This window comes from Protopterus annectens, chromosome 3.part1 (genome assembly GCF_019279795.1).
Source record: "Protopterus annectens isolate FY-2018-M chromosome 3.part1, PAN1.0, whole genome shotgun sequence".
Lineage (NCBI taxonomy): Eukaryota > Metazoa > Chordata > Ceratodontiformes > Protopteridae > Protopterus > Protopterus annectens.
The window spans coordinates 632,382,743-632,526,921 of NC_056732.1; positions in this window are offsets into that span (position 1 = coordinate 632,382,743).

The window sequence follows — 144,179 nt, forward strand, 5'->3', positions numbered from 1 at the left end:
TCAGAAAAGAGACCCAGAGTAGAGCCCCCTGAGCCAGGCTCCTCAGATGACTCTTCTGATGACTCAGACATTACAGACCATCCAGAGGCTCCTCTTTCTACTTATGAAGATTCTGATGCTGAAGAATCTATTCCTTCTGCCTCTCCTCCAGAGGAATTTTCCTCTGGGGAAACCTTACATGCCATGCGAGAGCAATTTCAATGGCAGGGGCAAGATTTCTCAGATTCAAGGAAAAGGCTTAGGACCTTTTTACACTTACCGCAGCATAGGCCCTTAGCTATACCTCCAGTTCTTCCTGTTGTGGATGATGCCTTTAATGATGTTTGCACTGCTCCTGATACTTTACCTCCAGCCCCTGCTAAGCCCGACAGGTTCTACAGGGTACCGGACACTCATCACCACTTATACAAGGCTCCTTTTGCAGATCCGGAGACTATCTCCCAGGGGCCTAAGGCAGTAGCTGCGACCTCAGCTAAAAACCCTCTCCCTTCTGATAAGGAATCCAGGTCCTTAGAGAGATGGGGTAAAAAAGTATACACCTCTGCTACTCTCTCAGCTAGAGCTTTGAACTGTCAGTTTCATATGATCCAATACCAAGAGTTTATGCTTGATCAGTTAACTAAGAAACTGTCCTCTGATGATTCCTTAGATAAGAAATATGTTCTAGAAATGGTGAATAACATTCAGCAGGTTAGTAACCATTCTTTAAAATGTGGCTATGATGCACTGGAGGCTTCATTTAGATCAGCCATGACTGGCACAGTTATAAGAAGGCATGCATGGTTGAAAGAGCAGGTCTTGCCGGATCATGTTAAAGCAAAGCTTTTAGATGCTCCTATGGACAAGGTCAGTCTATTTGGTTCTCCTGCCCAACAAGTAATGAAGAAAATGGAAGAGAAGGCAAAATCTGTACAAACAGTTAAAGATTTCTTACAGGTACAGCCCCCAAGGTTCAGCAGGAACTGGCCTTCCAAAAATTGGTCCTTTCCAGACTCCTCTAAAAGTCAGAGAGGCAGGAATAGACGTTCCAGAGGCAGAAATCAATCCAGAGGAGGTGCCTACAGGGGACGCCAGTGGCAGGGCAATAACCAACGAGCCACGGATACAACCACTACCACGGCAACAGGACAATCACAGTGACTTGGTTCTAACACCGCCTACCAGGGAACAAATAGTAGCACCCTTAGGCGGAAAGTTAGCATTATTTTCAAAAAACTGGCACTATATCACAACAGACAACTGGATTTTGCAAACTATAGACCAAGGGTACAGGTTTCACTTCCACACCGTACCAGCAAAAAGAGGAATGCCAAACCTGCCACCAAATCAAAAGTCAGAAGCCCTAAAACAAATAGCTCAATTAAAAAAGATGAGAGCTGTGGAAAGGGTACCACCTACAGAACAGGGCAAGGGATTTTACTCCAGACTCTTCCTAGTACCAAGAAAAGAAAACAGTTGGAGACCTATTCTCGACCTGTCCGCTTTAAACACATTCATCATTGTTCCAAAATTCAAAATGCTGACCCTACACCAACTTCTTCCCATGCTGGGCAAGGAGTATTGGCTGGTAACTCTAGATCTCTAGGAGGCATACCTGCACGTCCCCATACGACCAATTTGCAGAAGATACCTCAGATTTCTTGCAGGATCAGAGCATTATCAATTCTCAGCATTGCCCTTTGGCTTATCTACTGCGCCCAGAGTGTTCACGAAATGCCTGGCATCAGTAATCGCTCATTGCAGGCTTCAGCGAATCCAAATTTATCCATACCTGGACGACTGCCTGATACAAGCGGACAACAAAAGCAAGCTGACACAAGACTTACAAAGAGTCATTTGCTTACTACAAGCTCTGGGATACACAGTCAATTTAAAAAAGTCAAAACTGATACCACCCCAGACAATAACATTCTTGGGTGCAGAATTGGACACAGTAAAACAGATGGCATTCCTAACTGCAGAAAAACAAGAACAACTTCCTCTGTACTTCTTGACACTAGCAAAGCAGAACAAACTAACAGCAAGGAAAGTTCTGCAGGCTTTGGGTTTCATGGCATCCTGCATAATCTTGGTCCCCCATGCCAGACTACATATGAGAAAGCTACAGTGGTACCTAAAGAATTTATGGTCTCAACACAAGCACAGCTTAGAAACCGAAATACCACTAATTCCATGCCTGAAACAAGAGTTCCTATGGTGGGCTCAGACGTGCCAGGCAAACCCAGGATTGGCCTTCCACAACATTCAAGCAAGCCAAACCATCACAACGGATGCCTCAGACCTCGGTTGGGGGGCACACATGCTGGACAAGTGCATTCAAGGCCTATGGACTCCAGATCAGCTACACCTGCACATAAATCAAAAAGAGATGCTGGCAGTAAAACTGGCAATCCAGAATTTCAGACCATTCCTCAAAGAGGGCCAAGTGATGATAAGGACAGACAACACCACAGTCATGTGGTACATCAACAAACAGGGAGGTACTCATTCATACCCCCTATGCCGAATGACTCTGGACCTGTGGAATATGGCTCTGAGTTACAACATTCAATTACAGGCAATATTTGTACCGGGAAAAGAAAACATCCTAGCAGACATGTTAAGCAGAACTACCTCGGATGCTCACGAATGGATGCTACACCCGGACATCTTCAAGGCCATCACAAAGAAATGGGGAATGCCACAAATAGACCTATTTGCATCCCCACTCAACCACCAGCTCAAGAAATTCTGCACAAGGACATACCACCCTCTTGCTTGGAAGGTGGACTCTCTATCCTTCAATTGGAAAAGCCTGACAGCATATGCATTTCCACCCCTTCCTTTGATGCACAAGGTACTACTGAAAATCAAAGAGGAACGGCCAAGGATAATTCTGATAGCTCCAAATTGGCCAGGACAACATTGGTATCCATTACTGAGGAGCATGTCTCGGGGGGAAACGTGGACTCTACCCCTAATTCCTTTGATGTTGACTCAGTGCAACTACAACATCTTGCATCCAAACCTGAAAACTCTGCAACTCACTGCCTGGAACATTACATAAGAACATCTAACCCAGATTTATCCCAAAGGGTTAAAGACATTATCCTTGAGGCCCGCAGACCTTCTACCAGAAGGAACTATGCAGGGAAATGGAAAAGGTTTGTCATTTGGAGTACGGAAAGAGGGAAAGATGTGTCAAAAGTAGATATTGCCAACATCCTGGAATATTTGGCAGAGCTCCTACATACTGGCCTGTCCTATTCCTCCATCAAGATACATGCATCAGCTATTTCTCCAGAATACAGCCTCGATCCTCCTGTCTTCTCGCATCCTCTACTCAGGCAGTTCCTCTGAGGAATTAAGAATGTAAAACCTCCTAGGAAACCACCATTACCAGCATGGGACTTGAATTTTGTGCTAGAAAAATTGACACTCCCTCCATTCGAACCAGCAGCAACAGCAGATCTTCAACACCTATCCTGGAAAACTGCTTTCCTACTGGCAATTACTTCAGCAAGAAGGGTTTCAGAACTACAGGCTTTAATGGCAGTACAACCCTTCCTAATCTTCCATCAAGATAGAGTGTCCATGAGAACTAATCCTACATTTATGCCTAAGGTGGTATCCAGACTGTCTCTAAACCAGGCAATCCACCTACCTACCTTCTTTCCCAATCCACAGAACAAAGGGAAAAACTGCTGAATACGTTGGATGTAGATAGACAGTTGCGCTACTACCTGGACAGAACCAAGGGCAATAGAAAACTGACCAGCTCCTAGTAGCCTATGCAACAGGAAGGGAAGGAAAAGCAATTTCCAAACAGACAATCTCCAAGTGGATAGGAAATTGCATAAGATTCTGTTACTCCTATCATGGAAAGCAAATTCCACAGAACATAAGGCCTCATTCTACAAGGGCTACAGCCACTACCACAGCCTTCTTACGAGGAGTGGCTACCAAGGACATTATTGAGGCTGCTACTTGGACCTCCATGCATACATTTGCCAAGCATTATAACTTACCTCTATACTCTAGATCCCGAGCAGGGTTTGCCACTGCTGTGTTGCAAGGGATCCTAAGTACACCATAATTCTTATTCCCCCTCCCCTAGTTTGGCTATGGTATTCTACCCATTTGTTAGGACTGCAGATGCATCCTTGAAGGACATAGTTCAGTTTTGTACCTACCATAAATGTAGATGTCCGAACAGGATAGCATCTGCAGTCAGGATTACCCACCCTCCTTCCCCTCTGTGGTACTCCTAGGGTATTGCCCACCTAATAGCTAGCTGGGGGGGATCTCTTATGGTGTATTTGTTTGTATATATGTACATACATGCATATTTTTTGTGTTTGCCTTCTACTTTTTGGGAAACATTGGAATTTACCCAAAAATTTAGCTATCCAAGAGGGCTACTGGCATCTGGGGCAAGAAACACTGAGGAAAATGGCGTCGGCTGATGCCTTTATACCCGAAGACCAGCAGAGATGACGTCGGGTGAAGTGCGACACCAGCCGAGGCCAGACCCAGACTTTGGAATCCGGCCGACCGAAGGGCTGCCTGACGACAGGACAACCCATTTGTTAGGACTGCAGATGCTATCCTGTTCGGACATCTACATTTATGGTAGGTACAAAACTGTACTTTTTTCATCCCTGTCCGCAACATCAAGGATAATGACTGTGTGATGTTCAATGAGGCCACCATCTGTATATACGCATATGTCTATGTATCTTTATACATATGCATAGACATATGGTGAGAGAGATAAGTAGAGATACCATTATACATAGTTTTGTATACATAAAATATATATAAAAATGTATATATGGCTATGTAATAACAAACACATGCACAGAATATATATAAAATGCATATATTGCTATATAATAAACACGCACAGACTTACATAACTTTGTGTATGTTTATATTTCGTTGTCCTCATTGGTTTGTGTGTGTGTATATATATATATATATATATATATATATATATATATATATATATATACACACACACATATATATATATCAAGATATCTAAATCTTTCAACAGTATACATCTCTGACAGTATTAATATGTATATTGGTGTCTAAAAGTGTCACGGTATGCACCATTTGTCCCTTCTATGCTGTATATTGTGTGACAGTACTTAACAATTCTCACACATTGCTGAGGGGAATATGCTAACATTGTAAAGATGATCCTCTAATGCTTAATATGCATATGGCACTAACCTTGTTTAATATCACTGTAAAATGTGCACAATGTTGATTACATCATTCTTCTGATGTTTACATTGGGCCTGTCTCACATCTTATTTATTTAATGACATTTGTTAACTGGTTTAATCCAACTGAGCCAGGGGCCCATTTTCAGTGGAGACCCGAGGAGAAAAGCTCCAGATACAAGTAACAATATCACAGAAGTATCCCCAAAAAATTCAGAAAAATAGCTATGTTTACAATGATATAGTTTCAAGTAATTATACACCAGAGGCACATTATTACACAGTTTTGTTTAAGATGCAGACGAAGAAGAAAAGAAAAAAATCAGGTACATAACATCAAATAAGTTTGATATGTCAAAATATCTACAGGTAACAGCTGGAGACTCCAGGTTTAGCAGTATTTACAAGAAGCAAGGGGTAGGATAAAGAAAATAAAGGGAAGTATTAGAGAGACAAGTAGAAAGAAATAAGATATATGCTTAGAGTGAGGAATTATAAAGAGAGCATTAGAATATCAGGTAGGAGTTTGACATGGACAGAACCAGGTGTTTAGTAGGTAGTTTTTAAACTTGGGTTTAAATTTCATAAGTTCATAGGTTGATACTAGGCTATCTGCCCTAGGGCATTTATAAGCCTAGCCAGAGTGTGTTTGGCTTTCGCCACCCTTTTAGATTAGTTGACTGTGCCTCTGTATAGTAGGTCACAGAAGGTAGCCCTTTTAGGTTAGTTTACTGTACCTCTGTCAAGCAGGGACACAGAAGAGATCCCAGGGGTAAACCTATGATCTCCCATCCACTCGTCAAGATTTCTCTTGAAGAGGGTCAGTGTGGCGTTCTGCCTAACATGGATTGGGATTTCGTTCCAGAGTGAGGGGAGCCTCTGGGATATGAATCTGTCCCTCCAGCATGTCCTATTTATTTCTGTGCTGAGGTTCAAGTCCCTGGAGCGTGTAGCTCTAAGGGATTTGGATTTCCTGAGGTGAAGCATGTCCATTAATTCTGGGTTGGACATGGCTTTATACGTCAGACACAGATCGCCTCTGCGTAGGCGGTATGCAACTGAGTAGAGCTGGAGTTTCTTTAGCCAAACTGCATAGGGCATCTGTTTGAGCACCTTGATCCTCTCGGTGAGATACTTTTGGGGTCTTTCCAGTTGCTGAAGGTGTCGGGTAAGGTACATCCCAAACGGGACATTGTACTCAATTATGGGCCTGATAAGTGATGAGTAGAGGGGCACAATGACCTCTCTTGATCTAGATGTGAACCCTTTCATGATAAGGTGGGCTATATAGAAGGTCTTTCTAACCACTTTGGCAACGTGATTGTCAAAGGAGAGATTGCTACCTACTTGGGTCCCCAAGTCCCTAATTACTTCTTCCGTACTTAATGGATTACCACCTATGTGGTAATTTGTGGGCACTTTGTTTTTCCCAAAGGGGATGACTATACACTTTTTGGCATTTATCTTTAGGCCATGGCTCTGGCACCAGTTATCCGTCTCTGTGAGACCCTTTTGGAAGATGCTTGTGTCAGCCGGAGAGTCGATTACAGCACCCAGTTTGCAGTCATCTGCGAACTTGGTCAGCCATAGTCCACCCGTGTTAGCCTGTACCTCGGAGAAATATATACCGAACAAGAGAGGTCCCAGGACTGAGCCTTGTGGAACACCACTTGTAACTGGTTCAGAGTCTGACATGGCACCTGCTATTCTGACCATGTGGGTTCTATCCCTGAGCCAGTTTGCAACCCACCTTGTGACATAGGGGTTAATATTTAAGCTGGTGAGCTTATTTATGATGCCCAAGTGGGGTATTGTGTCAAAGGCTTTTGCGAGGTCCAGGTAGGCTGTGTGGACTACCTTCCCTTCATCTATGGCTTTGGTAACTGTTTCAAAGAAGTTGACCAGGTTCAAGAGGCAAGATCTGCCCTTAACGAAGCCGAATTGGGTAGGATCCAGTGTCTGGAGGTTCTCAATGTCTTTGTTTATGATTTCCATGATGATACGCTCCATAGCTTTGCAGACCAGGCTAGCCAGGCTTATAGGGCGATAGTTTCTGGGGTGTGTTGTGGCACCACCTTTGTGGGGTGGGACCACTGTTGCTGTGCACCATTCCTTGGGTACATATCCTGTAGTAAGGCTGAGATTGAACAGTGACTTTATATGAGGGTTTAGTTATTCTTGGAGCTCGTGTAAGACGCAGCCCGGGACATCGTCTGGTCCCATTGATGCTGTGTTTTTTGCTTTGGAGAGGGCAGCTCTCACCTGTGCATCTGTGACCTTAGGAAGGCTACACTGTTGGGATAGACATTTGCTCTTTTGGGGGGGAAGGGGGGGGGTTTGCACTGAACCTTTCTGCCAGGATGTTGGCAATGTCTGTGGGTTCAGTGTATTTTTTGTCATTTTGCACTAACTCAGAGCATATCTGGGAGTTGCCTCCCAGGTTTCTGACATAACTAAAGAAGGCCTTGTGATTATCTTTAGTGTCTTGTGCAATTTTTGTTTCGAAGCTGGCCTTAGATGATTTTATGAGGGATCGTCGTTTCTTGCTAGTACTGATCAGTGACGCCTTCCCTTTTTGGGATTTTGCTCTGTCATATAGTAGCTTTCTCCTTCTGTTGTATAGCTTATTTATGGCTGGGGTCCACCAGACAGGTCTCCTGCCTTTGGAGGAGTGAGTCTTGGTTTTATTTGGGATAGCATGCTCCATGCATTCCTGTAGGTGTCCATAGAATGCTTTTGTAAAGGATTCTGCATTTTGGGCCATATTTTCCACTGGCCTGGGGGCTTTAAAGGATTCCACCTCAGTTTTGAGAAGTGTGAAGTTTGCTTTTGAGAAGTTCTTCACCGTGGTTTCCTTGGCTAGGGGTGGGGACAGAATATGGATGTCCAGTGAGATTTGTTTATGGTCTGATCTTACCAATGAGGGGTATACCTCTGGTGTAGGACATAGAGACCCCATGTTGATGACCAGATCCAATATGTTTTCCCCTCTTGTGGGAGTGGTGACCAGTTGTTCCATAGCATTTGAGTTTATAAATTCTAGGAACTGTTGGGAGAGGGTGTTTGGACTTCAGTAGTTTTCCCAACCGATGTTTGGGTAGTTGAATTCACCCAATATAATAGTGTTTGGAGAGACCTTCATATTCTCCAGTGTTCTCAGGAAAGCCGAGTGAGGTTCCTGTGTTTGGGAGGGTGGTCTGTAGCAGGCTACAAACTGAAAGGCAGTTTTGCCCACTGTTAGTTGCACATGGATGGTCTCCGATGCTTCGTGCAGTGCCACTAACCTGGAGGTGTGGGTATCTTTGATAAATATGGATATTCCCCCTCCTTTTGTGGTTCGGTCTGAGTTTTGCAGCCAGAAAGCATGGTATGAAGTATAACCTGTTAGTGCTGGGGTGCTCTCGGGAGCCTTGAACCAGGTTTCTGTTACTGCACAGATATCGATATTCTCTATACTGAGGAGAGTCTCGAGTGCGTGCATCTTGAGGTTTAGACTTCTGGCGTTGAGCAGCATTACACTTAGTTTTTTTTTTTCTTTGTGTTGTCTATGGGGGTGGGTTTGTCTTTTGAGCCTTGCCTAAAAAAGGCACTATGGGGGAGGCAAGAGCCTTTGCCAGTATTCAAAAACTCAGGGGTGACAGGTGCAAGCCATCCCTAGCGAAGCAACGTGGCTTGTCGAGCATATCATCCCAGGCTAACAAACACTGGATCCCCTTTGAATGACACCAATGCTTTAGCCATTTGTTAAAATTGATCATTTTGTCTTTATACTGTGGCATCATTCTTGGTGAGGGTAAGATGCTACTCAAGGTCAGGGTCATACTGGCCTGGGCTACATGATCAAAGAGCTCCTGTACGTCTTTTTTCATGTCGTCCAGGGAGGTACGTCTCAGGTCATTCACACCAGCATGGACAATGACAGAGTCATATTTGTATTTGTACTTGCTTTGGAGTGACCTGAGTGCTTGTGTTATGTGGCGGATCCTGGCACCCAACAGGCAGCTTACAGTGACCTTCTCCTTGTTCAGCCTGGTGAGTGGGACGTCAGTGTGTCTGACAATAGAGTCACCTATTACAAGTGTATTAGGTGTGTTGTTTAGCCTTAAGGGCTGTGACTGTGTGGCACACTGACTTTGTGAGCTATGTGCTACATGGATATTGTTTCGTGGTAGGTGTTGCTTGAATGTCTGCTTTGGAGGTCTCTGCTGCTTAGGCAGATTTTTATTTAGAGCCTCCGAGTATGTTTTTGTGTGTTTATGTGTTTGGTTTGCTGATGCGATAGGTCTATGTAAGACTGGATTTGTGGTGTGTGTGGTTACCTTCTCCTCCTGACAGGCTGTGCCTGTACTGGGGTGAGAGAGCTTAGCCTCCAGTTTGGCTATATAGTTGCATCTCTCACATATATTTGAGCTTGTTGGGAGGAGGAGAGGGTGGTCTGTATACATAAGACAGTTGTAACATTTCCTCAAGATTCCCAGATTCACCAGCTGGACTGGAGAGTAAACTCAAAACTGACCTTTGGACATGCCTGAATAATATAGGGAACTACTTATTGACTGATCAGAAAGAACCAATAGGAAGCAAGTGCTTAGAAGGAGTATAAGAGGATGTAGTGCTTTACTTTGTGTTTACCTATGAGATTACTTATACGAGCAAGTGCAAGGCTTTAAAATGAAAATAGAGTGCTTAATTAGAGATTTAGAGCAGTTCTAAGGGAAAAAGTGAAGAGCAGACTTTGTGGAGCCAAGAATAGTTTAAACCTGTTTAAGCGGCGCTGCCCGACGCTGCTCTGTGCGCAAGATCGCACAAAAAGAGAGTTGCAGGGTTATAAGAGAGAGGGAGATCAAGGAGTTTAGAATTGACCCAAAATGGCCAATAAAACTACAGCTTCTAGGCAGTAACCACTCCTACAGGGACAGGCAGGCTGCTCAGTGTTAACCACTGCCACTGGTGAACACAGAGACTTCCCTTTAGCCCATGCAAGCACTGGCCTCCAAGAAACTTACAAACAGTTCAGAACAGCAAATCTGTAACTGAACTTTCTTAAATTTCAGAAAGTGGGAAAAAAGCAAGATTTTTTTTGTTCTTTTTTTTTTGTTTTAGTTTAAAGGTAGCAGAGATACACAAGTAGCAAAATATTCACAACAGTGCAATAAATGACCCCACACTTGAGTGCTAGGCCAAAGTCAGGTAAAATGCCATTTTAAGAGAAAAAAACAATTTTAAATTAAGTGCAACACAGGAAATGCAATAAACAGGCTCTAGATGTGTTCTAAATACTGTTTCTAATACAGATATAGACTTTAGCAAGCCGGAAAATGCCGAAAAGTAGGTGGCAAAGCAGTAATTCTAAACAAAAAATCAGAAGAAAATACTTAAAATCTCAAAAGTGGCTCCTTTCTTCTCTCAGCGTTTTCTCCCCTTGGTAGGTGCTTCAGCAACAACTAACAAGCCTGGAAAGACGCCAAAACCACGAGGCAGCAGGGCTTTAAGAGAGAGAGATCAAGGAGTTTAGAATTGACCCAAAATGGCCAATAAAACTACAACTTGTAGGCAGTAACCACTCCTACAGGGACAGGCAGGCTGCTCAGTGTTAACCACTGCCACTGGTGAACACAGAGACTTCCCTTTAACCCAAGCAAGCACTGGCCTCCAAGAAATGTACAAACAGTTCAGAACAGCAAATCTGTAACTGAACTTTCTTAAATTTCAGAAAGTGGGAAAAAAGCAAGATTTTTTTTTACTTTATGAGGGATGCTTCTTATATTAAGGGGAAGGGTATTCCAGGAATGGGCAACAGAGAATTTATAGAGGGACTTGCCTATATTTTTAGCAGGTTTGTATATGAATAAAAGAAGTTTGTCAGAAGTACGAAGCTGACGTGTAGGGTTATAGGGTGATACGATGTTAGAAATGGAGGGACAGAAAGTGGGGTTAAAGAGTATGGAGTGTGTAATGTGTAGTTGTGGCATAAAAAGTTGTTTTTGAAATTCAGGCCATAATAAAGACTTGACAGCGAGACAGTGGTGGGATTTATATGGTAGATTGGAGGCGAATTTAGCTATTTTGTGGAGAGATGACTGAAGGTTTGTAAGGATTAGGGCTGCATATAGAAGACAGGGTAAGAGAGGTGATTTAGTTCAAAAGTGAATTTGTATATCATTATGCATGGGTAGACCGGGACAAATGATATATATCATACTTTGAGTAGTCACAGTTCAAAGATGTTTGAATTCCATGAACTTACTCTCACATAGCAGAGAACAAGTAGTTATCCAGCTAAGGTTCTGGACTTTGGTATGAACATATGTGAATGCTGTAAGTTTGAATCTAGCCCCCACAAGTACATAGTCAGTTATCCAATGAGTGTGATACAGTTACAGTTGCATTCTCAAATGAATGTACGTCTATATAAACTATTACCTAGACTTGCATGACACTGCTTGATCATATGATTTGTTTATTGTGAACAGAGTTAATGTAACATTAACTGCCATCTAACCTCATAACACAGAATCACTGCTGTCAGGTAATATTTCTTATCATTTTACTCATGCAGATGCTAAGAAATAAGCCTGTAACTACACCGTGTATAGAGAAAATGCACAAACTTCAGGACCAGTGAAAGGAGACAGGGATACATTATCTTCAGTCTTATCTTTCCCCATAAAATGATTAACATGAGTCTATCTCCAGTGTCAGGTTTTTCCCAGATGGCAACCATGCATACACATGTGATGTCAAGCTTCCAATAATGCATCTACAATGTCCATCTTGCAAGTGTTAATTTAGTGTGACTAACTTTGGCTGTGCAAAGGATTCCATGTCAACTGCATTTATACATCATTTCAAAGGTAATGGCTTATACTGAGGTTAGACGATATTTGCTGACACAACCAAAAATGACATTGTACCAGAGATCATGGCCTGCACCTATCACCCTTAGGATTCCGAATACTGGCTAAGGCTCTTGCCACCCCTATAGTGCCTTTTTTAGGCAAGGTTCAAATGACAAATTCACCACCATAACAAGTACAAGCAAGCAAAATCTGAGGGTAATGCTACTCAGTGCTAGAAGTCTAAACCACAAAATGCACTTACTCGAGGCACTCCTTAAAATGGAGAACATCGACATTTGTGCAGTGACAGAGACCTGGTTCAAGGCTCCAGAGAGCACCCCTGCATTACCAGGCTATAATTCATACCACACTTTTCGACCACCTAACCTGGACTGAAACACTAAAGGCGGAAGCATGTCCATATTCATTAAGGATATCCACACCTCCAGGCTAGTTGCTCAGCATAATGCATCCAAGATTATCGAAGTGCAACAAGCTCTGGGCAAGACCGCAATCCAAATTGTAGCTTGCTACAAATCCTACACCATGCCCCAGGATTCCCATTCCTCATTTCTTGATACACTGGAAAGTATTAGGGTACAACCCAACACCCTAATAATGGGCAATTTCAACTACCCCACCATTAAATGGGAAAACTAGTCATGTACCAATGTTTTTGCTCAAGGTTTTCTGGAATTCATAAATTCCAATGCCTTGGATCAACTTATCCACACCCCCACCAAGGGCAGCAATATCATAGACCTGGTCATTACCAACATGGGCGACCACAAGATGTCAATTCCTCGTTGGTCAGACCCGACCACAAGCTAATCAACCTAGACATCCACATCCTGCCCCACCCCACCCCCATTAAGGAAACCACCATAAAAAATTTCTGCAAAGCCAACTTCACACTTATTAAGACAGAAGTGGCAAACTTCACAACACCCATGCAGACGGACAATAGAGGTACGACTGCTGAATCCTACACAAATGCACTTTATAAGCACTTACACGAATGCATGGATCATGCTATCCCCAACAGAACCAAGATGCTATCCTCCAAAAAAAGGAAGCCAAACTGGTGGTCCGCTGACATAAACAAACTCTACAACAGAAGAAAGAAACTGTTGCAAAAAAGAGTAAAATCCCATGATTGGAGGAACTCCCTGGTCAGCCTCAGTAAGAAGCTGAGATCCCTCATAAAATCCTCCAAATCTAGTTACGAAAACAAAATTGCCACTGATTCTAAAGACAGCCACAAAGCATTCTATAAGAATCTCAATGGCAACACTCAGATCTGCTCTGAGTTACAGCACAATGGCACTAAATATACAGAACCAACTAATATTGCCAACATCCTGGCAGATATTTTCAGTGCTAACTTTACCCCCCTCTCACCCCCTAAAGGGCCCATCTCTATACCGAAGAATGCAAAGTTCCTGTAATCATGGCTGCACAGGTAAAAAAACACAATCTCCAAAGCCAAGAACACAGCATTCATGTGACCTGACAACATCCCAGGCTGCATTCTACATGAACTACAGAATGAACTGGCACCCCACCTAAGTACCATGTTCAATCATAGCCTCACCTCAGGCTTTGTGACCACTGAGTGGCGCACAGTGACAGTTATCCCACTCCACAAAGGGGGAGCCACCATGGACCCCGGGACCTACCGCCCCATTAGCCTGACGAGCCTGGTCTGCAAGGCCATGGAACGTATCATCATGGAACTTTTAAACAAAGACATTGGTAATCTCCAAACTCTGGATCCCATCCAGTTCAGGTTTGTAAAAGGCAGATCATGTCTCCTAAACCTGATAGACTTCTTTGAAGCAGTCACCAAAGCCATAGAAGAGGGTAAGGTGGTTTACACAGCCTATCTAGATCTCACCAAGGCTTTCAACACCATCTACCACTCTGGAATTATAGATAAACTCACTAAACTCGGTATAAATCTCTATATCACAAGATGGGTTGCCAACTGGCTCACTGACAGAGCCCACACTGTGAAAGTAGCAGACTCCAAATTCAACTTCAGACCAGTGACAAGTGGAATACCATAGGGTTCAGTCCTGGGTCTTCTCCTGTTTGGCATCTACTTCTCTGAAGTACAGAATAACACAGAAGGTCTTTGGCTAACGTCGTTTGCAGATGACTGCAAACTAAGAGCCATAACTGAAACTTCTAATGATGTGGACATCCTACAAAAGGGCCTCACTGAGACATATGCCTTGTGTCAAAGCCATGGCCTCAAGCTCAATTCCAAAAAGTGCATTGTCATCCCCTATGGTAAAAACTCTGTACCCATGAACTACCACATAGGCAGTAGTCTACTTAACACCAAAAGTGTGATAAGAGACCTTGGGACATAGGTGGACCGTAGTCTCCCCTTTGATAATCACATTGTTACAGTAGTCAGGAAATCCTTCTACGTTGCACACCTCATCACAAAAAGTTTCTCATCCAGGAAAAAAGAGGTCATTGTTCCCCTCTACTCTTTACTCATTAGACCCATTATAGAGTACAACGCCCCTTTTGGTATGTACCTCACAAGACATCTACAACAACTGGAAAAGCCACAGAAATACCTCACAAAGAGGATTACCGGCCTCAAACAGATGCCCCACGCAGACCGTCTCAAAAAACTTCAGCTTTACTCCATTGCATATCGCCTGCTCAGAGGAGATCTCTGCCTAACATACAAAGCTATGTCAAACCCAGAGCTGTTGGTCATGCTCCACTTAAAGAAATCCCAATCCCTCCGAGCTACACGCTTTAGGGACCTAAACCTTGTCACCACAATAAACAGAACATGCTGGAGGGATAGATTCCTGTCACAGAGACTTCCCATAGTCTGGAACAAACTACTTATCTACATCAAACAAAGCTACTCATTAGCACTCTTCAAGAAAAATCTTGATGATTGGATGGGAAATATGAAATTCACCCCAGAGTCACTTCTGTGGCTCTGCTCGACAGGGGCACAGGAAAATAATTTTCTTGGGTGGTGAAAGCCAGGGTACCTTTTTTGCTAGGCTTATATACGCCCTAGAGCCAATAGCCTAGTACCTACCTATGAACTTATGATAGTCATCTGTGTTCTACTTGCAATGTTTAAGATGTGAATGTCTCACATATAAGGTATGTGTGTTTCTGCTTACAGCATATAGCATTGCTTTTACTGTTTCTGGTGTCTTAACAGTATACAGTGAGCAATGCAATTCATGGTGTGCATACCTTACCTATTCATTTAATGAGCAAGTGTCTGCCATCTCACAGTATCAGTGACATTGCCAGAGGTGTACTGCTGCCTGTTGCTTGAGTTCCAACCTTCTTTCATTTAGGTGCACAAGTGTGGTTGTTAGAACACTACCTTACATACATATTTCCACCTTACTGTCTCCAACTCTATTCTTTATTGTGTTGTGTTAGTGGGACTGTACAACTTATGACCACTATGACTGTATCTTTTTTCAAGATTACAGCTACATATGTCCAAGTAATATTTCCTTGGTTCAGAGACACTTGTATGATTTGACAACGACATTTATATATGTCTGCAACATACATACAACATAACAAGGTCATACCATCTTTTGAATTGGTAATGTCTGAAGATGTGGCCCATACATTCATTTCCCATTTTGATGCCAGCATGATGTGATGTCATGTGTTAACCATGAGGCATTATTAAAGTCATTGTCATAAATATTTCAACAATATACTTACATGTGTATATAAAGTAATTTTCATAAGATCACATATCCGACACTTATTTCCACATGAACTATAAGCTGTACATATTACTGCTTCATCATTCAGTGTTACTATTGTAGTGACTCCTCAACATATACATATGTGTGTATGTGGGTGTGGCTGTTAATCACTGTAGTCAGACTTTCTGTATGAGGCTGTTATCGGTTTCCTGTAATGTTATTCATGACCTGCCCAAAGTGGCATGGCATATTTGTAATGGTATTTACTAATGTAGGTGTGCATCATCCATGTGTGTGTGTGTGTGTGTGTGTGTGTGTGTGTTATGCAAACATACAGCATGCTAATACTACTAAACATGCACATTTAACAACAGATGTCATCATGACCTCCCATCTGCTTTATTCCGGTTGATGTTATTGTGTAATTTGGTTTAACATTTTGATGGGCATGCTCAGTTATTTATGAAAGTGTGCCTAGATTATTCCTATACATGTATGGTGATGTTGTCACTGCTGCATACACCCTCGTGTCAGCATGTGATGAGGAAACCTTTATAGACATTCTTCTGCATTTGCTAATTATTCTTACTGGCCAGTAATGTTAGGTAGACAACCATTACAAACATCCTATATAGGAATTGTTGATGGTAATTGTACATCATATATATTTTTTTATTTATCTGTGAGCACGCCAAATAATTATACTCAGTAGATGGTACAACAGTCAGTCTTCAGTGATGCTTACTGCATGTAACTACATATTGAAATGCAGTACTTATGCCTTGCACTGTAATAATCCTTGCCATGTGAATTATATTCTGATGGTTTATGACATTGATATGTGTATATGCTTCCTCCTTTACAGGTTATTTTATATGCTGCTCTGACATGTACTCTGTTGTCCCATAACTCTGTTGTGCTACACTTTCAATACACATATTATTACTGACAAGCTTTCTTAACACAACTTTGATAGTGGCACACACTATACTGTCATACAGCGTATATGATGTGTTTCTACATAAGAAGATGATATTGTTTGACATACTGATTAAATTATGTGAATGTATTGCAAATGTGTTTTCCATAACCATTAGACTTGCACGATAGATGAGTCTGTAATATGTTAAGGCAGAATGTATTGCACATTTTAACAAAAGTACTACAAATGGATTAACTCTCAACGTAGCAACACATCACATGCATAAGACTTACATACTGCACAGTGCATGGATTGCTTACATTGTTATATGTACCATTTTTTTATTGTTAATGCTCTTTTTGGAATATGCAAGGATGTACAGTTATTGTCATGTTACAGAGTGCAGGACCCATGCCAGTCTGCCCAATCAATAAAGAAGATGACCATGTACTTACTCAACCTCTTCCAATAGAGTCTGACTCTGAGAACCAGGGCAGATACCAAGATGATGATGAGGGATTAGAATCAGCATTTGTCATAATTCTTGTGGACCAACAGCGATGATCTTCCCCACCCTACCAATGCCAGCCAGAAGACCTGAGGGACCAGATTCATGATTTTGTCCCAGACATTTTCCAGACTCAGATGAGTGACATGATGGGCACATTCATCCAGGACTTGGCATGGGACATGTGTGACTCCTTCTGGGAGATTGCACAGGAGATCATTTAAAACATTTGACCCCATCAGGGACGGCCCTCTGGAACATAAGTATTGTCAATGTGATCCAGTCATGTAATGCTGCCACCATGGTGTGTTCCTAATCTGCTATCTTTCAGTATTAAGCACACATTCCATAATGAGTCATGCTTTTAAGATACATCTCATGATGCACACTTCACAAGTCAGGCTGTATGGGACTATATATTATTGCTGCTTTATGACACATGTTAAAACATGTTACATTCATTATCGTCATTGTGTCATTGGATCATTAGATGCTGTCATTCCTTCAGATAGTGCTATGGACAAACAGGAAAAGAATTCCTGTACTCTGTATGTGGCTTGCCTCATATGCATGCAGTGGACCATAACACTGTTATTTCTGATCCAGTCTGTCCTTGTATGTGACATATATATAAATATATATATATATATATATATATATATATATATATATATATATATATATATATATATATATATGACACAGTTAGCAGTCTGCCCCTATGACACACTTGTCTTGCTGTCAGTTTTCATGCGAATACATGGAAAGGTGATGATTTAAGCAAGTGTGTTACATTATACATGCTAAGTTTAATAACATTCCACACACATTATAATAGTGCCATTCTCCTGTGACTAAATGCACATGGATGATATACGTGCATGTTTTGCATACATAGCTATGTCACTTTTGTTTTAGGCATGCCTATTTACACACATGTACTTGCTCTATTAGTGACCTTGATGTGTCATGAGGTCCCACTGGCACTTTGTCCATGTGTGTGATGTTTAATGCTAATTTGTGTGCCATGTAGTACACATTTTTCTTCTAATCTCGTAATTTGTGCCTCTAGCATAGCCTGCCTCCTGGCTATATAGCATTAATGTCACAGATTGACATTCCACAATGTCTTTTGGAAATTCATGATGTTATATGAATGACACAAGTATTGAGTACCTATATTGTCTGGCCTTGTTATTATGGCAACTAGCACTGTAATGTGTCTATAGTTTCTTTTCTGACATGTGTACACCTTTGCTGTGTATTACACGTGTTAACATACATGTCTGGTTTTCATTATGTATACTATGGCTACATTGCTGTGTATGGCTGTACATCTTGTACGCCCCTAACATCGACAATGCAAAAATCACTCATTTAATGCAGTATAATGAATGAGGAATTCTCCCACAGGTTATTTGCTGCAGTTGTGTATACATGACTGTCTTTTGATCAGTCATACACATTTACATGTTATGATATTAGCATATTCAATGAGTGTGCCACCTGTTGTATTATATATTTATGGCAGTTTATTTGGGTATGTGATATTCAGCCCTACTTTTATTATGTACTTATGCTAATTGCTGTTTACCTGTTGCAGATTACTGTGTTGTTTGTGTCATTTGAACACAGATATGTTAATAGCCATCACCAGTGCACACTGCTCATGTGTCAGGCATTGATCCTTTGCTGCATGTACCTTGCAGGAGGCTTGCAGTCCATCTTGTGTTGGGGGCACATGTATGTGCAATGTTTTTACTTAGATATGCATGTCCTGTAGTAACAGTACTGTCCATCTGCATGGGTGTCATGATTTCCACCACGTCTGTCTTAAGAAGCATGTAGTTGGCCTTGTAGACATATTATAGTGTGGTTCCCTTAATGGGGGTGGGGGACAGGATGTGGATATCGACGGTGTTCAGCTCATGGTCTGATCGGACCAACGAGGAGTTGGCTTCATTTGTGGAGCACCAGTCACTCATGTTGGTAATGCCTAGGTCTAGGATATTGTTGCCCCTGGTGGGTGTGTGGATATGTTGAGTCAGGGCATTGGTGTTTATGAATTCCAGAAACTGTTGAGCTAATGTGTTGGTACACGAGTAGTTTTCACAGTTAATGGTGAGGTAGATTCAGTGAGACTTATGTGATGAGTGTGGTGTTGTGCAAATGTTTACCTTCTCCACATGACAGTCAAGGTCAGGCTTGGTTGGAGAGACCTTTACCTCCAGTTTGGCTAGATGAGTGCATCTCTCACAGGTTGTAGTGTTGGGTGGTAGACGGAGAGGCTTGTCTGTGTACATGAAGCAATGTATACATTGCCTCAAGATGTCCAGATTCATCAGATAAACAGGTGAGAACACTGGCAGTTGACTCTTGGACATGCCTGAATATAGAACTACATTCACCTAGATAAGTGAGGAAAGTGAGTACAAGAGCTAAATTACTCTAAGCAAGTGAGAAAAGTATGTACAAAACCTGTTCACCTTTACCTCTAGATAATGAGGAAGATTGAGTGCTATAGTAATTATTAGCTTACGTAGTGCTTACAAGTCCTGAACAAGTGCTTAGGATGAATAAGCAATCCAGATAGGGTCTTGGATAACATAAACACATGGCCCCCTCCCCCCAACAGGTACACAAGCATATATCCATGTACACCACAGGGCCCCTGTACCCACAACTATGCAGGTACAAGCTGCACTCAGGCTGCAAGGGACCTGTCCACATCACAGGTTGTATCATACACATATGGCAAAACAAGATGGTCTCCACATACACATCATGTAAAACCTAGCTCCATGTCAGGTTGTGTACACACTGAATGGTGCACACCAACAGGTATCACAACCCGCAAAGGGGGAGACACCACTGATAACGGGAAGTACTTTACTACTACTCTGCTGAGGCTGGTCTGGAAGGCCATGAACCTTGATCAATTAATTGATGTCAGCAGTACAGATGTAGATGACAGTATGGTTGATGTCACACTGCATATCATAACCTTGCCAGGTCATAGGACATCATCACCCATACTGTGTACCACCTACACTCGGTATACTAGATGTACATTCCTATGTCACAGGAGTGTTTTGCAACAGGACTGCTGGCAGAACCAACACTACAGAAAGTGTCTGAATAATACATGATCATCACACCAGTGGCAGCTAAAGTATGTCAGGGTTAATGAATTGTATCCCCCCTCATTGTAGTCCATACCTCACAGACAAACAGAAGGCATCTGTCTATTGAATTATGCAAATGACTATGACCTAGGAGCAATAGCTGACTCAGGAGTGTTGTGGACAACATACAGAAGGGGCTTTGTGGGTGAGGTGTGTGTGACATATGGCCACAATCTGACAGCTACATATTGCATTGTCACCCCTATGTTAATAACCCTGTACCCATGAACTACCACCTAGGCAGCAGTCAACATAATGGACACGTGTGTAAGAGATGCAGCTGGGCAGTTGTCTTTCCTGTGATAGCTACGTCACCACACCTGTCAGATAGTCATATGTGGCAACCCTAATAATGATAGGGTGCCATTCATGAATTTAGAGATTATTGCCCAGCCATACACAACACTCAAGTGACCCATACCAGATCACATATTTCCTTTAAGGGGTATTGGCCATGTGCAGATGGCCTACACCAGCCTTCCCATTTCCCATCTCCACTATGTAGCATGATGCATACCCTGAATAAATCCATGTCCAACCCGGTGATGTTGGACATGCTACACGTACTCATCCTGATCTCGAACACATACTTCGTGGACATCCACCTTCCACATGCTGGACAGATCCTTGTCCCATACACTTGACATAGTCCTGCCATACTATGCATTCCTGTCCATCAAAGCTGCACGTCGCTCCCCTCTCAGATATGGTGTGATGACCGCATGGTAATGCATGATATATGTATCATTAACCCTGTGGATCAGTAATGTGGCACTGCTCCACCTGGCCCACAGACCCACCTGTCGGCCACTGCCAGGTAACCTTTCATCCTAGATTCATACATGGCCCATGACATATAGCCCACTAGTTGACTTTGACTGTACATGCTATAGTTCATATCCATCCCTGCAAATACCATCTGGCTAGCCAGTGTCTCATGTGTATCACATGTGCAACACAGGTGATACATGGCAGGATGTTGAATCGCTGTACAGTGCCGTGTAGATGCATATGGCAGAACACATACATGTAAAACCTTATGTGAGCAAGTCTGCAGGGTCACAGGTCATGTCTGTTAAGGCAGTGTAAGTCCTTATATGTGACATATACACAGCATCAAGGCTGATTGCATTAATGTGGACACATCCAGCCATGTGCTGAGGTTTGAACACCAGTACAGACAAACAGACATGCCCACATCAAGACAGCAACCACATAAAGTATGAGCAATGTAATCAGGTGACACACACACATATATGGTGATAATATCAACTCAACATTGAGTGTCACATGTGTGTGACACAAACACGTTAGTGTCATGTAGGTTTGCAAATACAACTATTTAAACTTAATTAATGCAATACACATGTATGTTCAGCTGTAGCTCTGTATGTCTCTGTGAGTTACTGTGACCTGTCTCCATCATTATGTCTTCCAGGTATGCCGCGTGAAAGGCTACCCCCTTTTACCCACTTGGAGGATGAGGGTCTCATCCCATACCTACTTGACAATCACAATATCCTGTTCAGCCATGTGCCACAGGATGCACAGCAGCGGGATGCCCTGTGGATGGAACTTCGCAGGAGGGTTAATGATGTGGGTGGCCACAACTGCACATACCAGCAGGTGCGCAGACACTGTACAGACCTCATTAGATGGGCGAAACAGCATGCGAATGCAATTGCCAGGGAACAAGGTACAACAGGTGGTGGACCACCAACCCAGTCCCCACTCACACGTACCGAGGAGCTACTGGCCAACCTGGGATCACCTGCAGAACCACATCCACAAGCCTTAGTCGATATTGTGGAGGTGGGTGTCTCTCAACCACTGAGCCTGGAGTTGCCTGGTAAGTCAGTACTGCACCTATAACAAATATATTCCATAGAGTTGCATGTGTCACTGTACAATATGTAATGTAACATCATATGCAAGGCATGTATACACACATGCCGCATACTATAGTATGCTACTCTGACCATAGTATAGTCTAATGTACTGGTGTATGTGTTATGCACATTGCACCCTGTAGCCATTATACAATGGTGGATTATGCTCATACTGCTGTGTTACTCCTATTTAGGTACCTCTGGCATTCCGCTGCAACAGCAGCCCATTGCAGGTGAGATTGTTATTATTTATCAGGAACCATAATGCACAAATCTATCTGCTATGTGGCCATTTACAACATGTACACATAATGTATGGTCCTGTCACAATATAGAGGTTGGACTTGCAATGCATCACAATGACTACCCATGTGCAACACTTGCAAATTATGTGAATTATCTCACCAACATGAATTCTCACAAACTGTCACTGACAAATGTGTGGACAGCTGTGCATACAATGGTGGAGGTGCTGTTCACTTTAGGGATGTACTACAGATCAGATCTATACATGTGGTAAATACAAACAGTACTACACAGTGGGCTGGAGTATGGCCAGCACACAGGATTCACTTGTGTGGATCATAGCCCTGCTATGAATATCATACAATGTAATGTGCTATCTTGACATGTCCATGACATCTAGTGGCCTGGCTGCAACACTGCCTACCCAACCTGAAAACATATCCCACATACCACCCTTTATCTGCATAACCCTGTTGTCAGTGGAGCATATATGTCATATGGGACAACACAGACATGTGAAATACATGCCCATCACAATAATTTGGACAACACATGTACACACATGGCCATGGAGGATAGCCAGAGACATGGAGCAACACACACAGTAGATGTGTTGTGCTTGTGTGTACACCCTGTCGTACAATGGCTACACATGGTTCAACCATGGCCTTTGTATAATGGTCATATTGTAGATATGGAACACTAGACATCCTACAGGCCTGTGCACATCTTGTGTAGGCGTAACATCAATCCACCACATAAGATGTGTTGAACATCTTAAGGGTGTCATGACATGACAGCAGTCACCTGTACAGTATCCACATCAGCCCACAGATACAGTACATTCCCCTTGCTGGTGTTGGACATCAATGTCATACTAGCTCCTCGTGTGTGTGTGTGTGTGTGTGTGTGTGTGTGTGTGTGTGTGTGTGTGTGTGTGTGTGAGTGTGTGGTACACAGATGTCATGTGGGACATGGTGTACCGACGTGTTTGCCATGTCTGGCCATAGTTGCCAGGCAGCAGCAATATGGTTGCAGATGTGCAGGGGTGACATCCGTATACCCATCAGTGACCTGTGTCACAACTTCCACATCATGGTTTAGTGTGTATACCCTTCAGTGACATGGGTCACATTCCACAGTATATATGTATTGTATCTGAACACAGTCATGGCTATGAACCCTGTCTGTAACTCACACTGTATAGCAGTAGAGACGCCTCATGATTCCCTGTAATGGCCATGCACATCAGCTAAATGTGCAGTATATCTGTAGGGCGGACAGACAACACTGCATTGGTACACCATTGCCCCACTGTATATTTGACAGGACACCATTGTGTTAAACATGTATGCACGTCATTACACACGTCAGCAGATCACGTCATACTACATGTGATTGTCAAGGTCATATGCCACACATCAGGCAGGTGTACTGTTAACCTGTGCTGGTCCACATGGTGTAACACAGGGATTTATGCTAACTACTACTATGATTGTGTAATTTGCATGCCGTCTTCTATGACACATGCATGCTGTTGTGTGCAACCCAGGAATGTATGATAACTACCACTATTATTGTCTGCGCTGCATGCCATCTGCCATATCACATGCATGTTGCATGCCTTCTGTCACATCACATGCATGTGTGTCTGTGTGTGTGTCTATTGTATAGATTGCAATGTACAGTTCTTGTCTGCCCTCACAGGTGATGTAGGCGCATTGCCCTCCTGTGGTACACCTGATGTTAGTGCCCCAACAGACTCTAACAGTGATGATGAACATATGATTGAGACACAGGCAGAGTTGTCAGGGGCTGAAACTGTGCCATTGGTTGCCATTCCATCTATATCCCCCTCATCCCCGCACACAGATCCCATACTTGCACATACCCCATCACCAGTGGCCATAGAGGAAGGACAGTTGGTGGGTGGTAGCTTGGAACAGGAAAGTGTGGGGGCTATGGAACTTGTGCCTGCACACCATGGTGTCAGCCAAACGACTGGTGGTGCCCCACACAGGCATGTGGCCAGTGCTGCTCATAGGAGGACCTCTGGCCAACATGCTCCTGCACGACAGAGCGCAGCAGCTGGTGTCACCAGATGCATGTTTCAGGCTGTAATGGAGGCACAGGCACATGCTGAATGGTAGAACAGAGAAGATCAGAGGCTACAGAAGGCTGCTGTCCGTTCTTTAAATAACAACATCCAGGCAATGGTAAATGCTCAGAATGGTGACATGGTTGGAGTCCTTGACTGCGGCATGGCAATCTTCGAGTGTGAGCTGTCTGTGTTGGAACATCTGGTAGGAGTGAGGCATCGGGCACATGGACATAAGCCTGCTACATCACATGTCCGCTCCCATAGTGGCGGTAGCAGCAGCAGTGCATCTGGGGCTGTGCTGTCCACACCATGACACAGCAGGCCATGTGCACATGGCCTGAGATTCTCCCAACAGGGACACGGTTCCAGTGGACAAGTGACATCAGACAGTACCCAATCTGCACCTCTGTCTGGTAGTGCCCATGCAACCCCTGGCAGGCACAGGTCACATGTCTGTGGCCAGACACCGTGAACTGTAAAACCTTGCCTGTACAGTCTGCAGCTGTCAGTAATACCCCTGTGTAGGCCAGACACATGGGAGAACTGTGTGCATACATACACACACACACACACACACACACACACACTGGAAACATATGTAGGGCACCGCAACACACACATGCATAACATACACACATGCAAGTTAGATCAAAGGCCCAAACCCACACACATGATGTCATCCAGTGGTGCAGCCTAGGCCTCTGGCAAACAATAACACCCTGTGCATATGATGATGCCTGTGCCACATCCCTGACATCCACACCATCGGTGCAGGGACATGCTCATATGGTCTGATGCACAGGGTGAACAGACTAGGAAGATACGTGTAGTTTACAATTGTTGAGGACTGTTGACAGGCAGCAGATATACCATGTAGTACAGGTGTGCAATACTGTTAATAGTATGTGTCTTGTGTAATAACAGTAACTGCATGTTGGTCATGATGTTCTGCTGTCCTTCTTCAGGTCTAATTGCACATGCCGGTGGATGTCAGTGTTTGCAGTTAGTGTCCCATATGCCAATGTGGACTACTCACAGGTATGTATGAATATACCAGCATGCACCTTGTAGCTGCCACATACCAGTGAGAATGTCCCACGTTACAAACACGTCTACCGTTCCACTAGCATGATAGCTGTGTATTAAGCTACTATGGCCACAGATGTGACATCCATAAAGGGTGACATCACAGGTACAGTTACATGGAGTGGTGAGGTAAGAGAGTGGTCTAGCTGATTAGAAGGGTAGAGGCCAGTGGGAAGTGTGATGCCTCATTGGGAATCAGTAATACACATTCCCATGACAGGATGCCAACACACAACTGCACCCACACACTCAGGTATTGACATACATGTATTCAGTGACACAGTAACACACTCACAGATTCACCGACACAGTAACACACATTCACACATAGTTGCTACTGGTGAGATGAGGACCCCTGCCTAAGTGCAAATCATCATTACAGTACTGCACACCTACATGACGCACCACAGAGAATACACATGTACAGGTAGTCAGTACTGCCTAAGATTGGGGACATCAACACAGATAGTAGAATGCATCTCCTGGATGGTGGGAGGGGTCTTATCAGTTCAGTATGGTAACATACATCCTCAGCCCAGGGACCAGTCAGCCCTTCATACACACACTGTGGCATTCAGTAATTAATACACCTATGTCATGTACATACAGATACCTCACATGTGTGAGATACACGCCCCTGCCTATGTCCTGCTTTCTACATTGCAGTCTGTACAGATGTGTACACTAGTGTACAGGAGAGTGAGTAACAAATGAGATGTATTCCCCCACAATACGTGACATATATGGACACACACGCAACCACACATGCCAGTACTGTGAATCTCAGACCTGCCTAGCTCATGTTATGTATGTCAGACACACAGCAGTATTGCACGCATTATAAACTGTTCTGATGCTTCCTGTGGCAATAGTGCTGATATATGCACTAGGGATGTCATAACTATTAACAGGTATCAAGTGATTTACATTCGCTGTCACCCTGACCGCTGTCTAAGTTGTGTGCTATGTCCTTCAATTGACAAAACCTTTGCTTACCGGTTACACAGGGTATTGTAGGACTGCTTGTGGCACACCTGTGAGCTGCAAACATCCATCTGCAAAGATGCCCCACCACTTAGTTATTTCCACACATCTGTCCATACCTGTGGTACATCTTTCTGTACATTCAGAATATCACCATATACAGTTGGCAGTGTTGAGGCTGCATTGCAACTGCATGATGTACTAGGATACATGTCACCTGCATACATCAGCAACTGCACACGCATGTTATCTGAACGCACAACACTACGTGTACAGGTGTGTAGGTCCTACAATCCTGACATTTGGGCATGTTTGTAGGCATTGCAATTGGTGGATATGTGTAATGACATACATGACACATGGACTGTTGTATGATATGATGGGTGACCAGTACAGAGGGGATGTTACCTCTGTCAACATTGATAAAACACCTTATGTACTTTTAGCATTCAGCAGCCATGGACTACATTCTATGTGCATGTGTGTAATGGCTGTAGCCACTTGTTTGCACAAAGGACAACAACAGCTGTGCTATTTACAGGTATGTTGTGTGTGTGGCATGTGCATACCCAGGGCAGGTACATGTATGTCATATCCATACATGAGGTGTGTACTGGTGTACAGCAACAGCCATGTGCTAATGGTGGAAAGTACCGAGGGCCCCTGGTATGTATACAGCTGACCTGGTCACAGACAGTGGTATCATTGTATTGCATAACACATGATGCAACTGTTTCAGTACATCTGTACTCTCTACAGTTGATGTAGAGCTTAGTACAGTACACAGGTCAATGGTCACATGGTGGTGTACTCTTCTATGTCATACAACATGCATGGTTGTGTGTTGGTGGTCTGAGGGCATGGTGGTGTCTGAGGTTTACATCCTAGAATGCAGCATGTGACACTGTGTTCTGCACATGGCTCATCTGTGATGCCTTTGGTGGGGGGACCGATCAGTACATGTGAGTGGCCTTTATGTATGTGGGTACACCACCTGGAGCGGTCCGTACCTGTGTTATGGCCCACATGTCTGGTTCTGAGGTATATGGTGGTAGTGCTATTGTGCACTACAGAGCCATCGGCCAGGTGTTCCTCACTGCACAGATGTCAGTACTCCCCATTGTTGGATCTACAGTGACCAGCTGTGAATATGGATGCTACACATCTAGCACTGGTAGCATAAAAAAATGCAGTTGTCCTGTAGGTGTATGGGAGTTAACCTGTGTTTAGGACATTTGCCTTGGAATGGCACTGTGTGGGTGGATGTGACTTGGGTAATAGCCACACTCCCTTGAATCATGGATGCATGTGATATGTGACAAAGGCCTGCCTACTGTTAGCCATGTCATCCCAGAATGACAGCTGATGTTGTGTAAAAGACTGGTGTCAAATATATGTAGAGCAGCGTTCCTGCTAACAATGACAACTACTAACACCAGAGCCCATTACAATGTGTTCTTTACGTCTTCCTGTAATAGCATGGCCACTGTGGCCTTCCGTGTTTAGCATCAGAGTGCATCCCAGTCAGCCCTGTGCTACTAGGAGTATGAGCATGCCCAGTATATCCTTGTGTAGATGGTCACATAGAAGTGGCCATGATTGTCTTACCATTGGACATGTTTGGGAGCAGGTTTTGTAGTTTTCCTATATAGTATCTGTCTTATGACAGATTGGCCACCTCACGAGGAGTACAGCCACGGCACTGTGTTGGCAAGCCATACCCATACATCTGGCAAAAGGACTGGTGAACTAAGTATGCAGCCCTACTAGTACCCGGTATATGTCCCGCACCCATGTGCCATGCACATACAACCTTGCCTAGGATATACCACTATGTTGCTAGTAACATGCACATTGAGGACAGATAGTAGGCATGGTGTGACTGCAGTGGCCTGCAGAGGACATGGCACCCTGTACAGTGGTACAATAGGCACATATATGCGGACATTGTGCCTTCACTATGTTCCACACTGAATGGCTGCAACATATGTGGTGCCATCAAATGTGATCCACTAAGGCCAGACAATGCTGTACACATGTGTCCTGTATGGACCCATGCCACTGACACCATGGAATACCTGTATCATACTATCCATGCAGGTGCAGGGCCGACCTGCTCACTATAAGCAGGTTTTGCCACACCAGGCCAGTATTAGCATATCAGGGTATAACAGGCTGTGTACACTACATGTGTCTGCCAAACCAAGTACACCTGTACATGTCACTGTACAGTATTGTGGGACATGCACATCCCAGGCAATGTCCATGTGAAGGACTATCAAACACAGACATGGCATGCATTGCAAAGCTATGGCCGTACACATTGGTAACCAGGATGTTAGGCCAGATAATGCAGTACCCATCTGTGTGGGACATTGCAGACACTACACCCCTGCACTGCACACCATTGTCAGGTGACGCAATGGCAAGGATTACCCCTCACCCAGCCTTGTACAGCCATCTTGCACAGCCAAACAGTACACACCCATGCAGCAATGTCTACCTGCATGCCAGTAGTGGCACCCTGTGTCTGTGTGTGGGTTGTGATGCTCCCAACCACAGTCACTCCCAGTATAAACCTCATTGGCATACCAACAGTTGTCAAGCACTTTGACATGCCCTAGCCCATAGAACCTCCAGATATCCCTTGTGGTGCATGTGGTCCTGTGCATTACTGCGGTGTGGCAAACTAAGTAGTTACATTGTGTATTTGTCACCCTGGCAAAGGTGTCAATGCGTGTCCATTAGAGCATGGTTGTGGTGATAATGGCATCCGTTCACATGGACTGACATGTGTGCCACACCTAATGTATGTCTACTATATCTGTTGCAGATGGCACTCACTCACCTTCACACATGTTCTTACAGCACAGCAACATGTCACCTTTGTGACACATGTAGTAATGTCATGCGCATGTAATAGTAATGAGTAGTCAGGGGTTTGCCCCTGTACTATTCACCGCATGGCAGATGATGATTATGGTTAAGTCCCCAAGCCCTTCCCTGGTGTACATTGCCTGTCCCGCACACACACTCTCTGGTGGATGTGAAGGTGTACACCTGCACAGCAGCAGCATGTGTATTGTAAAAGATGGAAATAGTCAGGTGATGGCCTCTGCACTTATTGCAGTCCTTTTCTAGCTGATTGCATGTGGTACAGCTGTGATGGTGTTCCCATAGCCATCTGCATGATAAACACAGTACACTATCTAGGGAAACATGTTATTTTCTGGCCATGACAGCAGCTGTGAGTGGTACCTGGATGTGGTGTTCTGACACGGCATCGCAGATGATATCTGGATGTACCTCAATCATCTTCCACAGTGGGAAATAGCCTAAAGACAGGATGGTGATGTGCCACGCAACTACAGCATGTAAGTGTAGCTATGCTGCATTGAAACTACTGCCTGTTTAACATGTGTGTGGTAATGGCCATTCTGCATGTTATAATACAGACATGACAATACTCTGTTCATGAGGGACCCCCATCTGTAGGGCCATCTGTGATCTGGTCATTGTGTGCAACCATTTGTTTCCTGTGTTACACACTGAACACACTTCTGTGCACAGCAGAAGCATGGTGTGAGGATTGCAGACAGTGCATGATGATAGGGATGTGTTACTGCCATCACATCCCTGACTGGACATGTGTCACATGAGACAGTGGTATGACTGACACTGTGTGGGATTCCCAGTGACAAGCCAATGATGGGCAACTGTTCATAGCTGGGATCGCACGTCTACTACACATTGTACAGTTGGCATGCGGTATATATGCATGTGTTGTGCTCCCTCTGCAAATGTATACCATCTGTTGTGTTGGGCTGCTGGTGATATCTATGCATACTGTTGTAAGTAATCCTGTATGCTGTTGTCTATCACTAAGCCATATGTGGGTTTAAAACGCAACACCATAGGCTGAATGGGTTGGTAGGTCCCAGCAGATCCTCCTGTCCCACTTCAGCTGACCATGGCACTGGGCACTAGCACATCTGGGGCCCAGCCATAGACATCAACCTCTGTTGGCTCTGCACCACCTTCTGGTAGTACCACCACTGAGGATGGAGCATGTCCCCCTTGGAAGCGGGACCAAACAGATACATATCTGCTGTTGTGCGGTCCCGGACATGTTGCATTGGTGGCTCCCTAAGGGTTATGAAGCCAGATACGCCAGTTCAACAGTGGAGTGTCAGATTTACAGGGTGATGCTGCCTCTCCTGGACAGCCCCCAGCACTGCCTCCTTTGCAGCTGTGTAGGTGCAGTGGCAGTTGCCCATGGCTGGGGACCTCCATCTCACTGTTCCCATGGGCTTTTGAATGCCGAAGACCCATCCTCATCCAGGGTGTATCCCCCAACATGTATCATATACCAACCCTGTATGCTGTCATTTCTGTGCTCCTACCTATCCTCCACAGCCATACCTACACTCCTTCCCCAACATCTGACCCTCACCTATGGACACATAAGGCCATTCAGCTCCTAGGACACCATCTGCCCTATACATAGCTGTCCATTACAAACACATGCCCACTGGACACATGAAACCCTTGTAATATGCATCATAACATACTACTATTATCCTCACCCCTGTCCCTCAGGCGCACGATCCTGGTATGCACATCACTCCTACATAGTCCAGATACACGTGAGGAGGACGACCACATTGTATACAAAACACTACTGGTCCCTCTATGGTTACCTCATTTACCTCTATCATGATGATGATGTTGCACACAGCACATTGCAAGTGTTCACACATAATGATTGGACAGGTACTGTTGTGTTAATGTACATTACATGCACAGAGTGATATATACAGCCAATGTACAACTATTTGCGTGTATGACTGACACATGTCTGTCTGAGGGAGTCTTGTGATCACATAGAGCAACACCACTACATAATAGAGGCGTTGCTGGTGTTTCTCGTTTCATTCGTTTTTAATGCTTTGTTACCACATGGTATGTTCCTGATACATCTCTATATATGTATGTACCTATATGCTGGACATAAACACTCACATGTGCATCTACATGATGGGATACATTCCTGTACTGTTGAATGACTGTGCTGTATGATATCCTCTGGTTACAGCCTCTTACACTTGATTAGCCTCTACATTGCTTAACCAGTGCAATACTCACATACTGGTAGCCAAACATGCTTACACCCACTCAATCCCGCACTTGCTAATGCACTGACATTGGTGCTTGCATCTGTCACTCACACCCCTGGGTGTGAGCGAGGACCACAGTATTACCTTGTGATGCCTATTACATCGGACTACATAACTACAGTGTTAGGATTGGCCGCCCATTAGGCGACGGCATTGCGTTCGACTGTACGGAATCAGAGGCCTGTTCAGTGACACAATCATATTTGTGTGTACCTCATACAATGTGCTCCCACCTTGTGATGCCTATTACATCGGAATACATGAATACAGTATTGGGAATGGCTGCCTATTAGGTGACGGCATGGCGTTTGACTGTACGGAATCAGCGGCCTGTCCCATGAATCATTCATATTTGTGTGTTCCTCTTACAATCTGCTCCCACCTTGTGATGCCTATCACATCAGACTACATGACTACAGTCATAGCCAGCCTTAGGCATAGGCCAACTAAGTGGCCGCCTAGGGCACCGCATGAGTGGGGGCACTTTACCAGTATTTATTTGGTGTAGGTAGACCAGGATGGGGGCACTGGGTGGTGTGGTGGGGGGTGCCATTGTGCCCTCTGCCTAGGGCACCAGTAGACCTAAGGCCACTCCTGACTACAGTATCGGGAATGGCTGCCCATTAGGCGATGGCATGGCGTTCAACTGTATGGAATCAGTGGCCTGTCCAGTGAATCATTCATATTTGTGTGTTCCTCTTACAATCTGCTCCCACCTTGTGATGCCTATCACATCAGACTACATGACTACAGTATCGGGAATGGCTGCTCATTAGGCGATGGCATGGCATTCGACTGTACAGAATCAGCAGCCTGTCCAGTGAGTTAATCATATTTGTGTGTTCCGCATACACTCTGCTCCCATCTGGCTGATACATGGGAACCGAGACCCTGCATTACAGACAAGTGGTTTGGTTGTGGTACCCACATCCGTCGGATGGGTCATGCTACCTATTATAGGTTTGCCACCTTTTCAATTGGCCAAGGTAGGACTTTAGGGTTACCACCTGTCCCACTTTGCGAGGGACACTGCGAAAATAATCAAGACATAGCACATGTCCAGATTACAGGACATTATTATATTCTACGTTTCATTAATTGCATACAACAGTTATTTTAAATATGACACTTCTATATGTTATGTGAAGTAGCATAAGCAACTCAAATGCAGTTAGATTAAGCTTTTATTTGTGCAAATAAGTGTAATCCTGTACTATGTATGGCTGTAGGTATGTTTTGTCCTGGAATGTCTGACATTTCTACAGAATATGTCCCACTCTGGCCATTTGGAAAGGTGGCATCCCTATAAGACCTGTATGTAAAGACGTCAGACTTTGCAGGGCAACACACCCACAGCCAGTAGAAAGGGGAGTACTTCACTGTTTTGCCTAAATAAAAGGTTACTCTTGTAGAATTATAGTTGCTTATACTGTTACCTATAACATTTAGGTGTTTCAGAGGAACATAATTGTTTTATGCAACTACTACAGACAATATAGGTAATCTTTGCCCTAAATCACAGGACATTTGCCTTAATTACAGTTATTATGCAGGACACAACTGCCCAAAGGGGAGTGTCCCTCACAAAGGTGGACAGGTGGTAACCCCAACCCTATTATTCTATCAACTTTCTAAGGTAGTCGGCGGAACATGCGCTTTCTCTCACTATCAGACCTCTCATACGAATGGGGAATAATGCACACTCAATCAGGGACACTGCATAACGACCTCAGGGACACATTTAGGAGGTTGGTGCTATTAACCTAACACATTGACGGACACAGAGCACATATGTATTCAAACACATCGTCTGAGGTACATGCTGTTTATGACTCTTACATGTTATCATTATTCATTACGTGTATTCCGCCACCTTTCCTCCTAATATCACTAGTTCTAGGAGGGTTTAGTTGGGACTGTGTTAGATTCTAATTCGTAATCACGGACGTCCTTGGTAATCGGGGCAGTTCAATGATATGGTCCCTATGTGTTCCCCCAATGGTTTACAGACTGTCCAGTAGATGTGCTCTTAAGGTTTGGGAGGTATGGGCATCTGCTATACCCACATTGGAGTATTACTTACACCCACGGGGCGGTCTTAATATGTGTCTGCCAGCCAACACCTGCATGCCTAGCCCCATAATCGCATACCCATAGTTCCCCCACATGCCACTACTCTACAGCACTCATCCTTACTGTGGGCACAGGTGGACACAGGTGGGATATGAACACACCCCTACACACTGCCCATTCTCCCCGTGTCGGGACACATGTCGTACGTTGTGTCAACCCATGTGTTATCAGGCTTGCACAACCTACTGTTCCGTGTACAGCTACATCCTGGTCGTAATAGTGTTACCCCCATTGGTTAGATGTACCAAATTTTTGGTGCCCCGCAAGAGATGTCGCTGTCCATGTTTAAAGTGTAGACCTTGTAGATCTCTCCCACTGGTAGTTTCTTGATGGTGGTCTGGGAAGCAGTGTTGTATTTACCTTTACTGCATGTCTGTATGTCTCACCGGCCTAGCTGGGGGGGGGGGGGGGGGTTGACGTTTGTTGAGTGGACCTCCCACCAACATATACCCGGTCTAAACATGTTACCCATAACTGCTGTAACATAACCTAGGTAAATACATGTGTATATTTACTGTAACACATATATATATATATATATATATATATATATATTTTTTTACATTAATATATACAGTTATGTCTACATATGCAGACATAACTGTATATATTAATGTAAATATATATATATATATATATATATATGTTACAGTAAATAAATATATATATATATATATATATATATATATATATATATATATATATATATATATATGATTATATATATGTACATCAGTGTGTCAATACATTCCCCGCTTCCCCGCTCATACGCACTTACCACATGCGTAATGGTATTTATATGCTTCACCAGCATACTAGTGCCTTATTCATTATAACACCGACACTCTTCAGTTATCTTGTAATCAGTATGTAGCACGTTATACAGCAGACAGATGTAGCTATATGTTCATGTACGGATTACCGATGGTAATTGGAATGTGATAGTGTGATTCGACCTGTCCCTCTTCTGCACAGCCTATTATTCCATCTACTGTCGATGTTTGTATGGGCACATTCCTATTATTTATGTCAACAAATGGAATGCATGTGTTACAGAATTTGTACTTCAACATATATTGTTGTCTGCATGTGAGTATGCATATATACCTATTACAACCTAGCTGACCTCCACAGGGCGGTCCATTAGAACCGGCCCATCCAACCCTGGCACGCCTGGATCCATAATTGCTTACCCATAGTTCCTCCACTCCACCCGTGTTAAATTTACACGCATAACATCCATTATCCACTTGTTATCGCAGCCATGACACACCTTTACACATTGCCCTCTCCAGAGCTTTTGAGGCCCTACACACATTCTGTCCCACCTCGTGTATTCACAGGGTCTCCCGCCATGTATATTTGTACATACGTGCCTTTCCTGGGGTTATGGAATACGGCCATTTGCGCTTTACAATTTTTGGAGGTCCCAGCATGGGACTACATTCCGTATGTGTGTAAAGTAGACTTAGCATTTCAATGATGTTACTCCCACTGGTAAAACCCTGCCTGTGGTGTGAGTAGCGGTGCTCTGCTCACTCCTGGGTAGCATTTTATGACATACGCTGAAAGCACTATATAATACCAACATTGCTCTTGATTCCCTTCACATCCCTTGTGTATGCTTTATTGCTACAACATCCATTCTTATATATATATATATATATATTTTTTTTTCCATGTATGTAGATATATATCTATACACACATATATGTGTGTGTGTGTGTGTGTGTGTGTGTATATAAATATATATATATATATATATATATATATATATATATATATATATATATATACATGTGTGTGTGTGTGTGTGTGTGTGTACATATATATATATATCTATACTATGTATATGCATATATATATGGATTCACTTCATAACATCGAAATATCAAAATACTGAAACTCAAAATACTGAAACCAAAATACTGAAACTTCAAAATCTTGAAAACTCAAAATACTGAAAACACATATTATGCGTAAACTCAGTTTAAGCAACATAAATCATAGCAATTTCTACCAAATATATGCAGGGGGGCAAGCCTCCCTGCACACCCCCTGCTAATTAAATATATCAACTCCAAGATTGCACATAGTGTAGTTAAGTGCAATCTTGGAGTAGATATATATAATTAGCAGGGTGTGAGTGCAGCCCCACGTGAGTGCAGGGGCTTGCCCTGCATATATTTGGTAGAAATTGCTATGATTTATGTTGTTTAAGCTGAGTTTATGCATAATATGTGCTTTCAGTATTTTGAGTTTCAGTGTTTTGAGTATTCAGTATTTTGAGCTTTCAGTATTTTGGTCTTCAGTATTATGAAGTTTTGTCATTTATGAAGTGAATCCAGATATATGTGTGTGTGTGTATATACTACATCTGTACATACAAACATACATTTCCGATGCTGGGAGCTGCTTACACCCGTGCAGGTGCACTCGCCTATGCTTGATGTGCGTTACATATGTTTACTGCCACTTATTTGTGCTTATTTGTGCCTTATATATTATGACAATACCACTTTGATTGAAAGGATCTGGTTAATAGTCCCATGCGATACACACGTTCACCTTTACATGTTTAAATGTCAGCTTTACAGAAGAGCAACATTCATTCCACAAGGAAAATGATATGTGCTATTGTCGACCTTGAACTGTGAATGCCTTTTCGTTAGGCGGATGCTCTAACCACTACGCTGTTGGTGTTCTGCTTCATCTATATGTATACCCATGGTGCATAGTTACCTGAACACACGCCTCATCACTTCACTTACACAGCAGGCATCCATTTTCCTGTTGGGAAAAGCGCACTACTACACATGCGCCATTCCCTATCCCCTACTGCTCTGGACCCGTGCCGCATGTTGACTCATTCCGAGGATATTCAGACCTCCAAAGCCTATAGTCCTGGCACATACGTGTGTTCGATTGTCAGGGTGTTCATATGGGCATCTGGGTTTAGGCTTGTCTGACTGGGGACCGGGACTGCCCTGTACCTAGTTGAAAGTCAGACTTAGCACAGGGAGATCGTTCGTTCCACTTTTAGTGTCCTACCTGTGGTTGGGGATGCAGAGGTGTGCTCACCTATGGCCATCCTGATATATAACAGCACTAACTATTACGGGGATTTCCTATATTGTGACCATGTTCATTCTTCATATCTACATATATATATATATATATGTGTGTGTGTGTGTGTGTGTGTGTGTGTGTGTGTGTGTGTGTGTGTGTGTGTGTGTGTATATCGGTCTGTGCATACACATGCAAATACACCTACATGCTCATTTACATTTCCCATACTGTTGAATCACCGCCACTTACCGTCGCGCATACACACTTGCGTACCCGCTTACGTCTAGGGTTGCCACCTTTTCATATGGCCAAAGTGGGGCATTTTTGGGACACACATCAGATTTTACAGGCCGACACATACCCATGGTCAGTACAAACGTTAGAACTTTACTTATTTGCCTAAATGAAAGCTTATTCTTGTAGCAGTTTAGTTGCTTAATCTGTTACTTGTAATTTTAAGTATTTTACATACAGAAATAACTGTTTTATGCAACTGTTACATGAAATATGGGACATATTTCGTACAATCACAGGACATTTTCCATTGTATTATATATGGTCTGGACACAACTGCCCAAAAAGGGACTGTCCCTCGCAAAGTGGGACAGGTGATAACCCTACTTATGTCTGCTTTAAAGCGCCTTAATCACCCTATATCCGACTGCCACTATGTGAATGTGTAAGGTATATATTCCCGATAATGCACGTGGGGAGATGTGCATCATGGTCAGGTGTTTAATCCCGGGTCATAGGTTCTGCAGGACCAGCTGGAGGGTGAGCAGTCTTGTGGACAACTACTGCTCATACAACTTGTGTCCAGATGTATACAGGACTGGACATCATGTCGTGACACCAAGTCTAATGTTTAGAACAGATACATATCCCATGAGGGATATCCAAAAATTGTGGGGACCGATGACCTTCTTTGCTTTACGGCTGTAAGGTAGGGTTATACATGCAAGGGATACATAGTTTGCAATCCTGAGACTGCCTAGGGTGAGACTGCCTACTAGATATGGGTAGGGGTCACTATGTGCAGATATGGCCGCACCTATCTAGCAGCCCAAGTATGGCTGGTTTTGGTGGACATTCACAAAGGGGGGGTGTGCTGTGAAGGGGATGATGGATATTCAATTATGTATCCAGGTGTGTTGGGGTTGGATGACTCAGTTGAGGCCAGACCATTATGTGGGTATGTGCCAGTAATGTTTCTGTACATGTGTAGTGCACTTTTTAATGTTCACATGTTTGTGGGATTGTATTGCGGATGTGTATATTTGTTCTTTGGTTATCTTCCTGATTCACCCACTGCTCCCTCGTAGACCTCCAGTTCACCTGTTGTGCATCCAACCCAGTCTCCCCTTGGTGAATTATTTCATTACCCATCACCCCCACCCCCATATTCCACAGACAACATTCATCCCTTCTCTAGTTGATGGCCCATGGCACAGTCAACAGAACACATTGCATACACTACATATCTCTGGGACCGATATGGTTGTGAGGTCTACACTAGCATTTCTGATCATCCAAATGCTGTACTTCATGCACATAGGTACATGCAAATACTTATTATTCATGACATGGTAGGTAGACCCAGGTAATACCCGTTCATCTATGGGCCGTCTTGAGAAGAACGACTTGGACCGCGAATGGGCAGATATTGGGCGAATGCTCTGACCATTGGTAGGGTTGCCACCTTTTCATATGACCTGGATGGGAGATTTTCAGGACACACATCTGAGTTTACAAGCCAACACATACCCATGGTCATAACAAAGGATAGTACTTTAGTTTTATGCCTACATATAAGCTTTTATTGTTGTAGCGGTGTAGTTGCTTATTCTGTTTTGTTTACTTGCTTATTCTGTTTCTTGTAACATATAAGGTATTTTATATACGGACATACGTATTGTATGGGACTATTACATAAAATATGGGACATAATTATGTCCTACTATCGTAGGACATTTCACATTTATAATGGTTTTGGTATGGACACACCTGCCTAGAGGGGGACTGTCCCTCACAATATAGGACAGGTGGTAACCCAAACCATTGGGCTAGGCTTAGCAATTGATGGTGCGCTAACACGATGCGTTTTGCTTCCACTTGGTATAACTAGCGACACTACAATGGAATACAGGCACAGGGTTTTAAATATCATTTGTTCGAGGCAAGGGATGGGGACTCAATATTCAGCTGCGTGCGTTTGTGTTTACTTCTTATTGTGGTGTTCGCAATGATGTCTTGTATGCTTTGCATACATTTCACTATCCACAGACACTGACAGGAGTGATTACTATTAGAGGCAGGCTGTACTAGTCAGTATTTTAGGTTGCACGTATGCAGCCGACATACTCACGCCTTTGTGCAGCGCTTGGACATGCCCCCTGCACTCGTACACATTTCCTATACACGTGGCCGTTACAGCAGCGCGCCTTCATTAATATGCATGTGGTGCTGCTGTGCCATCTCTACTCCGCACATTCAGCGCAAGGCTAACGCCATCCTTGCTCCCAGCTTCATGAATCCCAGGGATAGTGTATCCATGGAAAGAATTAAAGAAAGAGATAAAGAATGCTATAAAAATAGAAGGAAAATATTACTTGTGAATTTTGCTGGATTAAGATGAAATATAAAGTAATAGAGAAAAGGAAATGTAATGAGGAAAAACAATAAAATATTGTGTTGTTTTTAAATATACAAAGAATTATATGTTTTGTGGAAAGAATAAACATTTACCCCTAGATTTAATAAAATCTGTGTAGGCATAGTATAGAGCCTACACAGAGTGTTACCATGTCTGTGTACATGCTTCCCCCTCGGCAGCGAACCATGCATATTAATCATGGCGTATTGCCAAGGAAGAACCGTGGGACACAGTTATTAAATCAGTGTAGGGAGTGTGGTGCTAACTGTGTCTGCAGATGAGTACCACACTCCCTACACTGTCCAATTGTATTATAGCAATGTAATGTATTCTTTTTTATTTTGTTAAAAAGCTTGTTTGAGTGGCTCAGTGTGGAGTGCAGCAGTGCTAAGTAGTGCTGAGACACCTACCAGACATCTAAAAATAGAAACCGGATATATTTAATTAGTCTGTAAAGATCAAGTTTAAGAATAGTTAAGCGGGTTTGCATGGCTCACTACTGCTTAAGGGTAGCTCAGAGGTATATGTAAAGGTATAGCAAAATTTCAAGTATCCATGTAGCTAAATAGTTAGAGTTACACCCTCATGTGCAATAGGTGCAGGGTTTGAATACATGGAAGAGCAAGTTAACATTTTTGTTTGAAATACAAATTATGCAAATTATTTTTAAATACTGGCCTGCTTCCCTCAGCTGAGCTCTGCTAAGACCTACTAAGTCCTGCTAAGCACCGCATAAACACAATAATGGCTGAAATTGTTTATGCGCTGCTCTGCTGTGCGTAACTGGTTTGCGCACTGCTAAGCATACAGGTTGTAGCACTGTTCAGCTCAGCTGCGCCAGTTTGAGTGGTGCTAAGTAATGTGCTGCATTTTTAAATATTGCCCAATGGGATGTAAGGGTGGGAAATCAGGCTACATTAAGCCTAGTAGGCAGGAATACAGCAAAATTCATTGGAGTTCTGCCTCTGAAGGATACAATGGCAGGTGTTGGAGAGGGTTTGCACTTTCAGGCACAGGGGCGGGGTATTCAGAAGTCCAGGGTCATGGTCAGACTCCTTGTCAAAAACCATGAGGACAGGCTGATTCAGGGAAGTTACCAGGGCTCAGAGTGCAAGGTGAAGGCCTGGACAGGCTGGCAAAGGACCTCACCAGTGCAACTGATATCCCTCCGCACAGGTGAGCAGTGTCAGCTCCACCATGATGACCTGAAAAGATGGAAGGGGGCTCTCTTGGACACCTGGGTCCAAGAATTCTGGACTGGAAATGTTCCACATGTATGTATGTATCATTACATGTCTTTCACCAATATCCAATCTTGAATGTCTGCTGAACTGGTATGCATAATGGTGTGCTTCTCTCCCAACAGCTGCAGTGGAGGGGGCTCGCAACATCGAGGTGCATGCCAGGCACTTGTCCAGGTTGCACTGTAAGTGTGGTGAGTACAGATGTATTTTTCTATCTATAGTCAAATAAGAAAGACAGAGTAAATCACTTACTCTGATTAGGTATATACAGTAAAGATTCTATTGTAATGAATGTGGATTTACACCTGTACTGCAAGAAGTGCATACTGCCAACTGTAGTGCCATAAGCAGGGAAGACTAAAGCATTAACTGTAATAAAGTATATGCAGTAACCGTTTGCACTGCAAATACTGCAGTAACTGTGGAATTACAGCTGTGTTGCAACACCTGCATAATGACAACTGTTGTTCAATAAAAACATGAAATTCTACCAGTAACTGATTGAAGGTTTCTCTAATAAAGTCTGTTGTGCAATGACCGTGGACGTAGGGCTGTTTTGTAAGATATCAATCATTAAAATTGTTCTGCAATAAAAACACAAAATAGTATCAGTACCCACATGAAGGTACATCTAATAAAGTCTGTTGTGCAATAGGGCTGTTTTGCATTAAATCAATTATTAAAACTGTTCTGAAATTAAAAACCCAAAATAATATTAGCACCTGTATGAAGGTATGTCTAAAAAAATATGTTGTGCAATAGGGCTGTTTTGCATTAAATCAATTATTAAAACTGTTCTGCAATTAAAACATGAAATAGTTCAGTACCTGCATGAAAGTACATCCACTAAAGTCTGTTGTGCAATGAGTGTAGGTTCAGAGTTGTTTTGTAAGAAATGACTTATGACAACTGGTCTGCAATGAGACATGGACCAACAGAAATAACACCAAGGTAAATTGTGTACAGCAGTATTGTCTTGTTTTCACCATTGCATGTCAGCTACAAGCATTCAGGCTGTGAGGTATGGTGCTGCAGTCAGGTATAACAGTGTACTAGTTGTAGATTGCAAATAATAACCCATAATCGGATATTGTTTGTTGACTTAGACATTTCAACACACTAACAATGTATTGTGTACACCTGAATTCTATGTAGTAATGTAGACTTTATCTAGTATCAGTAATTTCATCTAATGATTTGCATGTGGTGTTACACTTTATGGAGCTTGTTTTAAAAAACAACTACATATTTTTTGTAGGGGATTTTTTTCACCAGATCAAAGGCATTGCTATGGGGGCAAATTGTGTCCCCACTTATGCCAACATAGTTTTGGCCTATGTGTTGTATGGTAAATAAAGTAGATTGATTTTCACCTGTGTTTTGTGGACTATCTTCACCCAGGTTTACTGTTATTTGTGGAGTGTTTCGGGTGAAACTGCTCTTTTGCTGTTATTTCTGTTATTACTTTACCTAGTATCTCTGTAGTGCTTGAATGTCATGCATGTGTATTCAACTGTCACTGCAGTCAAGTATAAAACTGTACCATTATTAGCAAATCATATTTTGGTGCCAGTCAGTCAATAATCAGTAGTGACTCATTAGTTCAGTTTGCTAAATCCTGTGTATGAAGTACATTTTTGCCACACACAGACCAGGGTGCAAATCCGGTGCTATGTAGATCTAAATATTACAGTATCAGTCATGTAATGTTCACAGATATTCTCTCAACAGGAACTACAGGTAAATGGGTGAGGTACGTCATTTTATGAGTACATTATTGTGTGTTTACATGTTGCAGACTGTTACAATCATTACCAAGAATGTGAAAATACAGCATAAAATACAGGAAATAATGTAATAATAAAATAAAATAGAAATAAAATGTGTAACTTTTGGTATGGCTGTAAGCATGGAGTGTGTGTGTTAAAGGTTGCTGCAGTCAATTAATTAATTTGGTGCAGATGTCCTCTACAGCCACTGCTATTGGGTTCTATTGCCATGCATACCAAGCAAGTCATGATAGTTGTTTACTGTCTGTACTATACACATACATGTCTCTCAAGTGTCATGCTGGCATGGAATTTAATTACTGTTGCATAATCCCTCTGTCACAGATGTATCATTGACATGATTATGTAAATAGCAAAGTAATACTACATCAGCCACAGTACACCTTGGTAGTTATATAGGTACACCTGATGTGCAAGTGTTCTGTGTAGTTGTGTGCCTGCAATTATTACTACTTGGCCCATACTGTCCCATGCAGATAGCTTGACAGGTATGTACATGCTACAGCAGCTATAGATCATTTTTACATATAAATAAAGGACAGACCTGTAAATTAGATAGCAGTACTGTTGTCAACTATATAGCCTTTAATGTCATTAACGGACTTTATTTCTCCCCCCCCCCACCCCTTGTCTTCACATATGTATTACTGTTATGCATTGGTTATGGTTTACTATTAACATATGTTGTTCCATAAACTTTAGTTTGGGGCATGTGTTTTATTATTATGTATTACAATGGTTGTATATTAACATATCTTGTTGAATTACCTATTCTACTGGCCATATGCCGTAACTGTTACTGGCATGCTATTAATATACTGACTGTTCTGTTATTCATTGTTGTGTTTCACATAATATGCATTGAAATGTAATTGGTTTATTTCCAGTGTTCTGGCATACTGTTGTTACTAACAGTGGTTTTGTTCATAACTAACTTAAATGTATTGCTTCACCTTCATAACCACAGCATGTCAGGGTAGGCTGGTTCCTGCTGATCTGTCTACTCTACCTCAGCTGGCCATGGCACTGATTCCCAGCACATCTGTGACCCAAGCCAATGGTTCCCCCTCTGCTGGCCCTGTACCACCTTTGGGTGGAGCTGCCTCAGGGGACAGGGCTCATCTACTCCGGGAGCTATGGCAGAGGGGCAGTAGTCACCCAGGATTGACTACCGGCCATGGTGTACAGGATTTTTCATAGGAGCTATGAACATTGCCTGTGCCAAATTGAGGGGAGACTTGACAACTTGGTGGAGCCGGGTACCCCTGGCGCCCAGCCTCCAGCACAGCCACCTATGGGGCAGTAAAGGAGCATCAGATTTCACAAATCCCTCCCCAACCAAGGTGTTCACCCTCTCATGTGTCACACATCACCCCTGTCTGCAGTCTTGTCTGTCTCCAATTGTATCCTCACCTACCCAACTTACCTCTCCACATGTACCTATATCCCTTCTCCAACATTCCACTCTCTCCTTAAAAAAAAACAATGGGTACTTGTCCCTAGAAAAAGAAAAGTCAGTGCATACACAGCTCTCCATTTTACACATGAGTCCACCGGACACAACTAATTTGGTCCAATTGGCTTGACAACACATTTATGTTGTCCTCACCCCTCTCTCTAGAGTTTGAGTGTCCAAATACATCCACAAAATCTGTCAAACAAGTGTACAAGAAATGGAAAGCTATGGTCCTTCCCTAAACCCATCCTGCACATCTCTACCTCACTGTCACTATGTTTTTCCCCCTGCTTGCCCTCATTTCACCACTTTCCTATCACCCCTTTTTTCTTTTCTTTTTAAATTTTTAGCGTGGGTTTGTGCAGAGCTAAGCTGAGTGCAGTGATGTGTTGTGATGCCCCACACTGCACAAACCCACTTAAATGAGCTTTAAAGTGCATTAATGATCCTATGTGTTTCTCACAGTGTTAGGCACATGTATAAAATAATCTCCCCTGTCATATTTCAAACCTGGGCCCCTGTCTACTACAGCCTACTGCACTAATCCACTAGGCCACACAGATCTTAATTAAAGCAGGTGTTTCCAGCAATACATACTGATTGCCACTGACAGACTGAAATCAAACCTAATGTGACAAATGGGAGTGTATCTGGGACTCTGATGCAGAAATACAACAGTAGACAGCTAAATAAATAATAATGGCAGTAAGTGAGACCTAGGATAGCAGGTAAATATTCCCTACTACCTGCAACATCTTCAAACACACCTGCTAAGGCATCAGTGGCAGAGTACATATGTTCAAATGGGACCCTCCTGCAAAACAACTGCCTTTGAAAGCCATGCACATACTGATGGATGCAGACGTGTGTCACAGCCTGTATGTCAGCACATATATCTGGTAAATACACCTGCTACAGCACTGACTCAGTAACTCAGTCTGTTAAGTGCCTTGCATACAGAACATTTTGCCACTTCAATTACATTGTTGTGAACACAGCAAGTAATGACTGAGTCATGCAGTTTTAATCCCCATAGGTAATTGCTACTGAATTATCAGCTACCCAGTTTTGCAAGTCTCAGGCCTGCAGGTAGGGACACACTGCACATATTCGTATAGCCTAACTATATCTCACCTACTAGACTACTAGTCTGCTATTGGCACTGTTACGTACCTTAAGCACATGCCTTGTAACAACAGGGCTGCCACAGCTGCCACAATTACACATACAGCTTGCAGGCCTCCAAACAGCTTGCAGGCCTCCAAAGTGTTCACACTCCCCCCATTGTGTCCTAAGCTGACCATACTTAACCCTTATAACAAAGGATCCAGACACAACCATACATAAAGGGGGGCAAAGCCCCAGAGATAGGGACATGTTTCCCAGTTTGCCGCAAAGATAGTAAGTTGATAGAATAGCAGCTACTGCATTACCATGCATATTCTGATGGGTATGAAGTGTGACACTCACATGTCTCTCACCCCTTTCTGACCTCAACCCACAATGTTTGCCAGTGACCTGCCAGATAACCGCACTGTCATGGGACACTGACCAAACATATGAGTCAAAACTGAGGATGTACTTCATACATCTCTACAGTGGACAGTATTTGTACTTACCCTCTGTGATTCTGTAGTTTCCACACCTCAGTAATGTCCAGCTCAAAAACTTAGAAAGGGGCCAAGGCCTACTGAAAGGCCTTAATATTGAACTGTGGTACCATGGCGTTGGCTAATGATAGCACAATTCAGCTGTTTGTTTTGGATGCAATTTGCAATTCTGAGCTACAGATTGGTGCACAGGCAATTACCTGTTAATAAGCATTACCTACAAAAGGCAAGTAACTGCTTATGGGGAACAGGTCTGTAGGTGGTTTTACTCACACAGACAGTGTATGTGCACAGCATTTGCAGAGGAACGCTTCAAAAAACAGGAATACATCACTCCACCAGGTTTGTACTACATTTCCCCATAAAATGGGATGCAGATGGGAGGATGGAGGTATGTGGAATAGGGATTAAAACAGTAGGCTTGTATTACATCTGTGAGAATGACATATCAGTGATGCCCTGCTGTCCAACACCTACAGACACCCCTCTCAATTGTCCCTGCTTTGAATCACATCTCTGCTCTGTCCCTGTCTATCCCTCCTACAAAGGTTGCCTGTTTTAGTAAAGTTAGTGGATTACATGTAAGGCATAATGATACTAAGTAGGGGTGTACACTCCTGTAACATCAAACTATGTACTGTAATTCACCTCCTCCTCTCAGTCTGTCAGTGTCACACATAAATAGTAGTAACATTGTAAAAGTGTCCTTGATGCACTCTGGCTAAGTCCCTGCTTTGTGGACATTCATTCCTGTCTGGTTGCGAGCGATGCCTAACACACCTCTCAACCTAGTAAATGACTGGTAGCTGCTGTGTGACAAAAGAGTAACTCAGAAGGTATTGGAAATTCCTTTATAACTGCTGAGCAACCAAGACAACACTCCAAATCGTAACTTAAAAAGTAAGGCAACACTCAAAGTAATAAAACAACATGGTATAAATACTGCTTGCAGTGTTGTTTTATTACTTTGAGTGTTGCCTTATTTTTTAAGTTACCATTTGGAGTGTTGTCTTGGTTGCTCAGCAGTTATAAAGGAATTTCCAATACCTTCTGAGTCGCTCTTTTGTCTCACAGCAGCTACCAGTCATTTACTAGTTTGTGGGCTTTGTTTTATACCTCTCAACCTCCTAGAGTAAGAAATCAGGACAAAGCCATATTTAAAGGGGGGACAAAGGCCCAAACTCAGTGACAGAGTATGCATATTGGCCGTACAAAGTTAGAATGCAATTAGAGTAACAGATATTACTGTGTTGTGTGAGGGTTCTGACAGGTGACAGATTCTGTGTCAGTTTTCTGGCAGCAACCATCAACCAGTAGACAACCATTTGTCGGACATCCACAAGTTTGTGCAAGAAGGACCATATCTACAAGGCAAACATGGTGACATTCTGCAAACATCTGCATAGTTGAGAGTTATGATGCCTACAGGGAACATATAGGATAGCAGCAGGTTTGCATAGTTGTTGGACTAGCACACAGCTATTTGTTCAACAGTGGCCATATCACATATTAGTGGGGATTTGCCTGTAGGAGACACACCACAGTATACTACAGTGATGGCTGTAGAAACATACAGGAGAATCTGTCACAGCACATAGGGACATTACCTAGTATTGCTACTATCTTGCTGATAGCCACACGTAGTGTGTTGCCAAACTGTGGGGTATGACGCATGAGGGAGCAGTGGATAGTGCAGGCTGTTATGGGTGTGTAGGGTCTGTACATAGTGGACATCCACGTATCTGGTCCTGTAATGTGTTCCCCTCTTGGTATCTTGCAGGAACGATGTACCAGTGTAGACATCCTCCATTTTCATCTGCAGAAAATGATGCTATACTGGATGCCCTCAGACTCAACCATCACATCCTGCTTTCAAGGGGGCACCACAACATGAACAGCAGGCAGCATTGTGAGCTGAACTTGTCAGGGCTGTTAATCATACTGACCAACAGGACAGGACCTACAAGCAGGCTGCACACCGGGCCACAGACATGGTCAATGTCGCAGGTCAAAGTGCAGCTGCTGTCACCAGGGATTGTGCTGTCACTGGTGGAGGGCCTGCAACAGAACTTTTAGTTATGTACTTACCATAACTTCGGATGTATGGGATCCATCTCGCCTACATTCATAACTGATGGGTTCGGCCACTATATACTAGAACGAAGTCTCTAATTGGCTGGGCTACCCCTTATCCCAGAATGCACCACGCCGGCTTCCCCAGATCTTGTTTGTTCGCTTTCATACCTACATCCAGACACAGAGACATACCAGCAACTGTAACAAACTAAAGTCCTTCAAGAGAAAAACTCAGTAAGTAGTAACATTCCCTCTAAATCCAATGGGAAGGGGGAAGGAGGGCGGGTACGTATGAATGTAGGCAAGATGGATCCCATACATCTGAAGTTATGGTAAGTACATAACTAAAAGATGTAATGGGATCCTATCTCGCCTACATTCATAACTGATGGGATAGCGTCCCTAGCACCTAAATCCTGGGTGGCTCATTGGAAAACACTCCTGAGAACTGTGGAACCAAAGGAAGCTCTACCTCGAGAAGCCACATCTATCTTGTAATGAGAAATGAAGGTGTGCGGAGAAGTCCAGGTAGCGGCCGCACAGATATCATCTATCGATAATTTGGAGTGGAATGCTACAGAAGTAGCCATTGTCCTGGTAGAATGAGCCCTGACTGGAAAGGGTAGCTCTTTGCCGGACCGTGAATAAATAAAGGAGATGCAATCTTTAATCCATTTGGCTATGGTGGTTTTAGCCACCGGTTGACCCAACCTATTTTCCGCAAAGGACACAAACAGCTGATCTGACTTTCGTGTCTGATTGGTCCTACTTAAATAAAAACGCAGTTGTCTGTGAACATCCAACTGATGGAAAATATATTCTGCGCTATTGGAGAATTTGGGAAAAAACACAGGGAGCTCCAGGGATTGTTGAATGCATAAGGGGGATGCTACCTTGGGCAAGAAAGAGGGATTTAACTTGAGGGACACTCTGTCTTTGTGAAAGGTCAAATAAGGAGGATTAGAACAGAGAGCCTGAAGCTCTGAGACCCGCTTGGCAGAGGTTATTGCCACCGTAAAAGCGGTTTTCCATGATAGAACTTTTATATCACAAGTAGCTGCTGGTTCAAAGGCGGGCAGTTAAAGAAGCTAGAACCATATTCAGGTCCCAAGGGGGCACAGGATGGGCTATTGGGGGCTGAAGGAGCCACGCTCCTTTAAGGAAAGATTTGCAAAGCCTGTTTGCCATTAAGGAAGGCTCAAAGGAGACATGAAAATTAGAGATAGCCACCAGTTGGACTTTAATTGTGGAAACTGAAGAGCCCAAATAAAACAAAGAAGCCAGGAATTCTAAAACCTGAGGTACTGGGGCGGTAAGGGGATCTATACCTCATTGCTGGGCCCAAAGAGCAAACCTCTTCCATTTGCTGGAATACAGTTTAATAGTGGAAGGTTTGTGAGAAGAGGACAAAATGTGGATGACGTCTGGAGAAAGAGTTATCTCTGACTAAGGTTGGAAGTGGAGTAACCAAGCAGCCAACCTCAAGGACCTGAGGGATGGGTGAGACTGTCCCAACTGATGAGTTAACAGGTCGAGCACCAGGTCCAGAAACCATGGGCCTTCCACCGCATAACTCAGAAGGAAGGGGAACCAAACCTGACGAGGCCAGTGTGGAGCGATCAAAATCATGTCACTTTCTAGATAAATTGCCTTCTGTATCACCTTCGGGAGAAGGGGAACCAGAGGGAAGGCATAAAGTAGACTGGGGGGCCAACTGTGAGCTAGGGCGTCCCTGGGAATCTGCCCCTGAGAGAGAGTCAGAGTGAAGAACTCCCTGCATTTCGCATTGTGAGGGCTAGTGAACAAGTCGCAACAAGGGAGGCCCCACTTGGCAAAGATGTTTGCAGCCACTCTGTTGTTGAGGGACCACTCGTGGGGCAACAGGAAAGTCCTGCTCAGCCTGTCTGCAATCACATTGGATTTCCCCGGAATGTGCATTGCCACTAGGAAACGCTGGGTAGCAATCGCCCAATGCCACACTCTCATGGTCTCTCGGCAAAGAGGCCATGACCTGGTTCCGCCTTGCTTGTTTATGTACCAGACTACCGACATGTTGTCGGATAGAATCGCAATAGTACCCCGGGGAAGAGCATGATGAAGTGCTTGCAACACCAGTAGAACCGCTCTCATTTCCAGGATATTGATATGTAAGTGCGTTTCGTGAACCTGCCATGTGCCTTGGACAGACCTGTCCAGATAATGACCCCCCCAACCCTATCTGGGAGGCGTCTGTGGTCACCGTGGTGATGGGAGGCTGAAGGACAAAGGGTCGCCCCTGGTCCAGGTTGGACCGAAGCAGCCACCAATGTAGGTCCCGACGGCAAATTTCCGTAATCTGGACCAAATGGTTCAAGGGGAGTTCCTGAAAGGACCATTGAACCGACAGTAGCCATTGCAGCACCCGCATGTGCAGCCTGGCTAAGGGGACTAGAAGAATAGTCGAGGCCATCTTGCCCAATAACTGCAGAATCAGCCTGGCCTGAACTCGTGATCTGGGTAACAAGGTTTGGACCTGAGACTGCAGGACCTGAATCCTTTCTACCGGCAAGAATGCCCACATTCTTCTTGTGTCTAACTCTGCGCCTATAAAGGTAATACGCTGAGATGGCTGCAACACAGATTTTCCCCAATTGAACGTGATTCCTAGTGAATGACCCAAACTGACTGTGGTCATAAGCGCCCGAACTAATAGATGCTTGGAGGTGGCAGTAAGGAGCCAGTCGTCTAGATAGGGAAACATTTGGAATCCTAGACTTCTCAAGTGAGCTGTCACTACTGCCAGACACTTGGTGAACACCCTGGGGGCTGTGGTGAGACCAAAGGGCAGTGCTCGGAACTGGAAATGACTGACTCCCAGGCGGAAGCATAAATGACTCCTGGACTCTTGACTTATCAGAATGTGATAGTAAGCGTCCTTGAGATCTAAGGAGCACATCCAGACATCCTTCTCCAATAACGGGAGAATGGACTGAAGGGTGACCATTCGGAATTTGGATTTTTTTACAAAGCGATTCAGTGATCTGAGGTCCAAAATGGGCCTTAAGTCCCCTGTCTTTTTTGGCACCAAAAATAGTCTTGAGTAAGTTCCTGATCCGATCTGGTCGGCGGAGACAGGCTGGATGACTCCTTTTCTTAGCAGCTTTGAAACCTCGACCACTGCTTGATCCCGCTGACTGGGTGGCACATCTGGGATTTTCCTGATAGGAAGAGGGGGGTTTTTGATGAAAGGGATGAGATAGCCTCCGGTTATGGTCCGGAGCACCCACTGATCCTTGGTGACAGATTCCCAAGCCTGCGGGTGTTCCGCAAATCGACCCCCGACTGGCTCCGGAGATGCGCAGTCGGGCCACGTCTCAGGGACGGTGAGCGTAGGATGGACCACGACAGGAATCGCGGTCTCCAGAGTTACGGGGTCCTCTGCCGCCTCTAGGGTGGTGTCTTCCTGAATCCCCCCCCCTGCCTCTAGAGGGGGGGGAATCACTCGGTGGAGTAGGGAAAGACCTTTGTGATTTCCTGAACCACATTTTCCCTCCTCTCTGGGCCTTGGGGTAAGGTCTAGAGGGAGCGGAAAAACGGGCTCCCACGGCAGTCAAGGTCTTGCCCTCCTGCTCGCACCGAGTCAGTGTGTCCTTCACCTTGGGTCCAAACAGGGAGGACCCATCAAAGGGGGCGTCGGCGAAGGAAGACTTAAAGGCCTCTGCAAAGGGACACAAGCGTAACCAGGCGTGTCTTCTAAGAGCCATGCCTGTTCCCGCTGCTCTACTCGCCCCTTCGGCCGCATATGATATGAGCCTCATGGACGAGTTGACTATCGAAGATAGGGTAGTCATCTGGGCGCCAACAGTTTGGGCTAACGCCTCAGGAAGATTACCCGTAAGAGACTCACCTAACTCTTTGAGGAGGTCCCTTTGGAGCCTGGTAAAATGACAAAGATAGTTCAGCGACCGCAGAGTAAGGGCCGCTGAAGAAAGGGTACGCTTCCCGTACCTATCCATGCTCCTGGAATCCTTATTAGGAGGGTGAATAGACGTTGAAGCCTCTGCCACGTCCTGCTGAGTGGCAGATGCCACCACCATCGCATCTACTGCAACTCCTTTAGTCAAAAATTCCTTTTGAGGAGGGGCTGAGAGGAACTTGTTAGGCCTGGCAGGCACCGGTTCCACAGTGTCAGGGTGTTCCCACACCCTTCGAGAAACTAAATCTGGTAATTCATCGAAGGGTGGAGACACCCAGGAGGTGGAGGGCTGGGCCCCAAAGGCCTTGAGGAGGACTGACTCCTCTGCAGAAGGGGTTTTGGACTGCCAATCGCCTCTCTGTCTCAGGATCTCGAGGATATCTGAGAATGAGATGTCATCCGAGGACGATTTTGGGGACCCCTCCGCATCATCGAGGTCAGTATCTGATGTGATAGACTCATCCTGGGAGTCAATGTGCTTCCTCTTGCACAATTTTTTTCTTGGAGGTTCATCTGAAGCGGATTCAGAAGGACCTCCCGGGAGAAGGGAACCCCCCAAGGGGGTATCATCAGGCCCTGGGGCCCCACTGTCGTGGGAATGAATCACACCAGAAGCACCAGTTCCGAAGTCTAGGGATGGTGAAGTAGAGACTTGCTGAGCTGGCAAGGACATGGCCAGCACACTCCTCATGGCCTCAAAAGCAGGACCTCCAGACTCTACGGAGGACGCAGGCTGAGAGACCACGACGGTACCGGGAATCCCTGTGGCCGATGCTCCGAGGGGAAGACTAGGCACCGAAGCTACCAGTTCCAAAGTGTTCCCCTTGGCCCTGACCGAGGAAGTCCTGGTACTGAACCCTGATGCCGAGGACAGGGTAGGAATGATGGTCGGAACAGAGAAGCTCCGAGGGAGTCTCGGTTCAGACTGGACAACTCTGCTCTACTCTACCATCACTGACTCCAACGGCTCTGAGGAGGTTGGAGGAGGAATCGGATGCGTCGAAGTGGGGACCGGCTCCGGAGCCGAGTGGGCTGGAGCCGAGACCATTTTTGCAAAAACCGGGGACTGGAAAAGCCTCTGGATAACTCTGTCCAAATCTGAGTCTGACAACCTGGAGGATTTAGAGGAAATAGATGGGGGCTGAGACGACTCCTCTCTCGGCTCCGATAGACCAGGGGACCGGCTCCGAAATGGCTCCAACACCATCAGCACCGGATCGGGAACCATATGAATAAGCATCGGCGCCGAAGGGGACTTCGGGGCCGGGGGGGGGAGTCTGAGCTGCACACCTCCAACGGCTCCGAGACCAAAGGAGCCGAAGCAGATGATTCGCCTCTCGATCCCCCAACCTGCGGCTCTGACACCAATGGAGCCGAGGAAAGAGGTATCAAGGCAAACCCTTCCACCCGAGGCTCCAAAGCCATTGGAGCTGAGGAAGAAGAGGTCGACCTATGCTTCTTGGAAGTCGGCTCCGATGGACTGGTCGGAGCCGATGACCTTTTCTTTTTAGAAGCTGGAGAGGAAGGAGAAGCCAAAGCTTCCTCAAAGGAGGGTTTAATAAGGCCCTTAAGGATCAATTTATTTTTTCGTTCTTGAAGGACCCTAGAGGAAAAAGCATGACAAACACTACATGTTTCCTGCAAATGTTTCGGTCCTAAACAATATACGCAAACAGCATGGCTATCAGTAAGAGACATTTTGTAGTTGCACTTGGTGCACTTTTTGAAACCAGACTTCTGCTCTTTCGACATCCTATCACACAACTATTACCCACAACGAAAAGCAAACCTTAAAGTAGGGCATGAGCCCTTTGACTCAAAACGGGACAGGCCCGAAATACAGAACACAAAACGGGCAGAAGCCCTCTAACTTAAACGGGCTTAGCCCGATAAATCAGGACGTACAGTAGAGACAAAATCAACACATCCACACACAAATAAGGGCAAGGGCCCTCTAACTTAAATGGGCCTTGCCTGGTAAGTAGAAAAAATACCAACAACCAAAAACAGGTTCACACACACACATAAAGCTGTTAAAACAGCTGTTTGTTAAATTTGTGAAGAAAACCCTAGGTCAAAAGACCAAAAAAGTAATCAAAAAACCACTTAGCTCCAGCCAAGTCGAGACCACGTCTAGCTTGAAAAGTGGCAAACGAGATCTGGGGAAGCAGGCGTGGTGCGTTCTGGGATAAGGGGTAGCCCAGCCAATTGGAGACTTTGTTCTAGTATATAGTGGCCGAGTCGGAGCTGATGGATCGGCTCCGAACCCATCAGTTATGAATGTAGGCGAGATAGGATCCCATTACATCAACCAGTCTCAGCCACAGAGGAATTCTAGGTGAACCTAGAATCAGCCAGCAGCTCCCAGTCAATCATCACACCATACATCCTGGAGGTGGGTGCCACAGCATCCACATCAGAGGAGCATGCAGGCAAGCTTACTGTGTTCACCAGTATAATACATTAGCAGCCATTGTGACAGGCTCTATAGACCAGTAAATGGATGTCAGGTCTATCTGCATTGGGGGGGGGGGGTGTTTACCCACAGTTGTGCACACATACTCGGAATGTCAGCAATATAGCCAGTATCACATTAGCTACTGTACATTTGGATTTACGCACATATTGCCTTGTAACACTGAAACATTTGGTGTTGCTGATAATACCTCTCCCTCACTTTTTCATAGATCCATCAGGTGTGGCCAGAGTTCGTGGTCCTGTACCAGGTAAGTGTGATACTGTTGTTTTCCAGATCAGATATACCCTATGAATGTTAAGGGTTGCTATTTTTCCTTATCCACAACTGTTGTGCTTAGCCAGAGTAGAATAATTGTATGTTCCATTTCAGAGCAGTTAACTACAGTGCAAAGCCTAGGGAATGACAGGTGTGTATTTGTACAAACATTAACATGCTTGCACTCATAGTTATGAGCAACTATGTAGCCTGCTATACATGAGGCAATTATTCCAAGATGCCCATTCAAACATAGTAGGAAGAAGATACATACCTGAGGCAGTGCTACTACAACTGGCATATCATTGTCAAGATAGGTATACTGGGTTTTATGTGTAGTTCTGTCACATACACTGTCATATTGCATACCCAACAGGTGTATTGTGCTGGCCCACATTACCCAGATGTAGATGATGTGCATGTTATACAGGGCCTGGGTTGTCTGTGTATGTTGTTGTGAGTGTGCATGTTGTGCATGGGGTCAGAGATGAGGAGATGTAGAACATGTAATGCAGTTGTGGATCCTCATCTGTATGAGTCTGTGTAGATTATCATACATAATAGTGCAGGTGATAATGCACTGCTTTTGTCTTGCTTCTCACAGGTGAACAGGGGGGTTAGAGTCTGTCCCCCTCACAATCTAATGTCAGTTTCTCAATGGACTCTGATGATGATGGTGGCCAAAGTGAGGCACAAGTGGGGTTGTCAGTGGCTGAATCTGTCCCAGAGGTTGACAGCCCTCTTCTGCCTCCATTGTCCCTGCACACAGTCAGCATGCCCACTCATCAGAGACACCAGATACTGGACAGTCAGAGGGTGGCGACATAGTACAGGACAGTGTGAGAACTATGGCATCAGAGAGTGTAGACACTGGCCATAGCCAGAGAGATGATGAGGTCCCACACAGGCAGATTGACAGGGGTGCTCCAAGGAGGACTGCTGTCAATCCACCTCCTGTTGTAAGTATCATATTATGGGTTACTCACCACATGTTTTGGGCTGTCATGGAGGCACAGGCATGAGCTGAACGCAACACGAGATGGATGCTTAGGTTAATGGATGCAGCACAGTCTGACATCTGTGACTGCCTCCACCAGATTGGTGATGCCATGGAATGTTTCACTGATGTAGTGGACAAAAGGTGGGCTGAGACAGTGTCTGTCTTTGAGAGCATGTTGTCTGTGCTGAAGTATGTGGTTGGGTGATGGACACATGGACATAGGCCAGCAACACCATCTGGTGGGAGTCCACATGTCCATGCACACTCATGTTCCCGTAGTGGCAGTACCTTCAGTGCTACAGAGGGAGGTGTGCTGTCCACATCATGACACGGCAAGCCATGGGCACGTGGTCCTGGGTCATCCCATGGGGGACACAGGCCAGTAGACAGTAGTCACTGTCAGGTACTAGCACCGCATCTGACCTTGAGCATGGTGCTGCCCATGCTACTCCTGGTGAAGCCAGTTCCTGTGTTCATGACCAGAGATGATGAACTGTCCACTTTACCACGTATGGTCCACATCTGTCCACCATACACACATGTAGGGCTAGCACTGGGGTTGACTGTGTACACACACTCCAACACCACTGTCACATGCAGGTCACCTACAGACACACACAGCACCTCTCCATTTCCCATGTAACCAGCACCCACTCCTGACTCACATACATGCTGTCAACTGTTTGGCACAGCCTAGGCCTTTGGCACCCCCCACACCACACCCTGTGCATATGATGATATCTGTGCCACATCCCTGCCATCCATGCCATCGATATGGAGACCTGCATATATTTGTCTAATGCACAGGGTGGAAATATAACTTTACATGTGGTTGTATAGTACAGTAGCGTTACACCATGGCAGTTGTGGGCCACAACAGCTACTGTATGCTGGTATGTGTCAGGACTACATATCAAAAGTTGTGTATCTTTGTTGCTTGATGGTACACTGGCAGTAGTGTTAAAGAATGACAGGTGTGTCACAGAGCTGTGTATGTTTTTGTCCCAGGAGTCTGAGCGGGTCAACTATGGACACATGGTGGCAATAAAGCTGCACAGGATGGCAAGGGAGCACAGCAGAGATATGACATCAGTAAGGTATGCCAGTATATATGCATGGCTACCTAGGTGCATATGTGTAGAACAGTGTGTCAGGGACAATGGGGACAGTCAATGTCATCATGCTTTCATACCCTGTGACACACTCTACTACCCTTGATACATGTCACCCGGGTAGTCTGCACGTGCAACTGTAGATGGTGGCGGACATCAATTATGCTTATATAGAGGAGGGCAATTTAGGGCCAGTGGCTAGTCACGGGGCCATAAAATGCATAATCAATGCACAGGGTAGGCCACGGGGGCATGTCTCTAGTGCTGTCAAGGGAAATATTTATATACACACACACACACACACACACACACACACACACACACACACACACACACACACACACACGTTGAATGCTGTGAGATTAGAACACATACCAAGCTAGTATTGCACACTATAGCTCACAGTACTTATCGCATGCACCATGCTGTTTATGAGATAATACACTGTTAGCCAGTGCTCTTAAGGTGGATGGCTTCAGCAGGCCTTGTAACGGAGGCCAATGTTGAGGCCAGCAGCTAGTCAGTGGCCATAAAATGCATAACCATTGTACAGAGATAACCCATAGGGGTGTCTGAAGTGCTGCATGGGGATATATTTACACACACACACACACAAAAAAATACTGGATGCTGTGAGATAAGAAGTCCTAGTATCTAGTATTACACACTATAGCTTGCAGTGCTTATCGCATGCACCATGCTGTTTATGTGATAATATACTGTCAGCTAGTGTTCTTAAGTTGGATGACTACACACCTTGTAGAGGAGGAAATTTAGAGGCCAGCAGCCAGTCACAGGGCCATAAAATGCATACCATTGCACAGAGTGCATGTCCATAGTGCTGTGAGGGAATATATTGATACACACACACAAACACACCTGGAGGATGTGAGATTAGAACTCCTACCTATACACTATTACATACTATAGCTCACAGTACCTATCGCAAGTGCCACAGGTTGTGTCTGTTATATATGTTGATGCAGGCACAGTACTTGTGGAGTACGCAAAGTGGCTTTGTGTTAGACAGCATGTGTGGCCTGCAGAGTGATACTGCTTAGTACTGTTATTGAATCTAGTGTCCTACGGGTGGGATACCTGGTAATATCCCTGCTATGTGTGTACACTTACCAGTCTAGCCATATGCGTATGTTTGCAGTTTGATAGGCAGACGTGGCCAGGGACAATATGGCCTCTCTAAGGAATGTGTTGCACACATTGTACATTACAACACCTGTGTGCCTATGTCTGTCTGCAGGGTGACAGCACGCAGGCTCAGGGGTATGTGGGTGAGTGGATTATGTACTGTTGCAGCCTTGGTCTAGTGCCATCAGACAGATGTTGTGATGTGTATGTGCAGATAACCCCAGCATTCAGGGATATGTGGGAACATTCAATCATCCCCACCCATATCTATATCAATGTGCATAACAGGATTGTCTCATTAAATGTAGTTGTGTCTCAATAATGTAAATGTGTTATGTGGAAGTATGTGGGGAGTCTATGTATCATTGTACTTTATATCGCTATATATACTTCTTGTTGTTTTATATATATATATATATATATATATATATATATATATATATATATATATATATATATGCCACATACTGATAGAGACACTAATCAAGTGTGAGGGAGATAGGGACAGACAGATATGTATATGTAGCTGGATGTATGTACAGACATATTTCCACATAGCAGGTCTTTGTGCGGTACAGACAACAGCCTTGGGCTCAAGTTAGCTAAGTGTAGGAGCATGTCCAGTGTGGCCGTCAGTATTTACAAGGTGACTCCAGGCCAGAGCTACCTGTAGTGTAGTCCGGGATTATTTTGTGCTGCAGGCCATTGGCTGCTGCACCTGTTACCACAGTACTGCAGTTGCCTGATATTGTCCAAGGCATCCCCCAGCTGTTTGCTGACCTTAATATTTGACTCAAACTTCAGAACTGCAGAGAGCTTCATAGACTGTCCAGACTCTTGCTGCATATTTTTGGCCCATTTCACATAACATTGTTGTTTTCTGGTAAATCAGTGGCAAATTAGTCAAGACTAAAGTAAATTAATAATGACAGATAGTTGAGTTTCAGACTCCACACACAGCAGGAGAGTCGTGCAAATGCAGGACCTGTTATTCTATCCACGTTCTACATTTGTAGGAGCAAATATTTAACACCTGTCCCACGTTGTGGACCTTGGTTCCACTTTTATTCACTTTATTTGGCCAGCTATCCTGCTGTAAGAGGTTGAAAGGTATGATGTGACTAGGGTACATGGTGAAACACCACACAAAGGGTGACAGTCTACATACCTCTCCCTGTACATGTTTTTACAGAATGTCCGGCATTTCGCCCCATATCTCTGCTGTGTTCCTTATACATTTGTGGTTTCCCAGTGCTATACTTTACATCGGTTGCTGACTTGTACCTACTGACACATTTAACTGATGGCCTTTACATACTGCAGCTAATCTGACCTGTTGCAGCCTGCTGTTAAACTAACCACCTGCTAGGTTACTCAGAGCGTGCATAATGTCTGCCTGTAGGTATGGCCCTTTGTGCCCCCATTCACTCTGGCTTTGTCCAGATTTCTTGCAGTAACATATTGAGGGGTTATGACAGTCTGTGGCACTACCACCATATGAATACCTCACATGCAAAAGATGTTGGATGCTGCCAGATTTGAACCATCAGCACCATCACACATGCTACTGTCCTTGACCCACTGAGCCATACCGGCCACCAGACAGAGAGGTTTCCTCCCTCACACTATCAACAAGATATGGGAATTGTCTAATCTGCTAGTATATCATTGCAGACTTACTGTTACAGCAGTTGTACTGTGGATATAAAAAGCTTACACACCCCTATTAAAATGCCAGGTTTTTATGTTATAAAAAAATGAGACCACAATAAATCATTTCAAAACTTTTCCCACCTTTAATGTGACCTACAACCCGTACAATTCAATTGAAAAACAAACAAATCTGTTAGGGGAAAAATATAAAATATAAACAATAAAAAATGTACAATATGCTGGTTGCGTAAGTGTGCACACCCTTAAACTAATACTTTATTGTGTATGCACACCCTTAAACTAATACTTTGTTGAAGTACCTTTTGATTTAATTACAGCATTCAGTCTTCTTGGGTAGGAGTCTATCAGTATGGCACATCTTGCCTTGTCAGTATTTGCCCACTCTTCCTTGCAAAAGCGCTCTAAATCTGTCAGATTGTGAAGGCATCTCTTGTGCACAGCCATCTTCAGGTCATTCCACAGATTTTCTATTGGATTTAGGTCTGGGCCATTCCAAAACTTTAATTTTCTTCTGGTGAAGCCATTCTTTTGTTGATTTGGATGCATGCTTGGGTTCATTGTCTTGTTGAAAGGTGAAATTCCTCTTCATCTTCAGCTTTCTAGCAGATGCCTGAAGGTTTGGGGCCAAAAGTGACTGGTGTTTGGAACTGTTCATAATTCCCTCCTCCTTGACAAAAGCCCCAGTTCCAGCTGAAGAAAAGCAACCCCCAAAGCATGATACTGCCATCACCATGCTTCACCGTGGGGATGGTGTTCTTTTGGTGATGTGAAGTGTTGTTTTTGCACCAAAAAGTTAAACCGTGGTCTCCATCAGACCATAACACTTTTTCCCCACAAGCTTTTGAGAGACTTGATATATTGTTTTGCAAATTTTAGCTGGGCCTGGATGTTTTTCTGTGCAAGAAAAGGCTTCCATATTGCAACCCTACCCCATAGTCCAGACATATGGAGAATACAGGAGATTGTTGTCACGTAGTACTCAACCAGTATGTGCCAGAAATTCCTGCAGCTCCTTCAGTCTTGCTGTAGGTCTCTTGGCAGCCTCCCTGACTAGTTTTCATCTTGTCTTTTCATCAATTTTGGAGGAAAATCCAGTTCTTTGCAATGTCACTGTTGTCCCATATTTTCTCCACTTTTTTATGACTGTCTTCACTGTGTTCCATGGTATATCCAATGCTGTGGAAATTTTTTGTACCCTTCTCCTGACTAATACCTGTCAACAATGAGATCCCTTTGATGCTTTGTTAGCTCTCTGTGAACCATGGCTTTTGCTGTAGCAGGCAACTGAGTAAATGTCAGGAAAATCCTACTAGGACAGCTGAACTTTATTTGGAGTTAATCAGAGTCTCTTTAATTGATGGCAGGTGTGCACCCAAGAAGACTGAATGCTGTAATTAAATCAAAAGGCGCTTCAACAAAGTATTAGTTTAAGGGTATGCACACTTATGCAACCAGTGTATTGTACATTTTTTATTTTTTATATTTTTTCCCCTAACAGATTTGTTTTTCAATTAAATTGCACAGGTTATAGGTTACATTAAAGGTGGGAAAAGTTTTGAAATTATTTATTGTAGTCTCTTTTTTTATATCACAAAAACCCGGCATTTTAACAGGGGTGTGTAAACTTTTTATATCCACTGTATGGCAACACTGATGTGTTTGGGGTGGGTGATGACCAGCCTATGCTCTGCTGGCATAGACAGTCGTGTGACTGTCCTGTGACCCCACTGTTTGCAATCTCCTTGGACTATTGTCGTGGAGTTTACAGCCGTGTGGCCTAGTGGCTATTATGGGGCACATACTAGTGAACAGAGTACCTGTTGCCTCAAGTGGCTGTTAGATTTGTACAAGTAGCCCAGTATCTCACTATAGATCTCAAGTAGCCCAGTAACACACTATATATAGCCCACTAGATTCCCTTGCATACATGCGGCAGGTCTATACATATGCTACCATATTGTAGTACCCCTTACAAGTGGTGTACAGGAGAGTGACTTACCTTGTGAATGCAGCAGTTTACAGACCTGTAATTTGGGGTGTACCGTGCCTGATGCAGGCAGTCCACAGCCAATACATGATGAGGTACAGGTTGTGTGGCCTGGCAGGCATCTTTTTACTGATATGTATGCGAGTCAGAGCAAGGTGTCAGTCCCTAGGGCCCTAGATTGTCCCTTTGGGTGTGGCTGTGGTGACCTAGGCAGTGGTGGGGAGCTGTATATCCCTTCCATTTGCTGATCCTGCTGCAGCTGTTTCCACAGGATCATACTGTGTAGCATGGCATATACTGTGAATACCTGTGCACATGTGGCTGGAGAGTACTGCAAAGCTCCACCAGATATATATCGAGGCACCAGAACTGTGACTTCAACAGCCCAAATACTGTGATGTTTCTGGTTTGTGTGTGTGCCTCATTATGGTGTTCTTCGGTGAGTGGGTGTGCATTTCTGATGGGTGTCATCATCCACAGTTCCAGTGCATAGCCAGCATCCCCAAGTAAATGGCTGTGTGGGATGTCCTCCCTAGCAAACATCTGATACAGTTGAGATGTGTACCAGATATGGGAGTCGCCATAACTGCCAGGGCTGCCAGCACAGATATTCATGATAATGACATGTACATTGCACATGACCTAGCAGTTGATGGAGTTATAAACCTTGGTGTTGATGTAGACTCTACCCTCTTCACCGAGTGGTGCCTTGATGTGTACATAAGTGCAGTCTATGACACCTAGTACCTCAGGGTAGTGTGCTACATGGTAGAAGAGTCGCATACTGCTGGCCCTCTCCTCAGGGGTGTGGGGAAGATAAATGTGCTCACTAGCATATGGTAGAATGGCATCCAGGAACTGGTGGAGTACCCCAGAAGCAGACACCTGTGAGATCCCCATCATGTCCCCAGTTGGTCTTTGGAAAGTACCTGTAGCCTAGTATCTTAAGGGGTACACATACCCTTTGTTTCCACTGGGACGAGTTCCCCTCTGTTGGCTCTGGGTCTGAGTTGAGGGTGGCAGAGCTCACAGAGTTGTTGTAGTATGTCCCTGTCCACCCTGTAGCTCTCTACAATCTCCAGCTCATGTAGCTCTTGGTAGGTTATCCTGGGCCTGAATGCTCTTCTCCTTCTCAGTCTAGGCCTATGGTCAGCATCAGCAGCAGCTGCATTAACCTCAGCATCTAGCACATACATATGTAGCAGACCTGCAGCAAACACTAGCATTCTCTCAGTTAAAATTCCCAAGTCCGTACTCCAGTGGTGCAGAGTATGGGGGAAAATCAGATTGTAGGGTGTATGCATACTTTATAGTGCTCTGCTGTAGGCATACTCTGTGTGATTGGCTAGCTATGATGCTTTCCGCCTGCCAAGTACATCATTAAGTGGTTTAATGGCCCTAGTTTAAGTAAAACAGGGCTTATCAGTAATTAATATATCATTGGCTTTCTCAGCCAATTTGTTTTGACAGCTTTCCTTGCTGAGCAGTGTGAGGCACCTTGCAAACCCATGCAGTGTAGATAAACAAACCTTAGCAGTCAGTAGATACACCCCCATGGAGAGTCATGCTCATATGGGCTGCGCACCATGCAAATACACTCAAACCCACTGAAACATGTGCCCCTAAGGTAAACAAAGCTTAGCAGTCACTAGACACACTCCCCTGCTGAGCAGAGTGGTGTGCCATGTAAACAGGTGCCACTGAGCTCCAATGAGCTTAAAAGTTTGCAGATGCACCCCATTTTGATGTCAGCTACCTCTTCTGTGCCTAAACAGATGGGATCTGTGGACACATATACCCATTTGTGCTATTCAGTAACCTCAGCTCATTTGCATACAGAGCCATGCACAGTACCTGGTAACTATATGGATTCAGACCCTGCCTCATTAGCAACCACAGCAGTCCCACACTGTAAATACTCACACGGGGTCCTCTAATGCATCACTGTTACATACTCACAAATTCTGATTTTTACAATTTTTTTTTATTTTTTTCCATAACAGTATGTTTGCGTGCTGTGGCAGGCCATGCAAACGTACCCAGGATATTAAAAAATAAAATTATTTTACATTATTTTCCATATAGTTTTAGACACATAGTGGTTACTTTTGCACATCTGTGTCCTCTATACTAATTCTGCCACTGTAACTATACTTTTACAGCCCCTGGTTTAATTTTTACTTCCTGTACACAGAATTTTTCCATGTACATTACGGACACCAACACGGGGTCTGCACGACTGCCTATCTGCTTGCTGGATCACTCTACCAGCCTCATTTGCACGGGGTCTGCACGACTGCCTATCTGCTTGCTGGATCTCTCTACCAGCCTCATTTGCATGAATTTCACCTGCTTAAGAGGTGATTTCATGCCACGGATACTTCTGTTTTTGCACACCCGTGCGCACCCCTTGGCTCCCATTACTGGATCGTACATCTGCTTCTTTCCATGCAAGCACCATGCCACTATGCCTACATGGTAAATAAGTCCATGTAGACTTTATTAATTTCCACCCTTAATAAAAATTGGAAAGATTCAGAAATATAAATGTGGATATGATATTGCATGGAAAGAATGAAAACAGATGGAAATGTGAAATTGACAAATGGGACAAAATATTCTTTGCAGTGTGACAAATGGAGATACTGCCAGCCCAGCTAGCTGGAATTTTGTAAATAATTATATGTCATTGGTGAATATCAAAATGATTTGTGTAAGATGCTTGTGTTACAAATGTATGAGAATAGTATGTCATGTGTATATCAAACTGGTTTGTACAGACGTGTTAAAAACGGTATTTTATAAAGTGCTTGTGCTTAAAATGTAACCACAGTGTGCCCTACTGGAAAAGAACAGAAATGGACATGCACTGTTGTAACTGTTTAAATCTATATATTTTAACAGTGGAAACTGGAATACAGGAGGTTAACTTCAGAAAAATAACTGAAATGAAATTACTTTATGGTTATGCCATAAAAGATGACATCCTTCAGTTTTAATGCAGCAAGGAGACACAATGTTTAAAAATAGGGAGTATTCAGTCTTGGACCTAACAAGAAGATGCATTCACCACACATCTGCCTTGCTCTTATGAAGTAAGTTTCTAGGGAACAGTATAATTCTCTTGGATATAGACAGGAATATAACAAAGCTTAGTTTAGATATTTTTCTTTATTTGAGACTGCCCTGCAATGTTGTTTTAAATATTTCCTGTGATGTTGAACTCTGATGTCAGTGATTATATACTGAGTATTTTCTTGTTCTTTTACTTATCAAATATATTTAAACTTTTCATTGTGGCTGATCTGTCTAGAGATATTTAAGTTTTGAAAGTACTTGCATATTTATTTGGTGATACTGTGTGGGCCACTCCTAAAAGCCTTGCTCTTGGTCAAATTACCATTTATATTAATATTAATATTATACAGTAAGTTTGGATACCCTTTGTTAAGAGCTTAAAGTAGCAGATAAGGAGTTGGCTGGTCGTAGTGATAACTATCTTATAGTCTGGGCCAAAGGGGCCATAGCTAGTAAACCTTTGCCCACCTTTCGCAGGTGTGTGAATATGTGTGTGTAGATTAAACCTCAAAGAGTGTATGTGTCAGCTTCTCGGGCAGGGACATGAAGCACTGGTTGGGCATAGAGGGTGCTGGAGGTCGTGACTTGGCCACTCAGCATAGATCTCAACTCTATAGCTGTGCCAGTGGGGGGTCTTAATGGGGGTCTGCAGAAAGAGGAAGAAACCAGCCTCGTACTGACTGTGGTCTCTGCGTGCTCTTAAGGGAAATTGCACTTGATGCAGAGAGCTGCATCTGGAAATATTGTGTGTGTACTTATCCTCTCAGTGAACATCCCCCACTGGTACCAGTGGTGAGGATTGACGCTCCTTGATTACTGGTCCAGTGGTGGGTTGTCACATGCAGCAATATAGGTATTATGGAAAAGATGTGATGGATTACTGTATAATAAAAACAGATAAAATCATGAAATGTTAGCTGAAATAAAAAGATGGGAATAGAAGGAAATGTAAAATATAGCACAAATAAGAAAATATATTCAATGAGATGACAATGCGAATAGGAAAAGTATAATCACTAATATGAAACTAAAAGTGTAAATATTGTGAATATGAAATTGCAGAATGTAAAAATGTATATAGTATTAAGATGGATAAATAAAACAATCTCTTTTTTCCAGCAGGGGAGATTTTCCAGTAAACAGGATGGTGCAAAAAGACTGGGATGTGGGCACCAGGTGGTGTGGTGGGGCGCTGTGGAGCCTTTTTGCCTAGGGCACCACTTGACCTAAGGCTGACCCTGCTTACTCCAACCAATGTTACCAGTTTTCACTATTAGTACATTTAGAAATGTAAGGCTGTGGGATATGCACATTATGTTTTTTGTCCAGAAAGTGACAATATGCAAGTTTACTACTTTTTTTTTTCAGCTGAAATATTTGAAGCAAAAGGTATGTCATTCTACAGTCGTAGACAGTAACTAGTGAAATTATGGATACACAGTTAAAATTAACTGAAAAGACAATGCATATAAACTATGAGGCAGATAATATGGTAAATTGAAAAATAAAGGGGAAAACGTAATGTAAAAATAATGGATATAGAAAGTGAAGGATGTCAGAATCCAAGACGGATTCTGGACTGCTTGCTTTGGTTTAACTTTGTAGGTGTGGCTATAAGGGACAGTACAAGCTTTCTCATGCATTTAATCAGGGCTGTAGACTCTATGCAAGAAAAATGACTTTTTCCCTAAGATATAAAAATAGAAAAGAATCATGTTCATAAGAAAATGCATGTTGTTCAATGTTAAGTATAACATGAACTGTCTATACATGTGAAAACGTCATAGTGTGAAGTTCAAAACTCTATCAAAGACAATGAGAAAAGAATGCAATTATTATTAATGCCAAAAATACTAAAAATTAGTGCCAATATGTGCAATTTAAATCAGACACAGGTGCAGAATGTGATATTTTATTAGAACATACATTTAAACAGCTGGGACTAGACGGCTTTGGAGAACTATGTGTACATTATTAACCTATTCTGGTTACCAGGTGGCACAATCTGATCAACATCTGCTTATGAGCAGAGTATAAAACTTAAAGTTTTTTTGTAAGCATCAACACTTAAAGAACTGAATTGTTCCAATAGTTTTGGTTGCATGACATGCTAAAAGGAATAACATGACTTCATGGTTAAAACAAATGCATGTCAATCACAACATTACAGAGACATCTCAGATACTGTGTAGAACCACAGAAAAATTCATCTTGCATAATTCTGCTGATTTACTTATAGATCCTACCAAGATAATTCATATACAAATAAAACCAGTGCATGCCAGCAAGTTCATGCTCACAGCAAAGTATCTAGGACACTGAGGTGGAAAAAAGTTGAATCAGAACTGAAGTGTACAGAAAGACAGGCTTCACTGCTGGACATTTTTGCTGGAAAATAACTGCTGACATGGAAGGAGAGAAACCAGTGTCCTCATTTCTTCATTTTCTCCACAGTGTATATCATCCCACATGTCTCACACACTTCATCTCCATCACCTCTAACTTCCTCAGCTGTTCTGCCTTCACTGCCCAGGTTTCCGTACCATACAGTAGTATGGATCACACCACTGTTTTTACACCTTATTTTTCAAATTCTTTGGCATTCTTCTGTAACACACTACCACTGTCATGCTATGCCAGTTAGTTGCAACCCCTGATTCTAGCTTTAACTTCTTCATTTAGACTTAGACTCCAGATAATTTTTCCTCAGGTAGACAGCAAATGTTGGAAGTGTGACAGGGAAGAAAGAGGTACTTGGGAACATACTTTCTGGGAGTGGGGTGGGTTGGTGGACTTATTCCCTGTGGTATGCATTGTCAGAGATGCTGGGTGGGCAGATTGATATGATGAGGGAGATAATTTTTCTGAAAGATGATACAGTATCGCAACTGTCTAGACATGGTAAGGCTTTGCTGTGTCTAATTATGGTGGCTGCCAAAAAAATAAATAAATAACTAGAAAATGGAAATCAAAATCTAAGTCAACTATATTAGACGTAGTGACTATAGTAACAGAGATGAAACAACTGGAATTAAGATCTTTGGAAAAAGGTAGGAGCAAATTACATAGGAAACTACGGGAACAATACATATAGGGGAGGAATGAGTTTAAAAGAAGGCAGGATTTAAATGAGCTATGTAATGTTTGACTGAAAATGATTGGGTAGGCTATAAGAGATGTATAATGTTTGCAAAAGGGAGTGTGTCAATATGGCTTGTGATGTAAAATGCTTGTAACTAGGATTGTGTCCATGTGGTTTGCTTTCATTTATATACATGTATGATTGCCTATGTCATGAGTGATGGTTTAATAAAGGTGTTCCTTCTTTAAAAAGGAGGGGGGACAGTAATTGAATAATTTATGTAATGTTGCTTAGGTTATATGATATATAGCAATATATGTGAACTATAATGTTTGCCGTTAATATAGTTTGATTACTTTTGTATAAATGTAAAATTGCCTATGTCACAACTGATAATTCAATAAAGGTCTGTTTAAAAGAAAAAAAAAGACTTCCTCTCTCAACCAACTCTCTTAATAGGGGAGAATGCAGTGTAAGAAATGCCCAAGACAGTGTCTACATCAAAGCCCATGCTGAAGCACTCGTGTGTGTGCAGAACTGGTGTTGTAGAAAATGACTGATGAGGTCCAGAAAACTAATATCAACCTGATGAACCAGGACCACAAACATTAGGAATGTCGGTGTCAGAAATGTACACATTAATATGACTGATGCTACGTAATAATGCCAATGAAAATTACATTACAATAATATGGGAGCCAGCAGAACAGCCATTTAGCCATCAATGGAGTCACTAGCACCAGAACCACTAGAACAGGGCAAAACAATTCTTACTCTTGGTAGAAAACTAAAACTACTTGCCTGACCAATGTAGACCACATCTCCCAAACAGTGAACAGCTTCTTCCCATTTGCCAGACAGTTTGGGAAAACTAAGACTGAAAAGCCCTGAACATTTGTATGTGCAGGTGTATGTGTATAAGTACAGGATTCTCTGACCTAATTAAGTCAGAAACATTTCTAATAAGTGTTTCTAGTGTTCTTGAGAATTTAATTCAGTAGAAGCTGAATAAGTCAGAAACATTTCCAATAAGTGTTTCTAGAGTTCTTGAGAACTAAATTCAGTAGAAGCTGAGTATAGACAAGAACACTAGAAATACTTCTTGGAAATATTTATGAATTATTAGCTCAGAGAACACTATACTTTGCACTAGAAAAACAAAACATTGGTCAACTTGGTATTAAATGTGTATAGTAGAAAAGGTTTTAGATATCAAGGTTTGTTGAAACACCTTGTGTCACTTATTACATGTGGTTTTGTTCAAGCCCAAAAAAGTGCTAGAAAAAGTGCATTCCACTGAGGCAGTTAAAGAGTTTGCCCACCACTGAGCAGAAATGTCTAACAGGTCCACTTTCTAGACAGAGATAGTGTGGAAGGCAAAGTCTACACCCATGGCACATATGAGCAAAGATAATAACAGCAGAATCTCTAATACAACCACTCACTTACAAACCCCTCAAAGCTAGCCTGGGACCATTTTCTGCTGGCAGTCTTCACAGAGCAGCAAAAAGAGAAATAACTGCTGTATGATGAGGAGTGTACCAAGAAGCCAGGATATGTTTATCTGCCAAATAATCCTAAATTCCTACATCAGCTCTAAAGTTGACAATGGTCCTTTTATCATGCCTGTTGGTTCTGCAGCCTCGTGGTAAAAGACCCCTGGAACTACAGCCAGTAACATTTTATAAAGCTTGGGAAACCTCTTTCATTATGCTTCCTTGCCTCATACACAATGTATGCCACATCTTACAGGAACCTATCCCTAGACGGCATTATACTAAGACCATAAAAGCTGCTTGTTTCAGACACTTCACATGCATGTATGCCAACTGATTGTTTCTCCTGGGTGAGAAAGATACAGAATTGTGGGATCACTACCAGTCCCACCTTATTCACCTGAACTACATGGGAGAACCATGTTTACCCTGACCACAGTGTGCCACAAAAAGTCACATTACTAATGACACAGGTTTCATCATCTTACCTTCTGTAAAACCTTGTGAATGAGTGGGATGGAGGAAAAAGTGCAAAGAAGGTAATCTATCCGGGGAAATAAAAGTGCTCAGTACTCATGCTTTTTTGCATGAGGGAGCATTAAACAATTTCTTCATATGGAAATTGATCGCTGATGCAAAAAAAATCCAATCACTAGGTATCCTCATGTCTGCCTGAGATTTTGAAAGACTCCAAGATCCGACTTTATTCAGTTACTGGATGTAGACCTAATCAGATTTTCTGATGAATTCAGGTGTGAAGGAATCTACAAGGCCCAAACAAAGATCCAGTTAGGAGGGAATCTACTAAGCTAGCACTACCACCCTGCACATCTGGTATTAATGAGTACTCTTCTACTCAAGTACAGCACTACCATATTACACAAAAGTTATATATATATGCCAACAAATATGCAAAGTTGTTGGCCATCCACATCGAATATACATAACTGGCTGCAGTGGGCATCAGTCAGATCATTACAGAAACCTCTCCTAGAACAAAGCTCTCCTTTTTTACCCATAATTTAATACACTCCATTCTTCTCCATCTCCACCTTGTAATCTATGTAGATCAGCCAATGTCACAAAGAAGCACTCTGGAAAAAAGTCTGTGAGGTGGCCGCTTATCTACAAGAATATGCACTGTTGTGGCAGGACGGGTAGCTTACATCCTTCTAAGCTGGGAATTGCTGATTGAAGGCTCAGTGTCTGCTATTCTAAAAGTGTATTAGTTCTGCATTAAGCACGTGGCCTTCAGGCCAGTTATTCTACATTAAGAAGGTTTGCGGTCTGCACTCTTGTGGGAGGAGAGACTGGATTCTGCCCTTCTGAGCTGGGAATTTCTGGTCACAGGCTTATTGTGCCTGCTTATTTGAACTGTTTCTTTCTGAAATGGGTGCACCTTGTTGCTATAGCATAGACCAGATTCAGGACTGATGAATCTAGCTTTGTTTGTATAACTTGATTACTGATCCAGGCCATCTTTTTTGGAGAAGGTTCCCCTGCACCCAAGTGGCAGGGGAGTGCAGTTAGAAGTTATCTGACTGAAGACTGCTGGAACAGGGCTCAGTTTTGGTTAATTGGGTAACTTGTTTAAATAAATTTGTTCATTTTCTATTGTTTTATATACATATATATATATATATATATATATATATATATATATATATATATGTATATATAAAGTGCACTTTATTCATCTGCTTTTACTGTATTTGTGTTTCTTCCTACTTTATTACTAGGGGCATTGACTACAACTCTGATGAGATATATAACAATAAGTATCCTTTTCCGTGCATTTAAAGTGTTTTTTTTTATTGTATCTGCTTTATTTTCTGAAAAAAATATATATACTTGTTCCCCGCCTTTCTAAGCTAGTATAGTCCAGTTTTCAGGTTAGTGCTGAATCCAGGGCTGTGTTACAAATCTCTGTGTTTGCCCATACCTTACTTGGATAGAAGGAAGTTTCTCTGTTCACCTGTGAGAGAGGAGAGCTTTGAGCAGCCTATCTGTCCCTGGAGGAGTGGCTTCAGCCAAGAAATTAGTAGTTTATTGGCCATTTTGGGCTAATTTCTACCTCTTTCATTTCCCTGCTATAAAAACCGCATTTGCCCAGTTTTGCATGCCGGGCAGCATCAGTTTGCTAGGGTATAACTATTCCCGGCTCCACAAAGTGTCCTCTTCAATTTTTCCCTTGGAACTAGACAGACTTTCAATTTAAGCACTCAAGCCATTCATTTCTCAGCCTGGCACTTGCTCAAAACTCATAACGAGCACTTATAAACCCTAGCACTAGACCCCCCCTATACTGTACAGAAGGACAAGGCTGTCTATTCGACCTTACCAGCCATTCAGTAAAACAGTTCACTGTACCTATCCAGGCATGTCCAAAGGGCAGTTTCAGGTGTACTCTCCAATCCAACTGGTGAATTTGGGCATTTTGAGGCAATGTTACAACTGCCTCATGTACACAGACAACCCTCTCCTCCTACCATCAAACACTAATACATGCGAGAGATGCAATTATACAGCCAAACTGGAGGCTAAGCTCTCTCAACCTAAGACTGGATCAGACAGTCAAGAGGAGCAGGGAAATACTTGCATCACACCACCAGTCTCACATAGACCCATTAAACCAGCACTGGCAAAAAACACACATAAATACATGAAAACATACTCGGAGGCTCTAAATAAAAATCTGCAAAAGCAACAGAGACCTACAATGCAGACATCCAAGCAACCTCCACCCCCAAACACAAACCATGAAACACATACTTCACAAAATCAGTGTGCCATGCAATCACAGCCCTTGAGGCAAAATAACATACCCAACATACTGGTAATAGGTGACTCTATAGTCAGGCACACTGATGTCCCACTCACTAGGCTGAATAAGGAGAAGGTTACTGTTAGCTGCCTGTCGGGTGCCAGGATCTGCCACATAACACAAACACTCAGGTCACTCCAGAACAAGTAAAAATACAACTCTGTCTTTGTCCATGTTGGTGTAAATGACCTGAGCCGTACCTCCCTGGACGACATGAAAATAGACATGGAAGAGCTCTCTGATCATGTAGCCCAGGCCGGTATGACCCTGACCCTGAGTAGCATCCTGCCCTAACCAAGAATGATACCACAGTATAAAGAAAAAATTATCAATTTCAACAATTGGCTAAGTTTTTGGTGTCATTCAAAGGGGATCCAGTGTCTGTCTGCCTGGGATGACATGCTCAACAAGCCATGCCGCTTCGCTAGAGGCAGCTTGCACCTGCCACCCTTAGGCTTTCGAATACTGGCCAAGGCTCTTGCCACTCTGATAGTGCCTTTTTTAGGCAAGGCTCAAAAGACCAACCCACCACCGTAAATAGCACAAGTAACAAAAAACTGAGGGTAATGCTACTCAATGCCAGAAGTTTAAACCTCAAAATGCATGCACTCAAGGCACTCCTCAGTATGAAGAAAATCAATATATGTGCAGTAACAGAAACCTGGTTTAAGGCTCCAGAGAGCATCCCAGCACTACCAGGCTACAACTCATACCATACTTTTCTACCAGAGAACCTGGACCGAAATACAAAAGGCGGGGGCATATCCATATTTATCAAGGATACCCACACCTCCAGGTTAGTGGCACAGCACTATGCTTCAGAGATCATCCACATGCAATTAACAGGGGGCAAAACTGCAATTCAAATTGTAGCTTGTTACAGATCACCCACCGTGTCCCAGGACCCCCATTCTGCATTTCTGGAAACACTGAGAAACATAAAGGTCCTACCAAACACCCTAATATTGGGTGATTTCAATTACCCAAACATTAACTGGGAGAACTACTCAAATACTAACTTCCTTGTCCAACATTTCCTAGAATTTATAAACTCAAACACCCTGGATCAACTGGTCAACACTCCCACCAGAGGTGACAACATATTGGACCTGGTCGTCACCAACATGGGAGACCGGTGTTCCACACTGGAGGTCAACCCTTGCTGGTTAGATATGACCATAAACAAATCACTTTGGATATCCACATTCCGCCCCCACCCCTGGACAAGGAAACCACCGTGAAAAACTTTTCAAAAGCAAACTTCACATCACTTAAGACCAAGGTGGAAAGTTTCAAAGCCCCCATGCTAAAGGATAACACTGTCCAAGCTGCAAAATCCTTTACTAATGCATTCTATGGGCACCTACAAGAATGCATGGATCGAGCTATCCCAAGCAAAACCAAGACTCACTCCTCCAAGAAAAGGAAACCAGTCTAGTGGACCCCTGCCATAAACAAGCTATACAATAGAATGAGGAAACTAGTACAGAAAAGAGTAAAATCCCAATAAGGGAAGACCTCATTGATCAGTATCAGCAAGAAACTACGATCCCTCATAAAATCATCCAAGGCGAGCTTCGAAAGAAAAATTGCCAAGGACTCCAAAGATAACCACAAGGCATTCTTTAGCTTGTCAAGAATTCTTTAGCTATGTCAAGAATCTAAGTGGCAATGCTCAGATCTGCTCGGAGTTAGTGCAGAATGGCACCAAAGTACACTGAACTGACTGATATTGCCAACATCCTGGCAGACAGGTTCAGTGCAAATTTCATCCCCCTCTCGCCCCCAAAAGGGCCCATAACCATACCAGAAGAATGTAGAGCTCCTGAAATCATAGACACTCAGGTTGAAACAGCCCTCTCCAAAGCCAAAAACACAGCATCAATGGGACCAGACGGTGTCCCAGGCTGCATCCTACATGAGCTCAAAGACGAACTAACCCCTCACCTAAACAAACTGTTCAAACTCAGCCTCTCCACAGTCTACGTACCCATAGAGTGGTGCACAGCAATGGTTATTCTGCTCCACAAATGTGGAGCCACAACATACCCTGGGAACTATCACCCTATAAGCTTGACTAGCTTGATCTGCAAGGCTATGGAGCGCATCATCATGCTACTCATTAACAGAGACATTGGGAACCTCCAAACACTGGACCCTAGCCAGTTCGGCTTTGCTAAGGGAAGATCATGCCTCCTAAACCTGGTGGACTTCTTTGAGACAGTTACCAAGGCTATAGACAAGGGAAAGGTGGCACACACAGCCTACCTAGACCTCGCTAAGGCCTTTGACACCATTCCCCATTCTGATATTATAGACAAGCTCACCAGCCTGAACAAAAACCCCTACGTCACAAGATGGGTTGCCAAGTGGCTCATGGACAGAACCCACATGGTGAGAATTGTGGGAGCTAGGTCCGACTCTAAACCAGTTACAAGTGGCGTTCCCCAGGGCTCAGTCCTAGGACCCCTCCTGTTTGGCATATACTTCTCAGAGGTACAGGCAAGCACAGGAGGACTATGGCTGATCAAGTTCGCAGACGACTGCAAATTGGGGGCTATAATTGACTCTCTGGCTGACACAGACATTCTCCAAAAGGGTCTCACTGAGACAGATACCTGGTGTCAAAATCATGGCCTCAAGCTAAATGCCAAAAAGTGCATAGTCATCCCCTTTGGAAAAAACAAAGTACCCACAAACTACCACATAGGTGGTAGTGCCCTAAATACGGAAGATGTAATAAGGGATCTGGGGACCCAAGTAGATAGTAATCCCTCTCCTTTGATAATCACATTGCCAAAGTGGTTAGAAAATCCTTCTATGTGGCCCACCTAATCACAAAAGGGTTCACATCCAGATCAAAAGAGGTCATTGTGCCCCTCTACTCATCAGACCCATCATAGAGTACAACGCCCCATTTGGGATGTACCTTACAAGACACCTGCAACAGCTGGAAAGACCACAGGAGTACCTCACCAAGAGGATCACTGGCCTCAAACAGATGCCCTATGCAGTTTGACTGAAGAAACTCCAGCTGTACTCAGTTGCATACCGCCTACACAGAGGTGATCTCTGCCTGACATACAAGGCCATGTCCAACCCAGAATTGATATACATGCTCCAGATAAAGAAAACCATATCCCCTCGAGCCACATGCTCTAGGGATCTAAACCTCACCACAACAATAAATAGGATGTGTTGGAGGGATAGATTCCTGATTTCCCATGCTTTGGAACAAGATTCCAGTTTATATTAGGCAGAGCTCCTCGTTAACACTCTTCAAGAGAAACCTTGACAAGTGGATGGGAAACAGAAAGTTTATGCTGGGGATCACTTCATGGGCTCTGCTGGACAGAGGCACAGGGAATTAATCTAAGAGGGCGGTGAAAGCCAACACATTCTGACTAGGCTTATAAATGCCTTCGGGCAGATAGCCTAGTACCCACCTATGAACCTAATATGATATAGATGCTACTTGCAAGTACTTGTTCTAGTTCGAGTAGTAAAACCTCATATAGTTTGCTAGCTCTCTAGATGGGAGGACTTCTGACACCTCTGATCCCAATTAAATGACAGCAAGGTGCAACCTGCATAAGTTTGTAAACAGTGATATGAAGCATAATCTTAGATGCCCATGTACATCCAGACAAAGCAAGAAAGTCTCTCCTTACCAAACAGTATAGATGAACCAAATGTGGCTGCCCTGGCCATAAAAAATAGTGTTTGGTGCACTTGATTAATTTTCATAAAAGACACAAAATTTTGAAAAAGTTTGAAACTCAGTTCTGAAGTTATGGCTATCAGAACGTCCTTCTATGACAAAAACATTACATCAGCCTTAAACCGTACAGGGGAAAAAACCTTCAAAGGGTACTGATGTGAAATGTTCCCCTAAGGAATGCTTTACAAATCTTGTATCCTAGGCAGTCCTTCAAAGGCTAGGGCAATTTACCATGGTCATTTTTCTGGTTGTACTTTCCCCTACTACCGCCAGGAACAACTATTTCAGTCCATAAAATTGCAGTCTTTCCCAGAGTGGGTACTGCAACAGGAAATGTAATTAAATTAACATATAACATTTTTATTAGCAGCTTACAATAATATTTATAGGTCCTTGAGTATATTCACTGTGGCAGTACACATTTCCCTCCCATTCATCCACTATTTTTACCTAGACATCAACAGGATGAGGCAGGTGCCCAAGGTCAAGATACTTATACCTACTTCTCTGTCCCCTAAGCAGACACCACCTCTCCACAGAGCTTAGCACCAACCTGGAAAGGCAGTTTGGGTGGGACTTTTGGTTAGTTTCCCTCTTCTGGGAGTGAGTCCGCCCAAGGTGAGTAGTATGCTGCTATAGCCAGGGTAAGAAATACCTGAATATCCCCATCATCTGTGAGGAAGGGTGTGTGCAAGCCAAAAGAAAGGCTAAGTTGGGCCAGTCATTTGGCTTCTGAGGTAGGAATACCTAGAGCTAGTACTTCAAAAATAAACATACTTGGTCTACAGTTATTTTAAATTCCTAACATGATACTTTATTGGAGCTGCACATTCAGAGTCTTTGCCTAGACAATGTCATCTGGAAATAGGAGACTCAGTTCAGTTCATCCTCGCTGACAAGCTGTGTTTAAACAATTAAAGGTAATATTTCCTGTTGCTGTACTGACTCTGGGAAAGACTTCAGTTTTATGGACTGGAATAGCTTGTCCTGGAGGCAGTAGGGGAAAGTACAACCAGAAAAATGGCCATGGCAAACTGTCCTAGCCACTTAGGATTTAAGATTTGTAATACAAGCCTTAGGGGGGATCATTTCACATCAATTCCCTCTGAAGATTTTTTCCACTTTATATTTAGAGACATTAGCAAAGAAAATAAGGGACTCAAATTCAGTGATGTAACTGGTATGGCAACAAAGAAAAAGTCAGATTTACTTTCATACATATTTTATTTGATAAATCCTGAAAAGTTCACTTTGGGTTGTGGAACAATGGGACAGTTTCAAGTCTTCAGGATATAAAATAAATGAAAATAAAACAAATGTTATATAGGTATATATCCACAAATTCCCATACTTAAAGGAACATAAAGTGAAGTATTTAGGAATATGGAACAAAAAAGATTCTATTATAGAGGCTAAGGCTAGGTGGTAAGAGACTTAAAAAGATGAGTTGGAAGTTCTTGATTATGAACAGTAAGGCACAAGCAGTGAAAATGTTTCTAGTTTATTTAGTTTTGTATACAGGTCAGACATATTTTTATCAACCAGAAGAGACGTTCTGGGCCATAATAAGGACTTGATGGAATTGATGGGGGGGGGGGCTAGAATTAAGTTGAATATGTTGATTCACTCCATAGAACAAGGTAGTTTAGTATTACCCCATTTAAAGGGATACCTTGCAGCTTCTCAGATAAGCCTCATGTATCACACAAGTAGAATGTTATAAATCAAAGCGGAATGGGATGATGATGAAACGGGGAAGGGGTGGAACTAAGGAAAGAGTAGGATTTTGGATGCAGGTCCTTGAAGAAATCCACTATAAAGACTACTACATTCATAAAGTGAAAGTATTCTAGGAACTAAGCCAACATGAGAATAGAGAAAGCAGATTGTGTTAGCATGGGTGGCTGCAAGTTGAGGTATGGAAAATAGGCCAGAGGGGGCTGGAATTTACTGAAGAAAATTAGCAAAGGAATCAAGATTTTGGAAGCAAATAGAGTGGGAAAGGTAACACGGTGGGATGAAACAAGCAATAGTTTGAACTGCAGGTTAAAGCTTATCTTCTCTACCATGGACTTGATAGGGGAGTGCTAAGTTAAAGCTCTGTTAGTATTTCATTGAGTTTGGGACAGAAGTTGCTGTTAAAAAATGGATAATTACTAGGACAAAAATACTGCATGATAAAAGTTATATACTTAATGTTACAGCCTTTCATTCTTGTCAATTTCATAACACATACATCTCATGGAGGGGGTGTCTGTGTGTATACCAACAGCTGGTGTACAAACTGTGAAATAATCGCCTCACTGCTCAGAGAATATTGAGTTCATGTCACTAAAATGCAGACCCTTCTGCTTGCCTATGGAATTCAATGGAGTGAGCATAACAGCTGTTTACATCCCCCCCCCTAGTGCTAATACCAGCATGGCATTGAACATTCTATATCTGTCAATAAATGACCTCCAGAATAAGAACCCTGAGTTTGCCCATATAATTACAGGTGATTTCAATCAAGCTGATTTGAAATCCATATTATCCCATTACCATCAACATGTGAACTTTACAACAAGAGTTGAGAACATTCTGGATAAGGTGTACACAAACTTAAAACTGGCCTACAAAGCATTACCTTATCAACATCTGGGCAACTCAGACTATCTGGCCATCATGCTGTTTCCTGCACATACACCACTGCTGAAAAGGGACAAGCCTACAACCAAACAAGTAAAGATATGGCCTGAGGGAGCAGTCTTGGCATTACAGGACTGTTTTGAATGTACAAACTGGTCGGTGTTTAGAGATGCAGCTGTAAAGAACCATCATATTGACCTGGAGGAATATATTCAATCTGTAATGGTCTATATTTCAAAATGTGTTGATGATGTAACAGTCATAAAATGTATCACCATGCATGCTAATCAGAAACCCTGGCTATCTGGTGAAGTATATGAGCTCCTAAAGACATGAAATGCTGCATTTAAATCAAAAGACATGAATGCCCTAAGAGATGCCACAGCAAATCTAAGTAGTGATATAAAGGGGGCTAAGAGGACCTACTGATGTAAAATTCAGGGACACTTCTCTGACTAACGGGACTCCAGACATCTCTGGCAAGGCATACAAGCCATAACCGACTACAGGCCTGTATCCTCTCCGTGTGATGACAACACAGAATTTCTGAACAAACTAAACACCTAGTTCAGCAGATTTGATATGGACAACAACACTGTGCGAAATTAGCTCCCTGTCGAAAAGGGTGAGGATGTGCTATGTCTAAGAACATCTAATGTTCTGAAGAACCTAAGGCCAGTAAACCCAAGAAAAGCAGCTGGTCCTGGTAATATTATGGAAAGGGTTCTAACAGACTGTGCTACCCAACTGTCCACTGTACTAACAGATATATTCAACAAATCCCTGCCACTAGCCATTGTACCCAGTTGCTTCAAAAATACAACAGTCATTCCCTTACCCAAGAATCCCCAACCGACAAGCCTAAATTATTATGGGCCAGTTGCTCTTTCAGCAATGGTAATGAAGTGTTTTGAGTGGTTAATCAAGAACCATATCTCTTCAGTCCTACTTGCAACACTGGATACATTAGATTTTGCTTATAGATCTAATCGCTGCATGGCTGAAGCAATAGTCTAGAAATGAGCATTTAGGTTGTGGGATGGAGGGAGGGATGTTGAACCAGATGAAAACAAGACATGGCTCCAGTGTTAAGCACACAAATTTCATGTCTTATGTCTATTTTCATCTGATTCAACCTGTAGGACAGATTCGCAAGCTAACAAAACAAATGCGTGGTATCATGGAATGATATTCCTGAGAATGGTGGAGCCATAGGATGTATGTGATCTGGATTGCGCATCTAATTTGTAGTGCAACACAAAGGTATGGGCAGTAGACCAAGTACTTATAACAAATCTCATCAATAGGAACCCTACCTAGAAAGGGAGTGGACGTAGCTACCACCCTGGCAGAATGAGCCTTTGGTTTGCCATGCAGATTTAGTCCTAACTTTTCATACACAAATGTAATAAAGTCAGAAACCTACAGTGTGCTACTTTAGATAGTCTGACCAAATTTAGCTTTAGAAAGAGCAATGAAAAGCTAATCAGGCTTGCTGATATCCTCTTTCTTCTTTAATTAAAACCGGAGTTGATGAACATCTAGCAAGTGTAGAATATACTCTCCTTTGTTAGAAAGCTTTGGGAAAAACACTGGCAGATTGATAGTCTGATAAATGTTCGCTTTAAAGGCCACCTTTGGGAGAAACTGAGGATTTGTTCTCAAAGATACTCTTTCTTGATGAAAAAACAGATATGGGGACTTACGTGATAAGGCCTGCAATTCCAAGATCCTCCTTGTGGATCTGATGGCTACCAGAAAGAGTTTTCCAAAAAAGATATTTTAAATCTGCTGTACAGGCAGGGTACAAAAAAGGATCTTAAGCATAATAGTAATATCCCATGGGGAGACTCAATTACTGATCGGCAGTCCTAACAGGAAGCGTTTCTGCAGAAAAGCTTTTGAAATCTGTAGAGAAACACAGAAGTCTGATTTTGCCGTATGTGAAAATTGGAAATTGCTGATAATTATACCTCGATGGTACAGAAATAGGATCCTTTGTGAAAAAGCTCCAACAAGAAATCCACAATAGATGGAAGAGGGCTAAGAAGGGGTCTAATCTTCTGGAATAAGCCCATATAGTAAATATTCTCTATTAATATATTTTTTTCTGGTAATTGGCTTTTGTGAAGATGATGATAAAATACGAATCACTGGAGCAGAAAGTCTGGTGTCTCTGGCAACCCCTAAAATTGGAGAAACCATGCAGTTAATTTCAGGGTTTTCAGATCCCTATCAGGCTAACCAGACAGGTGATTCAGATCTGGTTTAGGATCCAACACCCAGGGCAGCTGTATTAGATGAAGCCAGAGGAAGGGAAACCAAACTTGCTGGGGCCAAACGAGAGCAGTGAGGATAACTTTGGCCTTTCACCTTTGGCTTTGTGAAGAAATTTTGGCATGAGAGGAAGGGGAAGAGAGTCTTAAAGGAGACCTGGAATGGGGGCAGTTGTGGACTAGAGAATGCCTTGGTGCTTGATCCTGTGAAAAGATCAGAGAAAGTAACTGCTGCACTTGTTTAGGTACAAAGTAAAACGACAGCAGCAAGTTTGGCTCCAGTAACTGAATCTATGTCACCACTCATGGGGCAGAAGAACAGACCTGCTATTGCCTCCAAAGAACCTTGATCAGTCTTATCTTTGAAATGAACCCCCCCCCCCCCACCTAAGAAGGGAATAGTTTGTGGTCACAGTAGCTATCAGGGTGACAGGGAAAATGTTTGGCCCTTCAACATTATGGGAGAGGTCAACCACCAACTGATGTGTTTCTTGCATATAGGTGTGAGGCATATTGGTGCATGCAGGGGGTGAGACATCAAGGACCATTGAACAGACAACAGTCTAGTGCAGGACTCTCATGTATTATTTTGCTTGAGGAACCAGACTGATCGAAGCAGCCATCAAACCCAAAAGTCTGAGAATAAGTTTTGCTGGGGAACAAGGATGGTGAAGAATCTCTGAAGCTACCTGATGCAGAGACAATACTCTGGATTGCAGGAGTTTGGTTGAGTATTTGTATTCAGGTGGCATCCTATAACATCTATTAGCTGCATCTGTGTTAGCTGAGTCTTTGCAAGATTGACTGTAATTCCCAAATGTGGGGTCAGGTGGAGAAAAACGTCCCTGCACTGGACTAATAGATCCTTGGTTGCTATGGTAATCAGTCAATAATCAAAATATGGGAACACCTGGAACCCCAGCAGTGTGAGATGCACTGCAACCACTGCTGCATATTTGATGAACACCTGGGGAGCTGTAGTGAGACCAAAGTGTAGTGCCCTGAATTGAAAATGACTGGCTCTCAGCTGAAAATAGAGAAATCTCCTGGACTGCTTCCATATTTTGATCTGATGTATGCATTCTAGAGAACTATGGAGCACATTCAGTCTTCCTTCTGAAGGGGTAGAATGTGCTGTACCAAGACCATCTGGAATTTTATCTGTTTCACAAATTGATTGAGGTGGCTTAGGTCCCCTGTTTACTTCAAAAAGATCCTGGAATAAATTTTGGATACTGACTAGTCTGGGAAACTCTGCTGGGTGACGTTTTCTTGGAACTTTCTTACTTCTGCTGCAGGTACATCAGGAATTATTTTCTTTTTCTGTGGAGAGAAAACAGAATAGCATAGTCTCTGGTGATTATCCTCTACACCCATGAATCTTGTGTGATGGCCTACCAGGGTGCAGGGACAAGCACTCCCGGCCAGCTCTACAGTGAAGCATTTGGGCAACTGTAAAGGAGTGCTTGTAGGGTTTCTCAGTGAAAGGACTGTGAAACCAGTGATTCCGCAGTCTACCTCTGGGATGACATCCATTAAAATTACTCATCCCCTCTGCCCCAGGAGGACTGCCCACAGGAGCATCTTGGCTAAATCCCTGACACTTTGGAAATCACAGCTTCTCCCCCTTTTTGGTTCCTAGACAAGGTCCTTGGAGGGGAGTAGAAAAGTGGATTCCAACAGCAGAAAAGGTCTTGCCTTCCTGCTCACTCCTGGTAGGTATTTCTTTAACTTTCTGTCCAAACAGAGTTGAACCATCAAAAGGGGCATTAATGAAGGATGTCTTGAAGCCTTCTGAGGAAGTCACACAGGCACATCCAGATGGGTCAGTAAAAAGCAATGCTGGTGCCCACTACCTTGGCTATAGTACTGTCTGTACTTGAGAGCAGACAAATGGATATGCTGGGCAGACCACTAGGACTCAACTGATTTCTGGATATCTACAGGTAGATTACCAGAAATTGACTTGGTTCATTCCTTTTTCAGGTCCCTCTGAAAATGTGTCATATGGGTGAAGTAACTGAGCACTCCCAAGTGCAAAAGATGCTGAAGCCTATGTCTATTTCCTGAAACTGTTGAAAACCCTAGATTCTCTACTGGGGATGGGTAGAATTCCTCTATTCAGAGAGCTCTTTTCTTATGGCTGCCGCAACAACCACAGCATCTACTGGGGGACCCTTGCTCCAGAGTGTGTCCTAGTCCTGTGGACTACTAAAATGTTATCAGGTTTATGTGGTATTGGCTCCATTACATCAGGTTCCCTTCATGCCCACTGAGAAACTAGGTTCATGAGTTTATCAGTGAGCAGCACTACCCAGGAGGTAGAAGAGTAAACCCTGAACATCTTGAGGAGAACAGACTCCTCATTGCTTCATTAAGTCTAGAATGCCACTAAAGATGATGTCCTGTAGTGGGGATCATGGGGGATCCCCTTCTCATCGAAGTCTGTTTCTTCAGTGAAGGACTAAGGTGATGAGTCTAAATGTTTCTTCTTGCAAAATCAGTTTCCTCAGCACCTGCTCAGTGTGGATTTCTGTGAAAGGCTTGAAATTGGATAGGGAGCTCACATGTTGAGAAACCTGAGGCCGAAGGAGGCTAATCATCTCTGTGTGAGTGGATTTAAATACAGAATCCACCAGAGACTGAGAATGAGCCAAGCGTGGCAGAGACACCACCTTTCTCGACTTTGAGAAAAACCTTTGAAATGCCTCAAATGCCAAAAATGTAATTGGAATCAAGAAAGCACCCCTCCAATTCTACAAGAGGAACAGGATGGACACCTTTGGCTCCAAATTGCCCAAGATCCAAGGCTGACAACAGCACTGAGTGCTCAAGCTCCGAGGCACCAATTGGAAAGGACAGATCCAAAAACTTTAGCTTCGACCCCAATCTCGGAACCTCTGCTCTGGATGTTTGACTCCAAGATTCATCCTAATATGACAATGTTGGAGTTGACAGAATTAGAACATTTGACTTGAAAAGACTGTTGGCACCGAACGTTAGACTGGAACTGGAAAGGAAAAGGGGACAGTCGGGGCCACACCTGGAGCCCCAGAAGGGGTCGGTGCAGAAATGACCCTGGGCTGAATCAGAGTCTGGCGGAGGCTCTGCATGTTGATATGCCCTTCTGAGGGAGACCTTGATGACTGGAAGGACCTACACGGTCTCTCTCTCTCTCTCTCTCTTTGTCTGACATACTGGGAGGAAAAAGGGAACACACTATTAGCCTACAACTTTATAAAACTACACACAGTACAGCAACAATAAAAGAAAAACAGTATCACTACAATTACACAAAACTCTCACTAGCTATAAGAGAAACCTTGGTAAAGAAGGTAAAAGCTTAAAAACACCCTACACACCAAGGGAAACTAAACTGTTAGCCTCCCCTAAAAAAAAAAAAAAAAGATACTTATTGTATCCTAATCTCAGACCTCTCAAGAACCACATCCTTGATCAAGTGGGAAATTACATATGAGGTGCAATGGTGAACTGAGGGAATTGGGGGCAGGGGAGGAGTCAGAGTCCTAGATCCAGACTTCTGAAAAAGCACCAAGGTTGGATTTGATAACCCACAGGTTGATTTTCATGAAAACAGATAACAATCCTGGGGATTAGGGGCAAGGGTGTTAAAGCATAAAGGAGCCTGTGAGGCAATTACTGAGACAGTGCCATAGTATAATACTACACCACTGACTCAAGAGGCTTTTTTTTAGCCTAGCTACACTTCCCAATAAAATTTGATAGGTAATGGATCCTAAGGGTTTTGTTGGGTTGTATATACTTGGGCATGGGTGGCTGTGCATTTACTAGTTTTCTATCCCTAAGGGACATAGGTACCAGACCAAGGATACATTTACAATTTCCCAACCACTGATCCAAGTTTCACTTAAAAAGTGCAGGGATGAACTTTGCTTCAGATGGGAAGCCTGTTCAAGAGAAGGGAAACCTCTCAGAAGCATACCTTTCCCTTCAGCGTATCCTATTTTTCTTACAGGTAAGGTTTATGTCCCTGGATAGAGTGCTTCTAATGCTTTTTGTTTTAAGGACGTGCAACAGGTCCATTAGGGATGGATCAGAGAATACTTTGTAGGCCAGGCATAAGTCTCCTTTCAGCAGCCTGCTGGAGTCTGAAAATAAGGACGAGGCTTTGAGGTAATCCACACAGGACTTGTTTTCCACACCATGTATCCATTTTGTGAAGATTCTGTGGACACTTCAGTCGCTGCTTATGCCAGAGCAGGTATGTACAAAAGGGGGCATTGTGCTCAACAGTCAGTTTTACGAGAGCAGAGTACAATGAACTATGACATATTTGAATCTAGATGTCACATCCCTGCTTATAAATTTTGTAACACAGAATGATTTCCTCACTACAGTAGACATATGATGGCCAAATACCACATCACTGCCTACAAAGTGCTCCCAAATCCAGGGCTACACAATCTTTTATTAGGGGTGTATTGCTTAGATGGCAATCTTCCTGAAAGATACTATGATACACTTTTTGGCTTTGGCACTGAGTTTTAGACAATGACTGGCATTTATTAGTCTGCATTAAGCCACCTTGGAGGCTATTTCTGTCTTGGAGGGATTTAACAACTGCACCCAATTTGCAGTATTCTGCAAACTTGGTCAAAAAGAGGTCCTTGACATTAGCCTTAAAGGAAAAGTCCACTTTCTCATACAGTTTAACTCAACTCTTAGGTTGTTTTTCTCCCTAAAATATGACTGCAGTAGTGTGTAGATATCTGAAATCTGCTTGTACTTTATAAAACTTTCATTTCCTCATTTCACAATCAAAGGAAGGGAAAGACCACCCACTTTTAAGTGCAACTTCTCACATAAATTGCAGAGGAATTTGTGTACACCTGTATGACATACCACAGACACAGAGAAATGTGTAGTCAGGTACTACTGACAATCTTATATGGGTAATTAGTCCTGCTGTCAGGAGCTCAGGCTGATGTAAACAAGACAGAGAGGTGTGAAACTGTTTCCTTTGTCTTTACTGCAGAGAGAAAGAGAATTTACACTGATTCACAGCTGCTTCCAATGTAGCCATATCTTTCATAACAAAACAGAGCAATTGGATTAGCCAATGGTTCAAAGGCAGTTGTCACTTATTTTGACAAATTTACATAACCAGCATCACAGTACTGAAATACTAAGCTTTAAACTTTAAATATTTGTTATTTATGCTACTTACCCGCGGTGGTGGTGCTGCGGTAGTGTTGTCGCCTCACAGTAACACGCTGTCCGGTTCGATTCTCAGCTAGAGCGTCTTCTGCGTGGAGACATGTGTGAATGGGCGTACCTTCGTTGAAGGTTGTGCATCTGGCCTGGCAAGCCGGTATGTAAAAATCAACTGCAAACCATTAGCGGACCGGAGTTCCGCTGTGGTGACCCCTAACTGGGAAAAGCCGAAAGACACAATGCTACTTTACATTTAAAGGCAACTTGAATGCAGTATCAAAGATGTCTGTGACATTTAGAAAAAAGACAGAAAATATTTTTCTTGTAAAGTATCAGCACATTTACCAAAGTGTGTGTGTGTGTGGGGGGGGGGGGGGCTGTCAATACATCTTGGACTACAAAAAGGTACTTTGAACAAAGGCCTGCAATTTAGCAACTATTTTGGTTGCAGCTGTACAGTTTCTTAGTATACTGTAAAACAACCCCCGTGACACACACAAATGAGATTCATTCAAGAAATAAAAGCAGTAGTCTTATTACAAACATATATAAGATGACAGCGACTGACACTAATACCATTATATATCACTGGCATTGGAATATACCACTGCTTCATTATGACTAAGTAGACTTGAAATGGATTACGGTAAAGAGAAAGGCTTGAAGAAAAATAACATCACGTTGATATGTCAAGCCCCACTGACAGCCATTTTGCAGAAAACATATTCAAATTCTTTTAGAAGCAGTCAGAGTGATTTTGAAATGTTAAAATAGTTCAGAAAACAAAGAGTAACAAAATAGATTTTTTTTGTTCTAAGGTGGATTTTTCTTTAACCTCAGAGAAGTAGATTCTTTTTTTTTTTTCAATAATTTTTATTTATTTTTTTTCCATTGGTCTAAAACATCATACATAGTAAAACAGGTAGAGGTAAGACCTCTTCACAGTAAGTAGAGGATATACATTGATGGTAATACAAACATACATAACAGAAACAATCAAAACTATTTACACTATATACATAGATGCTTTCTATATTCGAGAAGAAAAAAAAGGGCTGTTACATATATCACTAATACATATAAACTAATCAAAGACATTAAATTCCAAGAAGATCTGCTTATCTCGGATTACTAGAGAAAGATCAATCCATTCATCAATACCCTTCAACTAAACCAAGCTATCAACTTAACAAACAAATCCATACCTCTTAAGAAATTGACATTTACCCAACTGATGATCTATAACAACGCATATTTCACACCCGCTATCTTACATAAATTTAACCCTACAAAATCCCCTCTTTGTCCTCACTGTAAAATGCAAACGGCTGATATTCTCCATTTATTCTGGAGTTGTAAATGTGTATTTAGACTTTGGAATTCCCTTAAATTACAATTACAAAAAATGGGCTATCAAACATCCACACTCACCTGGGAATTCACTCTTCTACATATCCTACCAAACAACATCTCCAAAACTCAAGCAATTACTATGATCAATATTTTTCTCCTACTGAAACTCTATATAGCAACCAATTGACTTAACCTAAATAACATATCCTGGGAGAATTTTAAATTAATGGCAACCAAGCATCTTTTAGCCCATAAAATTTTAATCGACAAGGGTAATAAAAATATCAAACATAAGAAATTATGGGAATAAATCTTCAATATCATTCTTGCCTAGCTCATGACAATATACCAGAATCAATTACAAATAAGGGATCTCATATTAAAAACTATATTTATAGCTCAGGAAATATTTATTTTCCCTCTCTCTTCTTTTTCTAAGACATACTCGCAATCACAATAATTTTTTCAGGGAAGTAGATTCTAAACAGGAGTGGTCCCAGCCCTGAGTCCTAAGACACCTTCACTATTAATTTGCCTTTTTCTGAAGGTAGGCTCCCCTATTCTAATTTATTAGTTCCTGTCTGTAAGTCAACAGGCTGTCCAATGGGTGATGCAGGGTTTATACGTAGTTTGGTCAGCTTTTCTACAATGCCTACGTGGGGTATTGTGTCAAAGGCCTTGGCAAGGCCAAGACAAGCAATACATCCCATTTTACCATTGTCTATTCCTCTGCTGACCTTTTTGAAGACCACAAGGTTGAGTACGTAAGATCAGCCCTTGACAAACACATACTGAAATAGGTCCAATATTTATATTATGTATGTCTTTATTTGGAATATCCATTACTATTCTCTCCAAAGCTTTGCACACCAGGTTAGTCTGTTTTATAGGTTGCTAATTTCCTGTGTCCATGGATGGCCTCTGCCCTTGTGCAGCAGGATAATTCATTTAACAAAAAGCCTGTTTGGAGGCTGTGGTTAGCAACTCTAGTGGGCCCAAAAGTGCATGTTTCATGATATTAAGGAGTGATCCTTGGATATTTTCAGAATTCATCTATACAATGACCTTAGAGTGCCTGGAGTACCTGCACTCTAGTGGTAATTGGGGAAATTATGAACATATTTCTTGAGGAGCATCTGGTGGGAGATGGGGTAAACTGGATCAAAATTTGCCAGACAGAAGGTTTGCTACATCTTCTAGCTTCATTTATAATTAAATGGCAAACCGCTGTGTATTGCCTTTGAGGTTATGGACATAGATGAAGAAAGCTTTGCAATTGCCCTTGGCCTAAGAGGCTAATTTTATCCAAAATTTGGCTTCTGTAAACATGTGTTGCTTATTGATGCTGGGATTGTACCAGTTTAGCTAGTTTTTAGGTAGATCCAGCACTTAATCTGGGGAGGTACAGCTACCTCAATGTAGCTGTTAATATGATTATACAAGGTTTTTGTGAACAATCCTACATAGGCAGCAATGTTTTCAGGGTTTTTGGGGGCAGGGGCTTGAAATTTTGGCAGTGTGTCACTTAGTAGAAAGCTTTCTCTAGACAAAGTCCAGTGCCATTATCCTTGCAAGACATAGGTTCCCTTTTTATGTCTCAAGAAACCAATAGTACACACATGTACTGGAGACACTCCTCATTTAACCCATACATATGGGCAACCATAACTATCCCAATACAAACTGGGAATCACACATGACCCCTAACATGCAGGCACAGAAATTCCTGGAAATTGTAAATGCAAACACTTTGGGCAAGTTAGTCCATAAGCCAATAGAGGAGTAAGCATCCTTTTTCTGTTGGTCACAAATCATCTCTAGTGTAATAGCTTTATAGTCTGATCTGACCAGCAATGACATCTCCTTTGAAGTGAAGCTAAAACCAGAGACACTGGCTAACCCTGAAACTGTATCAATTATTCTAAAGTAATTTGAATGTAAGCAATGTCATGATGATGGACCAGCCTTGAAATGTTTGTTTTAATGTAACTAGTCACCTCCACCTTTTGTCCCTTTCTCTGCAGTAGTTGGTTTAAATGTGTGGAAGGCACTGTAGTACTAAACTGCCAGGGTGCTCTCCGCAGATTTAAACCATGACTTAGCAACTGTACAGGCTTCTAAAATTCTCCAGAGTGAGGGAGGCTTGCAGAGAGAGGAGTTTCTTGTTTAGACTCCTGGCAATGAGCAATAACACCTTCAAATTTTCCTGGAACGGTTTAGCTATGTCACTAGGTTTACCAGGCTGGCAATGTCAAGGAGGACAAAGTTTTAGCCAATATTTGAAATTACAGAAGGAATAGGTACAAACCACCTCTGGCAAAAACAGCACAAAATGTCAACCATATCCTTTCAGGCCAACCAATATAATATGCCCTTCAAATGACACCATACTCTAAAGCCAACTGTTAGTCAATTTTCTATTCATATTGTGACATTATTCTTAGAGACGGTGGAATGCTGCACTCATACATGCTTGGGATAGAGTCAGGAAGCTCCATCATGTTTTGCTTCATGTAGTCCAAGAAGGCATGAGTCAGGCAGCTTACCCCCACATGGACTACGACCAAGTCATACATATACTTGCAATTCGACAACCTAAGCAGATTACGGGATGGGCCAGACAGCTGATCATGACATTCCTTACTTAGCTTGGTAAATGGGACATCTGTCTTTCTCAGAAAGGAGTCACATATGATAAAAATATTGGATTGTGTGCCTTATGGGCTTAAAAGTTGAGATAGTGTGATGTATTTGTGTGTGTCACAGTGGGTGCTGATTCTGTAGAAAGCTCAAGGTTGCTGAGACTACTTTTGCTTGTGCAATGTCTGGGAGGTCTTTGTGGATTAGAGAGATTATACTCAAGAACCCCAGCATCTATGGGTCTGGTCTGTACTATTTGAAGTGGGTGCATTGTGCATTACTGACAACATGCTATAAGTGCTTATATAGGAGACCCTTGGCTCTACTGACACGCAACTACATCTCTCACACAATTGGTTTAAGAATTAAGTGGTTCTCAGTAAACATGAGAATTTCTGTATTGCCTCAGAATGCCCATATCCACCAAACTCCCTGCAGAGACTGCAGGGAAGTGCATGTCCATGACTATGGATCCCTATTTCTTGTTCTACAAAGGGGGATGATACAAGATCAGTTTGCAGCTGGCTAGGTTGATTGCTGTAAGAGTAGAGACTACAATCACAACTAAGACCAAATTCACGTGGTTGGGGGTTCTCAGTGCACAGACTAGCTCCTCTGTGCAACCAAGTGCTGTGGAACTGGCAGGGGTGGCTAAAATGCACTGAATTTATATAGGCAGAGAAAACAAATACCCTCTGCCCAATCAAGCAGTCCCACAAAAAGGGCCGGATTCACGAAGGCTTGCACGGAGTCTAAGAGTAGAGTAAGACTCCATGCAGCCAACATGTCCGCCGAGCGATCCAGGAACAGCCGGTAGGGGCGTGCAACTGAGCTCTCCAAACTTGTCATACACGGACAGGGCTTGGATATGCAAATTACCTCAATTGCAGGCAAAAGCTATGCAAAAGAGGTAAATTTGCGATCCAGGAAACTCTAACCTGTCTGAGTAGGAGTAGTGTTATTTGCAGAAATGTACTCAGTTGATAACTGAGTACGGTTCTGCAAATAGCAAAACAGAGCCATGACAGCTGCAAAAAAAGCATGCATTTACAGGAGGAAGCATGCCAATGGCCAAAAATATGGCCATTGGCAATGGGAAGTGATGCAAAATAGAAATAAAATAACTTTTTTTTTTAACCCGATCTCCTGGGTTTAACCGTAGCGCAAACGCGCTGCGCCCTAAAAACCAGAAAATTAATAATTAAGATCCACAAATGAGGATTTTATAGCTAAAATGAATTTACAATGCAAGTGAATTGCAGGCTGAAGACAACATGACCACCGAGTAGAGGTTGCTAAGGGGGGAAGCTCAGTCTAAGAGATGTAATCAAGCATTAGTAGGCAATCCTATGCAAATGAGAGTTAGGATAGTGAATCGCAAGTTTACATAGGAAATGAGCACAGTCAGTGGAGTGTAGGAGTAGGATAAGGTGAGTAACAGAGTAGAAGATAGGTGACATCACGAGGGGGTATGTATGAAAGGAGTGACGCTCATTGGAGCAAAGTGTCATGTGTCAGCCGACAATTACATATTATTGAAAGAGGTGTGTCAACAGGTAGGCCAGGTAAAGTCAAGAAATGGAAGGTGTATGCCGTGGATAACACCAAAGTTTCTTGCTGAGTGTGCATGCGCGCGTGTGCGCACCAGTAAACCCGAGTAAGACAGTGTGCATGCGTGTTAGCGTGTGTGCACACGTGTAAGCTTGAGTAAGCATATGTAAAGCTGTATAAACAGCTGTAAGCGCGTTTGCACCGGTGTGCAAGCATTTTAACAAGAATAAGCAAGTTTTAGTCCGTGTAAGCATGTGTGCGCACATGTGAGCTGTGCGCGGTGCTCCCCCCTCAGGAAACAGAAAGGAAAAAGGATGCACACCAAATAGTAGGGAAGTTACCAGGGAGTACTAGCAGAGCTAGCAGGTGAAAACAATCAGAATCAGGCAATTACCCAGGCAGAACACTAGCCCATCCCAGCCCAGCACTTAAAACACTGCAAACAACAGTCCATTATGTTTCTCTCAAGAGACACTGCAACACTGCAGTAAGCTAATAGAAGTAAAAATTGAAAAAAGCTGTACTGAGACAAAAAAATGTTAGGGGCTGCCATTGCTGTTATAAGGCGACATATGCAACATGCTGAGGGTGGTGATAATGCAAATGCTGCTGGACAACTCACAGTGAGGAGACGGAGAAGAGTGTACAGGCCCAGGGTAACCTACCAGGGGCTACATGAGCTGGAGATAGTGGAGCTCTATAGAGTGGACAGAGACCTCTTGCAGCAAATTGTTGAGCTGTGCAGGCCACGCCTCACACACAGAACCAACAGAGGGGAACCCATCCCAGTGGAAACTAAGGTATGTGTTGGCCTAAGAATATTAGCAACAGGTATCTTCCAGAGACCAACTGGTGATATGATGGGAATATCATAGGCATCAACATCCAGGGTACTGCACCAGTTCCTGGATGCCATGTCAGCACATGTCAGTGATCATGTATACTTCCCCAATTCCTGTGAGGTATTGGCCAGCAATATGCGTCTCTTCCAGCAAATAGCGGAATACCGTGAGGTAGTGGGTGCAATAGACTGCACACACATACATATCAAAGTACCAGTCGGTGAGCGGGGTAGGGTCTACTTCAACAGCAAGGGCTTCCCCTCCATCAACTGCCAGGTCATGTGTGATGCCCAGGGCATAATACTGAATGTGTGTGCTGGCTGTCCTGGAAGCTACCATGCTTCCCATATCTGATATCTGACGCAGCTGTACCAGACATTTGCCAGTGGGGACATCCCACATGGACACCTAGTGGCGGATGCTGGCTATGCACTGGAGCCGTGGTTGATGACACCCATCAGAAATGCACGCACACCTGAACAGGAACGCCATAATGAGGCACACGCACAAACATGAAATGTAATTGAGTGTGTGTTTGGGCTGCTCAAGTCATGGTTCCGGTGACTGGACACATCTGGTGGAGCCTTGCAGTACTCACCAACTACATGTACCCAAATTGTCATGGTATGTGCTATGCTACATAATATGATCCTGTGAAAACAGCTGCAGCAGGACCAGCATAGGCCCGGGCCAAACAGCCCCCCACCATTGCCAGGGCCATCACAGGTAGAGCGTGACTCGGAGGAGGAACAAACTGAGCCTGCCCCAGTAGGCAGAAGGAGGCATGCCCAGTATGCTTTGGCCTTGGCAAAGAGGCAACCCATAGCACATACACTGGCTCAGTAGGAACTCTGGAAATTATACCTATCTCTGACCCGCACATATAGTAAAAGGGATGCCTACGTTGACACTACCTGCTTTCAAACATGTATAGGGAGTGTAGTATGTGCATCCGACATAGGCAGCCCTGCATCAACACCTGAGGCATGATTGCCATGTGTTAAGCAATATAAAGCAGTGCTAAACAGCATTTACCACCATGTAGTATATGTAAACAAAATCGCACACACCAACTAGCACAAATGTGGTCAATGTTGAGTAATATTGGCCAATGCCCAGCAATGATGGTTAATACTGAGCAATGTTGGACAAGCTGGGTCTAAGTAGGGCATAGCTGAACAAAAGCCAACATGCTCATAGTTGCTCTACTGGCCCTTAAGCAGTCTGGTCTGCTCAGTATGAAAATATAAGCAGTGATGGTCCTGGAACCCAGGATACTGTGCACTATAGTCATAGTTCTGAACCACTAAACCATGACAGTATTGCAGTGGTTAACCTGTATGAAGAAATGTTGCTAAGTCTATGCAAACTATTCCATGGAAACCCTGCAGGCACAGCATAATCCCTGTCGAGTTATGACACAAAGGTGAGTCCTGCAGTAAGAATAGAACCTGACTTTCAACACACACAGTAGAAATGTTAATATTGGACATGTACACATACATCAACAAATGTAGTGGACCTCAGACAGCAACATACTGAAAGGTCACACTGGGCATACTCACACACTTGAATACATGAGACAAATGTCAGGCAACAGAACACTGACAGTCTGAACTGGGCATGCTCACACACTTAGGCCATGTTGGAGTACAGCAGTGGGCCACACATATCAGGCGGTTGCATGTGTTAACCCAGGAACCTGTCACTATCCAGCAATCTGCCCTGTACACACACTTATATGACAACAGACACGTATATAATATAGTGGAACACTGTCATAATCAAATATGTTCTGCAGATACCCAAGCGGTTCATAGAAAGTGGGAAAGCAAAGATGATAAAAACCTGCAAACAGTATCAGCAATAAACATTGTGCATCATGAACATTTTCATAGGTTCAGAGGTTGATACTAGGCTATCTGCCCTAGGGCATGTACAAGCATAGCCAGAGTGTGTTTGGCTGCTGCAACCCAGTCAAACCAGAACACTGTGCCCGTGAATAGTAGGTCACACAAGATAGCCCATTTACGTTTAGTGTATTGTGCCTCTGTCTAGCAGGGACCCAGAAGATATCCCATAGGCACACATACGATCACCCATCCACTTGTCAAGATGTCACCTGTAGGTGGTCAGTGGGTGGCTCTGCTTATGCAAAACTGGGACTACACTCTGCAGTGAGTGGAGCCTTTTGGATAATAATCTGTCCCCCCAGCATGTCCTATTAACATCTGTGCTGAGGTATATGTCCCTGGAGTGTGTAGCTCCAAGGGAGTTGGATATCCTGAGGTGGAGCATGTCCATTAATTCTGGGCCAGATATTGCCTTAAACTACAGGCACACAACACATCCATGTAGGTGGTAAGTGACTGAGTAGAGCTGGAGTTACTGTATCTGAACTGTGCAGGGCACCCGTGTGAGTCCCTACATCTGCTTGATGAGTAACATTTGTGGCCATTACAGTTACTGCAGGTGTCAGGTAAGGTACACCCAAATGTGACATAGTAGCCAAGCATGGTTGTGATGAGTATAGGGGCATAATGATCACACGTGATCAACATGTGAAACCATGTGGGATATGGTGGACTATGTAGAAGTACTGTCTAACCACTTTGGCAATGTGATTGTCAAAGGTGAGAGTACGAACAGGTCGTGTCCCCAAACCCGTAACAACTACTACCATATGTAATGGATTACTACCTATGTGGTAATGTGTGGGCATGTTGTCATTCTCAAAGGGGATGACTATGCAACTAATGGCATGTAGCCGTAGGCCATGGCTCAGGCACCAGTCATCTTATCTCTGTGAGACCCTGTATGAGTATGCATGTGCCAGCAGGAGAGCCGATTATGGCACCCAGTTTGCAGTCATCTGCGAACATGGGCAGCCATATCCTTCCTGTGATAGCCTGTACATCACACAAATATATACTGAACAAGAAAGGTCCCAGGACTGAGCCTTGTGGGATGCCATGTGCAACTGATGTATAGTCAGACATGGCATCTGCAACACTGAGCATGTGGGTGCTATCCCTGATCCAGGTAGCAATCCATCGTGTGAGATATGTGTCGATATTGATGCCGGTGAGCCTATGCATAATGGCCGTGTGGGGTATTGTGTTGAAGGGTTGTGCAAGGTCCAGGCAGGCAGTGTGGACAACCGTCCCAACACTGATGGACCTGGTAACTGTTTAAAGAATACAAACAGGTCCAACAGGCAAGATCTGCCCACAACAATGTGTAGGACCCAGTGTCTGTAGGTTTCCCATATCTATGTGCATGAGTCCCATTACAATACCCTCCATAGCTTTGCAGAACAGGCTAGTTAGCCTTATAGGCCGATATTGTCTGTGGTCTGTTATGGCAGTATTCAGTGGAGTGGGACCACTATCACTGTACGCCATTCCGTGGGTACAAATCCTGCAGTAACCCTGATATCGAACAGTGACGTAATGTGAGGGCTATGTCTGTCATGAAGGCCGTGTACGACACAGGCCGGGACACTGTCTGGTCCCATTGATGCTGTGTTGTCCGCTGTGGGGAGGGCAGCACTCACCTGTTTATTCGTGATGTCAGGGAGGTTACACTCTGTTTGGATGGACAGTACCTCCTTAGGAGGGATGGGGGGGAGACATCTGCACTGAACCTGTTTGCCAGGATGTTGGCAATGTCAGTGGGTTCAGGGTATGTTCAGTCAGTATGCAGTAACACACAGCATATCAGTGAGTGTCCAGCCAGATACCTGAATTAACTGAAGAAGTCCTTGTGAGTGTCCGATGTGTCTGGTGCAATTGTCCGTTAGAAGCGGGCCTGACATAAATACATGAGTGATTGTAGCTGTCTGCTAGTACAGATCACAGATGCCTTCCCTGTCTGGGATTGTGCTCTATCATGTAGTAGCTTCCTCCTTTTGTTGTATAGCGTATTAATGGCCAGGGTCCACCAGACAGGTCCCCTGCCATTGGAGGAGTGAGTCCAGGTGTTATTTTGGATAGCATGATCCATGCAGTCCACTAGGTGTCCATAGAATGTGTATGTAAAGGATTCAGCAGTTTGAGCCATACTTACCACTGACCCAGGGTCTCTGACGGATACCACCGTGGTATGGAGAAGTGTGACGTTTGCTTTTGGGAAGTTCACCAAGATTACCCAGGATGGGTGTGGGGACGGGATATGGATGTCCAGTGAGATAAAGTATGTTCTGTCCTTACCAATAAGGGGTATATCGCAGGTGTGGAACACAGAGTCCCCATGTTGGTGATGATCATGTCCAATATGTTGTCCCCTCTTGTGGGTGTGGTGACCGGTTGTGCCATAGCATATGAGTTTACAAATTGTAGCAACTGTTGGGCGAGGGTGTTGGGGACTGAGTACTATCCCCAGTCAATGTGTGTGTATTTGATGTCACCCAATATAATGGTGTTTGGGGAGACTGTCATATTGTCCAGTGTTCCCCGGAAAGACGAGTGTGGTTGCTGAGTTTGTGAGTGTGGTCTGTAGCAGGCAACAAACCAAAAGGCAGATTTGCACAATGTCAGGTGCATATGTATGTTCTGTGATGCTTTGTGCAGTGCTACCAACCCGGAGGTATGTGTATCTGTGATGTATATGGATACTCCCCCTATTTGGGTTGTCCATTCCGAGTTATGTGGTCAGAAAGCATGGTACAAAATATAACTTGGTAGTGCTGGTGTGCATGTAGGAGCCTGAACCATGTGTCTGTTAGTGCACAGATATTACTATTCTCCATACTGAGGAGATTCCTGAGCGTGGTCAATGTGAGGGTAATACATCTGGTGTTGAGCAGCATTACCCTCAGTGTCATGTACTCTGTAATGTCTATGGAGGTGGGTCTGTCTTTTGAGCCCCGCTTAAATAAGGCAGCATGGTGGCAGCAAGTGCCTTAGCCAGTATTCAAAAGTCCAAGGGTAACAGGTGCAAGCTGTCCATAGGGAAGCTATGTGGCATGTTGAGCATGTCACCCCAGGCTGACAGACACTGTATCCCCTTTGAATAACACCAATATGTTAGCCAACTGTTAAACGTGATCAGTTTGTTGGTATACTCAGACATCATACTTGGTGAGTGTAAGATGCTAGACAAGGTCAGGGTCATACTGGCCTGGGCTACATGATCAGAGAGTTCCTCTATGTATCATGTCATGTGGTCCAGGGAGGAATGGCTGAGGTTGTACACACCAGCATGGACAATGATGGAGCTAGTCCTGGACTTGCTTTGGAGTGACCTGAGTGCATGTGTTATGTGGTGGATCCTGGCACCTGAGAGACAGCTCAAAGTGACTATTCCCTTGTTTGGCCTGGTGAGTGGGACGTCAGTGTGTCTGACATTAAGTGTCACCTACTACAAGTGTATCAGGTGTGTTGTTTATCCCGAAGGGCAGTGACTGTGTGGCACACTGACATTATGAACTATGTGATATGTGGGTATTGTAGTGGGGTAGCAGTTGTATGTGTGTCTGCTTTGGAGGTCTCTGTTGCTTAGGCAGAGTATATGTAGAGCCTCCGAGTATGTGTATGTGTGATAATGTGGTTTGATTGCTGTCACTACCGGTGTATGTGAGACTGATATGTGGTGTGTGTGGTCACCTTCACCACCTGATAGACCATGCCAGTCATGGGTCAAGAGAGCTCAGCCTCCTGTATGTCAATATTGTTGCATCTTTCACATATATCTGAGTGTGTTGGGAGGAGGAGATGGTTATCTGTGTACATGAGGCAAATGTGACATTGTGTCATAACCACAATATTCACTAGCTGGACTGGGGAGTACACACAAAACTGACCCCTGGACATGCCAGTATATTATGATGACATACTCTGTAGCCTGATCACAAAGGATCAGTAGGGTGTTAAGTGTGTAAAAGAGTATAACCGGGATAAGTGCTCAGGTTTGTTGGTGTTTTGTAAAGAGTAGCTGAGAAGGAGTCCAGACTGAGAATCATGACATGTCCTTCAGTGTCATAAATAGTAATGTACACTCATATATGTCCTGAGTCAGGGCCAACTGTACCATACTGACAATGCCGACATCCTGTCAGACAGACCCATATATACATACCCACCTCCCACTGACGATAGTCCCTGACATCATACCAGGAGATATCACGTGTAGAATGGCTGACCAGCTCCCCCCAAATCCAAAAGCATGGCAGCAATTGCATTACAATGTTTCCCAATATGTGTCATGCATGCACTACAAAACAAACAGACCCTGCACCTGAACAGTTTGTTGAGCCTCACCCACTCCACAGGGTCTGGAACCATCGAATGTGTTACAGCAACATATGGCACTCCCCACAAGTGTGGGTGCACAACACACCATGGGAAGTATAGTCCAGTAAGCCTATAAAGTCTGATCTGCAAGGCCATGGAGTGCATCATGGCTGAAGTCATAAACAGAGCTATTGGAAGCTGACAAACACACAACCCTACCAACTGTGTTATGTTCATGTGCAGATCATGGTTCCCAAACATGCTACACCATTTGCAAGGCAGCCACCCAGGACATACATCACTGAACAGAGCTACACATGTCCCACATAGACTTTGCATAGCTCTTCATCAACATCAGACACATGTCATATCCACAAAACCAACAATCTGTGCACAGATATGTGTTGACATATGAAGGGATGTCTGTGTCCACAGATAGATCACACAAGGTGAGACTCACAGGGTCCTGTTCAAGCTGTTGATACCTGCCAACCCACATGGATCATTCCTGGGATTGCATAAAAGAAAGTGCACACACATTTCCATGTCCAGTCTGATGATGTCCGCATCCTACAAATATACCAGGAGAACAGAAACCACCCAGTAAAGCATATAGCGCACCGTGTTAATCCGTATCTCTCTAGTATCATAACATAGTTAGGTAGGGGTTTGAATCCTGCAAGCACTGACTGTGTGTGTGTGTGTGTGTGTGTGTGTGTGTGTGTGTGTGTGTGTGTGTGTGTGTGTGTGTGTGTGTGTGTGTGTGGAGGTGTATGTGTGTGATTTCCTTTGAGAGGAGTAGCCTTTTTGGAGACTGGGAAAACACATTAAAAGAGGCACATCCCTATTTGGAATGTCTGATGATGTCAGCATCCTACAAATATATCAGGTGAACAAAAACCACCCAGTAAAGCATATAGCGCGCTGTGTTAATGCATATCTCTCTAGTATCATAACATAGTTAGGTAGGGGTTTGAATCCTGCAAGCTCTGACAGTGTGTGTGTGTGTGTGTGTGTGTGTGTGTGTGTGTGTGTGTGTGTGTGTGTGTGTGTGTGTGTGTGTGTGTGGGGAGGGTGTGTGTGTGTGATTTCCTTTGAGAGGAGTAGCCTTTTTGGAGACTGGGAAAACACATTAAAAGAGGCACATCCCTATTTGGAATGTCTGATGATGTCAGCATCCTACAAATATATCAGGTGAACAGAAACCACCCAGTAAAGCATATAGTGCGCTGTGTTAATGTGTATGTCTCTAGTATCATAACATAGTTAGGTAGGGGTTTGAATTCTGCAAGCGCTGAGTGTGTGTGTTTGTGTGTGTGTGTGCCACAGGCGATCAATGCAGTGTGGGTTTTGCTTTTACTACGGTATGACATATGATTAAAACAGTATGTGCATTGCACACATTGGGTATCTGCGTGGCAAATGAATATGTGTACACGTGACCTCAATCAGTACATAGGTGTGAAGCCTGCATACTACATGAATACATTTGTTTCCTTCGACAGATTGCGCAGCTGCTTCTCAGATCATAGGTCACATATGTATGTATGCGACATGCCCGGCCACTGTAGTGATCCGTGGCCAAGGTCATCTGTGCCACACACACCGATAACGTGTACTATAGAGTACTGTGAGTGAGGGTAATTGCCTGGGGTATATGTCAGACATGTTCATACACAATGTAATGGACAGTCAATATAGGTGTACAACAGCCCTGTGGATATGCATGCAGGCCCCTAATGTGTTATGTGAAACACTGATGGACCCCACAATACCTATGGATATGTGGATACCAAGGGACAGATGACATAACACGTGTCTGTCAGTATACATTGGTACCCAACATACATGTTGAGGGCTATCACCTATGTGGTACTGTCGGGATAGTATGTCTAGTAAATGTGGGTGACTATGCCATAGTTGGCTTACGACTATACAGCATGTATTGCACATCAGGTATCTGTCTGTATGATACTCTTGTGTAGGATATGCGTCCCATCCAGGGAATGCAGTGTAGGCCAATGCATGCATTTCCAGATGTGGATGGACATATCCCTAGTGTGTTTGCATGTACCTAAGAGGGCTATATGCCACACAGGTGTGGTCCCAGGAACGTGTGGCAGTCAATACCACTGGTTACTGTTATAGTATAGTACCGGAAGGATCCAACTGTTACTGAGTTCCCTACAACTGTGTGTCATTTGTCAGGACATCATCTAATGATTGGTTATAGTCATGATGTTGAGGTGGTGTATACTACCAAACTGCAGATCATTGACAGATATCAACAGTATCACCCACAGCATAGTGTCAACCCACGTCATACATAACGTGTACCCATGTTAGTACATATCTGTAGTAGAATGCATACTGGCCATCGAAAGATACCATGAGTTGTTAACAATGTGTACAACAGGGTATGTCGCACATCCCACGTGTCCACTATGCACATACATGCAGACAGTGTGTACACACCATGTTCACAGATGTACACCTGCTAATTTGGAATGCACACATCACACACTTACTGTCCACTCACTAACACATGCTGGCAACACTGTACACTTCAGCCAAGTGGCACATGGGTGGACAATACATACTCAGACCTAACACTGGTGTAAACAATGCTACAATGACTCAGAGCTGTGATGCATAATGCCTGCTCAGATATACCTACAAGGATATCTGTACACTTTCCTGTTGGCAACTTGCTACGATTGCTACACTGCTATAAAGTCACCCTGTGCATCAGAACCATGTTAGCCTATTCCTGCATCAATGTGACAGATGACAGGAGGTGGCACAGGTCATATGCACAGGGTGTGTTGTTGGTTTTCCAGAGCCCGACATTGACCCATCCAATCGACATGTGTGTGTGTGTGTGTGTGTGTGTGTGTGTGTGTGTGTGTGTGTGTGTGTGTGTGTGTATGTGTGTGTGTGTGAGGGACAACAGTACAGCATGGGACAATGTTGATGTAATGTGTGGGTGTATGTGTGAGCCCTAGTTGTTTGGTTAATGTGTGTGTGTCTGCATGCACACAACTCCACCATGTGGCTGCCATATAGGGGCGGTTGTGGGACAGCCACAGACTGTGCCTGCTAGGCCGTACAGATCAATGTCTCTGGCCACAGACATGGTACCTGTGCCTGGCAGGGGTGCTATGGGCAGTATCGGGTACCAACCCTGACTGGGTGCTATTATCAGAGGCAGAGGTATGATGATTGGACCCATGTCCCTGCTGGGACTAGCCAGTGCCACGTGCACGTGGTCTAGTAGGATGGTCAATGGACAGGCCAGCCCCAGCATTGCTGGGGCTGGTACTGCCACTACAGGAGCGGCTGTGATCCGTGGTCCATCCGCGACGACTGCCAGCTGATGCTGTTGCTGGCATGCATCCTCGCCGGCTTCCCATCCGTCCCACACAGTCCTGGCTCATGGCTAACACATTGTGGAGGACATCTAATGTCTCCCTCCAACGGCTATCAATGACCTCGATGTAATTCCGGATGGCATCAGCAAGGTCACGGATGCTGTCATTGATAGCAGTGTAATGGGCCCTCTGTGCCCTTAATCCCTGTCAGGTGTACCATTCCATATGTGCCTGTGCCTGCATTACAGCCCGGAACATACTGGAGGTTGTAATACCTCTGGGGGCACGTCTGCCAGGGGCAATACGACCAGTGGTACTCCCCCGAGAACCCCTGGACATCCGCCTATGTGGTACCATTCCAGTAATACAGCTATGGCTGCTGTGAGGGGATGCATGTGCCATGGATACCACACTCTCCTGGTCAATGCTGACTGTATGCTGTCCCTCAGCTAAGGCAATTGGTGATGAGGGATGTATTGGCAGTATGAGTGTGCGCATAAATGGGGTTAAACACTGTGTACTGTCGATTGGTGGACCAATGACAGACCCTGACAGACCTTCCTGTGCCACAATACATGTCTCATCTCCACTATTAGTGGCAGTGACATCAGGTTCCCTGCTGCATTCAGACACCCCTAACTCAGCACCTGTGGAAGGAAGACAGGAAACACTTCACAATCTGTACATGATGTTAGCACACACGCAGACATGAACACATGCACACATGCACACAAATACACTGCTCACCACAGCACATACACACACACACACACACACCAGCAATCCAACACATACACAATAGTGGGTGAAGGTGGGTGACAGTATCACAAGGCAAAGTCACCTCACACGTGTCAACATGCAGAATATGTGTTGCTCAAGACCATGCAGTGCAAGTGTAGATGGCCCTATTAATGATATTATACATGGCTTTGATGCATGTGTGTAGTTGTTCAGTGATTGTCTACACCCTGGAACACAATGTGTACATGGACACAACATTGCTGTGCAAGTATTATCTGCTCTGCAATGTCCTGTGCACCATCACTCAATGGTATACATACCATGGCTGCATGTGTTATCTGTGTGACACATAGATTGCCATGTCTGCTTACAGTGTCTGTGTCCATAGCAAATAATAGTGGGCACAGGTGTAGCAAATGCATGCAATGTACAGACATGGGATGAGTGGTGCATGTAGACGTGAAGGAATCCCAATGCTCGACATGGCCATTGTACAGTGGTTATGGTGAGTGTGGGACATATTGCAGATATGTCGGTGCCAGCCATGACATGGCATGCTACACGACTGCAACATTAAACACCGCACATACCCAATGTGTGTCATGTGACCTATACACTCAATAGCATTCCAGGACATATATGTGGCTCTTTGTAGAAATGGCGACAGCTGTGCATATTGTGCATACTGGCATATGTAAGCATACACACAACATGCTATGCATATTGTGTATAGGTGCATATGTTTGCACACACACAACAATGAGGTGCAAAGCAAAGACTGCTATGTGTAGTATTATGGTCACTGTAACTGGATGGGGTGTACTACGATGTTATGGAATGAGAAGTTGTTTGCACGTAAGCAATTGCACGGCTCAAAAAAGGCATGATAGAAAAAACAAAAAGGAAGAGCCAGCAAAACCAAACCCCATAAAAATAATTTATTGAATATATTAAGGACAGCAAAAAAGTGCACAAACCGGTTTCGGCTGGTATAAACAAACACAGCCTTCTTCAGTGTGAAACAAGTATACTTCAAGCATGCCTTTATATAGACTGCAGATCAATCTGATTGGTTATTGTACTACCATGTGCCATCATCATCATTATGCATCTTGTGGTCACTCACGGCTACTACTGTGTGACAGACCACCACCTAGCATGCTGTACATGAACTGCAGTGCCGTGGCTACATTCACTATTACACAGCCACTTTGTATATGGGTATATGAGGTGCCCAATAGGGAGCATTGCCTAACATGACTGTGTTATGTGTTGAAGAGTGTTGCACAGCCCCATGATAGGCCTCTACCCCTGAGGTACATCATGTGTGTGTGGATGATATGTGGGATACTGAGGTTTGACCTTACAGCAGGTGTGTGTTTACGCCATATGTAGCATGTCTTTGTGTACTGCGTATGATAAACATGTTATGTTGTGTATAGGTGTTGCAACTATGCCTATCCAATGTGCAGTACGGAGTTGCCACAACTGTGTCTTATGCTCTGTGTATTGCATGTCAGTGAGGCAGCTACTGACATTACTGAGCTGTGCAACGTCTTACAGCAAACATGCATGGCATGCATTATGTGTAGGTGTGTTACGTGTACATGGCCTACACCTCACCTATGACATGCATATTTCATTACCAACATTGCAGTTATAACACACTCACCAGCATGGATCGGCTGCCCTGCTGTCACACCAGAGGGACCTACGAGAATATGAGAGAGTTAGTCAGTGGCCACAACTGTGGCATTGCTACAGTGGGTATGCTAAATTGCAGTATAACAACAGTCACAGCTGTAGAGATATTATTTGAAATATCAGTATTGCACAACACTAGGCAGCAGAACTGCTAAACACACAGTACACATCTCACATAGACATAATCTAGCAATGCAGGTAACTGTCATCTACAGATAGAGCATGTTACTTGCTTGCTCCAGGTGGACGTGCTGGGTGGCTCCGGCCTCCATGACAACACATGTCAGAGGTTGATGTTGCTGTTGTCCAGGAGCCACCACGCTTAGGAGCAGCTCCTCCACTCTGGTGATGGGGGATGAATGGCCACCCCACCACCTGTGGCAAGCTGTTGTCTTTGGATATCAGACGCACGCTGCCGGACATGTCTAATTAAATCACTGCAGTGATGGCGTACCTGCTCATATGTCTGGTTATGCACGCCTATGTCATTTACCTGACGAACAAGTTCCTGCCACAGTGCAGTCCGCTCCTGCTGGTGCTGGCTGCTTCTGGAGAACAGCATTGTGTACTGCTGCAATAGGCTTTGTAGTATCACCTCTTCCTCATCCGCTGTGTACGATGAATTGCGTTGGTGGGCCATCTGGCTGAAAAAGATATGAACAATATGTGTGAGCAAGTCCTGTGGCACACTTTACACATTTAACCACAGATATCACTTTACTGACATATATACCATCCTATTGTCTGTCAGAGGTTACACACATTCAATACCACTTATTGGTTCTCAGGCCACAACTAACTAACAGTGCCTGGCACACTCTACATATCACACCACTATACAACAGTACCCAACACACTGTTTGTGACACATTGCACAACCTCAAGACAGGGGTGTATATCACACCAATGCACGAACAGAGATGTCATCCATTGCAATGGATGTAAAGTACAGGTACAGTAGTACCAGTCAACCACCCTAGTCATTGATGCCATAGCCCTGCCTAACAGATGTGTACAGTTGTTACTATAGGTGGCATACTGCTGTAACAGAGTACATATGTTGCTGGATACACACGTATACCCTGTAACACACATATGATTGCAGCCATTGTACAGGCATGATTACACACACATCAGACAAACATACAACACACCACTGTATTCCAACACAGATGAGCATTACCTGTGTACCATACAGTACTGTGTGCCACTACTTACACACCCTTATGCCTGAGTTTTGTCCTCTGTGCAGACTACAGGAAAAACACATGACAGTGTTTCCAAGCAATGTGAACACGCGCCATACTGTGCTGTTTAGGCCTACAGCTTTTGGTAGTACTACAGTTCATATGGGAGTTGGATTCACCAGCAGTACCACTCACTAAGCATACATGTATTGCTTTAGCCTACAATGAGACACCACATTCGTCAACAAGGAACTACGTCACATTATATGCCATACTACTATGTCTGCCTAACAGTACATTACACATCATTTGCTGTCCTCACAGCTAGGATAGACACTACCATATCAGATACAACTTCACACTAAGTTATCACACCTTTACAGACCTTGCACACATTCAATGTTACACTTATTCAACCTCACATAGCAGGTATTGCATTGAGTACATGTGTGAGTGCATAGTGTCATAGGTAGGTAATATGTTGTTGGCCCTAGGGCCCATGGCAGCCTAGCCATATGCTACCCTGGCCTTTGACACACATGTACTTTGCTTTCACTTGCCCCTGCCAACCAGAACCACAGAGGTGTTTCCTGGGGTGTATTACCAATCTCCCACACAATCATCAGGGGTATTTATGACAACTGCTAATGAGGAGCCTTGTTTGCTATTGCTAGGTGGTCTATTCCGGTGTATGGCATATCTCTGAGATGGGAACCTATCCCTCCAGCATGTGCTGTTTAGTGAGCTGACAAGGTTTAGGGCCCTAGAGCATGTATCCCGGAGGGTTTGTGATATGTTGCCATGGTGGTTGTCACCCAGCTATGGGTGTGACCTACCTCTGTATGTCTGGCAGAGGTCACCTCTGTGTGGCCAGTATGCAATACAGTGTAGATGTGGTTTTGTGAGTCAGTCTGCATAGGGCATCTGTTTTCGGCCAGTATTACCCTTTGGGAGGTATGTCTGTGGCCTTTTCACCTGGTGTAGTCATGTGAGGTACATACCACACAGGGCATTGTGATGAGTAGAGGGGAACACTGCCCTATATTTCTATAGATGACACACCTGTTGTCATGACACATAACATACAGACTGATTACAGGTGTAGTGTGGCACTGTCTTCATCAAAGCGGAGGCTACTGTCCACCTGTGTCCCATGTTCCCTTATCACACCTTCACTGTTAGGTAGATCTCTACCTATGTGGCAGTTAATGGGTACAGTGTTTTAGAAAGGAGGAATGGCACTGCAGTATCAACACTTGTCTACAGTCCATGCCTTGGTCACCACACACCTGTTGCAGTACATATGACCCCATGTCACTCTGTCTCTCCCTATATGGCTATATATATATATATATATATATATGTATATATATATATATATATATATATATATATATATATATATATATATATATATATATATATATATATATACACACATGTACAGTCCACCTTTCATGGTGGGGATATCACTTATGCGACAGTTGAGGGATGTACAGTTATGTGATTATATTGCACAGTGTTGTGCACAATGCATGTGGGTGTCCTCAGCCCATGTAGCATTAGCAGGCCTCACTGGCTGTAACACAGTAGATCTGAAAAATCAGTCTCACAGCATTTAACCACCACATGACATATATCAGCACTGCATGCTGTTTTTTAGGCCACACACTATGACCTACATAGATATATGCACATATCAACATTCAGTGATAGATATCTGTCCACCCTTCATTAACAGTTGCAGTATGTCGCTTGCCCTATGCACATGTGCGGATACAGATAGATATGTACTGCTGCCACACATAGATGATTTGCAGTGTGTAGAGTACTCTTCAGGAGCATCTACTACATGCCAACACATACATGTGAGTTACATACCTTACCTTTGTATTTCCCTGCTCCGTGTGTTACGGTTTTGTAGGTTTTTATTTTATTTATTTATTTTTTGGTTGTTTGTTTTGGGTTTTCTCCCTCTATTTCGGTTTATGTCTCAGTTTCTCTCCCTGTTGTGTCTCTGTGTCCATCTCTCTCTCTCTATCTCCCAGCACATGCAATGATAAGAATTGCATGTGTGGACTGCAGGTATAGCCTGCTTTTCTAGGCATCTGCACTTGTGTATGTGACAGCCACTGCACCAATTGCTGCCCATCATTCAGTAATTGCATGCAGCCTGCTGTGTGGTGATTGCAGCCCACTGCTATAAAATGCTAGGTTAGGTAGGCATAGCCCTTTCAGCTGTCCAAGGTGGGGCCCATGCTTGTTTGCTCTGGACACCATTGTGTCAGTCAGAAGGTTGGTATATGTCTCTTATCTGAAGCTAGGGTTGTAGCCAGTTATATGCATGTTGTACTCAAACCTGAATGTTGCTGCCTCCAGTACACACTTCTCAGTATAGACATGTACTCACCCCTCCAAATGCTAACACAGGATACATGGGAGTATGTACTTTATTTCTGACTTACACAATTAACTGCCATACATATGTGGTAATTGTACTGTATTCCTGTGGCCAGTATTTATCCTGGTTTGATACTGTGTGGTGTTTGTAAGGTGCTACTGTAACATTATTCCATGCTAGGATGGCTGGTTCTCCTTTCACAGTCATGTCATGCAATTCCACAACAACTGCTGGTAAAGACCTCAGACCAGGATTTGTGTTATACCATTCCTAATTTCCATTTACATTCCCTCATTGTAATGCATGATATATTTATTTCAGAACCAAGTTATTTGTATATCTGCTGTGGCTTAGTGGTAATTCATGTAGTCTATTGTGTCAGTGGTCTGGCGTTCGAGACTGGCAGAGGTTTTTTCTTTTGCTACTCAGCAGAACAAGGGCCCTGCCATAGAATGACTAAGGCACTTTTAAGCAGTTGTAAGCAGGTTTGCGTGATGCGTAGCTAAGCGCACACATGCGCACACTCGATTAAACCCACTTACTACTGCTTAAAAGTGCTTACTCCCACTACCCCCCGCATTAATTTCTTTTAAAGAAAAGAAAATGGGGAGAAAGGAAAGTGGTGAAAAAGGGAGCACAAAGAGGGACAGACAGTAGGTAAACAAGCTCGGGATGTGCAGGACTGGTGTAGGGAAGGTCCATAGCTGCCCATTTCTTTACCAGCAACAGCTGTGCATATGCAATAAATTTGGAGTGATATTTGAAACCTTCCACCCCTGGGAGAGGGGGTGAGGACAACAAAGTATGTTGTACTGCCAATTATAATTATCAGTTTACATGTCCAATGGACATGTGTGCGAAATGGGCAGCTATGTATGTGGCGTAATTTTTTTGTGGGTACAGATTGCCCATTTTTTTTTTTCAGGTGAGAGTGGGAAGTGAGGTAGAGGAAGTAGGAATGTCCGGGGAGGTAGGTTGGGGAGGTAAACAGACAAGAAGCATACAGGGGCAGTGTATGACACATGGGGTGGGTGAACACAATTGACATGGTCGGATGTTTGGAAATCGCAAGCCCATGAACCCACAGATGGTAACAGTGGAACTGAGAGCCCCACCCATGGGCAGTCACCACTGCACCTTCACAGCCCCGAGGGTGGCTGTTCTGGGGGCTGTGTAGGATGGGCAGTCTCACCCGTGAGATGCTCCACTCTCGCCTCGAGCTAGCATAGGGGATCAGCGACTGAACACTGGATCTCCCTACGCACCACAACCCGGACCCTTCGAAGGGTGACAGGTGGCCCTTCTCCACTCACACTTGCACGGGGGATGAGCCCCATCCCCTGCAGTGCTTCCACCTGAAGGTGGCACAAGACCAACAGAGGAGGGGAGCCCAGACTGGGCACCGGACCTGCTGGTGCCAGGTGCACTCGCCAGCTGAGAGGAGGGACAGGTGGGTCCGCTGGGACCAGCCTTCCCATACGTTCTGTGATTAGGTGTGCTTAATTACAACATAAACAACAGCATTCCAGATTAGTTGTAACAGCATGCAGTAATATTCCCATTAACCCAACACACCAAGGTTCCAACAGCAAGCATAACACATGCATATATTGAACCACAGTGGATATTCCAACAGCATGCAGGGATGTTTGGTAGCAACAGGCCCCCATGATTGTGGTGTTTAAACAGGGCACATGCATCAACGTGAATGCAAATATTTATAGAACAATAGGACATATGTCCCAACAAATATTTAAGATTACACATACCCACTAAGGTGTGGAATTGCATGGTTTATGCACATACAGTAGGGTGTAGAAAAAAACCTCGGTTCACATCTTATAATTACCGTTTAGTCTACACTACATTCCTAGTGACTGCAGGTGTCTATCCCCTACATGTATTATTACACTTGCCCCTTGATCCTCTTGATGAGATACTTTTGGGGTCTTTCCAGTTGCTGAAGGTGTCGGGTAAGGTACATCCCAAACGGGGCATTGTACTCAATACATTAGGTTGTGTAATGGGTTTGGCTAGTTCAATATATGCCTGACCTATATCTGACATACTAACTGTCCAGGATGCAGATGTTACTGCTACATATTTCTTGATTGCATTTCTATTTCTTTATCTACATATCTGGGATGTTTTCACATGACATTTTCACTTCGATTTGTACAGAACCCTGCATTTCTTGACACACACATTTCTGGGGATAAACTAACATGCTACACGTGTGCCAGATTTACTTATGCATGCCAGCCAGTAACTGACTATTGCGGACTGTATATATGCTTTACAGCTACTAGCACTTCCATCACCCACTTTATATGGGACTGCACAACTCTGGGTTGCCAGCACTTTTTCAAACAGTACTACTTGTATAATTCAAGGGTACAACAATATTTTAAACTCTGACACAGACACACTCCGGGTTTTATAGGTTGATACTAGGCTATCTACCCTAGGGCATTTATAAGCCTAGCCAGAGTATGTTTGGCTTACGGCACCCTTTTAGATTAGTTGACTGTGCCTCTGTATAGTAGGTCACAGAAGGTAGCCCTTTAAAGGTTTGTTTACTGTACCTCTGTCAAGCAGTGACACAGAGGAGATCCCAGGGGTAAACTTAAGATCTCCCATCCATTCGTCAAGATTTCTCTTGAAGAGGGTCAGTGAGGGGCTCTGCCTGACATGGATTGGGATTTTGTTCCAGAGTGAGGGGAGCCTCTGGGATATGAATCTGTCCCAACAGCATGTCCTATTTATTTCTGTGCTGATGTTCAGGTCCCTGGAGCGTGTAGCTCTAAGGGATTTTGATTTCCTGAGGTGAAGCATGTCCATTAATTCTGGGTTGGACATGGCTTTATACGTCAGACACAGATCGCCTCTGAGTAGGCGGTACGCAACTGAGTAGAGCTGAAGTGTCGTTAGCCGAACTGCATAGGGCATCTGTTTGAGCCCATTGATCCTCTTGGTGAGATACTTTTGGGGTCTTTCCAGTTGCTGAAGGTGTCAGGTAAGGTACATCCCAAACGGGGCATTGTACTCAATTATGGGCCTGATAAGTGATGAGTAGAGGGGCACAAATGACCTCTCTTGATCTAGATGTGAACCCTTTCATGATAAGGTGGGCTATATAGAAGGTCTTTCTAACCACTTTGGCAACGTGATTGTCAAAGGAGAGATTGCTATCTACTTGGGTCCCTAAGTCCCTAATTAGACCTTTATTAATGGCATTACACACGTTTCCACAAGCTCACTCCTTTATTTGTTTTAACGGTGCATATGGCAGACATGTTCAAGACATATTATACCTTTATTAATAGGTTAGAACACTCTTTTTTTCAGGCTCACTCACTTATTTTATATGACAGTGCCTGCAGAGATAGTATTCCAGACATATGTTACCTTTCTTAATGGGTTACTACACTCTTTTTCTGCCTCTCTAACGTTTTTATCTGACAGTACATGCAGAGGACTTACTCAGGCAATTTTATTGCTGCATTATTGGACTACAACACTTTCTTTCATGCTCTCTCCCATGTTTTATATAACAATACTTGCAGAATAATCACTAATCTGCCTGGTGGCACAGCCTATCAGTATAGGCTTGCTGATTTGCAGCACGGTCACCTGCAGCTGTAAAGTAAATGAAGGGATATTGAGACATACCTATCCGTTATACATACTCAATTATCAATTCTTACATACTGCATTTCATGGCTACATACTCAGTTGTGGGGCATTCTGCATCCCATGGGCCTCCTGTATCCATTGGTTCAGGCAGTCCTGCTTCCGTCTCTTCAGGTCTGCATGGTGGTGACGGACCTGCCAGTCCCAGGAACGCCTGTGGCACTGGTGAGGTCATGAGCTAACTGGTTCCAAGCCTCTGCCTTGTACTCCATCCCTTGGAACTGGCCCTGCAGTAGTCTTGACTCATGACGGTGGACAAGGAGCCAAACCATGTATTTCGACTCCTCGATGCCCCCAACGTTGTGCTAGGAAGTGTTCCCTCTCCGACACCAGCCATTCTAACTGCAGATGTGAGCTACAATCAGTTATGGTGTGTATTCCTGCCTATGGGGCTTAAATATGCCGCATTTCCCACACTTTTTTGTGATTGGCCATTTTTTAAAATTCTCAGTTGACTGGAGACCTGCTTAGTAATGGTTAAACTACCATTAGTAAGTATATGTCTGTTAACAGTGGTGGTTTCCCCTAAGTTGTCATGGCTTAGTGGTTCTGTACTTTGCTTGTGATGCACAGAGTCCTGGGTTCGAACCTTGTCATTCATTTTATTTTCATACTGTCCAGACAGGCTAGGGGGTGTGGCTGCATTTAAGCAACTTTGCTCTACGTTGCTCCTCGGTGCCCTGGTTAGCACACGTCCACGCAATTACATTGCACTGGTTAAAGCGCTATTTCGCTATGGGCACCTCTATTGTGCTGGGTTAACAGTTATTAAACTATGGGCAACTCTATTGCGCTGGGTGAAGCGCTGCTTAACTGCAGGCAATTATATATCAGGATCATTTAAAATATTTATTTTGTTCACTGATACATTGGCCATTTCACTGCGTTTTACTACTATTTACACATATTTGTCTGGTATTATTTCATATACTGATTTAAAAATAAATATGAAGGGGAGTGGTGTGACTCGGACCATGAATGCCTCTTCTTTGTGCAAACGCTCTACCATTACGCTATTGCTATGTGGTGTGATTTGCATAAACATTCTTTCTTATGCTCTTCCATGTCAGAATTGCTAACTCTAGCTAAGCAATGGGCACACCCGCACACACACGCGCAAATACGGGCAGCTATTTCGGGTATTTAAAAAAATAAAATTAACTTTTTACTTTTTATAACTGTGATGGGGGTTTACAATGTCAGGGAGTGTGGTGTTGGGTGCAAGGACATTTGCGCGGACTCACTCTTGTGTATTTGCTTTTACTTTTCAAATCACTTGCAGGGGCGTGGACATTTAGACTGCTCGGCAGAAAGACACGCCCCCTGCTTTCTTACACAGTCCGTGTACGAATTACGGTAGGGTCAGCATGCCCTCATGCATATTCATGATACGCTGACATCATACCACTCAACTGCAGCTTCCGAGTAAGACTTATTAAGTTATGACTCTGTCATAGTCCATGTTGGCGTGAATGACTTGAGACTTACCTCTGTGGACTATATAAAGACAGCCGTGACTGAGCTTGCTGAGTGTGTGTCCCAGGCAGGTGTGTCCCTAGCCTTAAGCAGCATTCTGCTGTCACCAGAATGATGCCTCAATGCAAACAGAAAATGACTAACAATTGCCTTAGTTTCTGGTGTCATTTCAGGGGGATCCAGTACCTGACAGTCTGGGAATATATGATTGACAGATCACAATGCTTTGCCAGAGAGATGGCCTGCATCTGTCTCACCTGGGCTTCAAGCTTCTGGCAAAGGCTCTTGCCTTCCCTACAGTGCCTTTTTAGGAAAAGTGATGGTTAAAACTTCCAACATAAAAATTTCAACAAAACACAAATTAAAGGTCATGCTGCTAAACGCCAAGTCTAAATGTGAAACTGCACTCATTGCAAGCATTCCTAACCTTGGAAAATGCTGACATCTGTACAGTCACAGAAACCTGCTTCAAAGCTGCCAGCCTTACCTGGTTACTCATCCTACCATACATTCAGACCCCAAACTGTGGGCAGTAGTTTCAATATACATTAAAGACATACATGCCTCCAGGCTGGTCAAACAGTATGGCACACAGGAAACACTCCATGTGCAGCTAACCATTGACAAGACTCCTATTCAAATCATAGCTAGCTACCGGCCCCCAAATCTGACTCAAGATGCCCAATCTGCCTATTTGGACCTGTTCAAATCTGTCAAGAGTCAACCCTTTACCCTGATCCTGGGTGACTAACTTCCCAAACAGACTGGAAGAATTACTCATGCCAGAACACAAATGCCCAGAGATTCCTTGATTTTGTCAATGTAAATGCCTTGGAACAGCTAGTCAATACTCCCCACAAGAGGTGATATTATCTTGGACATGATATTAAACAACATGAGTAACCACTGCAGCATCCCTACAGTATCATCCTCCCTGGCAAGATCCGACCACAAAGTAGTCACTTTCAAAGTCACCATCTCCCCCAACCCCCCGCTAGCTAGGATCAGACATAAAAAATTATCCAAAGCAGATTACAGCCTCCTAAGGGATGGTATTAACAGCCTCACTGCCCACTCCCCCTTTGTAGGAACTGGCACCAATATATGAAACTACACTATACAAGCATTTATACAGATGCATGGAATCAGGAATATCCAATAGGACTAAATCATCCTCGGCAAGGAAGAGTAAACCTATCTGGTGGACATTAGCAATAAATAAACTCTATAACAAAAGGAAAAAAAACTGCTGACCAAGAAGAAGCAGGTGCCCAGTTAGAAGCAATGTCTCCTTAGCCTGAACAAGCAGATAAGAGCACTAGTGAAATCCTCCAAAGCAAGCTTCAAGTCCAAATTGGCCACATCTACTAGAGACAATCATAAGGCCTTCTTCACATATGTCTGCAACCTCAAAGAAAGCACCCAAATCTGTTTAGAACTGGTGGTCAATGACACAACATAAACAAATGCTGTACATATAGCAAACTTGCTGGCTGACAGATTCAGCGAAAACATTACCCCTCTGTCCCCCCCATCAGTAAATCAGGACATCCACAGTACCTGCCCCCTCCTTCTTACATCTACGGAACAGGTCATGACTGCTCTCTCAAAGGCAAAAAATGCAGCATCCATGGGACCCTATAACATCCCAGGCTGCATCCTATGAACTTGCAGCACCATTAGGCACCCTAGCCTATGAATGTGCAGCACCATTAGGCACTCTATTCAACCAAAGCCTGAGTACTGGCTTTGTCCCAGCTGAGTGGAGGACAGCCACTGTCCTCCCTTTACACAAAGGTGAAGTGTCCACTGATCCTGGAAATTATAGACCCATCAGCCTAAGTAGCCTGATCTGCAAGGCCATGGAACAGATCATGGACCTCATTAACAAGGACATTGGCAACCTCCAAACACTTGAACCCACACAGTTTGGCTTTGTCAAGGGAAGGTCATGTCTGCTAAATTTGGTTGACTTCTCTGAGACAGTCAGCAAAGCCATGGACAAGGGGAAGACCATGCACACCGCCTACCTTGACTTGGCCAAAGCCTTTGACACTATTCCCCACTCTGGCATAATAGATGAACTCAACTAGGCATAAATCCAGATGTTACCAGATGGGTATCAAACTGGCTCACTGATTGAACCCACAGTTAAAATAGGGGAAGCCACCTCAAGCAGTAATTAGCAGCGTACCCCACAGTTTGGCCCTGGGGTCTCTGTTATTTGGGATATACATTTCTGAGGTGCAGGCCAAAACCAGTGGGCTATGGCTGACCAAGTTTGCAGAAGACTGCAAGCTGGATGCTGTCATCAATTCCCCTAGTGATGTCAACATCCTCCAAGAGGGTCTCACTCAAATGACATGCCAGAAACATGGCCTCAAGCTGAATGCCAAAAAATGCATCATCCCCTTTGGGGAGAGTGATGGCCCTCACAAATTATCACATTAATAACAATGTCCTAAGCATGCAATCAGTCATGAGAGATTTGGCCATCTCTGGCAAAGCATCATGTCATCCCAGGCAGACAGATACTGGATTCCCTTAGAGTGACACCAGAAACGTAGCCAATTGTCGAAGTCAATAATTTTGTTTGTACTGCAGTATCATTTTGGGTGATGGTAGGATACCGCTCATACTTGCCTGGGCCACATAATCTGAAAGCTCCACCATGCATCTTTTCATGTAGTCCAGGGAGGTGTCTCTCAGGTCATTCACACCCACATGGACAATGACAGAGTTGTACTTGTGGAGTGACCTGTGTGTTGGATTTTGGCACCTGATAGCTGACTGCTACCTTCTCCTTATTCAACCTAGTGAGTTGGCCATCTATGTGCCTCACTATTGAGTCACCTATGACTAGTGTATTGGGCAAGGTGTTTAGCCTTAGGGGGCTTAAATTGAGGGGCACACTGTGGAGGTGAGCTACATGTCCTGTGGTTTGTGCTGTGTTGTGGTGTTTGAGTGAGTTTGTCTTGGAGGTCTCTGCAGTTTGGGCACATTTCTATTGACAGCCTCCACGAATGTGGGTGCGTGGTTTGTGTTTTTATGTGAGAGATGTGCTGGTGGGTGTTCTGGAGGGCTGTGTGTTCCGTGTGATGTGGTGCAGGTGTTGACCTTCTCCTCTTGACCAGCTAGTCTGGTCTTGGCTGGAGAGTGCATAGCTTCCAATTTGGTGATAAAAGAAGTGCATCTCTCACAAGTCTGTGTTGGGAGGTAAGAGGAGAGGGTTGTCTGTGTACATGAGGCAGTTGGTACACTGCCTCAGAATGCTCAAGTGCACCAGGTTAATAGGAGAAAGCACAGGAACTACCCTTTAATCATGCCAGAAGGGGTGGTCATAACTACTGGAGCTATTTCCATGAAGAATGACTAGTGCAGATGGCACTTAGGTGTGCTACAATAATTGCTATGAAAACATGTTAAAGTGCAAAGCGATTAAGCTATTTGAAGTGCAAGAGAGAGAAAGAACTAGCAAGATCTACGGGAAAAACTGAAGATCAGACTTTCTGGCACCAATAATAGTTTATCAGCTCGGCGCCACTGCGCAGACATTAAACAAGTGCAAACGCGAACTTTTAAACCAGAAAGTTGAAAGGGATGGAAAAACTGCCCAAACGGCCAATAAATGACAACTTCTGTGCCAGAAACCACTCCTCTTGTGGAAGATAGGCTACCTAGTGCTTACCACCCCCACTGATGAGCTAGAAGGCTTCCCTCCAATACAAAAAGGCTTGGGGAGCTCAGAAGCTTACAAACAGTCCTGGCTACGGCAAATCTGTATCTGGACTAGACTAGTTATAGGAAACAAGCTTAGAACTTGTGTGTAGCAATATTAAAGCAAATACAGTTTAAATAAATTAAAGAATGACTAAAAACAAGTGCAGAATGCAGTAAATTATGAAAAATCAATTGACACACTTATCAGAAAACAATGCCAGCAAGTATATAAATAATTCAGTCAAGCAAAAATTAAGATAGTGAAGAACTCTAAACAGTGAAAAAGTGCCAAAAATATACTTACCAGCTCTATATTTACAATTGTTTGAGAAGCACACGCAGTTAGAACACAAGGAGATTCTAGCAACGGTATACAGAACTTTATGGAAAAACTCAACTCTAGAACTAAAAAATAAATGTTTTTTGCAGTCTATCTTTGTTTCCAGACCTATTTTAACACCTAAAAATCACTCTAAGTGATTTATTTGTATTTTTAGCCTGTTTACCACAACATGGCTACCAATGGCGCTTCATATATCATGATCTTCTCCTCCTCCTCCACCCCCCTCTCTTTCCCATAAAGCATTTCAAGTCTTCTTTCCATGACTCGTGCCAGACATAAGGAAGTAACTGTGAATTCCCAGGCCATCGACATATAATGGGAAATATGTGACTCACTGTCAGTTTGTATTCCTTCGGCAAGAGGCCTGCTTCTTTTGTATTGCTAATCACCCTCACTTATGTTTAGCTCAGAGGTTGCTTTACACTATAATTTGAAGATATCTATCAGCAACCAGAGTTGTAGCTAAATTGGATGCCTTTGTTCTAGGTGTTCTTTTGTAGTCCAACATGAATTGACAGTCCCCTCCTCCCATACTACTGCAAACCTGTGAAAACTGTCACTGCAACTGACAGCTCACAATTGAGAGGAAGGTAGTACCAGTTCAAATATCTTCCCCCTCTGCCTGCAGTCTGATTTAGTTATTGTATTTGGCAGCAGAAAGATTCAAACAATTTCAGTTTAAATTTCTGAAGCCAGCTTCAGATAATTTGATTATTTCAGTGTGTTTTATTACTAGTGCTTTTTATTTACCCCTGTTTATTTCTACAAAACATTTTTACTTATAGTTGCTTTCCAATCTTGGAGGAACAGAAGTCTAGTGACATGCTGTTTCTGTAATTTCCTGACATTTGCATCATCTCCACATATTTTAAATGACTACAAAACAGTAATTTGGAAACCTATGTCTATGATACTGGCACAGTAAAAGAACGTACTGAAAACTCACTGTATTCTCCAGTCCATGCAGTGAAGCTTTTTAATGGGTTGATGGGGGGGGGGTTACTGAATATTTTGAGCAAGTATCACTTGCATAATGCAGATAACCGATTCATGTTTTGAGCTTAACATGATCTTCAACTCAGCTGAAACTATTTACCAATCCTCTAATACTTTAACCGGATTAGTAAATTTGCTTTGAGGGACTCCCTGTCTTTGTGCACATTTTCAGTCTTACTGCTAAACTGCTCATATATTGAGTTAATTGGCAGCCGACACTACTCAAAGTTTTTCATATTTTCACATTACAGCTTTTGCTTTGGTCTCTTCAAAACAACAAAAGAAATGTGTGCAGTTAACATGAAACACCACTTCTACATGAACTAAAAAGCGAACTGGCACTAAATGTGGGTGCCCTGTTCAGTCACAGCCTCACCTCAGGCTTTGTCCATACCAAATGGTGCACTGCTACAATCATCCCTCTCCATAAAGGGGGAGCTCCATAAGCACATCTTTGTGATGTGGGAGGAAACTGGAGCACCCAGAGGAAACCCACAGAAATGCAGGGAGGACATATACAATCCGCACAAAAGGCACCCAGCTGAGAATCAAACCAGAGAACCTCTTGCTGTGAGACAAAAATGCTAACCACTGCACCCTCCAAAAGATTCCCAAGGTACAATCACTGCACCATCCAAAAGATTCCCTGGACTGGACAGAAGTTATATTTCAGAGAAACGTGGTTTTAATTGAAAGGTTCAAAAGACAACTATTTCAGATCAGGCACTAATAACAACAAAGAAAAATGCAGGATAATTAATTAAAATGAGACACTGGCATTGTCTCCGTACCTGTTAAAACATAGGAATTTAAGGAATGAGTAGTGGAAATTATTTGAAATTAGGGAAGACAGAAATTTCTTCATAAGTTATACCTAGTGAGTGGGATACAATAAAAGTACAATTCAATAAAAGTAAAAACAGGATAGAAATAAAATAAAAACAGAAATGGTTAAGTAGCAACAGTAATTATTTAGAAGGGCTGACAAAGGTTAGTATTGCAGAATAAGGGGAATCTCACAGAACAAGAAGAGGTGCAACTGCAGAGTGCTAAAGAAAAAAACAAGGAAGTATCTGAATAATATACATGAGTGTAGAAAGACTGCTGTTAAGTAACCATTTTACTATCACCTCCAGAACACAATAACTTGGGCAACAAAAAGCAGAAAGGAGCCTATAACTAGAAAAATAACCAGAAATCCTAAAGCGATATTAAAGACATTTTGGAAATTTTACAAAAATTTGTATAAACCAGACAACTTTGGAAATCAAGAAAGAGCAAAGATGGAAATGTTTCTGGAAGACTTATGTATGCCAAGGTTAGAGGTAGATCAGGCACAACAAACAACAGGATAAGAGACGAGATAAAAATGGTGACATACAATCAATCTGCAGGTACCTGTTCAGGAATAGATGGTATTGCTGTGAAGAAGCTCGGAGGGGACAAAGGGATAAAGATCTGGAAGGTTTTCTTTAACAGCATTAAAAGGAAGGGAAGCAACGACATACTGGAAAAAACATGTGGAGAATGTAGTATGTAAAGGCTCATCAGACATAGCTTCATATTGGCCCATTTCAATTTTACATCATGATTATAAAGTGCTTATGTATATAATAGCTGAAAGAATGTCAAAAGTGTTGCCAGAATTGATGTGTTGTTTTGTGAAGGGGAGGCAAAATTTGACAACATTAACAGAACAATTAAATAAGAAGTATAACAATTCCAACTGCGACCAGGTACCTCAGAAAGAAAATAAACCTCATAGAAACAGCAAATATGGCACTGAGGTAAGGCTCCAGGGTATAAAAAATTAATATCCAAAGAACACAAAACACAAGCGCTTGTGTTTTGTGTTTTTTGGATATTAAATTTTTATACCCTGGAGCCTTACCTCAGTGTCATTTTTGCTATTAATAGAACAATGGTGACCCAAGGGAAAGCAGAGTGTAAGAAAATCCTGCTGCTGTTATTGAGTCTTGCTGCAGAGAAAGTATTCAGCAGAGTAAGGTGGAATCTTACGGGGTGGGTAATGCAAGCATTTGCATGCCCAGATACAACAATCAGGTTAATTAGTAGGATGTATGTTGGCTTGAAGGGAAAAATTAAAGTGGGAACATTCCTGTCTGATAAGTTGTGTTTGAACAGATTAACCAGGCAGGGATGCCCTCTTTTACCTTTGTTTTACATTTGGGGCAGTAGAAAATAAGGGATACAGAAATTCAATGATGATACTTGGTACAGTAACCAAGAAAAGATGGCTTTATCTGCAGATGATATTTTGTACCTGATAAAACCAGAAAAGGCCATCTCAGTGTTATGGAAAAATTTGTGACAGTTTCAAGTCTTTTACAGAACAAAGGATATAACTGTAAATTATGTACCACATATTTATTGGTTTAGCAATACCCGTACTTATGTGGACAGGATAAAGTACTTGGAAATATGGGTTAAAAGGATTCTGCTACAGCAGCTAAGGATATGTGGGAATAGACTAAGGAAAATGACAGTGAAAGATCTTGTTTATGGATATAGATAACAGGGTAAAAGCAGTGAAAATGTCTTTAGTCCCTTTAGTGCTATACACAGGCCATACATATTTTTTTTTTTTTATCAACCAAAGGAGTTGTTAATAGTAAAGAGCTGAAGAAATTCATGTGAGAGAGGAAGGAAAGGGATGGGTCAAGTGGAATAAGTTGATCCAACAGAACAAGGTAGTTCAGGATTACGTGATTTGAAAGAATATTTTAAAGCTACACAGTTAAGGCTCATATACATAACACAAGCAGAAAGCTATAATTCAATGCAGAAAGGGATGAAGTAGAATTGAAGGAGAAGAAATAAAGTTGGGATTCTGGATGCAGATCCCTAAGGAGAACAGCCATAGGATACACTCTACTTTATGAATATAATTTTCTGTAAGACCTAAGCCAACACAAGACAAAAGCTGGTTTGTCTGCAGTCATTTTTTTTATGCCACAAACTGGAAAATAGTGTGTTTGAACACAGTGATTACGACACATTGTGCGTCTCTCACGCACACTTTATGGGAATACATAATGGATAAGTTACTAATCTTGCCCTCAGACTCCATACCAGCATTAGGGTGCTTCCCAGTTATGCACACTTCACATTTTGTTCTTAAATGTTATCTAAATTTTAAGTTCTGGGAGAAAGCTCCACTGTCATTACACCTACTCCTACACATGCATGCACTCAAAACAGACAACACAACTGTCCCCAGTTTTCAGAAGCATCTCTTGATTTTGTCCCAATATCTTTACCTGTCCCTTATGAAGTGTGCAAATTGTAGCTTGCTTACTTCCTTTGAGAATGTATGTTATGTATGTATTAAGTATGTATGCATTCATTTGTTTTATTCGTATTTGTGTTTACTTATATACGTTTAAACTCTGCTGGGTGGAACCCATTTTCAGAGAAGTCCCAAAGGAAAAAGCCCCCAGAAAATTATACTTTTGAAAAACGGCTATATTAACATGCATCTTGACATTTTTCTTACCAGAATTCTTGGTAGCAACAACTCACACTGGAATAACCACTCAAGTGTTACTATGTATTGTTAGTGTGAGGAAACAAGCACCCAGATTCAAGCCTGTGGTCTGCAAGTGGTCAACTTTCAAGCAGCTACTGAATAATTTTATACAAACTGTTTATTTTTACCTGTACAACTCATCTTTCTAATCCTAATCTTATGCAGGAACAATGCTAACACCTACTTTGGACTACTTGGTCATTATTACAAATTCAATTTCAGAACTCATTTCTTGCAGCGTTTTTAGTAATTCTTGATATAATTCTGTTAACTGAGGATATATCTCCAGTTTGTTCACTAATTCACATTAAGTTTTAATGGCGTGTCCATATCACACACATGGTATAATAAGTTCTGTTTATGTTCTTTACACTTACACCAGATGTGACAATTCAAAGTTTAATAAAGACATACTCTATACCTAGTTATATCATTTTGCCAAGGAGGAACTGTTTAATTCTGTCCCAGTTTTGCAGTATTTCTTTTAGTGCCCTTAGAGCATTGAAGGTTTAACAAAACAGGGAATTACTTTACATGATTTATGTAATACGAGAAAAAGAAATGAATGATTTCTTAGTTTTTGCTTTTGAGCAAATGTTTCCTCTTAGAATAAGCACACTCAGCAGTATAAATTATATGTTGAAATGTTAGGATGAGTTTCTTCCTTGATTAAATCACTTAGTAATTAATTTATTCTAGCATGTTCTTTGCCAACACCAACAGAGTGGGAGTTGTCCTGCATATAATTACCCCCAGATCCTGCTGGCATTAGTATGAAGAGAAGTGATATAAAGATGGAAAAATAATGGCATTACAGAATGCAAAATTCTAAACAGTGGGGTTAGTTGGGGCATGTAGCTGAATATATCACTTGTTCAAAGACAAATCTGTTCACTGCAGTAAAAGAAAACATTGTACCTTTCTGGGTGACATAACACAGCCAATGATCTTGCTCTTACATGGTGTCACCTTTTTTGAAATCCAGGTTTATCATAATTGCCACTTTTCCCAATATTGGTGACAATAGAGCTTGTATGTTTAGTAACAGGTGTAGGGTGAAGCACCACCCCACAAAATGCTTTCCTTCTATGTGCTTTATGGGTGGCCCTTGGTTTAGAGAGATTCAGAAAGGTGTCATTTCAACATAATTGCATGTCTATACAACACATTTAATGTGACTATTCTTTTTATTTTCACAACCCACCCGATTTGTATTCACTTTGTTGGAATGTGTGTGTTGGACTATAACTTTAGTATGATTACTGGTGCAATCCGTTTGTTTCAGTTATGATGCAGATGGCCTATTTGTTCAAGATCATGCATAAGACAATACCACCAACAGAGGTTGAGAGCAGATTTTATTGTTTACAAGAAATGGAATACATATTTGTAAGTAATCATGACCTCAATTCAAGCAAAACACTGGCAGCATGAATGAAATTGCTCACCTGAAACATCATACGCACCATTTTACAGAAAACAACCAAGAACAGAATAGGGCAGTCTGGAAGAATACTTGCCTCCCTATAATTACCAGCAAGCAAAGTCAGAGCACCACTCACTACATACCAAACAAACCCCCCATACAGCAGTCTACAGCTTCACTCACTATCTCACCAATGTGAAAGAAGGGAGGGGAAAAGAAGAATGACCCCTTCTTAAGGAGGGATCCTTCTTCCACAGGAGAGAGGGGCAAATCTGGGACTCACTGCCAGTTAACCTATATATGTAGAGTGACACTGTCAACACAGACAGGTGGTTGACAGGTGTGCAAGACTGGCAACCAGAGTAGGGGAATATTTCCTTTTCCCTAGGCTTGAACAATCTCAGAATTAGTATACATAGTTAGCAGGGGGTGTGGGAGTGCATCCCCCTGCAAATCCACTTGCTGTTGATTTAGTCTGCTCCAGGGTAATCCCTGAAGCATCCACAGAACAAGTTAATATCAGTGACTTTCACATTGACATTGATCTACTGGTTATCGCACACAGCATTGTCCATTCAATCCCGTGCCCTACACCTCTCTCTCTCTCTCACACACACACACACACACACATTATATATATATATATATATATATATATATATATATATATATATATATATATATATATATATATATATATTCCCCCTCCACACCCCCTTTCACTTACCAATCAGCTACTCATACAACTCCGGCTCTGACTCTTGCCTTTTTGTCAATGCCACTGTCTCCAACCCTACAACATAGCTGGTTTCCCTACCTTCTTGTAGACCTTCCCTTTCACTCTTACTGGTACTAGTCTGTCACAGATCACTCCTTCACCCACTCCATCCTGCCTGTACTCTTCACCTCTCCCACACTCACCATTACTCTGAACTGTTGATCCCAAGTATTTAAACTCATCCACCTTCAGCACCTCTACTCCCTGCATCACCATTCCTCTATCCTCCTCTCATTCACACACATTCTTAGTACTGCTGACCTTCATTCCTCTTCTCTCTAGAGCACATACCACAATGTTATCTGCAAACATAGCCCACAGGGACTCCTGTCTGATCCAGTCTGTCAACCTGTCCATCACCATTGCTAAGGGCTCAGAACTGATCCTTGATGTAATCCCACCTCCACCTTAAATGCATCTGCCACTCCCACCGCAGACCTCACCGCTGTCACACTACCCTCCTACATATCCTGTACCACTCTGGCATAATTCTGACACTCCTGGCTTCTTCATACAATATACCAAAACCAGGCTGTCTTCCAATAGAGGATCTCCATACTCAATTCAAGGAATAAATTTCCAATCCACAGCACTTCACTTCATAGGTTTATTCAAAAGTTAATACAGTTCAAGAATTAAGCCCTTTCATCTCATGACCAGAGACTTCATCATTTTGATGAAGTCTCTAGTCATGAGATGAAAGCACTTAATTCTTGAACTGTATGAACATTTGAATAAACCTATGAAGCGAAGTGCTGTGGAGTGGAAATTTATTCCTTGAATTGAGTGTGGACATCCTCTATTGGAAGACAGCCTGGTTTTGTTATAGTGGTGAACTGTTTTTCGTTTGATTCTTCATATAATACCACAACTCCTCTCTAGGCACCCTGTCATATGCTTTTTCTAAGTCCACAAAGACCCAATGTAACTCCTGACCTTTTATGTACTTCAACACTCCGAGCAAACATCGCATCTGTAGTGCTCTTTCCAGGCATGAAACCATACTGCTGATCAATTCTCACCTCCCTTCTTAACCTAGCTTCCGCTACTCTTTCCCATAACTTTATGCTGTGACTGATCAATTTAATCCCTCTGTAGTTACTACAGCTCTGCACATCACCCTTACTCTTAAAAATCAGTACCAAAACACTTTCTCCATTCCTCAGGCATTCTCTCACTTTCCAAAATTTCATTAAACAATCTGGTTAAAAACTCCACTGCCATTTCACCTAAACACCTCCATGCTTCCACAGGTATGTCGTCTGGACCAACAGCCTTTCTATTCTTCATCCTCTTCATAGCTATCCTTACTTCCTCCTTGCTAATCCACTGCACTTCATGATTCACTATCTGCACATCATCGACCCTTCTCTCCCTCTCATTCTCTTCGTTCATAGGTAGGTACTAAGCTATCGGCCCTAGGGCCCATGCAAGCCTAGCCAAAAAATGTACCCTGGCTTTCGCCACCAAAGAAAATTATTTTCCTGTACCCCTGTCAAGCAGAGCCACAGAAGTGATCCCCGGGATGAATTTCCCATTTCCCATCCAATCAAGATTTTTCTTGGAGTGCTAATTAGGAGTTCTGTTTGACATAGATAGGTAGTCTGTTCCAGAGTATGGGAAGTCTCTGGGACAGGAATCTATACCTCCAGTATGTTCCGTTTATTGTGGTGACAAGGTTTAGGTCCCTAGAGCGTGTAGCTCGGAGGGATTGGGATTTCTTTAAGTGGAACATGTCCAACAGCTCTGGGTTTAACATAGCTTTGTGTGTTAGGCAGAGATTGCCCGTGAGTAGGCGATATGCGATGGAGTAAAGCTGTCATTTTTTTTGAGACGGTCTGCATAGGGCATCTGTTTGAGGCCAGTAATCCTCTTTGTGAGGTATTTCTGTGGTCTTTCCAGTTGTTGAAGATGTCTTGTGAGGTACATACCAAAAGGGGCGTTGTACTCTATAATGGGTCTAATAAGTGATGAGTAGAGGGGAACAATGACCTCTTTTTTTTCTGGATGAGAATCCTTTTGTGATGAGATGAGCCATGTAGAAGGATTTCCTGACCACTGTGGCAATGTGATTATCAAAGGAGAGACTACTGTCCACCTGTGTCCCAAGGTCTCATCACATTTTCGGCATTAAGTAGACTACCAGCTATGTGGTAGTTCATGGGTACAGAGTTTTTACCAAAATGGGATGACAATACACTTTTTGGCATTGAGCTTCAGGCCATGGCTTTGACACCAGGTATCTGTCTCAGTGAGGCCCTTTTGTAGTTTGTCCACATAGTTAGGAGTTTCGATTATGGCTCCTAGTTTGCAGTCATCTGCAAACTTTGTTAGCCAAAGACCTTCTGTGTTGGCCTGCACTTCAGAGAAGTAGATACCAAAGAGGAGAGGACCCAGGACTGAACCCTGTGGTACTCCACTTGTCACTGGTCTGATGCCGGATTTGGAATCTGCTACTTTCACAGTGTGGGTTCTGTCCGTGAGCCAGTTGGCAACCCATCTTGTGACATAGGGATTTATACCTAGTTTAGTGAGCTTATCTATAATTCCAGAGTGGGGATGGTGTCAAAAGCCTTGGCGAGATCTAGATAAGCTGTGTGAACCATTTTACCCTCATCTATGGCTTTGGTGACTGCTTCAAAGAAGTCAATCAGGTTTAGGAGACATGATCTGCCTTTTACAAATCCAAACTGGGTAGGGTCCAGAGTTTGGAGATTACCAATATCTTTTGTTTATGAGTTCCACGATGACACATTCCATGGCCTTGCAGACCAGGCTCGTCAGGCTAATGGGAAAGTAGTTCTCGGGGCCCGTAGTGGCTCCCTCTTTGTGGAGTGGGATAACCATCACGGTGCGCCATTCAGTGGGTACAAAGCCTGAGGTGAGGCTATGATTGAACATGGTACTTGGGTAGGGTGCCAGTTCATTCAGTAGTTCGTGTAGAACACAGCCTGAGATATTGTCGGGTCCCATGGATGCTGTGTTCTTGGCTTTGGAGAGTGTTTTTTTTACCTGTGCAGCCGTGATTATAGGAACTTTGCATTCTTCCAGTATAGAGATGGGCCCTCTAGGGGGTGAGAGGGGGGTAAAGTTAGCACTGAACCTATCTGCTAGGATGTTAGCAATATCAGTTGGTTCTGTATAGTTAGTGTCATTGTGCTGCAGATCTGAGTGTTCCCATTTAGATTCTTGACATAGCTATAGAATGCTTTGTGGTTGTCTTTAGAGTCAGTGGCAATTTTGTTTTCGTAACTAGCTTTGGAGGATTTTGTGAGGGATCTCAGCTTCTTACCAAGGTTGACCAGGGAGTTCCTCCAGTCATGGGATTTTACTCTTTTGCAACAGTTTCTTTTTTCTGTTGTAGAGTTCGTTTATGGCAGAGGACCACCAGATTGGCTTCCTTTTTTTGGAGGATAACATCTTGGTTCTATTAGGGATAGCATGATCCATGCACTCGTGTAAGTGCTTATAAAGTGCATTTGTGTAGGATTCGGCAGTCATACCTCTATTGTCCGTCTGCATGGGTGTCATGAAGTTTGCCACTTCTGTCTTAAGAAGTGTGAAGTTGGCTTTAGAGAAGCTTTTTACAAGCCCCTCAAAGTACTTTCCATCTGCTCAACACTCTCCTCACTTGTATGTTTCCCTCATCCTTTTTCACCCTTACCTGCTGCACATCTTTACTAGCTTGGTCCCTCTGTCTAACCAATAGGTACAGATCCTTTTCTCCCTCCTTAGTGTCCAACCTTTCATACAACTCTTCATACACCTTATCCTTAGCCACCTCTCTGCCATCCACCTCATCGTCTTGTACTCCTGTCTTAGTTTTTCTGACAATCTCACTTCTTCACCAACTATCTCTGTATACACTCCTGTACTTCCTCATTCCACCACCAGGTTTCCTTGTCCTCCTTCCTCTGTCCAGATGTCACACCAAGCACCTTTCAAGCAATCTCCCTTACTAGCTCTGCTGTAGTTACCCAGCTATTCATTAACTCTTCACTGCCACCCAGTGCCAGTCTCAACTCTTCCCTGAACTCCACCTCACAACTACCCTTTTCCACTTTCCATTTGCTCTATATACAACTGCAATTCCTCATGGAATTGCAATTCACTTACCAAAAGGGCATTCCATTAAAATGCTGAAGTCCCATCCAGGTGGCCAAGTCCTTCATTGTCTTGGGTATCCTCCCGATCAAATTAGTTAAGGACCTGTTAAAAGCTCTGCTAGACCTACTACCCAGCATGCAAACAATTCCTACAACTCCATTAATTCCCTCTCATTTTACCTTTAACAAAATCCAGTTTGTACTTCAGCTTGCCCGATTTCTCATGAGGGAGGTTAAAAACTATGGGGACTTCCAATTCTTTACACAACTACATTAAAATCCCACCCCCATTGCCTGCTAGCAGGAAGTCGGAGATAATGCAATGCTTTCAAACCTTCCACACATACCTCAGAGGCTAAAGGGCTGCCAGATAAGCAGTATATAACCCCACATATATCATACATAATTTCATGCCTTTTTCACCTACCAATCAGCTACTCAATTCCACTCAAATCTTAACCAATTCCACCACTTTCTGCAACACCTACAAACTACTTAACAAAAAGTAAGTCTTTAGCCCTCACTGCCAAACATCTCCTTAACATGCAGCCAAGGACAAAACAGTGTGTGCAAATTCTCTCAAAACAATTGTGCTTGGTTACAAGTCTCATTTCCTTGTCTTCATACAGTAGCTTAGCTCACTTTTTTTTCCAACATATGAAATTCATATTCACAATACCCATGCACATGTAAGCATCTATTTTCAGTCTGTATGATTAGTGGCCTTTCACTCCAAATACCACATATACACCAAATAAATGTCTCTGTGGTTTACAGTTTGTACACACTTGGTAGCAATTGCCAACTAGTAAATTACTCTTGCTAAGCTTATTTTTGCATCAAAAAAGATTTTGTACACCTTTTAATATTCATTTCAAATGTACAGCCAGCAAGCCAAACAATAGCATTTGTGATTCTTGGTTTTAAAAATTTGAAACCACTATATCATTGCAAGAGAAAGCAAACACACCATATTTTATTCACATTCCATTGCCTGCTTTAGAAATATTCAACTTGATCTCTTGTAACTTCATGAGGATTAACATCTGTGGACTGTTGCATACTTTTTTTTTTTTTGACAGTCTGGTAAATTTACAAAGCAGCTCCTCCATAAATTATACAGTGAAATGTTACTTTTCCAACAGAAATCAAATCTATCTACCCTCTAAAGAGATTTGATAGTCATTGCTAAAAAAAATAAACGGACATCACAGTAATAAGCCGATGGTAAGCAATCGGCTTATTACAGTCAGATCTACATCCCCCCTGCTCTATCCTTAAATGGCAGCACCATAACCCCTCAGCAAAAAACCAAAGGAAAAAATAAACTGACTTGACAGTAATAAGCAGATAGACAGATTGTAAGCAACTTGCTTATTACAGTGACATCTACATCCCCCTGCTCTGTCCTTAAAGGGAAGAACTAAAAAAATTGCATGTTTCTTTTGCTGGCACCCTAAGTAGACAGCCAGATGCATGACTGTCAAATAAATTGTTAGAATCAAACTGTAAAAATCATTAGGCTTTTCAAAATGACAGTCAATAACACAGGATGCTCAGGTTCAAACAATATTGCTTTACTAATGTACATTAGGAGGCAAAAAACTATACAGAAACAGTATAGAGTTTTGACTAATTACATTCAGGAAATACTCTCAATTATATACTATTTGCAATCAGCTTTTGCCCACCTTACTGACGTGGTCAGTTACAGGGCATTTACATCACTATAGTCCATAATACTTCATTCATAAGAAGATGCTTAGGTAATGTTTTTAGAAACTTTCCCATGATAATAACACAGCCTTGCGAGGCACCTGGTCCATCATAACGTCTTCCTGTAGATGTTACTTTTTCAAGGATCTTAGATTAGTTCAAACACAATGGTCAAGTCTTTTCTTAATACGTCCCTTTGTCTCTCTGGCTGCCAGCTGCGCACTATCTCAGATAGTGTTCACAAGGCCATCCTTCTCGGTGGAAGGAAGAAAGATACACATGCATACATATTAATTTCTCTCTAACTCTGCAGACAATAATGCTGAAAGACATAAGCCTGCTGAGCTGGCTACTGTCAGGGTCAATGTTTTGATTACACTACAGCTAGGCTTCAAGCAATTACATGCAAGATCATTTCTACTGCCATTCTAGTAAAATAGAATTAAATGCATTACATATTATACTGTTTCTAAACTTTGCACTACATATATGTCTGAGTACATATTCTTCTAATAGTTTATATGTCTAAACACATATTTTCCTAACATTCTGTATATGTTTAAGTACATATTTTTCTAACAATGACACACCCTCATCCCACACAGACCCTGCTCACTCTCATGCATATCTAACTCACACACAAGCATACACAGCCTTTTTTGCATTCACACAGATACACACTTATATCACGCAGCTAACACACATGCACTGCACATTCTCTCATACTGGTAGCTCTTGTTCAGGCACACACATTCACCCTGACTTCTGCATTCAAACACATTCTGCTTTTATGGACACAACCTTTTCTGCATTCACATAGACATACATACTACTTTCAGGCACACATTCACTTACACATGTAGGCACTCATACATGCACACACTGAAGCAGGGTAGTTGGAGACTGATAGCAAGCATGGATTTGAGTAACACATTGGATACCAAAACCTGGAAATAACGAATATGTTTGCAGCTCAATAAGGCAGACGAGAACAAAAGGAGAAAAATATAGTTTTAAACTTTTGCAGCAGAATTGTGGGCATAGTTGTATGCAGTCTAGATACTGAAATCAACTTACCAAAACAATTATTCCAAATTCTGTATGTTCCAGACAGACTTACCCTGTCTTGCTAGGGGAAATTACTTGATCCAATGATTCGTGCCCCAGAGACTTCCCATACTCTGGAACAAACTACCTATCTACATCAAACAAAGCTCATTAGCACTCCAAGAAAAACCTTGATTGGATGGGAGATCGAAAATTCACCCCAGGGATCACTTCTGTGGCTCTGCTCGAGTGACACAGGAAAATTTTCTTGGGTGGCGAAAGCCAGGGTACCTTTTGGCTAGGCTTATATAGGCCCTAGGGCCAATAGCCTAGTACCTACCTATATTTTCAATCCGGATGGAAGAGTTGCACAGCAAGTTTTGCAGTACTTTATAGCATCTGATAAGTAGGCCGGGCTACATAATGGCGATGTCATAGTGTGGGAGGATCAGTATGAGTGGACTGATTTGTGTCAAAGGTACGTCAGGAAGGTTGACACCACACTATGTAGCTTGAGAAACTGAAAACAATGAAGCAAACTCATGCAAACCAACAGGACTAAATAAAAACACTTTTAATAACAGTTGAGCGCTTTCACCTGTTACAATACAGGCTTCCTCAGAACAAAAACCATTCTGAATTACAGCCCTTAAATAGATGTTTTGGCTCCAAAAATTTTAAAGCAACATACTCCACTAAAACTTTCTGCATAAACAATAAACAAAAACATTCCAAAATAAATAGGTAACAGAAATAAACAATTATATTATAAATACATATATATCCTATAAAATGTAATACACAAATTCCTCTGAAATTTATATTTAATAACATATGTTTCTATAAAAACACTGACTCAACTTATTTATAAACAATTTGACACTTAACGTATTTTGTATAGCAGTGGTTTAATACACAGTGATTCATTCAAACCTGGGCAGCATCAGTAAAAATTTGCCACCACATTTCTCTATAAGACAACCAACTCTTAGTCTCCCCCCCTAGGGTCTATTTGAATAAGGTCAATAATACTAAAAGTGAATTTGTGTTTAGAACCCTCTTGTTTTATGTGCTTATATAGGGCATTCTTCTCATCTCACTTTCTACATTGGGAAGACCGAGAGACAGCTGAACAAAAGAATATGCAGTCATTTTTACTCTATTAGAAAGAGAGATGAGAAGAATGCCCTATATAAGCACATAAAACAAGAGGGTTCTGAACACAATTTCACTTTTAGTATTATTGACCTTATTCAAATAGACCCTAGGGGGAAGACTATAAGAGTTGGTTGTCTTATAGAGAAATGTGGTGGCAAATCTTTACTGATGCTGCCTCACCCCCAGGTTTGAATGAATCACTGTCTATTAAACCTCTGCTATACAAAATACATTAGTGTCAAATTGTTTATAAATAAGTTGAGTCAGTGTTTTTATAGAAACATATGTTTTTAACAAATATGAATTTCAGAGGAATTTGTGTATTACATTTTATAGGATACATATGTATTTATAATATGTTTATTTCTGTTACCTATTTATTTTGGAATGTTTTTGTTTGTTTATGCAGAAAGTTTTAGTGGAGTATGTTGCTTTAAAATTTTGGAGCCAAAACATCTATTTAAGGGCTGTAATTCAGAATGTTTTTTGTTCTGAGGAAGCCTGTATTGTAACAGGTGAAAGCGCTCAACTGTTATTAAAAGTGTTTTTATTTAGTCCTGCTGGTTTGCACGAGTTTGCTTCATTGTTTTCAGTTTCTCAAGCTACATAGTGTGGTGTCAGCGTTCGCCTTTTTGCTTGGTTTATGGTGTACTTATAACACTTGGATTATCTTGTTACGTCAGGAAGGTGGAGACCAACTCCACCTGAAAGGATGAGATATCAAAGAATGGGGGATGGGCTTTCCTGCCCTATGCTACAGAAAAGCAGAAATGTAGAAGTGACAAACTTGTGTGTGTTCTGGTAACTGCTGATGGCTGGTATGAGTTCACAGGGAAAGAAAGACTCGCAGTTAAGTTAAATTGTTGTTGATCCCAGAGTTTTCCTTTAAGGGCTGCTCCACAAGAGTGTAGATAAAAACCTTCTTAAATACAAAGTAACTCACCTGAAGCACAAGTGCCAAGACCAAAGCTTAAAATGCATGGAACAGATAAATTTAATTAGGCTACTAACAAGCAATATTAAATGCAGCAGAATAAAAGCACTCTAACACTTAGAGCATACAGCAAAAATAAGTATGAAGAAAACAATTACAGTAAAAGATGAATAAAGTGGAGAGGGAGGAAACAGAAGTGTTCAAAGACAAAGAAGCAAGGGGGCAAGTCCTGCCCAAGGAATCTCAGGGCACTATGTTGAGTGATCAAATGAGATTGGACTGGGAGCAGTGACCAAGATCAGGCTTACAGCAGGGGTGGGCAAATTCAAAGCCACCAAGTTTAAGACTAGAACACTTGGAAGGGCAGTAGTAAAAAAAAACCCAGTGCAGACTAAGGACAGAAACAATACAGCACAGTGCAAACTGAGTTGTAAAAAGTGTAATTTGGAATATCAGCTGGGAAAAGATTCCAACTATGCTCATAGTCAGGAGAATTTAGCTTTCTGCTATATCAGCTCTGCACAAATTCATAGAAATGCAGTTTGTAATGGAAGTACAACACAGAAAATACACCACAGGCAATGACTAACCGTTAAGATGGGCTGGCTCAACAACCCCCCACCTTAAACTATCTTCTGAGCTACCCTGAGAAACAGCGCAGACAACAGAAAATACAGCAAATATATTAATTACAGCACATGAGATCATATATACCAAGAGGCAGAAAATTCAGAGGTATTCCCTCACAGGAACCAAAGTATTCTAGAGTGGAAAACCTCAGAAATAGATCTATTCTTCCCTGTGGAAGAAAATCTCAGGTGTCTAGCTGACACTCCAGAAACACAATCCTTTGTGAAGTCAAGAGGAAATTTTGAATGTTATCTTGGAATCCCAGAAATTTCTCAAAGTGAGATTCTAGACACGTTGAAAAAGACTCTGCAAAGATAGACATCTAAATATGGAAAATGTGGATACCCTGTAGCCTGCACTGTGCTATAACTGGAGTCAGACACTAGCCCAAAGGGTAAGGCAGAGAACTGAAAAGCAAATCTACACACAAATCTTAAACGCCTGAAGTCTGGATGTGATATACATCTTTTAAATGTAGTGTTACCAGGAATCTTGAAAGAGGAAGTAGTAAGTGGTTGTTTAGCGATAGCATTTTGTACATGGCCACTATCACACAGCTGTAGGAATGACCCATCCAAAACTGGTCTCCAAACATTTCCTTTTATTGGCACAAACATCCCTGTATAAAACATCTCTCTCCCGGGAAGGAGTTCCATCACTCCCCAGGACAGCATGTGATGAACAGGTGGGAATAAAACTGGCCCAGTGGATGAGGAATTACTCCCTAGAAAGAAGGAATTTCCTTAGTCTCAGTAACCCTGATGAATGAACTTTAGAATCCATTTGAAACTACTGCCAAAGAGAAGTGGAGATTCACACTTTCTGGAAGGGAAGAGGTGCTGCCAGGGCAGGGGAGACAAGGTCCCTTAATGGTTATGACTTGTTGGAATGTCCTTGGTTTTGAGGAGGTTCACAAATTGTTTTTGAACCACTCATGAAATTTTTGCTTAAACATCTCTACCTGCATTTCAGAGACTTTTTTTTTTTTTTTTTTTTTTTTTTGCCAAAACTGGATGAGGCATTACAAACCCTTAGAAGGTTTGGAAAAGGAGGGCTGAAAAATCCTACAGATTTCCTACATCAACTTGCCCTTCTCATCACACTTTCTGATCACCTCTGCAGGGGAGGGAGGCCAAAAAACAACTCTATCCAAAGGAGAATTTAAAATCTCATTGTATCTAGGAGGTCCTGAGAATGCAGCTAGGCAAACCTCAAAACAGTACCATGGCATTAGCCCTGATAGTATCAACTGAACCATACACACTAAATGAGTGACTTGTACAACAGAAAAAATTTAAAAGCAGATTTTTCCACACAAACTACAGAAAATATAAGGAACACTTTCAAAATTAGTCGGAACATGAACTTTACAAATAAAAAAAGTAGTTTCCAAAACAAGTTATGTACTCACCATAATGTTCGATGTATGCAGTCCATCTCGCCTCACATTCTTACCCGTGGGTTCAGAGCTGAATATCAGCTCCGACTCAGCCAAACTTTTCTAGCTCGAAGTCTATTGGCTGGGCTAAGCAGGTTTCCCATTGTGCACTGCTCCATATCCCCAGATCTAGTTTGCTGTGAATACTCATTCATACCCCATGCATACACAACATCCAGGTAAAACAGAATAAGCTAAAGGTGAAGGGAACTCTGTAAATAGAAACCTAACCTCCAGACCCTCCAGGAAGGAGGAAGGTGGGAGGGTGAGAAAGTGAGGCGAGATTGACTACATACATCAAACATTATGGTGAGTACATAAACTTCTTGATGTTATGTAGTCCAATCTCACCTACATTCTTACCCGTGGGACAGCATCCCCAGCACCTACATCCTGGGTGGCTCATAGGAAAATACTCCTGAGTACTGTGGAACCAAAGGACACCCTGCCCCTAGATACCATGTCCAATTTGTAATGAGAAACAAATGTGTGAGGAGAAGCCCAAGTAGCTGTATATCATCCATCGACAATCTGGCTTGATAGGCTGTAGATGTAGAAACAGCCCGAGTAGAGTGAGCCCTGACCAGAAATGGCAGGTCTTTTCCTGCTGCGGAGTAGGCAAAAGAGATGCAACTAGATATCCATCTGGATAGGGTGATTTTGGAGACAAGTGACCCAATTTTGTTTTCCGAAAAGGAGACATAGTTGCTTTCAGATATCTTTTGTTCGGTGCAGATAGAAATGCAACGGTCTGTGTACATCCAACTGATGAAATTTAAATTCTGCCTTGTTTGAAAAATGAGGAAAGAATACAGGCAACTCAATAGATTAAGATTGGATACGGAAGCCACTTTAGGAAGGAAAGAAGGGTTTGGTCTAAGAGAAACCCTGTCTTTAAGATAAAGTATGGAGGTTTGATAGAGAGGGCTTGAATTTCTGAAACTCACCTGGCTGAAGTGATTGCTATTAAAAAGGCCGTTTTCCAGGTCAAGAATTTCAAATCACAGGTAGCTGCAGGCTTGAAAGGTGAAGTGAGGGCTTGTAGAATAAAAATTGAGATCCCAGGGCCTGATAGGTTCGGAGGATGGAGTAAGAGAGTACCCTTCAGGAAAGCCTTACAGAGTCTGTGAACCAAGAGACTAAGCTCATTCGCAACCTGAAAATTGGATATTGCTGCCAACTGAACGTTTATGGTAGCTGATGCGGAACCCTGATGGAAAAGCATAGACAAAAACTCCAACACTGAAGCAATCAGGGCTGTGTAAGGATCAATTCCTTGGGTATGCGTCCAAATAGAAAACCACTTCCATTTGCTAGAATAAATCTTCCTAGTAGAGGGCTTATGAGAGGAAGATAAAATGTGAACTTGCTACTGGTGAAGCCTAACTAACGAAGGAAGTGGAGTAGCCAGGCTGTCAACCGGAGGGTCAGAGAGGGGTGGAACTGTCCCGACATGCGTGTCAGTAAATCTGGTTGTGGGTCCAGAATCCAAGGAGTGTCCACAATGTAGGGTTGGAGAAAGGGGAACCAGACTTGAGGCCAGTGTGGAGCAATCAGAATCATTCTGCTTCCCAAGGATTACACTTTCTGAATCACTTTTGGCAGCAAGGGAAACTGAGGGAAAGCATAAAGCAGACCAGAGGGCCAATCGTGAACTAGAGCGTCCCTTGGTGACTCCCCCTGTGGGGGGGGGGGAATCAGCGTGAAGTAGTTGCTGCATTTGGCATTGAGGGGACTGGCAAAAAAGTCGCAGCAAGGCTGACCCCATCTGCTGAAGATTCGTTCTGCAACTAGAGGATTCAGGGACCACTCGTAAGGCATCAGAATACCTCTGCTTAGCCTGTCCGCTATCATGTTGGACTTCCCCGAAATGTGCGTTGCCACCAGAAACCATTGGGAAGATACTGCCCACTGCCACACTCGCATGGCCTCTCTGCACAGGGGGATAAGATCTGGTTCCCCCTTGCTTGTTTAGATACCACACTACTGACATGTTGTCCGAGTGTATTGCAATCATCCCTAGAGGGAGAAAGCTCTAAAGTGCCTGCAACGCAAGTAGCACCGCTCTCATCTCTAGGACGTTGATATGCAGATGTATCTAAGTGCCTTGGACTGTCATGCCAAGATAATGTCCCCCCCTACCCCATCTGGGAGGCATCCATGGTCAGTGTGGCAACCAGGATAGGTGGAAAGAAGGGGCTTCCCCTGTCCAAATTGTTGGTGCAAAGCAACCAACTGAGATCCTGTTTGCATCTGTCCGTGAGCAAAATGGGGTGAGAAAGTGGAAATTTTTGGAGGCCATTGAAGAAGTCTCATGTGTAATCTCGCTAGAGGGACCAACGTAATTGTTGCTGCCATGGTTCCCAGGAGTTGAACCCATCTTGCCTTTGCTTTCCTCAGGGGCATCAGGTTGTGTATCTGTTGCTGTATGACTGATACTTTCCTGCAGTAAAAATCCTCGCATTCGAACAGTGTCTAATTCTGCGCCTGTAAAGGTGACACACTGTGAGGGCAACAAGGCAGATTTTTTCCAATTTAGTGTTATGCCCAACTGTTGACAGAGCGATGGTAGCATCCTTGGTTTGGACTAGTAGATGCCTGGTGGGGGCGGTAAGGAGCCAGTCATCCAAATACAGAAACACTTGGAATCCCTGACGTCTCAAGTGAGCAGTCACCACAGCCATACATTTGGTGAACACCCTGGGGGCTGTGGTGAGACCAAAATGCAGGGCTCGAAACTGGAAATGACTGGCTCCCAGCCAGAAGTGTAGGTGACTCCTGGATGCCCTGTCCATTTTGACATGGTAGTAAGCATCCTTGAGGTCGATGGACCACATCCATACCTCCTCTCCCAACAATGGGAGAATCGATTGTAGTGTGACCATACGGAACTTGGACTTCTGTACATAGTAGTTCAGTTGGCTGATATCTAATATGGGTCTCGGGTCCCCTGTTCTTTTCGGCACCAAAAAGAATCTTAAGTCCCTAATCCGACTTGGTCTGAGGGGACACGTTGGAAGGCTACTTTTCCTAGCAGATTTGAAGCCTCTGAGGCTGCTTGATCCCTTTGACTGGGTGGAACGTCCGGGATTTTTCTGACTGAAAGGGGGTCTGACGTAAATGGGATGATACAACCTCCGGAAATTATTCGGAATACCCATCGGTCCTGGGTGATGCTTTTCCAGGCTTCCGGATATAACAAAACCCGACTGGCTCTGGATAAGCACAGCCGGGCACTCCCTCAGGAACGAGATTAGTGGGAGCCACAAACGGAATCACGGTCTCCGAATTGCAGGGGCCCTCTCTGCCTCTAGGGCGACATCTCCCTGAATATCCTCCCCCTTCTCTGCCTCTGGAGGGGGACTTACCTTGTGCGGCAGGAAAAAAACTCATTTTTTGAGCCACATCTTCCCACCCTGCTGGGCCTTGGGGTAAGGCCTAGAGGGAAGGGAAAAATTGACTTCTACGGCAGACAGGGTCTTTCCCTCTTGTTCGCACATGGTGAGGGTGTCTTTCACTTTGGTTCCAAACAAAGAACCATCAAAGGGGGTGTCAGTGAAAGAAGACTTGAAGGCCTCAGTGAAGTGACAAAGGCGCAACCAGGCTTGCCTTCTAAGGGCGACTCCTAAGCTTGCTGCCCTACTTGCTCCATTGGCTGCATATGAGATGAGCCGCATGGAGGAGTTGACTATGGAATCAAGACACCTGGGCGTTAACAGTCTGGGCCACCACTTCAGGAACGTTACCCGCAAGACTATCTCCTAACTCCTTGAGATCTCTCTGGAGCAGGACAGATAGTTCAGCGACCGTAAGGTCAAGGTTGCTGATGAGAGGGTACGCTTCCCGTACCGGTCCATGGTCCTAGACTCCTTGTTAGGAGGATGGACGGAGGAATAAGTCTCTGCTACTTCCTTCTGAGTGGCCGCCGCCGCCACCACCATGGCATCCACAGGGACTCCTTCGGACAGAAACCCCTTACCTGGGGGAGCAGAAAGAAACTTGTTGGGACACCTGGGTACGGGCTCCACAGAATCAGGGTTTTCCCACACCTTTTGACAAATTAAATCTAGGAGCTCGAAGGGTGGGGACACCCAGGAGGCGGAAGGCTGAGCACCAAAGGCCTTAAGAAAGACAGACTCCTCCTTGGAGGGGGCTTTGGATGGCCAGTCACCTCTGTTTCAGTATCTCCAGGATGTCGGAGAAAGAAACATCAGAGGATGACTTGGGGGACCCTTCAGATTCCTCGAGGTCAGTATCAGAGGTGAGACTCATCCTGGGAGTCCATGTGCTTCCTCTTGCACATTTTCTTTCTAGGGGGCTCCTCAGGCACAAACTCTGAAGGGCCCTCAGAAACTTGGGGACCACTTGTGGGGGTATCCCTAGGCCTTGGTGCTCCGCTGTCTACAGATAGGTGATCACAGGCACTCACCTGAGTGGTGGGGGACAGAATGACCAACCTGCATTATGTAGCACATGATCTGGCCAGCGCAGTCCACATGGCCTCAAAGGCAGGGCACCCCCACCCCCGAGTCGGAGGACTGGCCAGCCTCCAAGACAGGAGTCGGGGTCCCTCAAGCAGAGGCACTGAGCAGTAAACTCTGAACCGAAATATGTCCTGAGATGTCCCCCTCGGGCCTGACTGACGAATCTCTAGTCCCAAACCCAGTGGACGGTGCAGATGGGGTCGGAGCTGACATCAGTAAAGATAGGCCTGGAGGGGCCATTGGAACCAACCTAGGAACATCACACGGTGTGGAAAACTGGCTCTGAAGACAGAGATCCACTCGGAGGAATGATCGAAGGGGTCGGGACGGGCTCCAGAGCAGACTGGGCCAGAGCCAAAAACAATTTTGCCAAAACCGGTGACTGGAGGAGCCTCTGCACCACCCTATCAACATCCACATCAGAAAGGGTCTTGGAGGATTTGGAGGACAGGGAGGGAGATCGAGATCTCCTCTCAGGTGAAACTGGTCTAAGACTGGGTGATCAGCTCTGAAGAGGTTCCAATATAATTGGAGCAGACGCCGGTTCCATCAACACTTCCTGCGGCCCCAAGGACAGCAGTCGAGGAGGTCGAAGCAAGTTTTGTGACTTTCTCCGGTGGCTCCGAAGAAACTGAAGGAGCCGAGATCTCTCTAGATTTTGAGGACTTGGGTTTAGCACTGGGAGAGGAATCCATGGCCTCTTCGAAAGAGGGTTTCAAGAGTCCCTTTAAAATTAGCTTATTCTTTCTTGGATCACTCTGGGACTAAAAGCATCGCAGAAGCTGCAAAACTCCTGCAGATGGATGGCTCCCAGGCAATAAACACAAATTGAGTGCCCATCGGTGGACATTTTGTAACCACACTTACTGCACTTTTTAAAACCCGAAGGTTTGTGCTCTTTGGAATCCTTGGACATTTTCCAACAAGCAATCACAAAAAAAAAACAGCACTAGTCACTGTCTGACAAGAAATGACCCAGACACACAGCAGCAAAAAAAAGCAGGAACAAGTTGGTAAACTGCACAGCACACACAAACCCCAGAAGGAACACGCACTGAAACAAAAAAGGCCAAAAACCTCAAACGGTTTTCTGACCACAAAAGCAAGGGGAGACAGACACCAAAACCAACTTAAACAGTTTTAACGAGAAAAACACAGGAAAAGAGGACTAGGTCCTCTAACTGAAACAGACCTAGCCCGAAAGAACAGTTAGCGGGATACCACAAACCACACACACTACCTAAACCAAAACACTAAATAGACACTAGCTATGAAAATAGCTTTTTGTTTGTAAGAAATTTTCTCAAATAAGAAAAAAAGGTACTTGGCCATAGCCAAGAGAGAGACCACATCCGAGCTACACAAGTGGCAAACAAGATCTGGGGATATGGAGCAGTGCACCATGGGATACCTGCTTAGCCCAGCCAATAGAAGACTTCGAGCTAGAAAAGTTTGGCCAAGTAAGAATGTAGGCGAGATTGGACTACATCACTTTTTCCTATACTTAATTTTCCCATCTTTCAGGATTGGAAACTATGTTTAGCAGCAGCTACAGCTTCTGGATCAAGTTTGGCAAGTGTGTATAAAAACATAGATTGAGGAACTTATCTTATTTGCCTTTTTATGGACTGCTGGCTGAATGTCAGGAAAGCTGCAGGCAGTAATACATCCTACAAAGCAGACAGAACTGGAGGAATAGTTGAAGGTTCAGGAAATTCTCATTGTAACCACTCCTATTTTTTGAGCAACTGAGAAACCTCAGAGGTCTCCACCTCAACACAGACATTCTGGAAACAGCCTCAGAGAGAGCTCTCCTCAGAGCCTGATCAAAAATGTAATACCACCCTGCACCTGTCCCTTCATCCTCCTTGCCCAGATTCAGAACATTGAATATCTTCTACAAGACAGATTCTTTTTACTAGACACTCAAGATTAACAGTGTGACAGGAGTACTTGGTACTGCATATGGTTTAATTCAAAGGACATTTGAGGACTAATGTGGAGTTCTGACAGGAGAAATGGGGCCAACAGTATTTTTAATGGCAGCAACAGTTTCACTAGGAATGGGCACAACATTGTGATAAAACAGGGAAGCCAGTACCTATAGAAGAACTTGCCATTACCTAGTCCATACCAGCAGTAGACACTACACCAGAGGGATCTAGGGTAAAAGATTACCTGTACCTTAGAGCCCTCATAGCCATATCAGTCACCCACCTCTTGTGGAAGTAAATTGCTAGCCTGCTGCAGTGGCAAAGGCTGCTTGTTTAACTTTTTTGTGGCTAGAAGGAGCAGCTATGACAATTTGTTCCACTGTCAAGCTGAAAATGGTGCCTCTCATGGAAAACAAGTAGCAAGCACCAGTAACATTTAGACTTTAAAAGTAACGGTTTGCACATTAAAATGCACTTAACTAGCCCTAAAACTAAATTCCTCCACAGAAACGTTTATATTCTTTGAACTTTTAAACCAACAGGGGAGGGGGAACACTCCCATTTGAAAGTACAACACGCTTGCGACAGTTAAAACAAGCTCCTAGCTTTAAAGTAACTCTCCTAAACAGGAAAATGTAATTAAGCTTCATCTGCCCAAAGGAATAGTACACGCAGTCAATCCAGAAAGTCCTCAGGAGGACCATAACTTCAACTGCAGGAAAGCTCCCAAGAGCTTGTCACCCAAATCTGTATTGAGTCAGCTCATCTTCAGTTGATGGTTTGGGTGTATGGAATGTGCCCTGAAGCTTTGGTAGTTGGCCATCTTATCCTTGTAGGATAAAACCCATGCAGCTTAGGCTACTACAGCAACTTTTGTATATGTATGCAGAGTACCTCCCAGGGATCATACAACTGGGACAGAGTCCCAAGGTGCATGACCCCTGGGAGGTACTCTGCAAGGCTCTTCAACAAATCGAGAAACCAAAAAAGCCCTAGGATCCAGCCTGTAGACCAGGCTTTGAGAAAGAAAGGCACAAACTGTAGACCATGTAGCAACTATACAGATAACAGGAACATTACTGAAGAAACCTGTAGAAGCAGCAACAGCTCTAGAATAGTGAGCTTTTGGTTTGAAAGGCAAGGACAGCCCTACAGAATTATAAAAGCTGCACAGCCAGCCTCCTGGACAAGGTAACCTTCGAAACACTAGGACTCAAAACTGTAGATGAGATGGTCACACTTTTTTGAAGTGCCACATGATGCAAGAAGTGCTGCTGGCAGTGAACGTTTAGAGAATGCAATTAGCATCCACCTTTATTTGAAAATAAAGTACAGAACATGGACAGTAATTCAAGATGCAGAGGCCACACTGGACAAACAAAAAATCTTAGCCCCAAGAGACACCCTGTCCTTATGGATGGCAGGATACAGATGCTTACACGATGGATGGAGCTTCCAACTCAAATCCTCCTACCAAAAGTAAAAGCTACCACTACAGTGGAGGAAAAGGGACTTGAAACACTGAAATGGGGAAGTGTTGGAGCTTTCATCAACAGGGTAAATACTTGTCCAACACTTCACCATCTCAGTGTTTCAAGCTCTTTTCTCCACTGTAGTGCAGTCTTGGTATATATAGTATAGGGGTGTGGGAGGGCAAAGCCCTCCCACCTTGGTGGGTTTGAAAATATCATGTGCGGGATGGGGAAGTGGACAAGTAGTCACAGTCAATGAAATGCAAGTTCGGGGAGTGAAACTTCAATGCTTATTGTTCAATGTTCAGCCCATTTGATAGCCAAACATACCCACTTAACTTCTCTGTGCACTGCCCATGGAGAAGACAAATTTTTGTCTGGCTTATGGAAAATCTGTTCCACCACTACTGCCTCCTTCCAAGCCCAATGTCTCAAGGTTGACTAAATATAGTCAAAAACCACCCAGGATGGCCAGATTGGAAAGGACTAGTGGAACAGACTTCTGGGAAGGGACACTGGATCAACCTCCCATCTGTCTCAGCAATTCAAGGATCTCTCTAATGGAGACATCTTTCAAGGGTATCTTTATGACACTTCCCCCTCAAATGTAGTGACTTCAATGAGGAACTTGTGGACAGTCTGAATACCTTTTTGTATTCCTCCATAAATGGATGCATGTCCAGGGAGGAACGGGAAGCCCAAAGGCTGGGCATGCCAGAGGCCAGTTGGGATCACACAATTCCAAAGATGAAGGGGAACCAAAGGATTCTAAAATAAAGGGTTCTGGGAGGATTCGGGTGGGAATAGGACTTCCTTCTCACAAATGAGAAACCGCGGGGGGGGGGGGTTCAAACAGCCTCCTCTGGTCCAAAGACCCCAGAGAGAATCTTTGTGATGCAGCTCTGCTCAGATCTGAAGACTACAGAGGGCAGGGGCCCAAAAGGTTCAAGACTGAATAGACCCAGACATCTTTGCTCGAACTAGTCTAGCTCAGATGTCAGTAGAATCCCCCCCCCCAAACATTCAGCTCTGACCATGTACAAGGGGGCACCTGGATCCAACACTACCTGATATGAAGGTTAGATCAGAGGAGATGCAAGCCAAATGGAAAGCACAGGTCTCACTGCCATCTGGAACTGGGGGAAGCACCAGTAAGAACCCTTAACTGAAACTGAATCAAGTTCTCAGTCATATTAACCTTTGATTCTGTGAAGCTTCTACAGGATCAAACCCATCTAAAAGGTGATGGTGCTGAAGGCAGTACAGAGCTCAGATGACCATATCTGTCCAATAGAAGGGAGGATTAGATACATGGAGGTAATAGCTCCAGAGAAGCGAGTTCCAGCACAGGGAAATTATCAGGGACAATTCAATCCACACCTTGAGTTTATGTAAAAGGAGTGGGGGGGGGGGCACAACACCTTTGGAGCCAGGCTAGAAACT